The 126,546-nt window shown below is 47.3% G+C and overlaps 3 protein-coding genes across 9 annotated transcripts in view; 2 read left to right on the plus strand and 1 right to left on the minus strand.

The window, feature by feature from the left end:
* Positions 1-318: 318 nt before the first annotated feature.
* Positions 319-79,945, plus strand: PRR14L (proline rich 14 like). Of its 4 annotated transcripts, none has more exons than XM_056116468.1 (9): positions 319-405; positions 12,189-12,710; positions 31,896-31,968; positions 42,608-47,723; positions 49,252-49,323; positions 49,956-50,127; positions 50,793-50,899; positions 75,494-75,565; positions 79,122-79,945. In XM_056116468.1, the coding sequence occupies exons 2-9, from the start codon at positions 12,240-12,242 to the stop codon at positions 79,396-79,398; spliced, it is 6,360 nt and encodes a 2,119-aa protein (XP_055972443.1). In that variant the 5' UTR covers positions 319-405; positions 12,189-12,239; the 3' UTR covers positions 79,399-79,945. The 4 variants fall into 4 exon arrangements, with proteins under 4 accessions (XP_055972443.1, XP_055972442.1, XP_055972445.1 ...); XM_056116467.1 differs by having other exon boundaries at positions 348-484; XM_056116469.1 differs by lacking the exon at positions 12,189-12,710 and having other exon boundaries at positions 350-484; positions 79,122-79,944.
* Positions 79,946-89,141: 9,196 nt separating this feature from the next.
* Positions 89,142-90,177, minus strand: LOC130025709 (spliceosome-associated protein CWC15 homolog). The gene has a single exon (XM_056116483.1). The coding sequence runs from the start codon at positions 90,088-90,090 to the stop codon at positions 89,395-89,397; it is 696 nt and encodes a 231-aa protein (XP_055972458.1). The 5' UTR covers positions 90,091-90,177; the 3' UTR covers positions 89,142-89,394.
* Positions 90,178-90,388: 211 nt separating this feature from the next.
* The window catches only part of PISD (phosphatidylserine decarboxylase), a 37,654-nt gene continuing 1,496 nt past the window's right edge, over positions 90,389-126,546 (plus strand). Inside the window, exons 1-7 of one of the 4 annotated variants that reach the window (XM_056116479.1) lie at positions 90,389-90,484; positions 100,118-100,197; positions 104,488-104,663; positions 125,681-125,917; positions 125,999-126,137; positions 126,259-126,405; positions 126,497-126,546. The exon at positions 126,497-126,546 is cut by the window's right edge and continues 111 nt beyond it. In XM_056116479.1, the coding sequence (XP_055972454.1) occupies positions 90,420-90,484; positions 100,118-100,197; positions 104,488-104,663; positions 125,681-125,917; positions 125,999-126,137; positions 126,259-126,405; positions 126,497-126,546 (894 nt within the window). In that variant the 5' untranslated portion in view covers positions 90,389-90,419. Of the gene's footprint in view, positions 90,485-100,117; positions 100,198-104,487; positions 104,664-119,075; positions 119,150-123,159; positions 123,568-124,606; positions 124,773-125,680; positions 125,918-125,998; positions 126,138-126,258; positions 126,406-126,496 lie in introns of those variants that run through there. The other 3 variants (XM_056116480.1, XM_056116478.1, XM_056116481.1) reach the window with 3 other exon arrangements.

Below are 126,546 nucleotides of genomic sequence, written 5' to 3' on the forward strand. Positions count from 1 at the left end.
AACCCCCACCTTCCCCCCTCCTGCAACCTGGAACTAGACCGGTTACATGGAGACACTCAGAAGTGCAGCCATCCAGGCCAGAAAAACCGGTGGCCTGGGTCACTGCGGTCGGTCGCATGGAAGCGGACACTGGGCCTGCGGGAGCTCAGCAGGCGCCGGTCAGAAGGTGTATTTCCCTTTAAGACTCAGGCCGCGGGGGCGGGGCGGAGTCGCCGCGGGAGAGCCGAGCGCCGGAGCCCGAGGCGGGAAGACCCGCCCCGGCGGAGTGCGCGCGCGCCGTTCCGGGGCGGGGCTTGGGGGAGCCCGCATGGCTGGCGTGGGCCCCGGATGAGGAAGTGCGGGGACACCATAGAGACGAAGAGGCGGCGGCGGCCGGAGCGCCCCCCGAGCTCTCCGGGCGCTCAGGTAGAGTTGGCGGCGACCGGGCTGCAGCGGCGGAGGCCGGGCTGCTGGGGCGAGCGCGGGCCGCAGGGAAGGCCTCCGGGTAAGAGGCCGAGGGCGCGGAGGCCGAGGGCGGCGCCGCTCCGCCCCATCCACCCCGCGGGAACGCTCGGCGCGGCGAGCCGAGGCGAGCGGGGGAGCCCGTCCCCTTCAGCCCGCGGACCCGCTCCGAGGCTGAGCTTGCGGGGCTTGCACCGCGACCCGGGGACAGGGGTCGGAGCAGATCCCGCGTCGCGAGGGGGAAACGACTTCCCCGAGTCACGGCTTCGATGGGGGGTGGGGGGGGCTCGATCCCTCTCTACGGTCTCGGTACGGAGGAGGACCCCCAAGTTTCCTCCGGGAGGACGACGCCCCTGGTCGCGGGCGCCCGCTTTCCCTCAGTTCGCTGTGTCTGTAAGCAGAAGGAGAACCGTTCCCGGGGCGTGCGAGGGCGATTCTGGATTTAATTTAAGGAGGGATGAGCTAACCCCGAAGCGAAATCTTCTCCTTCCTCCCCCACCCCCCCTTCCCACTTTTCCAATTTGGTCTGCGGTGCCCGGTGGCCGAGCGGGGCCAGGCTTGCTCCAAACCAAGGGGCACTCGAAGGGACTTCTCTACTTTTGTCAGTCTACCCTGGGAGGTGGAGGGGAAGGCTCTGGATGGACTTTACGGCATCCAGCGGCCTCCCCCTCCCCCTGCCGTGTCCTCCGAGGGCGCCTCGCGTCGCCTTCCCCCGGTCTGTGGCGTGCTGGGAGCTCCTTCCCTTGCACAACTGAGCTTGGAGTGCGATCGCCGCGAGCGGGCCTCCCTCTTCCCACCTTTGTGACCTTGACTAATTGTTTCACCTTTCTCGGTCGGTCCCAGTTACCCCTATTCTAATTAGGGGACTCTTTCCATAAACTTGTTAGGAGGCAAAGGAGGAAATTTGTAAGCACACTTGCTCAGTCAAGAATGGGTCGGTGGTTACTATTACCTACTGAGTTTTTTATTTCAAATCAACCCTGATATCATTTTTCATACTTTTCCCTTCTATTCCCACGCCCCTGTCATCGTCTCCTTAAAATATATATATATAAATCAGAAAGTACTTTTCCCCAAAAGTGCCTGTTCTAGTCACCCAATTAACAAAGAGGTCTTCGCGTGGAATAATCTGGAAGAAGAGTTGGCTTTGGGAAACTCTCTTTTGGGGTAGTCCGAGAGGGAGGGAGACCTGTGATTGCAGGATTGTGGAAGCCACTCTGCCTTTGTCCAGGGAAGCCATCTCTTCCCCACCAGCTAGAGAGGCCTTCTCCCACTCCCCCTACTTCTAGTGAAAGAAGGACTTCTGTCTGCACCTCCTTTGCCCTACTTCTTTCTCTTGCTCTCCCAAGCAAAATAAGACTAGACCTTGGAGGAGCCTGTACCTACCTTGCCTGCTATATGGAGAGGCCTAGATGGTGCCTTTTCTCTTCGTCTTCGGAGGAAGAAATCAAAAATGGCTCTTGCAGAGTCCTTGTCAGTTGAAATCTGCGTTTTCGACTTTAGTTTGGTCCCTATAGGGAAGACTGGGGGATTTTCCTACTTGCTCACAAAGGGAGCCAAGGCAATAGTGCTTGAATGCTTTGGAGTTCCTGCACTCTCCTGGGTGAAAAAGTTGGGCCCCTAAGTTTAGTGTATGGACTTTCCCACCCCGCCTCCCTGTTTGTCTCTGGGCTTGTTAGGGAGACTTACCTTCTATCTTTCCAGGAGAGCCACCTCCTCCAAATTCCCTTATGGAGGGATTGGCTCCAGTGTCTTGAGTCTTTGCAAAAGAAGAAAGCCCCTCTCTCAAGGTGAAAGGCGAGTTGGGAATTCATTGTATTGTCCCTTGACACAAGTGCGGCATTACGCAGTGTTATTCACTGCTCTTCTTCCTAAGAACAGTCCCTCTGCATTGTAATTAAAAGGGAGGGGAGAACTTTAGACTGGAATTATTGAGGCACAGAGTTTTCCGATCTGCTCTTTGTTTTTAATTGATTAAATGTGTAAGGTTTTTTTGTTCTTAGTGGTTGGCTTTGCTTTTTTTTTTTTTGGTGGTGGTGGGGAAATTAGCCTATCACTGTAAGCTTTGTTCAATCAGAACTTTTATTTTGGAGTGGCAAGGGAGCATTCAAACGGTTTCTACTATTATAGAATATCTTACCCAGTTAGGAACTGCAGTGGAAATGTTTCCATGGGAATTTTTTCTCTCTTCTTTCATGTTTTTGTTATCTAGTGGGATGGGAATGCCTACTGTCAGATTGGTTAAAGTAGAGTAGAGAATAGTGCTCACACCTTTTTTTTTTTTTTTTTTTTTTTTTTTTTTTTTTTTGGTAAAAGAGTTCTTAAGTTTTCTTTTCCAAGTTGGACCTTGAGTACTTGCTGTGGGGATTAGTTAGCGCCTGTAGGACTGTTGTTGATGTCAGTAGGTGTCGATTTGCTGGAAAAATCAAACTAGAGGTAATTGAGTCATGGGCCCAGAGAGCTAGTACAGTGGATAATACGCTTATTTACCTTGCTTGTGGCCAACCCAGGTTTGATCCCTGGAATCCTACATGGTCTCCTGAGCATCCCTGAATGTGTCCCCCTTCCTCACAAAATAAATAAATAAATAAGTGATCAGGTCATGAGATTTGGGAAGCTGGGAATGTAGCTCAGTAGTAGCTTGCCTTGCAAGTGTGAGGCCTTCTATGTGGGTCCCTAGCAGAGAGAGATGGGGAGGGGGAGAGGGAGAGAGAAAAGAAATCATGACATTTTTGCAGGAGATAAGACCTTTGGGATTGTGTTTAACTTGTTCCTTCACTTGTGAAAACAAGTCTAGGGAAATTAAGTGATAGCCTTTAGGCCATGGGAGTCAGGATAAGGACCTGGGGGGTGGTGTCCTGACCTGGGATTCCCAGCTAGACTACTTCCCAGCACCTCTTGACATTTGAAATAAAAAAGATGATGGGGTAATTATTCTCAATTCAAAAGAATTTTAATGTATGTTGGAATTATTTTACTTTTTTTCTTATAAAATTGTGCTTTTGTTATTGTGGGTTTTTTTTTTCTTTAGGCCACACCTAGCGATGCTCAGGGATGCTCAGGGATTACTCCTGGCACTACTCTGGGGTTGCCTGGAATTGAACCTGGGTCTGCAGCTCAGTGTGAAAGCAGTTGCCCTACCTGCTGTATTATTGCTCTAGCCCCTAATCCTTTCTTTTCCCAGGAATAAATCTATCCCCCAAGTAAGCTAATTCATTCTTTTGGTGGAAGGATGTCCATGTCCAGTGGTGCCCAGGGCTTACTTATTCCTGGCGCTGTGCTCAGTGATCACTCCTAGCAGTGCTCAGGAGGTGATAATGTAGTTTCAGGGATCGAACTGGGGTCAGTTGCATGCAAGGCAAGTGCCTTGCTGCCCCTGTACTATGTCTCCAACCCATCATCTAAGTCTTATGTTATAGAACAGATGACAGGCCAGTTGTATCTGCAAGGAATGCTTGTGGGTTGTTTTTTCGGTTTTGCTTATACCTCAGACTAGATACTTCTCTGTCCTTACTTGACAGGTTGCTTATAAATTGTTAGTAAGGATTAAGTTGGAAATCTGTGTTTATTGTTATAAGCACGTTTCTCTTTCCTCTTAGTTGGAAAAACACCTGGCTTATACCCTTTCAAATTTTTTTCCTTTTTTGCTTACATATGGTACCAAAATATTTAGTTTGGTGCAATTATTTCACTGTCCTCCCATTGTTCATCGATTTGCTCGAGCGGGCCCAGTAACGTCTCCATTGGAGATTTTGTTGTCACTGTGTTTGGCATATCGAATACGTCACGGGTAGCTTGCCAGGCTCTGCCATGCGGACAAGATACTCTCGGTAGCTTGCCGGGCTCTCCGAGAGGGGTGGAGGAATTGAACTCGGGTCGGCAATGTTGGTTGCGTGCAAGGCAAACGCCCTACCGCTGTGCTGTCGCTCCGCAGTTTTTTGGCGCAATAATCCGGGCAGATTTCTTTGAAGTGATGTATTTCTATACCATCATTTTTGGGGAGCTGATGCCTAGCAGCGCTGCACTCTGCATCCAACATGATCCTTGTGCTCAGGGCACCAGGCAGTGCTAGGAATCGCACTTGGGTCTCACGCCCTCAGAGCATTTGCTTCAGCACTTCAGAATGTGTATCTCCCTCACCCCTACACCATCATTTTTAATTGCTCTCAGAACTTCAGTTTTAAATATTCTGGTAAATCGATTAGTTGGTACATTCTTGTAGCATTACTGCTCTTCAGTAGGATTTTATTGTTACAGTCTAGGAAAGTTGAGGATGACTGTCTTGGTGCCACACTGAGCAGTTGTTGCGCATCACTCTCAAGCAGTGCTCTGGGGATCCGGGAGTGCTGGCTGTCAAACCCTCATGCGTGCACTCTCTAGCCTAGTTATCTTGCTGGCCCTCTGAGCTTGCATCCCCCCCCCCCCCCCGCCCCAACTCCAAAGAGTGGAGTTGAGGGGATCCTTATGTGGTGCTAAGGATTTGAACCAAGGTCATCGCTCCAGTCTCAAGCAGGACAAGCACCTTAACCTCTGTACTGTCTCTCTGGGCCCCAGGATTTGCATTACTATCACTTCATCTCTCAGGATCCAGCCAAGCACTCCACTGTTGTTGCGAATTCAGCTGCAGATACTGCTTAGAAACTTGAGCGCTCAGAATTAGGCAACCGAATGAACAGGGTCTCTTGCTTCAGCAGTCATTCTGCCTGTCTGTTTTTAAATTAAAAGTTCTTAGAACTTGTCTATTGAACAAGTATGTCAAAAGATGACTATACTTGGCCAGAGAGATAATATAGGGGGCTGGGTGGTTGCCTTGCATGGGGCTGACCTGGATTTATATCCTTGGTACCCTGTGTGGTCCCCCAAATTACTGGGGGTGATCCCTGAGCACCGCTGCATATGTCTTCCCCTCCCCCACCCTAAAAAAAGAATTGATGATATATCTGTGCTACTTGGCTTTTTCTAAGTTGGAAAGTTAACCACAACTTTAAAAATTGGGAGGCTGGAGCAATGGATAGTACAGTAGGTACTTTGCACAAAGTCAACTAGGGGTTGATACCTGGCACCTGTATGGTGTCCTAGGTCTCCAGGAGTGATCCCTGAGCACAGAGTCAGGAGTAAGCCCTGATCATCGCTGGATGTGGCTCAACACCCCCACACGCCGCCCCCCCCAAGTCCCCCCAACCCCTCCCCCCACTTTAAAACTTGATTTTGGCCATGGTCAGTTTACAGTGTACTCAGGCATAAGAAAGTGGACTATTTCCTGAGCCCTCTTACATGTTTCTCAACATAGACACTTCGTGATAAAGATGTGTTTGTAAATGTGCGTTTGGGCATGATCTTGTGTCCCGAATAAAGTTTTGAGTTAGAACCGTTAGACTAGAAGGAATAGAATTCGCTTGGCATTGTAGGAGTTATGTCTGTAGACTGTAAGTCTAACTGAACATCAAGTGAGAGGTCAGATATAGTTATGTCCAGGAAGTCAAGTCTCAGCTCTAGGGTGTTGAGGGCGTAGTTACTGAGAGAGGCAACGGGAGCCAACACTAGCATGGAGATTAATTCAGGCTGTCCTCTCTCATCTTAGTTTTCCACTGCTATTTGCAGATAGGTAGACTTGGTTATGCATTGAGTTGAATGGGTTCTCTTTTAGAAATTTACTTCAGTTTGGGGGCTGGAGCGATAGCACAGCGGGTAGGGCGTTTGCCTTGCACGCAGCCAACATGGCCGACCCGAGTTCGATTCCTCTGCCCCTCTCGGAGAGCCCGGCAAGCTACCGAGAGTATTTGATATGCCAGACACAGTAACAACAAAGTCTTCAATGGAGACGTTACTGGGCCCGCTCGAGCAAATCGATGATCAGCGGGAGGGCCTTTACCTTTACCTTTACTTCAGTTTGGGGATTTGAAACAGCAAGAGACAAACACAGGTTAGGAAATTGAGAGAACTGTTGAGTCTAGGGACAGGTGTTTAAGTCAGCATTATTAAGATACAGTTTGTATACCGTATACTATTTTTTTAACCACACTGACTGTATTCAGGGCTAACTCCTGACTCTGTGCTCAGGGTTCACTCCTGGCAGAGATTGGGGCACCATATGGGGTGCTGTGATTGAACCTGGGTTGGCCACATGCAAGGCAAATGCCATACCTGCTCTATTATCTGCTTTGGCCCCTATGCTATGTAAAGTCTTCATTTTTGTCTGTTCAGTGGCCTTTAGCAGTCAGGGTATGCAAACATACAAAAGTCAGTATTAGGTTTTTGTTTTTTGCCATTCCTGGGCCAACCTTGCATGCTCAGGAGCTGTTTGGTGGGTCACACTTGATGCTTGGAAGACCAGTTGGTGTCAGGGGTTGCACCTGCAAAGCATGGTCTCCAGCCCAGTATTCAAATATTTTTTGTTGCCCCCCAAAGTAATTATCTGTTAGCAATCACTCCCTGTTTCTCCATCTCTCTCAGCAATAAGCAACCATTAATTCAGTTTCTGACTCCATGGGTTTGCCAACTTTAGGTATTTCATATAAGTGGGATTTTATAATTTGCGTTCTTTTGTGACTTTTTTTTAAAACTTGGCATGTTTTCTCAGTATACGTCAGTGTTGCATCATGAATCAGTGAGTCAATAGTCACTTCGTTTTATGACTGAAAAATATTCCATCACTATATGGTATATAAGTACTACATTTTGTTCATTCATGGGTGATGGACATTTGAATTGTTCTCCCTTTCCCCAAAATGAAGCCTGACAAGGGAAATTTGTAGAGGATTTAACTTTTGAGAATACTCACACCTCTGTGGGGTACTGCATCAGTAGAAGGATTAGTGAAGCCATCCGGCCCACAGTCCTGCCCTTTTGCAGTATTCTTTCCTGTACTTACTTTTCTGGTCTATATGTGATGTGACTACCAAAAACTGGATTGTCTGTTTGTTGGGATAGGAGGACTTCAGCATCTTAAACCCAAGCATTTCCTACTTTTATGTGGCATCAGGTAGCAGTTGCACTCTAACACCGTTACACATACACTCAGAGAGAGAGAGAGAGAGAGAGAGAGAGCCCTAAAATGCCTTTAAAATATCCAGTGGTAGGGTAAAGAGCTAGTACAGGACAAAGGGTACTTAGCATATACACAGCCATCCTAGTTTGATTCCTGCCACTAAATAAGACCCTTTAAGCACTGCCAGGGATCACTCAAGCACAAAGCCAAGAATAATTTTTGAGCACATCCTGTGTAGTGCCCAAACCCAAAAAGTAAAATATCCAGTAGCTTGAAGAGAAGGGGGAAGGAAGATTTTCACCCAAAGTGGAATTTTTTTTTTTAAATTTCATCTTAGGTCACATGCAGCATTGCTCAGGGCTTACTCCTAGCTCTGTGCCAGAGGTTCCTCTGTCCTGGTGGTGCTTAAGGAACCATATGCAGTGTTGGGGACCAAACCAGTGCAATAAAAAATAAGCACTTAAACCTCTGAACTATCTCTCTGTCCCAAAAGGGTACATATCTTTGGTTGCTTGTTTTCTGGGAGTGGGACACCATACCTGGCAGTGCTCAGGGCTCCTGTCTCAGTGCTCAGGAATCACTTCTGGTGCAGCTTGGAGTACCATATGTGGTACTGGGGATGGAACCTGGGTCAAATGTGTGCAAGGCAAGTGCCCTACCCGCTGTACTATCACTCCAGCCCAAAGGGTGCATATCTTTCAGAACTATTTCTTGATTTCTTTAAAAACTTTCTCAGAGCCAGAGCAATACCACAGCAGGTAGGGTGCTTTCCTTGCACGCGGCAGACCTATGAGTTCAATCCCCAGCATTCCATCTGGCTCCTTGAGCACTGCCAGGAATAATTCCTGAGAGCAGAGCCAAGAGTAACCAACCCCTGAACATCACCGGTTGTGATCTAAAAGCCAAAAAAGAAAGAAACACATAAAATCAGGCCAGAGAAGTAGTACAGGGGTTAAGGCTCATGCCTGGCATTCAATCCCAAGCACCATATGGTTACTCTGGTGTCATTGGGTACAGTCCTGGAGGGTCCTAAGGACTGCCAGGTGTGGCCCTGGAGTCTCCTGAGCCACAGGGGGGTGACCAGGTAATCCCTGCCACCACAGGGCTCAGACAATACCAGGCCCTCACGTTGAAGTACCATCCTAATTGGCTGAGAATCATTACTGGGAGGGGACCCTGGGCCTCCTGGGAGTCTCCCCAACCTCCCAAACAAAACAGAAAACTTGAGGGACACCCAGTGAATGAAGCATAGAAACATGAGTAAACTCTGGCTTAGCAGACAAGGAGAAAGGCAGAACAGTCCAGACGGGAGCTCTCAGGGTATTTGCTACTGTCCGTGTTGCACAAAATCAGTATACGGGACTCTGTGTGAAGGGCACAGTTGTAAACCCAAGGGTTTTCATGGAATGAACTGCTGTCTTGTAGGTAGAGCATGTAGAGCATGTGCCTTTTGTCTAGTGATGTCTGTGGAACCCTCCAGATAATCCAGGTAAAAAGAGAGTCCAGGAGACAGAGTGAGAAGGGTTCTGAATGCTGTAAGGGACATTGTTGCTTCCTGCTCAGAAACTTCAGTGCAGTCTGTGGAGAGTGAGACCACTCAGCCATCAAACAGTTCTGTGATAATCAGCAAATGACATTTGCACCTTTATGTGTGTAGAGGCTGTTCATTTTGGGAAAAGGTGGAAGTAGTGGAAATCAGTGAGCTTCCAGAAGTGTGCGTGTGTGTGTGTGGTTTGGGACATACCTAGTGGTGTTTGTTATTCCAGGTTCTTAGTTGGGGTGGGGTCGTGCTTCCAGAGGTGCTGGGGGACCCTAGCCAGCCTCCCTGCATGAAAGCATGCACCAAAGAGCTATCTCTTCAACCCCTTGAATCACCTTTTTCTGTGTGCATTTTGGCCAAAGGGATTTGCCACTAGTGCCCCGATACAAAATTTTACAAAATCCTCCCTGCCCACCCACATCAGGAGGTTCTGTTTTCTAGGTCATAAAGGAGGCCCAGACTCCAAGAGGCAAGGCTGAGTCTGGCTGCCAGTGGAGGGAGGGAAGGAGATTTGCCGTTGATCCCTCAGGTTGTTATGAATTCTTAAGTTGCCAAATATTTTTCATCTTCTCTTTTGTCTGGAATTAGGAAAGCGTCAAGAATGAAAGCATGTCATATCCTTTTTTGGCTAACCAGTTTCCTCCTTGATCAGGTCACAATGGATTTTGTTGTGGAAACTGTACACGTTTGATATACTAAAATGGAAAAGTTACCAGCCAGGAAACCTTGGGATCCCAATGTACATCTTCTAGTAGCGAGTGTGTGTGTGTGTGTGTGTGTGTGTGTGTGTGTGTGTGTATGTTTTCACTGCTTTGATCAGAACATTATGAGAGCATGTATTTCAAATAATAACTTGTATTTCCACCACCCAATGCCAAAAAACAAAACAGTAACAACCAAAACCAAAAATCCATTCCCAGCACAGTGGAAAACTACTGTGTATCTCTCCCTGGTCCTCAGTTAACCTGCAGTATTTTAGGCAGGTCACTTTTAGCCTCTTCAAACGTGATGGTAGGTGCATAATAGGTCCCTAGTAGCAGCCCTCTTGAGCTCACAGGGTTTTGAGAAGCAAATGAATGGTGTCTGTGAGGCACTTGGAAAATCTTAAAATGCTGAAAAAGTCAAGAAGGGACCCAGTGAGGAACTGGTTTATGCCCTGGTCTCACCACCCTGACCTTCTGATCTCATCCTAAGAAATCGCTTAAAAATAAATGTCTTCTTGAACCAGTCTCGGGAGGTTTTTTTTGTTTGTTTTGTATTGGGGGCCACACCCAGTTTTTCTGGTGCTACTCCTGACTGTACTTATGGGGTCACTCCTGGCAGTGTGGAGTATCAAACCAGGCTTAGCGTCATGCAGGCATAACCTTTAACCCCTATGTTCTGTCTCCTGCCTGAGCTGGGCAGGTAGCACACAAATGTTTTGTTAAGCAGTGAAGGAATGGAATTTACTGTACATCTTTATTTGAGAATTCTTCCTGAGAAAAAGCCAGGGTTGCCAATTTTCAGAGTCTCTTAGTATGTATTCATTCAACTGACACAATATCTATTATTATTAATACTGAGTATCTATTGTGTCAAGCCCTATTCCAGACAGTGAGGATATGTACAGTGAACTAGTGAGGTTTAGGCCTAAACACCATCATTGCCTTTTAGTTCATGTCAGGTCTGCCTTTGAACTCCTATATATGTCTTGTTCTTACCTATGTTTGTTGACCCTCCAGATTTAAATCGAGAATTATTAATAAGGCAGTATTTGAGTTGAGGGGAGTTGGGTCACATGCAATGGTGCTTGGGAGACCATTTGGGGTAGTGGATTGGACCAGGGCCGTTTGCATGCATAGCATGTACTTAGTCCTTTATATTTGCTCTTCTCCCCCAGACAGATATCCATCAAGCTGTTTTCCTACAAATTCTGAGTTATTAAAGAAAAATCTTTTGTGGTAGGGTCTTCAAAGCTGTGCTTGGGGACCTGGGGAGCACTTCTCATGACAGTTGACCCAACAATGAAAGCCTCTCAGTTTGATGTCTTGGGCCCTGCAAAGCAGTGTTACTCAGGCCCACAGTGCGTACCTGGCAGGGCATAGAGGACTGTGCAGTACTAGAGTCTTCACATGCAAGGCATACAATCTGTAGCTAGCCCTTTGAGCTAGCTCCCTGGATGCCTAAGAAGAAATTTAAAAAAAATTTTTTTTTGAACTTTTTTTTCCCCACTTAAGCACCCTGGTTTACAAAGTTGTTCATTTGTTACAGTATTCCAATATTACCATCCCCAATTCCATCACCACTGTGATTGTGTCTCCACCATTGTCCCCATTTTCCCAACTGCCTTTCAAGCCTACCCCCATAGCAGGTCCGAAATAATTGATGTTATGTTGCTTGTTATCACTAAGTGACTAATGAAATGATCAAGAAATGCTTTGGTAAAAGAAAATTTGTGAAAAGTGTTTATATCTCACCATGGGGACATTATAAGTCCTTGTCTGAGGGTTTACTAAGCTGTTATTGCTAGTTCCCAACCAATCTGGTATGCTCCTACTAGGATGTCAGTGTTGTAGAGTTTTAAGAAGTCACTCCAGAAAATCCAGAATATTTAACTGGGCAGTGAGCCTTTATGGCGGCAGCAGTAGAATGTTCCAGGATTTCTAGAAGTACAGCAGGGCAGGGGGGAAGAAGTCGCTTGCTCTGACTTTGAGAAGACCCAGGGCTTTCAGTCAAATAATTCCCTGGTGTACCTGAAATTTCTGGCAGTTTGGCATCCATGTGGAGCTCAATCCTGAGGCAGTGAAGTCTGGCCCTAGGCATGATGGATGTTGTACTGTGAATGCGGCTGCTGGGGCTTTAACAGGGTCGGTACTTGGCCTGCCCCCCCCTGAGGAGAAAGTGTTTGTTTGTTTGTTTGTTTTGCTTTTTGGGCCACACCCGGCAATGCACAGGGGTTACTCCTGACTGCACTCAGGAATTACTCCCGGTTTTCCCATATGGTGCTCAGGGGACCATATGGGATGCTGGGAATTGAACCTGGGTCGACCGCGTGCAAGGCAAACACCCTCCCTGCTGTGCTATTGCTCCAGCCCCCAGAAAGTTTTAAAGCCAGGTATTGCTGCTGTTTGAGGTAGTAAATTCTGTATATATTCCTTAGGTTTGCCACTTAGAGCTGAGGCTGCTTTCTTCAACCCTGTAAACTTTTAAACTTTTATCCCTTCCTTTGATTTGTGTCAGGGTGAATCATTTGATGTAAAAGAGCTGACTCCATAATCTTCATCTGCCCTAATGCTGTCATCTGGAGTGGAGACTCAGCCAGTTCCACTTGATTCCTCCATGTCTGCCGTGGTACAGGAATTATACACTGAACTCCCAGTAAGTGTCTCCAAAGAGCTTCATGCTGACCATGAGCCAAGTGCGATTCCAGATGTAAAACCTGCAGCCTCATGTTCTCCTGTCAGTGAGAGTAGGGCAGTGCCCTTGGAGCTGCAGAGATCCCGTTCGGAAAGTTGTGAAGAAACCCCTGCAACCTTGGATCATGGGGCTGAGCCTAGGCGGTGTGGGCTGGTGGACTCCACAGCACGAGGTTCTTTAGCTTCTGGCATCTTGGATAGGGAAGAGAAAACCAAGAGCCCAGAGCTAAAGGTCTTCAGAGATGAAGGGGACCAGGAGGAAGTTGTAAGAGAGTCCTATGAGGGAGCAAAGGAAGACCCACACCAACATTCCACAGCCGCTGAAGAAGAGATCAGCCCAAGTCAGGTAAGACATGATTGTGATTCAGATGAGTTGGGTGTGAATGCTGTCTTTCCCAGTCCCCTTTTACATGCTAGGACTCAGGTGCTAACAGGCGACTTATCTTTTCTCCTTGAAACAGTTCCCAGATTTTTAGAGGCGATCTGGTTCAGATGACCTTTAGAACCTTTTGTGTCAAACCAGACACGTGGAGAGAGGCAATGCTTGTCTGATGAAAGTGTCATGTCTTCAGAGCAGCTGCTATGTGTGGAATGTTGAATCTCTGTGATAGTCATGTGGTATTTGTGTGTCTGGTATTAAGAGATGATGTGCACTCATCCCTGAAGTTTTGGAAGCGTCGTGATTAGGATGGAGTGAGACATCCAAGGGGTTTATTTGAGGGATACTGTTGACCCAGGTAGGGAGGGTACTGTAGAGCAACGTTTTTGAATCCTTTTACACCTGCAGTCCCACACGTCCCCTGCACACTCGTCCACAGACCGGCAGTTATAACCAAGGTGGGAGACCAGAGGTTTTCAGTTTCTCTCCACCTGCGGGCCAGCACCAGTCCAGGAACCAATGGTTGCTAACTGGTGATTGCAGTGGCCCACGGCCACGGTCTTCTGGTGATGTCCTCATTTCCGAAGCTTGTCTTTAGCTTTACAGGTCCAGAAGCTTGATTTAATTTTTAGTGCATCAGAGATGATGTTTTCCGAAGGACTTATGTTAACCAGCTTCATGAAAGGCTGAAATAGGAATCAAGAAGCTAGTTCTTTAATTAGTAGACAGTGAAAATTGGAATCATTGCTTGTTAGGTGTGGTCATACTGACTGGTCAGAAATCTGTTCCCTATATAAGCAGGCCCACATGGGAAATCAAATCTTGCTGTGAGTTTGAAATTTGACTAAGAGAAGTTAGGGAAGGGAGACTCCTGGTTAGTAAACTGTGCTAACCCGATGAACATAAAAAATGTTTCTTTAAATGTAGGAGTACTGCTATTTATTCAGCACTGATTAGGCTGATTGAATTGGGCATGAACTCCGCCTTACTTTTTTTCTCCCCCCCTTTTTATAATTTTATTTATTGAATCACAGAGAGCAGTTAAAAAAGCTTTCAGGTTTAAGTCTCGGTCATACAATGAAACACCCGTACCTTCACCAGTGCCCATTCTCCACCACCAAAAACCTCAGTATACCCCCATCCCACACCCTTCTCCTACCTGTGGGGCAGATGATTTCCACATTACTCTCTCTCTACTTTGATTACATTCAATATTTTGATACCAAACCCACCATTATTATTTGGGATTTTACCCCAACACTCAGATCTGCCAAAAAGGCAACAGTAGACAATTTGTTTTCTATTGCTGGTTATGAATAACATATGGTGTTGCGCGGCTGGCGCAATTTTGAAATTCTGAAATTTTAACAAATCTGGAGGGATTTCTGCCAAAGCCTGCTGGGTTCCGAGATTTGTTCCCGAGTCTTGGGATTATGGCTGTTTAGCAGCTTGATCAGGAGCCAGAGAGGCCGTTCGTGGGCAGTGACTCGCGGTCTTGTTGGGATGGGGAGGAAAGGGCCGGCTCTACCCCCATCCTGTGAGGCTCCGCGTGTCTTGTCACTGTGGGCCCAAAACTGACTGTCCAATGGCCTCTGGAGGATGGCGGTCATCGGGCCGCCAGGGGGAACATGCCAAGGCACGAAACCTATTCCCACCTGGGGTGGCCCAGTGCTGGTAACCTACTGCAGGGACCAGACACATTTCTGCCAAAAGCTGTTGGGTTTCGAGATTTGTTTCTGGGATCATGGCCATTAAGCAGTTCGATCAGGAACCAGAGAGGCCATGCCTCCAATTATATAGCTGAGCCGGAGGTGGTTTGTGGGTGTGTCTCCTACATACCTAACTTCTGGCCATTAGCTTTCTTGGTAAACTTTGCCCCAAGTTTTTGGGGTCTGGCCAAAGGCACAGCAGCAATTTTGGGGTATCTGGAAGTCTGAAGGCGCCACCAGGCTGCTGATGCACTCGCCTCACAGGTACAGATTGATCTGCTGGTGGCACCATACCCCTGAACATCAACTCTTAACATATCTGGTCTTGTAATAAATATTTTAGGCTTTGTAGATTAGATGGTCTCTGTTAAAACCACGCAATTCTATCCTTGTAGCATGGAAGCATATGTAGACAGTGCATACAGAAATAAATGTAGCTATGTACCAATAAACCTTCCTGAGTTCGGGTTCTGCCCATGAGCTATAGTTTCCCATTCTCTACAGTGATCCAGATAAATTCATATTCTCTGGGATTCCTGGGGTAGGTCTTCCCTCCTCATCTTCCTCCATTCATTTATCATTTCAGGTTATAGGACAATTGATTTCTGTGGCAGGTTGTAGGGCATATGTTACAGGACAGTTGATTCTTGGTAGCAAATGGTGGCTATAATTCAGAATGAACTCAGCATGAAGTAACAGTTAAGCTTGGGGCTAGAGCGATAGTCCAGGTGGGGTGCTTGCCTTGCACATAGCTGGCCTGAGTTTTATTCTCGGCACCACATATTATCCTCTAAGCCATTAGGAGGGTTTCCTGAGTGCAGAGCCAGGAATAAGCCCTGAGCACTGCTAGGTGGCTAGGTGTGCCTCTCCACCCTCCTCTCCCCTTTACCTCCTCCCCCATATTAGATCAAAGATACAGATAAGGCGCTTGCCTTGCATGCATTTGACCTGGATTTTATCCCTAGCACTGCCAGGAGTAAGCCCTGAGCACTGCCCAAAAACTGAAATGACAAATTCAGGACTTAAAAGTTCCTTTTTGATTTGGTGGGCTGAATCTAAGTTTCTTGGGGCTGGCCTGATAGTACAGTGGGTGGGGCATTTGCCTTACATGTGGCTGACCCAGGTTCTGTTCCTGGCATCTCATATGGTCCCTTGAGCCCACCAGGAGTACTCTCTGAGCATAGAGCCAGGAGAAAGTGGTGTGACCCAAATACAAAAAATCAACAAAAGACAACACAACAAAAAGCAGCAACCACCAAACTACTTTCCTTAATGTAGTATTTGATAGAAAACAAATCTCATATATGTATGCCATAAAGATAACACAGTACAATGACCTATATATGTGATACACACACACTTTTATATCACCCAACATAAGAACTAAAGGTTACTGTCTTCCTATTCTTTGTTTTCTTTGGCCACCTGCAGGCAAACCTCCAGTGCATTGAACTGTCTCTCCAGCCTTCCCTTTTCTTTTCATTTGTTTTGGGGCCATACCTAGCCATACCTAGCGATGCTCAAAAGTAACTCCTGGCTCTGCACTCACGAATTTCTCCTAGTAATGCTTGTGTTATCCCCCTCTCCCAAGGAATTGAACTGTAAACACCCTACCCTCTATACTATCTCTGTTCCTTTTTAAACCATTCTGTTTTAAAAAGAACAGAGAGGGCCACTAGGGCATTTGTCTTGCATGCGGCTGATCTGGGTTTGATTTCCGGAATCTCATATGGTCCCCCAAACACCGCCAGGAGTGATTCCTGAGCTCAGAGCCAGGCATATCCCCTAAGCATCACTGGGTATGGCCCCAAAAGTCTAAATAAATAAATATTTTAAAAATTAAAAAAAAAAAGGAACAGTACAGATAGTGCAAAAGAAAACAGGATGGTTTAAATAGCCCACTTTCTTCCTTTTTAAACCATCCACCTCCACCAAAGGTAAATACTATTTTGAATTGAGTAGAGCAAAATAAAATTTAATAGATATTAATATATGATTTATATATATATTAATATATAATAATCCACGATATTGGCAACTATCGCCCAATCTGCCTATTGTCTGTCATCTACAAACTATTCACTCGAGTCATCCTGAATAGGATTAGCAGAACACTAGATGAAGGACAACCATGTGAACAAGCTGGATTCCGAAAAGGATTCAATACCATCGACCATATCCACACAATAACCAAGCTCATTGAGGTATCTCGGGAGTTCAAGATGCCGCTCTGTCTAACGTTCATTGATTTAAAGAAGGCCTTTGATTCTGTTGAGACGGAAGCGGTCATGGAAGCCCTAGCCAATCAGGGCGTACAAACTCAATACATCAGGATCCTTCGTGAGCTCTATTGCGGATTCACTACCAAGATCTCACCATTCTACAAAGAAGTAATCATCCATATCAAGAGAGGGGTTCGGCAGGGTGATACCATTTCACCAAAACTCTTCAGTGCCACCCTCGAGAACATCATGCGACGACTGGAATGGGAAAACATGGGAGTGAAGATAGATGGTCGACAACTACACCACCTCCGCTTTGCTGAGGACATCGTTCTAATAACACCAAACATCAGCCAAGCGGCACAAATGCTGAACGACTTTGACCGTGAATGTGGAAAGGTCGGACTACAGCTGAATCTTACGAAGACAATGTTTATGAGAAACAGCCTTGTTCCTGACGCTCCATTCGCTCTCAACGGAACCACCATCTCCGAATGCAACAGTTGTATATACCTAGGTCGAGAAATCAACATGATGAATGACCTGGCACCTGAGTTGCGCAGGAGGAAGAGAGCGGCTTGGAATGCCTTCAAGAGCATTGAAGAAATAACTAAAAGGACAAAGAACCTCCAGCTACGAGCACATCTCTTTGATTCCACTATTCTTCCTGCATTAACATATGCCTCAGAGACCTGGACCCTACGAAAACAGGATGAGAACGCTATTCGGGTCTCTCAAAGAGGAATCGAAAGAACTATGCTTGGAATATCATGATTCACTCAAATGAGAGATAGAATCCGGAGTTCTGATCTTCATCAACGCTCAAGAATCAGGGACGCTGTCTCATTTGCCAAGACATCAAAAATCAGATGGGCTGGACACATAATGAGGTTTACAGACAACCGCTGAACTAGAGCCATTACTGATTGGATTCCACGGGACATCAAGAGATCACGTGGACGCCCACCTATAAGATGGTCAGACTTCTTCGTCAAGACCCTAAATGATCGGTTTGAGGCTCTGCATGTTCCTAGAACGAACAGATACCATTGGGCTACGCTAGCACGCAATCGGGATGAATGGAGACGTTACTGGCACCCGCTCGAATAAATCGATGAATAACGGGGATTAAGTGATTAAGTGGATATATGATTTAAAATTTTTTTATGTTAATGAATCACTGTGAGATATAGTTACAGACTTACAAACTTTTGTGATTACATTTCAGTCATAGCGTGTTCAAGTATCCATCCCTCCATCAGTGCCCATTCTCCACCACCAATGTTCCCAGTATCCTTCCTACCACTCCCACCCCTTCCCACCCCCTGCCTCTGTGGCAGGCAAATTTCTTCTTACTCTCTCCTTCAGGGTGTTATGGTTTGCAATACAGGTACTAAATGATCATCATGTTTGGTCCATAGTCTACTTGGGTTTTTTGTTTTGTTTAGTTTGCTTTTTGGGTCATACCCAGCGGTGCTCAGGGGTTATTCCTGGCTCTGCACTCAGGAATTACTCCTGGCAGTGCTTGGGGACCGTATGGGATGCTGGGGATGGAAACCGTGTCGACCGTGTGCAAGGCAAATGCCCTACTTGCTGTACTATCGCTCCAACCCCTGTACTTGGTTTTAAAACATCAACCCATAAGGAGACAAAGCAAAGTATTTATGGGAATACAGTTCCATAGGCTTTTGCTGGTCTTTTAAAAGTGACTTTGTGGTACTATTGCCAAGAAAAGTCAATTTGCTCTTAATGTACATTAACAGAGGTGAGTTTTCTGGCCTTATAGGTAGTGATTATGCTGTCTTATAGGTAGTGATTAACGTACAGCCAGAGAATTACATGAAGTTCCCCCTTCCCTCAAGCTCTCAGATGAGCTCACGATGCCCCCACCTCACCCCTACAGAGGGAAGGTGTCAATATAGGAAGGAATTAATGTATCCATATTCACCAAGAAGGGCTTATATCACTAATATATAATAAACTGTTGAATTAGTGATGACAGCCCAGTAGGAAAGTGGCAGAAAGACTTTAACATGTTCATTGAATGTGCATATTTTACTTTTTTTGTTTTGTTTTGGGCCACACCTGGTCGTGCTCATGGCTTATTCTTGGCTTAGTGCTCAGGGATCACTCCTAGTAGACTCAAGGGACCATATGGGATCCCAGGGTTCTAACCCACGTCAGCAAGTGTATTTTTGTACAGTCATTATATTATCACTCCAGCCTCATTGTGCTTAAATACTTGAAGAAATGGTCATCCCCAGACATGATGAAATAAGTGCACATTTAAACAGTCTGAGATACGACTTTTTACCTCCCAGATTGACAGAAGTGAAATATCATAATGTCTGGCTGATAAGGCAGTGAGGCAAACAGTGTGTTCTGACACATTGCCTGTGAAAAGTCAAACTTCTCGTGAACTATTAAAAAGAGAAGGTTTGGGGCTGGAGCAATAGCACAGCGGGTAGGGCGTTTGCCTTGCACGCAGCCGACCCGGGTTCGATTCCCAGCATCCCATATGTTCCCCCAAGCACCGCCAGGAGTGATTCCAGAGTGCAAAGCCAGGAGTAACTCCCCTGAGCATTGCCAGGTGTGACCCAAAAAGCAAAAAAAAAAAAAAGAAAAGAAAAGAAAAAGAGAGAGAGAGAGAGGTTTTTGCATCTCTTTAAAAACCCACATATGTTCTGACCTGCTGGACGACCACTTGGAATCTACCCTGAAGTTACACTTCTAGCAGCATAATACACAAGGTTATTCTTTGTAATTTTACTATTGCAAAATATCAAAAGTATGCTAAGTGTCCATGTATAGGGGGGGTTACTGAGAAATCATTGGTGTCTGGCCATACACGGTACTCTGAACAGCAGTGGAGAGGGGGAAAGATCTGTGGATCCTTGGCACCACATTTGGTCCTCAAAGCCCATTAGGAGTGTTTCCTGGGTACAGAACCAGGAATAAGCTCTGAACACTGCTAGGTGTGCCCTTCTCCCCCCTCCCCCCACGTGTGTGTGCGTATACGTTTATGTGTATGTATATATGGAGAGAGTCCATGTGTATACATGAGCACTTAACTGTCCTAACCACTTTGTGTCCTAGGATTGAGTGAATAGATTGATTTTGGGGGACTGGGGTGGGGGGAAAGCACACCTGGTGGTGCCCATGGCTTACTCCTGACTCTGTACTCAGGTTCATTCCTAGTGGGCTCATGGGACCAAGTGGGGTGCTAGGGATCGAACCTGGGTCAGCCACATGTTAGACAAGTGCTTGCCTGTTATACTCTCATCACTCCAGCCCCAAGGGAATAGGTAATTTATGGTGAAAAATAGCCAGACTTGTCACTATTATCTCTATGACAATAGTGATCTCAGTGCCAGAGAGAGTACAACAGATAGGGTAGGATGCTCGCTTGCATGCACCAATCCAGGTTTGCTTATTTATTTTTGCTTTTTGGGTCACACCCAGCGACGCACAGGGGTTACTCCTGGTTCTGCACTCAGGAGTCACCCCTGGCAGTGCTCAGGGGACCATGTGGGATGCTGGGAATCGAACCCAGGTCGCGCATGTGCAAGGCAAACGCTCTATCCGCTGTGCTATCTCTCCAGCACCACCAATCCAGGTTTAATTCTGCTGCCACATATGCTTCTCTGAGCCCCTTCATTAGTGATCACTGAGTACTGAGCCAGGAGTAAGCCCTGAGCACCACTGGGTGTGCCACCCCCCTCAGTCCAAAAAAAGAGAGAAAGAAAAAATAAATCAGGCTGGAGGAATAGTATAGTGGGTAGGGTGTTTCCACATAGCCGACCTGGGTTCCATCCCTGGCATCCCATATGATCCCCTAAGTGCTGCCAAGATTTAATTCCTGAGTAATAGTTACTGTCAGGAGTAACCCCTGACCACTAAGTATCCCCCCCCCCCAAAAACAGGAAAGAAAAATTATAGATGGGGGTGATATGCAGCTGAGGCTACAGTGAAACCTTTGGTAGGAATGGAATGTGCTGTATCAGTTTGGGTTCTTTACTATGTTCCAGGTAGATAGAGAAATACCAATATGTGGGGCACTGCTTCTAATAAACAGAGAAGGGCTGTTTATTAGAAGCAGTGACACCTCAGAACATGTCTTAGTTCCTAATTCTCATCTTCAGTTCTGGACGACTATTCTAGGGCTGGGGCAGGGGAAAACACAAGATAATCCCTAGAACAATCTGTGGATAAAGGATACAGGCACCAACTTGAAGGGGTTCCCCTGGGCAAAATCTAGGCTAGTTTTAGCTTATAATGAACAATGTTTTATTATAACCCACAGAATAAGACAATAACTATCCATGAGCCCCTGCCTGATATACAATAATTGAGAAAAGGGACAGAGTACCGGGACTAAGGCTTGTTCCTTGCAGATAGCCTATAGTAAACCCTGAGCACTGCTTCTGTGACCCCTTCAAAAAAAATTAGAAAAGTTTTAAAGAACTGTAATTTTCAGTTAATAAATGAGAGAGAGGTGGGACCAGAGAGATAGCATAGTGGGTAGGGCGCTTGCCTCGCACATGACCGCACATGACCGATCCAGTTCGTCCCTTGAGCACCACCAGAAGTAATTCCTGAGTACAGAGCCAGGAGCATTGCCAGGTGTGACCCCAAAACAAACAAAACAAGGATAACACGAAGAAGACCTAAAAGGCACCAGTTGACAACCAGTACAGTAAGAGTGATCTCAGTAAGAGTCACTGGGAGTTCTGGGGAGGGCTCAGTGGCAGAAAAATACTTGCCTTACAAATGCCACCTGTGTATGCCAAGCACAGTCCCCGTGAAGCTGCCGCCTGGGAACCTTGATGGTGCAACAAAAGGTACGACTGGAACATGCAAAGAATGCCCCCAGCTACAGGTTTTATTTTTAGTGTTAAAGGACAACAAATACATGCCATCCTTTGAAGCAATTTATTTTTGTGTATTTGTTATTATGTTTGTTTGGGCCATACCCAGCTGTGCTCAGGGATTACTCCTGGCTCCGGTGCTCAGATATCACTCCTAAAGGGCTCAGGGGTCATATGTGATGCTGGGGAGATAACCCAGGCTGAAGGCATACAAGGCAAGCACCTTACCCTCTGGAGTAACCTCCTGGGTTGCATTTTACGTTTTTAATATTAGTCTTCACTTTTTTGTTCTTAGTGTTTGTATGGAGGGTGAGTGGGCAAAATACACATGAGGTAAAAATCATTTTATTTTATTTGGGTAGGGGAACGGTTGGGTTTCTGGTAGTGCTCGTGCCTGGCCTTCCACACGCCCTTTGATTTATCTCTCTGGGCCCAGATTTACCATTTTGATTATTAATATGTAAGCCTCTCAGTGGCTTTGAGTTCGTTTGTGTTGTGTTACTGCCACCACTATCTATCTGCAGAATCCTTTGTCTTCCCTAACTGATACTGTGCCATTAGACTATACTGTCTATGAATTTGAGTACTCTAGGAAATTCATACAGAAATTATATAGTCTCTGTCCTTTAGTAACTGCTCTGAACAATTTTTTTTCCATTTTGGGTCACACCCAGTGACGCTCAGGGGTTACTCCGGGCTCTGCACTCAGGAATCACTCCTGGTGGTGCAAGGACCAAGGAGGTTGCTTGAAGGGCTGTGCAGGGGTGGGGGGATGACACGGAACCTAAACTTGATCCCCAGCAATGCATAGTCCCCCGAACACTGACCAGATGTGGCCCAGAAGTGACAAAAGTTATTCTAACCATGCAATGTTAACATCGTAAAGTTCTAACCAGTGAAAAGTTATTTTGTCCCGCCTTATGATTTGTGAAAAGGGTATAAAAACTCAGAGTATTCGTTTTATGCTGTGATCAGTGACATGCGTTCATTTTGTCATTAGAGTGGACAGAAGGCAAGAGAGGGGGCAGAAACTTGAGAACGGGCGCGGTGGAAGGGACAGCTGCAGGAGCCAGGCTGAATGGTGAAAGAATGTATTCAGTTCTGAACGCCACTCTTGTAGGAGAAAGGTCGAAAAGTGGCGGGCGCAAGGCTTACGAACCAAGATGAGGGGACGTTCGTTCTCATCAAATAAAATCGAAGGAGATGACTATGTGCCAACACGGAAATGTTTTCTGACATTGAAAACGTTTACACTGTGCTTTAAAATCTTTTTTCTCTTGGTACTTAAATAAAGTGGTAGGGTATTTAAATTGTTCCTGTATCGCTCCCCCCACCTCGACCCTCCCCAGTGGTGCATCTGCTTGTATCAAATGTGTTGAAAAGCTTTGGTGCCACGGTACAATACTTTATTCATGTTCATCAAACACAGAAAGACTTCTGTACTGCTAGTTGTAGTGTATGGTGGCCCAGTGTACAGTTTTGGACAGAGATTTCTTTGAAATTATCTGCTTGGGGCTGAGGAAGCACAGTGGCTCTTGAAGCTATTGGAGAAGCTTGTTTGTTTCTGTTTTTTTTTCCCCCGTTTTTACATTTAGCGTCACACCTGGTACTCAGGAGCTACTCCCAGCTAGGTGCTCAGTGGAGGGGAGGGTCACTTCTTACTGGTGCTGTGATTTGAACTATGTGGAAGCGGCAGGTTCAAATCACAGCCTTGGCCCAGAAGCTTTATTTATTTGGTTCTTAGTCATACCCTGCAGTGCTCAGGGGTTACTCCTGACTTTGTGCTCAGGAGTCACTCCTGGGAAGTACAGGAAACCATATCTGATGCCAGGATCAAACTCAGGTCGGCTGCATGCTAGGAAAATGCCCTACTTGCTGTACTATCACTCTAGCCCCAGAAGTTTGAATTTTAGTGGCATTCTATCTTTTGGGCCACACCCAGCTGTGGTCAGGGCTTTCTCCTGCCTCTCTCAGAGATCACTCCTGCAGTGCTCCAGAGGACCCTGTGGAGTATCAGCTGCAAATCAAGCACTCTATTCGTTGTGCCATCTCTCTGGCCCCAGAGTCTGATCTTAAGGGAAATGTGCCTTAGTGTGAAGGCACTCTCTTAAAAAGAACTTTTACTGGAAAGAATTCATTTTTTTCTCAGTAGTAATGCTTTTGGACATCAATTGCTTTCCAGGGTTGTAAGGGCAAGGTTGAACATATAATTGATAGTTTGTCCTTGGTAATGACCTCATTTTGTTGTATGAGAGCAGAGGGAGCTCATGGTAAAGTAGTTGTCTTGAATGTGTCAGTTCTTGGAGTTAGTCCTCGGTTTCACCTCAAGCTGTCACATGTGGCCCCCACAACAGTGTTTCGTTTGTTTTGGGCCACCTGCAATGCAGTACTTTGGGATATTCCCAGCTCTATGGATAATGCTCAGGCCATCTTGCAGTTCCAAGGTTGAACCTCCTCCATGCAGACAGAGCATGTATCCAGCTAGTTGAGCCATCTCATGTGGGCTGGGAGGGTGGAGTATGGTTCAGTGGTGGAGTGACTGCCCTGAATGATCCCCTGAGTTCAATCCCTGGCATGACAAAAAAGGGAGAGAGGGAAGTACCCAAAGCACTAGAGATTTCAGATGGAACTTTCAATTACGTTAGCAGTTCTCTTAGATAATTCATCGTGGAGGATATTTTTAAATGCCTCACCCAGCTAACTGATTAGTGCCGTAATCAAGTTACCAGTTGCTTCTCTGAATTGAGAGAGCCAAATGGAGGAAAATTCCTTTTTAAGCTCTGTGAGGATGATTTCAGCTGTTCCTTTCTAGACAACAGAAAACTCTAGAGATATCAGAGTTTCTTTCATTTTGTGTATTCTTAGCAATAAGCATGATCACTGCTATTTCTCCAAAATGTCAGGAAGTGGGAGGTATCTTGTTTCCTGTATATCTTGACCCTGTCATTACGTGCTCCGTGTTTAGGAAGTCCCAGGCAGAGATGGGCTGTCATTGCCTTTGCCTTGTACCATCTTTCCTCTGTTTCCAGTTCAGGAAGAGTGGGATTTGATTCCAAGCCGGGATCCAGGCTCAAGCAGGCCCTGAGGACCTTATAAAAGCTGAAGATCCTGATGTTATTTCCCACCTGTTCACTGTTCCAGATTTACCTCATAGGAAAGTGTCAGAACTGCATTTCCCCACCCCCAGAATATTCAGCCAACTTTTAATGGTAAATAAGACTAGAGATGAATAATAAGCATTTTCAAGGCCTTTCTAAAATCTGCCAAAATTTAGGAAAAATATTAAAACCTGATATTTTGTTTTGTTTTTGTGGGCAAACCCAGCAGTGGTTTGGGAGCCATGCAGCGCCAGCAACTGAACTCAGGCCTCCTGCAAGTAAAGCACGTGGTCAGTCCATTGATCTGTCTCCCCTTTCCCTTGAAAACGAATGCACAACTGAACAAGGGAATGAGATGCTGGATGTGCAAGGCAGGTGACTTATTGGCCAGTTTGTCAATTTTATGAACTACATAAAAAAAAAATGCACCTTGCTTGAAACTATAGCAGTTTCTCACTTGAGGTTGAAAGAAAGCCCCACATGAACTTTTACTCTGAAAGTTGATTCATTCAAGACAGATTTTGTGGCCCAGAATGTAACTTAGAGGTACAAGGTGTAAGGTCCCAGGTTGACGGCGAGCAGAAAAAAAGGATGAACTTTGTGGAGAAAGTTCACATATTAATTATAATGTGTTAAGATTTAACGAAATCTAGATGGTAGAAATGTTTTGAGTCTTTGTTTAGGAATCTTGAAAGTTAAAACGTAAAGCAGATAAACTATAGGGAAAGAAAATGTGTCTGATAAATTTTGAAGTATTCATTATATGATTGACTGGAGGTTGGAAATTAGTGCTGTTTGTTCACTGTGCTCTCCTGTTCAGCTATATAGCCCCAGTCCTCATGCCTCAAATTTGGTTGGTTTTTTTTCCTTGCTTTTGTTTGCTTTTTTGCCCACACTCAGTGGCAGTGCTTAGTGCAGACTGGCTGTTCTGGTCCCCCAATCTGCGCTCAGGGCCCTAGACTAGTAGAGATTCCACTGAGTTCGAAGATTGCTTGTCACTGTGTTGATGGTGTTTTCGGGTTACAGAGGTAGGTTACTCACATCTGAACTCAGCTTCATACACTTTGCTCTTTAGCGCAGTCAATTCCTGATCACTCATGAGACCTCCAGCCTTGAGGGTCTTTACCCTTCTATGAGAGGTGACGTTTTTCAGCTCCTAGCTTATGCTTCGTCCTTTCTAAGGAAAGAGTGAAATGGCCAAAGCAGCCTTAGCACTCAGGAATTACTCCAGGCAGTCCTTAGGGAACTGTTTGGAATACTGGGAATCAAACTCAGATCTGTTGTATGCGAGGCAAACACCCCATGTACTATCACCCCCACCCTTAGGCAGATTTCTAACATGTTAATATCTTATACCATTTGCTTTTTTATTTTATTTTTCTGAAGAATTTGAAAACGGTGAATGATAACATCTAAATAATTCATTTTCTATATCTGGGGAAACTAGAACATCCTGTTACATGACCACACTCCATTAATCAAAATCAAGAAATGGGACGCTGCTCTGTTTACTCCATTTGCTTTACTGATGTCTTCAGTAGTAAAAGAACAAGGGAAAATTTGTTTTAATCTAAGTAAAATCTAGGAATACTCTTAGCATTCAGTTGTCGTGCCTTTTTAGTCTTCTTTAATCTCTGTTTCTCATGGCCCTGAGACTTCTTTGTCTCTTCAAGGATTCAGACTATTTATTTTGTAGGATTTCCCTTCATCTGGGCTGGAGCGACAGCACAGCGGGTAGGGCGTCCGCCTTATAAGCGGCCAACATGGCCGACCCGAGTTCGATTCCTCCGCCCCTCTCGGAGAGCCCGGCAAGCTACCGAGAGTATCTCGCCCGCACGGCAGAGCCTGGCAAGCTCCCCGTGACGTATTCGATATGCCAAACACAGTAATAACAAAGTCTCCAATGGAGACGTTACTGGGCCCGCTCGAGCAAATCGACGATCAACGGGAGGGCCTTTCCCTTCATTTTGATTTTTGGTTTGAGGGTTTTTTTTTGGGGGGGGGGGTAGGGTGAGGGTGAGGGTTAGGCTGAACCCAGCAGTGCTCAGTGCTTACTCCTGGCTCTGCGCTCAGGATTCACTCCTGGTAGCACTCAGGGTACTAAGGGTTGAACCTGGGACAGCAGTGTGCAACTTTTCCCACTGTACTTTCTCTCCAGCCCATTTTTTCCTGTTTCTGGTGGGGAGGGGGCATGCCCAGAATCACTTAGGGCCATTCCTGGCTCTGTTTAGGGTAACCCCTGGCAAGTTCTCAAGGACCACATGTGGTTTGAATTGGGTCCACCTCATGCAAGGCAAGAGCCTTGCCTCCTGTACTCTCTCTCTTCAGCCTCGCATTTTCTTTTTTTTTTGAGGGAGGAGGGGGTTGTCACACCTGGCGGTGCACAGGGGTTACTTCTGGCTCTGCACTCAGGAATTACCCCTGGCGGTGCTCAGGGGACCATATGGGATGCTGGGAATCAAGCCCAGGTTAGCCGTATGCAAGGCAAACTCCCTACCGCTGTGCTATTGCTCCAGCCCTCAAGCCTTGCATTTGGATTTTTTTCATGTAATGTTTCTTAATGGTTAGATTCTGTGACTAAACATTTGCGGGGGCGGGATTTCAGCAGATATGGTGCTGGTTCTCAGAACATCATCCTCCAGGAGATACATGGCTCATTCCTGGCCAGGTCAGCTTCTATCTTGCTTCAAATGGGGGTCTGTCCATTTTCTCTACTGCACAGTTGCTGTTTTCCCATTGTACCAATTAAGTGTCTTGCTAGAAGATATCTTGAAGTTATGTAAATATTTGGTTATTTAAATTTGACTTCTAGCAAGAATTTTTAAATTGCTGTATTTGGTTTTGGTGTCTGGGGCTATCCCCAGCGTTATGCAGGACTTACTCCTGGCTCCTGTCCTTCGTCAGGGATCACTCCTGGTGGGGCTTGGGGACCATATGGGGTGCCAGAAATCAAACCTTGCCAGCCTGCATGCAAGGCAAGCATCTTGACTGCTGTACTGTTTCTCTGACCCTGTTAGCCACAGTAGTTTTTAAACATTCTTTGATGACTCATGCTTGAGATCATTCTTAACTGTGAAGTTCCCAAGGATTTTCTACTTCAGTTTTTTCTTCTTTTTTTTTTCATTTTTTATAATTTTATTTATTGAATCACCGTGAGAGCTGTTACAAAGCTTTCGGGTTTAAATCTCGGTCATACAACGAAACACCCGTACCTTCACCAGTGCCCATTCTCCACCACCAAAAAACCCCAGTATACCCCCATCCTACACCCTTCCCCTACCTGTGGGGCAGATGATTTCCACATTACTCTCTCTCTACTTTGATTACATTCAATATTTTGACCCAGATCCACCATTATTATTTGGACTTTTACCCCAACACTCAGATATGCTGAAAAGGCAACACTACACAATTTGTTTTCTATTGCTGGTTATTAATAACATATGATGTTGCACGGCTACAGTAGGAATTGGAATTCTGAAGTTTTAACAATTAAATCTGCCAAAACCTGCTGGGTTCCAAGATTTGTTCCTGAGTCTCTGGGATCATGGCCATTAAGCAGCTTGATCAGGAGCCAGAAAGGCCGTTCATGGGCAGTGACTTGGGGTCTCGTTGGGACAGGGAGGAAAGGGCTGGCTCCAGCCCCATCCCTTGAGGTCCTGCGTGTCTCGTCACTGAGGGCCCAAACCTGACTGTCCAGTGGCCTCTGGCAGATGGCAGCCACCGAGCCGCCAAGGGGGAGCAGGCGGAGGGACAGCACCTTTCCTTCCTGGGGCAGCCCGGTGACAGTAACCTACTGTGTGGTCCAGACGCATTTCTGCCCAAAGCCACTGGGTTCTGAGATTTGTTTCTGAGTCTCTGGGATCATGGCCATTAAGCAGCTTGATCAGGAGCCGTGGAGCCGTGGAGGCCGCTTGTGGGTGGTGACTTGGGATCTCGTTGAGACGGGATAGAAAGGGCCGGACCCCCCCACCCCTATCTTGTGAGGCCCCGCGTGCCTCGTCACTGTGGGCCCAAACCTGACTGTCCAGTGGCCTCTCGAGGATTGCGGTCACCGAGCCGCCAAGGGGAACAGGCCAAGGCACGAAACTTATTCCCACCTGGGGTGGCGCAGCGCTGGTAACTTACTACACGAACAGGACGCATTTCTGCCAAAGCCATTGGGTTCCGAGATTTGTTTCTGAGTCTCTGGGATTATGGTCATTAAGCGGCTTGATCAGGAGCCAGAGAGCCGTTCATGGGTGGTAACTTGGGATCTTGTTGTGGTGGGAAGGAAAGGGCCAGCTTTATCCCCATCCCGTGAGGCCCCGAGTGTCTTGTCACTGTGGGTGCAAACTTGACTGTCCAGTGACCTCTGGAAGATGGCGGCCACCAAGCCGCCTAGGGGGAGCAGGCAGAGGGACAGCACCCTTTCCCCCCTGGGTTGGCCTGGTGACAGTAACCTACTGTGCTGTCCGGAGACATTTCTGCCAAAAGCTGCTGGATTTCGAGATTTGTTTCTGAGTCTATGGGATCATGGCCATTAAGCAGCTTGATCAGGAGCCAGAGAGGCCGTTTGTGGGTGATGACTTGGGGTCTCATTGGGATGGGTGGAAAGGGCCAGCTCTACCCCCATCCCGTGAGGCCCCATGTGTCTCATCACTGTGGGCCCAAACCCAACTGTCCAATGGCCTCTGGAGGATGACGGCCACTGAGCCGCCAGGGGGAACAGGCCAAGGCATGAAACCTGTTCCCACCTGGGGTGGACCGATGCCGGTAACCTACTGCAGGGATCAGACGCATTTCTGCCAAAAGCCGTTGGGTATCGAGATTTGTTTGAGTCTCTGGGATCATGGCCATTAAGCAGTTCTATCAGGAACCAGAGAGGCCGTGCCTCCAATTATATAGCTGAGCTGGAGGTGGTTTGTGGGTGTGTCTCCCACATACTTAACTTTTGGCAGTTGGCTTTCTTGGTAAACTTGCCCCAAGTTTTGGGGGTCTGGCCAAAGGCACAGCAGCAATTTTGGGGTATCTGGAAGTCTGAAGGCGCCATCAGGCTGCTGATGCACTCGCCTCAGAGGTACAGATTGACCTGCTGGCGGCACCATACCCCCCCAGTTTTTTCTTCTAACCTTACACTTCTCCACCTTTACAAGTTCAATATGGAACCATGCAAGGATTTATACTTCTTTTTTGCCAAACAGGGTAGTGGTTACACACAAGGTACAAATTCATATGCTGCAAAAAAATATTCCACAGTAAATTTTCAGCAGAGAAAGGAATGAATGATCCTACGCCATATACAACAATGTGCATGCTAGTCTTCAATCTCTCAGTTCCAAAAGAAAGTTTTATTTGTATTTCTACCCGTGCTTCCCGTAGCCTTTTCTTCCCATGCCCTTCTTGTATACTCATTTACTTAGAGCCTGAATGGCATTTGCTTGCATATTTTTGGTTTTCTGGTTTGGTTTGGGGGCCACACCTGGCACTTCTGGATGACCATACATGTGGTATTGGACTGAATCCCAGGCTTTTACATGCAGAGCCAGTTCACCAGCCCTTGTGAACTATATCTCAGACCTTTTGTGTATTACATGCTATAAAAGTTAATAAGCCATCAAAAGTTATGGCTGGGGCTGGAGCGATAGCACAGTGGGTAAGGTGTAGCACAGCGGGTAAGGTGTTTGCTTTGCACGTGGCCAACCCGGGTTCGATTCCCAGCAACCCATATGGTCCCCCGAGCACCACCAGAAGTAATTCCTGAGTGCATGAGTCAGGAGTAACCCCTATGCATCTCCAGGTGTGACCCAAAAAGCAAAAAAAAGTTAATGGCAGTAATTATTTGTAGCTTTAAGTAAGTACTATATCAGAATCTTGTATTTGTCAATTATATTAATGTGACAAACTTTACCTTTGTGCAAGAGAACGGAGGTGACCCTGAAAGAAGGAAAATTTTGTGGAAGCAGCCATTTTTGGTCAGCAGAGTCTCTGATCATAAGCGTGAAAGAAGCTTTCTCTGGGTTAGGGATGGGGTGGGGTGGGGTGGGGGCATGGCAGAGGGCCAGTTGATGCAATTCTGCCACTCCCACTTCTCATTGTTTTTCCCTATAGTTTTTGGTCTGCACCCAGCGATGGTCAAGGGTTACTCCTGGCTCTGCATTCAGCAATCACTTCTATTGGTGCTTGAGAACCATATAGGATGCTGGGGATCAAACCCCAATCAGCCGCATGCAAGGCCAAGCACCCTGCCTGCGTACTATCCTCTGGCCTCTCCATCTTATTTTTTTCTGCGGGAGGAAACTGGTTATGTTTATTTAGGTTTTGTTTCTGCTGCTGTTGTTTGGGGGTCACACCCATGGTGCTCAGGAGGTACTCTGGCTCTGCTTAGAGGTCATACCTGGCAGTGCCGGGGATCAAAGTGGAGCTAGTTTCCTGCAAGGCAAGTGCTTTACCCTTCTGTTTGTTTTGGGTTTTATTTGTTGTTTTGGGTTGAGTCACACCCTGAGATGCTCAGGGTTTTCCTGGCTCTATCCTTGTGAATTATTCCTGACATTGCTGGAGTATCATGGGCATTGACTCCAGGTCTGCTGAATGCAAGTCATGGCGCCCTACCCACTATACTAAGTCTCCAGCCCCAAGTGCCTTGCCCTCTATTGGCTTTCTGGCCCCTAAAGTAATGGTCTCATGGATTTCCCCTCATCCCTTTCTCTGATGAAAGAAGAGAAAATTAAAAGAAAGAGAAAAACGTTTTTTCTAGGAGTTTTGAAAAAATTGTGTGTTTTCAAAAAGCTGGCAGTATGTGATGGACAGGTTAGGGACTAAGATATGTCCAATGGCTGATTTTTACCTCTAGTTGAAATTAATATTACATTGCAGCAAATGTTTCTTATTTGGAAAGTATTCATAGTAAATAGAGTTTTATTTTAATCTGCTGCTTAGTGTTTATTTAACTTTCAGGCCATACTCACAGTGCTCAGAGTTTGGTCCTGGTTCAACTCTCAGGGCTCACTCCGGAGATGGAACCCTTGTGGGTCTTGGGAGATCATATGGGGTGCCAGGGATGGAACCTTTGTGGGTGCATGCAAGGAAAGCTCCCTACTTGCTGTGCTTCTCTTTGGCCTCAAGCTGGATTTTACTTAAATTTTATGTTCTCGCCTTCCCAGTTTTTGTGACTGCTTAGATTTGCAGGGATCATGAAGTATCACAGAGGAAAGTGGGTCTTCATGAGTCTGGTATCAATCATTCCTGACTGCTGGATTTTCTTTTTTAACTGCAGGAGGGCCTCCTGATGCAGTCAAGTGAAGAACGTTTATGCATGGACCTCCCTGAAGATTGTCAAAGGAGCAAAGGTATTTGTTTCTTCCATGTTTTTTTTCCCCCACCACTATACAGTTTTTGGATCACAGCTTTTGTTTTGCATTAGAAATTATAAATTTACATTAGAAGTTATAAATTGGATTGACCTCTGATATTACCCACAAATGTACTTGAAGACTCCTATTATTATCTAGTTTGGGATTTTGACAGGAGTTCACTTCCTGCTTTTTCCATAATGAATCTGTTGGCAGCGTATCAAATCTTTATTGCTAGTGTAAAGCCTTTGGTTTGATTTTACAAAGCTAAGCTGTCTCTTTGAAATGGTCATTGTGGACCGGGGAGGAATCTGCCCTGTAGAGCTGATACTAGGGCAGCGCATGGCAATTTTTATTTGGGGGATAGCACTGTGAATTACTCAGATTACTCTGATGATGCTGGGGACCTCCAGGGCTGCGCCAGTTGAGGCTTATGGTACCACGTGGTTCCAGAGATCAGAGATCAAACTCAGGTTGGCCACATGTAAGGCCTTAATCCCTCTATTATCCCTCTAGCCCCAGGGCATTGCATTCTTGCTGTCTTGGGAGAGGTGGAAGGAAATGTGTTCTCCAGGTTACCAAGAGAGCTCTCTCAAAAACAGCTTCATTTCTGTTACCTCTGTTTTGTTCCTCGAAATAATGATTGGATGGAGATGCCTCTTGTTATCACCTTTAGTTTGCCTGATTTGATTGAGGAAACTGAGGCACAATAGAAAACAGTTGCTGAACCAAGATTTTTCACTCCTCCTCAAGGTTAAAAATCACCTTAAATGTAGTCCAGAGAGATAGTACAGCCGACCTCTGTTCAGTCACCAACACTACATATGCTTCCCTGAGCATAGCCAAGTGTGGCTGAAATCCCCTCCTTCCCACCCCCACAAATGAAAAATCATTCTAGGTAGCTTTAGAGATGACTGTATGCAATTAAGGTTATTGTAGGATAATCAACCTCAAAGAAAAGAAAATAGAGCTAATGCAATTAATTATCTGAGCATTTTGAAACTCTGGTATAATATCAGATTGACTTTGATTCTTGGCAACCTGAACAGTATTAAGGAGTCACAAATCATACTAGGAGAAAAGAGACTTTTTTTCAGTTTGTCATTGCTTCCGATGCTGGAGATTTTCTTTGTGATTCAGAGGCTTGACTGTCTAGTACAGATTAAAGTTTTGAAGGTAGAAATTTCACTTTGCAAAGCATGCATACTGAGTTATCTCTCTGGAGTCTTCACTGGTTTTTTTATTATTATTATCATTATTATTATTACTATTGTTGGATTAGAGCTACAGCACAGTGGGTAGGGTGTTTGCCTTGCATGCAGACGACCCGGATTTGATTCCTTCGCTCCTCTCGGAGAGCCTGGCAAGCTACTGAGAGGATCTCACCCATATGGCAAGCCTGGCAAGCTACCCATGACGTATTCGATATGTCAAAAAACCGTAACAAGAAGTCTCACAAAGGAGACACTACTGGTGCCCGCTCGAGCGAATTGATGATCAACTGGAGGACGGTGCTACTATTATTATTTTGGGTTTCAGGCTCCACCTGTTTATGCTCAGGGCTTACTCGAGGGTCAATATGTGGTGCCAGGGATTGAACTCTCAAGTTGGCTTAGTGCAAGGCAAGCTCCCAACCTAATGTACCATCTCTGTGACCCTGCACTGATTTTTAAACAAGAAAACCAGAGTTTTCCCCTTGAGGACATCTGACAGATTACTTTCCACTTACAAAAACTGGTGGAGGTCAGAGAGAGAATTCAAGCAAAGCCCTGCATGGCATGCCTGCAGCCTACCTGTACCTCTGGGTGCGGCCCCCATATGAAAAACAAAAAGAAAAAAAAAACTTGTCTGGCACTGGAGAGAGAGCTCAGTCAGCTGGAGCAGAATTTCCACTCTGTCTCCAATTATAGCTTCTACTTCTGAATTTATTAAATTTGACTTTTCCTTGTGGAATCTCTTACGTCATTGCTATTTCAAGTTGAGCTGTTTCACATTTACTGTTGCACACTGTACAAATTGCTGTCCATTGTTTTATTTGTATTGAATTTTGAAAATTCTGAACTGGGGGTACCTCAGAGCTCTGTGTTCTACATTAATTTGTAAATCTGCCCAGAAGTTAGTCTCGACTCTCTGCACTGAGGTGTTTAGTGAATGCGCCTCTGCAGCTGCTTTCTTCTCTCGTGGGTTTAGTGTCCTTTTCGCATTAACATGGCTCCAGGGTCTTAAGGTACTTGGCAGTTTCTGTCTGTGCCTCGATATAAACATAGTGAACAGATTAATTCTTTCGGAGGATTTTGGGCCACAGCTTGTGGTGCGTGGGGTACTACTTCCACCTCGGTGTCTGGGGATCATTCCCAGTGATGTTCATGCAGCTCTGTTGTACGAGAAATCAAACCCTCGGGCCAGAGAGATAGTCCAGTGGGAAAGGCACTTGCTTTGTGTACAGCTAACCTGGGTTTGATCCCTGGCACCGAATGTGGTCCCCAGAGCCCTGCCAGCAGTGATGGCTGAGCAAAATAAGTCAAACCCTGGGCTTGCATGCCTAGCCCTTTGAGCTATCTATCTCTTTGGTTCATAAGCGTAACACTTTTTTTTTTTTTTTAAATAAATTTTGGATCACACCCAGTGGTGCTCCGAGCTTACTCCTATTTCTGTGGTCAAGGATCACTCCTGGCTGGGCTCAGGGGAACATGCAAACCCAGGTTAGCCTCGTACAAAGAAGCACCCTACCTGCTCGACCATCTTTCCAGCCCGACACTTTAAAAGGATCTTCTTGTTTACTAGACAGTTTTTCATTAGCAGGCCACATCCTGCATATCATTCCTTATTTCTTACTGTAGGGCAGATCCATGAAAGGTGGACCTAGGGAAGCAGAGATGGATGTTAGTTAAGGGGCCTTTTACCATGGGAAAGTATTTCCTGTTGGACACTCTGGCTAGTGCCCCTCCCTTTCTGCTCTTCTGAGTTTGTTGGTGTGGGACCACACTCAGCAGTGCTCTGGTATCACTTTTGGGGGTGCATGGTGACCATACAGGATGCCAAGAATTGAACCTGAGTGATTTGCATCTGCCTTGCACACTATACTGTCTCTCCAGCTGCCTACTGTTTTGAATTTTAATGGGACCCTTTAATGTCATTTTCTGTTTAGTGTTTAATAATTCATAAAACTGATTTATCAGATCTGTTATCCCGTCCGGCTCCCCCACCCTGTTCCCAGTTCTGTATAAATAGCTTGCTTGAGAAGTTTGTATGTAATAAAGATGGAATGGGCACCAGAAAATATACTAGTATCGTTCTCATTAATTACTCTAAAATGAGAAGATCACTAGACATTGGAAGAGCATTGGAGAAAATACAGTGTGATACAGAGAAGGTAGTCCAAAGGGAAAAGCTGCTTTACATAACTTTTTGGTTTTGTTTGGTTTGGGTTTTGAGTTTTATTGAGTGATACACAGCAGTGCTCAAGACTTACTCCTGGCTCTACGCTCAGAGATCACTCCTGGCTGGGGGAATATATGGGCTCGCTCTGGGGACTATAAGCGTCGCATTGAATCCAGGTCTGTTATGTACAAGGCAAGTGCCATAGCTGCTGTACTGTTGCTCCTGCCCCGTCTTATATAACTTTTAGATAGTAGAAAGTACTGTGAAAAATTAAAATTGAAGCAATCCTTTGAAGACCTGTATTTCTGTTATGTGGGTGAATTCAACAAAGTATGTAAATAAAGCCTTGGAAGCCTAACTGCTTTTAGATTAATAGGGTTAATTGATTTCTTCATAGTTGAAATGAACTTTTCCTGTTTTGTGTTACCTAATCATGTCATTATCCTCTTTTAATTTATATTTGGGGGGATAGAATGTTCAAAAACCAGCCTGTATCATACCCATTTAATAGATACTATTGAGGAAGAAGTCTAGACATTTGGAGAGTTGAATTTCTTATTGGTTTGTATACAATTCACTTTGGTTTTGTTTTCTTTGGAGGGTACACTTCCAGCTGTGGGGGTGCGGGTGATCAACCAAACACCTTGATGCTCTACCATTTTTTTCAGCTCCTGATAAATTTCACATTTTGGGGTGAGGCGGGGGTTGGGTCACACCCAACAGTGCTCAGGGATCCTGGCAGGGTTTGGGGTACCATGGGACACCAGGGATCAATCCCAAGTTGACAGCATACAAGACAAGCACCCTACACGCTCTGCTATCGCTCAGGCCCCAATAGAATGGGATCTCCTTTTTCTTTTAATTCTTGTTTGTTTGTTTGACCACCTAGCCCTGTGCACAGGGATCACTCCTGGCAGGGCTCGGAGGACTATGTGAAGTGCTGGGGATTGTACCAGCTTGGCCATTTGCAAGGCAAGCCGCTTATCTGCTATACTGTCTCTCTGGAGCTAAATTTCACTTTTTAAAAATAATGTGTGTACATGGTGTGAATTGGATTTGGGTCATTTTGGTTGATTTATTTTGATTTTTGGACTACACCTGGCAGTACTCAGGGCTTACTCCTACTGGTGCTCAGGGGTCATACATGGTGCCAAGACAGGCTTTGTTCAGGGCAAGCGCTTTAACCCCTTTACTGCCTCTCCAGCCCTTTTTTGCTTCTTTTGTTTTGGGGTCACACTTAGTATTACTCAGAGATCATTTCCAGCTCTGTGCCACTTAAATTTTTCATTGGTTGAAAGGTTTTGCTGAAGTGTCCTTGAATCTTTGTCAACTTTCAACTTGTCTGCCTCAGATTAAGATTGATTAGCGATAAATGTCCTCCCTCCCCCCCCCCCAAAAAAAAAAGGTTTTCTGGAGATACTTATAATTGAACTATTAAATTTTTTGTTTTCTGGGGTCTGTTTTTGTTTTGGGCCCTTCTCTGTGCTCAGGGCTCTACCCCTGGCTCTGTGCTCAGCAGGGATCACTCCTGGTACTTGTGATGACAGGAATTGAATAGGGTCGGTGGCGTGCAAGATAAGCATTCATCCCTGTATTATCACTGTGGCCCCTGCTTTTGTTTTATAGTTCAGGTTTTGTGTTAACAGAAGCATCGACATTCGTATTATGCACAGTCACCTCACAACCACCAAGCGCCATGCCCCTGAGTCCCCTTCGGTCCTCCTGCTCTTCACCCCCCAATCTGGTGCTCTCAGTTGGAGTATAAGGTTTTTAAAATAGTTCTATGGAGATGTGGTGCACAAACATAAAAGTCAGTTAATCAATTTAGTTAATCAATTTTTTGAGTTTTGAGAGTTATGCAGCCTTCCCATATATCTATTAGCAGTTATTTCTCACTCCACTTTAAAAACAAAGTGGGGTTGGGGCACACTCAGCAAGTCTCATGCTATATCTGGCTCTGTGCTCAGTATAGGAGTGACCCCTGGCAGTGTTGGGGGAACCAGAGGTGGTGCCAGGGATCTGAATCGGGGTCGCTACATGTAAGGCAAGTGTTTTTTAAGCATGTATTCTCTCCAACACCACCCTGGTCCTCCTTAACCCCTGCAGTCTCTTCCAACCACCAATTTACTTTTGTCTTTATTGATTTTTTTTTGGGGGGGGTGTTGGAGGGACATATTGAGCTTAAACCTGAATCTGTGCTCTGGGATCATTCCTGGCAGGGTTCAGGGGACCATGTGGGGTGCTGGGATTGATATCAGGGCAGCCACATGCAAGGCAAGCATCCTATTCTTTGTACTGTCTCTCTGGCCCCCAAATATATATATTACTCTTTTTCTCCCCAAATATATATTATTTTTAAAAGTCTGTGTTTATTCAGATTTCTTTTGTTTTTACCTGATTTCCTTCTCTGTTCTAGGAGACCATCCAGGATGCCACATTACCTTTATTTCCTCGTGACTCCTCTCGACTATGACAGTTTCTCCCACTTTTTTTTTGGGGGGGGGGGAGCCTTGAGAGTTAGTCTTGAGTACTATAGGTTTGGCATTCTTGAATGCTGTTCTCTGGGGTTTGTTTGCTTATTGCTTTTCTCATAAGTCTGAGGTGGTGGGCTGGGGGATGAAAATAACCCTGGTAAAGAGCCATACTTGCCACATCAGATCAGCCACTTAACATAAATGTGAAGTTTTTCAGGGTTTGGGAGGTACTCATGTAAGGGGCTATTTCTGGCTTCTGTGCTCATGTGTGACCCCTGTTGATGCTTGGGGGACCGTGTGTGCTGATAGGGCTAGGAATTGAACTGGGATCAGCCACATGCAAGGCAAGCATGCTCCACCCTGTTCTATCTTCACTTTCAGGGTACTCCACTGTCCCCTGTCTCCTACTCTTCAGCAGGAAGATGCTCTCTACTGCCTGTACGTAAGGGTGGAGACTTGGCCCGCTGCTCTTTTACCCCCACGCCCCCTTCCTTTCCATGTTGTCTTTGTTGTTCTTCCTGGGATGATGGGCTGCACACATGCGTGACTGTGGTGCTCACACATTGGAAGCTGTGGTGCTGCCCCAGGTGACACACATCATCCGGTGGCAGTGTTTTAACACTCAGTTGAGGAACAGTTGCCTTGCGGTATTTGTGGGGTGGTCGCTTCAGGGTCATCAGAGTCACTTCCTGGCAATGCACGTGCACATATTTTTAATTGTGGTGCTCGCTGGATTCCATACTCCTTTTGTGGTGCTTACACACACATGTTATGGTGCAGCTACAAATTGCTTGCCAGGATTGTGCTCAGGGGATTTAAACTTGGACCATTTGTTTGTAAGGTAAGTATTCTTCGGTCCCATGTTATACTACCAGGCTCTTCGCTGCCTTATTTTTATGTATTTTTGTTGGTTTGGGGGGGGGCCACACCTGGCGGTGCTCAGGAATCACTTCTCAGCAGTGCTCTGGGATCCTGCATGGTACTGGGGAATCTAACCTTTGTTAGCTGCATGCAAGACAAGTGCCTTACCTGTTGTTCTACCTTTCTGATCCTTCGTTTTTAATCTGTATTATTGAATTATTAGTAGAAAACTTATATTTACTGTTTTGTTTTGGCAATTATAGGGATTGAATCCCGGACTTCTTAGAAAACAAAGGTTTTCATTGTTTTAGGGGATGGGTTATTTTCCTTTTGGGGTTACACCAGCAATGCCTAGGGCTACCAAGTGGAACCAGGGATTAAATCCAAGGCCTCTGGGTGTCAGAATACCAAACATGCACTCCAGTCTTTTGAACTATCTCCCTTGCCCCAAAAAAGTCTTCATTTGAAAGGGGCTAGCGAGATAGTACAGTGGGTAAGTTACTTGCCTTGCATATGACTGCACTGGGTACAATCCCTAGCACCAGAGCGCTGGTCCCCAGAGCATTGCTAGGTGTGGCCCAAAAGCAAAAACAAAGTTTTGGTTTTGGCGAACTCTAGCGTTAAAGTATTCTCAATTGCATTCTTTTTCTTTTTTTTTTTTTTAAGTAATCATTACCTAACCTGGGGCTGGAGCGATAGCACAGTGGGTAGGGCGTCTGCCTTGCATGCAGCCAACATGGCTGACCCAAGTTCGATTCCTCCGCCCCTCTCGGAGAGCCCGGCAAGCTACCGAGAGTATTCGATATGCCAGACACAGTAACAACAAAGTCTCCGATGGAGACGTTACTGGGCCTGCTTGAGCAAATCGATGATCAACGGGAGGGCCTTTACTTTACTTTACTTTACTTTACTTTACTTTACTTTACCTAACCTGAAATCATGAAAAGTTAACATTATTTATAAAAAAAATATTTATTCAAAAAGCTATATTCTTGTGTTTTCTTGTTTTGTACTTGGGTGGGGGAGGAGGGAGCACTCCCAGGTCTGTGCTTGAGATTTCTCCCAGCAGTCGCTGGGAATTGAACCTGTGCCTCCCTCATGCAAAGCATTCTGCACTTTGAGCCATCTCTCTGTCCTTCTTCTTTGTTTGCTTCTAAGAATGTTACGGTTTTAGTTTTTACAGTTAGTTGTCTTGGTGGGAGGGGTGTCCCGTATCCATTACTGCTCAGGGCTGCAGAAAGCTCAGGGTTTGCTCCTTCTGGTTCTTTGGGGATCTGGGCTGCCCACATGCAAAGTATATTTTGCATGCACACAGCTCAGTGGACTATTTCTGTGACCCCTTCCATTATTGGCCTCTTATATGCTTTGATCCCTTGATAGCACATTATCTCTCAGCACTGCTGGAAGTGACCTCTGAGCACAGAACCAGGAGTGGCACCTGGATCCTGCCAGATGTAGCCCCCCAAATGAAAAACGAATATGATTAAGAATGCTTGAAGATATCACCATGTTTTCAAGCTTTAGATAGTTCCTCTTTCCTTCCTTTGCCCAGGAAATAGCTCTTGCTCTGCCTTCTCTCCAGGGTTCATTCTCTCTCTCTCTCTCTTTCTTTCTTTCTTTCTTTTCAGGGTGGTGGGGAAGGCCATACTCAGTGATGCTCAGGGCTTATTCCTGGCTCTGCATTCAGGAGTCAGTCCTAGCTGTGCTCAGGGGATCATATGGGATTCTGGAGATAGAACTCGGGTGAGCTGTGTGCAAGGCCAGTGCCCTCCCCACTGAACTGTTGGTCTGACCCCATCCCAGGATCCTTGTCTAACTGGAGATCAGATGTTCTTCCACCAGGAAGGAGCTCCGAGAGAGAATCTCGGCTTAAGAGCCTTGTTCAGTACAAACAGTTTGGAGATGGATGAAGAGGTAGTTTTCCCGAGTAGTTCTAATGAGGAATACAAATGGGCCTGTGCTGGAACATGGAGGGGAGGCCCATTTATAGTCAGGGGTGGTTTCACGAAGACTGAGGTGTTTAGTGGAGAGAGAATAACCAGTTAGAGCACCGATGCCTAGAAAGTCATGGTAGCAATTCTAGAATAGGTAGAATTGTTGGGATATGGGAAGTTGGCTACAATTAAAGTGAAATATTGTATGGGGCACTAGGATTTTCAGGCTGCCTCTGTCAACGCTTGGTCTTTCTGTAGGCTTATGGAACCTTATTCATCTTCTGTTTGCTCCGAATAGCCTTAAACTCTGTTCTAGCGTGGTTATTAAGTTTATCATTTTAACTATTCCCAGGTCCAGTAAAATAAGAATCAGAAAGCAGAGTAAAGGAAAGACACCTTTCCTTTAAATGCCAGGCACTATACCAAGTGGTGTTTTACATGTTTTACTTAATTTAATCCTCACAGTACACTGAGGTAAGTCTGCTTCTCTTTTATTTATTTTTTTTTCAAAGGATGACACTGAGATCCATAGAGGTAAGTAATATCACAAAACCCAGGTTACTCTGGTATCATGTCACTCCAGCTCTAGTGATTGCTGCTCTACTTGCTTCTTCTAGGGAGTCGGGGGGAGGGACATGCCACACCTGATGAATCTCAGGGCTTACTCCTGGCTCTGTACTCAGGAATCACTCCTGGCGCAGCTCAGATGGTTCGCTGGGGATTAAACCCAGCCAGGTCAGTCACTATCTCTCCAGCCCCTCTCCTTGCTTCTTAAAAAATGGACAGAGAAGCCCAGGAAAATGTTCTTAATAACATTTGTTGGTTTTCTTTAACCGTATTCATTAAGTCTACAAATGTTTATTGAATGCTATTACATACCAATAATTTCCTTGTGGGTTCTTACAGGTATTCTGTTGTGTACATTTATGGATATATATGCACTTGTGTGTGTGTGTGTGTGTGTAGCTTTGAGTTTGTATCCCGAAAAAGAGGCTGAGTATTTCTTTGTAAATAACAAACTTGGAGATCTTTAGAAGCTATATAATAATAAAACTTTTTCATGAATTGCACTTACATTCTGCTTAGATTTTTTGCTTCTTTAATGCTACATGATGGAAAATTTTTAAAATTTATTCAGAAGTGGCGAGTGTGCCAAATCCCTTTATCCCTGTCACTCAGCTTTAATAAAATACCCACTCATGACCAAGCTTGTAGAGACGTAGCTATTGCAGTAATTAGGGTTTAAGTCTAATAATTCTACTTATAGATTAATCTCTTTTGCATAATAATTGTCATTCTTTTTCAAAGGTGGTTTCATCTCTGGCCTTTTTTCATCACCTATTCAAGTCATGGTAATCTAGAAATCTAAATCTAAACTTCTGTTTCTATTTTAATGTTCAGGATGGAAACTCACCCACCTCCACCAAGGTGTTGGGGATCAAACCCAGGTCTTCTGCATGCAAAACATACATCACCAAATCATATACCAGCCCCCAGAATAGCAAATTCTTGAGCCTGATTAGGCACATATCTCTACATGTTGTCTTTAATTGTCTAGTTAAATAAGTATATTTAAGTAACATTTAGAAAAATTCATTTGTTTAAAATTGCCTGTTTCTGTCAGATAGACTTTTGTTTCTCTTTTTGGGGGTGGGGTGAGGGGAGTGGGCCACAGCTTGTGATGCTCACAGCTTACTCTTGGCTCTATGCTTAAAGGATAACTTCTGGTGGTACTTAGGGGACCATATGTGTTGCAAGGAACAAGCTGGATCACTGCGTGCAGGCAGACACCTTCACCCCTGTACCATTTCTCTGGCTAACTCTCATTTTAAAGAGAACAACAAAATCAGTAATATTGTATTAACCTCATAATTCTCTTTAATTCTTTTGTTGTTGTTGGTTGCAGGATTTAATTCTTGAAGGTAAAGTAAATAATTTCTGTGTGTGTGATTACAAACTGATTTGGGGTTCATTTCTCTTGTGCAGAAGGAATTGTTCAGGTTACAACGGGAACTCTGCTTAAGTCTACTGAAGAAGTACAAGGTATGAAGGACAGTGGTACTAAAACAAATAATAATGGACACCAGAATGGCAATGTGAGTAAAGTTCTTTCAGCTGGGTGCATCGACTACCCAGGAGTAGACAAAATCATGACCAGTGGTGATGTTTCAGAAATCAGCACATTAAATTCCCTAGAGCCTTTAACTAACTTTGTGGATCCAGGATTAACAGAAGCAACTCTTAAAAACAAAGAATGTGAAGAATTAAAAACTTGTCTTTCTTGGTTGTCATTATTACCAGGGAACAGCGCCATTTCCAAAGTGGACAATGGGAAGGAAGAGTTGTTTAAATCAAACTCTGTCTGTGAAGCAGATGACAATCACCAACACCGCAGTGAGCGACACAGTTCTACACAAGACCATCCCGAAAACATGAGAACTGTAGCGATTGTAGAACCCTTAGAAGAAAATTCCAAAGTTGCATTTGTCACATCAAGTTTGTCTGATCCAAAATCTAGAACAGTATTTTTAGAAAAATGTAATTTTGGAAGTGATAGTTCGCTAAAGAGATCTGCAGAAAAAACAGATCAAAGCAAGAACTTGGCTTCTCAAGAGGACAATAATGAACAGTTTTTGGATTCCAGGAGGAAAACTCCAGGGGAAGTCTTTCTTATTAGTGTCAGGGAACCAGAAGAATATACTAGTGATTGTTGTTTTGGTGACAAAGAGACTATTGACTTTCCAAAAGAAAATGCCCAGAATAATTGTTGTAGACAAGGCAGTGTCCAGACAGACAACTCTGGTTCTTCACTACACAGTTCTTTTACTGAAACCACGGAAATAATGTTTAATAAAAAAGATGGGGAAATCACGTTAGATAGTCAGGGTAGCTTAACAAACCATGAGGACCATATAAAAACTTTTGCTAATATGAGCCATCCAGGCCAAGACTCGGAAGAGAACATTGTTTCCTCTTTGATGCTGATTGAAGAGCCAAAACAGACGACCACGATGAAGCCCAAAATGTTAAGTGAAAAAAATTATAGTAAAGACTCTCGTACTTTAGTTAGAGAGTCTCAACTTAATCTGGACAGCAGCACCCAGTTAAATGAATTTCTGATTGAAAGAAAATCCCTTGTGAATTTAGTGCCTGAGGACCCGATAAGGCCAGTGAATGAGTTAGCAAAACCGGAGAATGATACTGCTCAGTTGTCATCATCCCCTGAATTTGGTTTCCAGTCTGAGTCAGGAAAAAATGTACAGACTTCACAGGACAATATTCCACAGAGCCAGAGCATTGCCTGTGAGATAAATGAACTTCCTTCTACTAAGGAACTAGTTGTTAACAAAATAGAAAATGAATGTGTTATAAATCAAGTGTCCCTTAATTCTCCAGACTCTGAGAAGTTGCCAGCTAATGAAGAAATTCCACTAGCAACAAGCAAGAACTCTCTGCAGAGCCATCGCCCTCCATTCAAGGATGGAGTAGACACCATTGCTGATACCCAGACCATTCCCATGAAGACGGAAGTGAAAGAGATCTCTCCAGCAGGTGACAAAACATATGGTGCCTCTTCAAACAGTCTCACCTTAAATATCAGACTGGGAAGCCAAGAAAAGAAGAGGGAAAGGGTGGGTTCAGGAACAGAAGAGCTGCATTCCAGACCGCTTTCAGGTAGAGAAGCAGCTGCTGGCTTTCCTCAAGACACCTTTATTGTGGAATGTCAGAGTGTTCAGTCTCAGGATCTCTTGAACTGCCATTGTGTGGGAAAAAATGCACCAGAAGAGATCATGTGTTCTGTTTGTGCTGCCTCTGGGTCCAGCCAGATCACTCCCAGAGTGGAAAATTCTTTGGCAGACAAGTATGAAAATGCGTTTCGGCACAGTGATCACTCCCCAGGAAGAGAAGGCTTAATGGAAAGTAGCATCCACAGAGTGGGTGATACACCAAAAGAAAGTGATCTTGATGATAAGGAAACTAAAGACAGCTTTCTAGGAGATAAGATCAGAAACAAGCCCGCAGCTGGCATGTCAAATAGTGAAGCTTCAAACAAGACCATTCACACCAGCAGTCACCAGCTTAGTGAAGAAGGGCTAGAAGGGGAGGAACGGAATATATCCAAAGAGACAGTGTTTTGTAAGGATAACATGTCTGACTGTGCCCCTGAAGAACAGAACCAGTCTGTAACCATTCCAAGTCCTGGAACATTGTTGAACCAGTCTTCTGCTATTATGCTCTCCAGTTTTAAAAACATGAACCCAGAAGTCCCGACTCTAGATCAGAAGAGTCAAGATGAAGGCCTCGATTACCAGAATAACCAAAAGATTGTATACAGCAATGAAGATAAATCAGTTAAAGAGACACAAGGTAGTGACCAGAGAGAGACCACCACAGAGCTTAGCAGAAAGGGAAGCCACAGTCAAAAGGATCGCATCCATTCAGGCAGTAACACTTCTCTGTCTTGTGGTAGTCCAAAGAAAGGCACCTTGGAAAGTGTTCCTGACAGTGAGGCGGCCACAGACGGTACAGTAGATGTTGTCTACACAGACTGTAATGATAAGCCTCTAGAAGGATTCCTGAGTATAATAGAATGTGGTGCCCTAGATGGTGGTGAAAAGCAAGATAGACTGACCTTATGTGAAACCTCGAGAGGCACGCTGTCTGAGAGAGGAGGGCCCAGTGCTGCTGTGATGGGAGTTAAAGATTCAGAGTTTCCAGGCGTGGCTTTCTTTACAGTGAAATCTTCCGAAGTTAAAAAATCATGTGGTGAGAAAGTGTGCAGGTTGTTAAAAGACTGTGGAAAAAAAGTGTGTCCGGAATCTTGTGCCCGTGATGTACGGTCTGGTGATATACAGTCTGTTGCAGATCATGAACCAAATGTAAGAATATTGGATAGAGTTAATGTGTCTTTGAATCATATTCATCATGGCCCACAAGTTAAAGGCTCATCTCGGAGAAAAAAGCAAAGAAAGATCGAAGGATCAAGTCACGAAGTAAATTCTGAGTTTGACAAGGAAAACACCTTTGCAGTTTCCTCAAGAGACCTGACAGCTTCTAGGTGCCAAGATGAGAACTCTGTACCCCCCGGGCAGTTGAAATCCATTGGGATGCCTCTGTCTTCTGAAGAGAACTCAGAAACTGATTTTAATTGTGAAGAAACTAGCCTGGAAGGTTATGTTAAGCCAAAAGAGGGCAAACAGCTTTGTGCACACGTCAGTGTCTGTACAGCTGTGCCTAAGAGGGAGGACGGAACACTGAGGGATAGAAGTCAGCCAGAGGAAGGCAACCACAGAGGCATGAGTGGGAAAGGTCTGCCTGTGACGATGGAGACAGAAGCTACTGGGCACGGAAAAGAAACTGAAGATCAGAGGGACTCACTGGACCAGCAGACTGCTGGGGAGGAAGCTGGGATGGTTACCCGAGAAGGTAATCGTGGTGGAAATGTTGCAAGTGAGATTCCTCGGGCCCATACTAAATCGCAGAGGGTGCTTGGCGTTGCCAGAGAACACCAAAGCCAGAGGGTTTGGGACGACGTGGTGCAGAAGGAGGAGGAGGAGGAGGACACACATCCAACAGAAGCACCCACGATCCTGGAACAGTGCAGCTCATCTAATGTGTTGGCAGAGGTGCAGAATGAGAGCCTCCCGAAGCATGGCGACGAGGAGGTTGCCATGGCGAAAGAAATCGCCCCCGCAAAACTGGTCCAGGGTGCCAGTGCTGTACAGCAACAGAAATTGAAAGGCCCCAGAGAAGAAAGTGCGCATCACGCAGTGAAAAAGAGGATTGAATTGTGCACAGCTCCTCGTGCCGACCCCCAGAAAGCACAAGACCCCGCTGCTGCTGGGCGTGACAAAGTACACGGTGCCTTTGGGAACACTTCACACAGGAAAGGCGTTCTTCCCGTAAAGAAGCAGCCCCATCGAACGTGTAAGAAAGCTTTCGGCCAGGAGCAAGTCAACATGGGGAGAAAAATAAGCAAAATCAGAAGTGCTGCCTTCTTAAAGAGTTCCTCCGAAAGCATCCCCACAAAAGCACACCGATTTCTTAGTTCACAGTTCGCCTCTGTGCCCACACCGTTGGAACCTGAAAAAGTCACCTCCAGGAGCAGAGTTCGCCACATACCAAAGCAGAAAGTATCTCCGTGCCACTCTTTGAGGAGCCTGAATGTGAAGCCTACCAAAGACTCAGCCTTACTCCGCAAGCTGTCCATCCTTGCCTCCAAACTGGCCCCGGCCTCCACGGCGCAGCAACTGAGGTCCCAGCGGTGTTCCTCAGAACTTCTTCCGGTGGCCAAAAGCTGCAAGCGATTCAGATACACCAGGCTCCTGGACGGGTTTTCTTCTAGTACAGTGCAGCTGAATCCACATTTGGCAGCTAGCGGGTGGGATAAGACGCCACACAGTAAGCCCTGGACTCTTTATTCGCTCGAAACCATCAAGCTGAACTTCGTCCATTTGAGCAACAAGATGCCAGCAGTGCTGTTTGGTTCTGAAATCTTTCCGGCATCCTTTCCCGTGAAATCAGGCTCTCAGTGCCTAACAGAGTCCCCAAGGACTTTCCCTGAGCACTGCGCGCCGGCAAGGCTCGCCTTACGGGGGGGCCCCTGCTGCCCGCCTCAACCTCCCAAGTGGGCCTTCTCTTTCTTTCTGTCTCACAGTTTCCCTGGCATGGCCTCGTTCAGGGACGGTCCTGCCCTCCTCAGTCAGTCACTTGCCCGGGCCCCTCCACAGCCTCCGGTGCCTCTCCCGGACTGCGGGGGCGCTGCCATCGTGCAGACCAGAGCAGGCTGCTCTGTCCTGGGCCTTCATACACTGCTAGCACTTTGTTCCCCTGGATGTTACCGAATCTGGACAAAGAAACGGAACTTCTCCAACCACATGCCTACTGTGCAGAGGCTCTTCATGACCCAGTTTACACAGGGCTTGAAAGGGTTAAGGTCTCCTGCCTCCATCGCCGACAAGATCTTCTGTTCTCTGCCCTACTCCGTGGGCCGAGTGCTGTCCATTTGGAGCCAGCATGGACCTTCTTCCTGCCCCTTCAAAATTTCTTCTCTCCATTCCACTCACAGTGAGGAGCAGCCACCTCTGAGCACCACAAGCAGGTAAACAGTATTCCTTTCTCCTTCTGATTCTGGGGCTGGGGCATTGGTTGGGTCGCACCCATTGGTGCTCAGGGGTTACTCTTGGCTCTGTGCTTAAGGGTCATTCAGGTGGTGCTCTGGGACCATGTGGGGGATCGAACCAGGATCAACCATATATGCCAGGCGAGCACCTTAACTCCTGCACTCTCTCTCTCCAAACTTGTTCCCATTCTTCCAAATATTCTTTGCCTAATGTTACCAGGGAGATTTGAGAGGCACTGCTGGAAATACCCAACTGGTTGGAGCCTTTGTATTTCCATTTTCTGATACCTTGCCAGGTAGTTTTCCCTCTACACCTGGCTTACTCCCGGTTCTGATCTCAGGGCTCACACCTGATAGAGCACCCCCATGTGGGGTTTTGGGTTGACCCGTGTGCAAGGTAAGCATCTTACTTGCTCTGCTATCTCACCAGCCCCCAACTTAGTTTTGTTCTTTTTTGGTGCCAGACCTGATAGACTCAGGGCTGACTCCTGGCTGTGCATATAGGGATCACTTCTGGCTCAGACCCTATGTGGTACCAGGAATCTGACACTGGGGTCAGCTGCCATTCTTTGCCCTGTCTCTTTTACTCTGCAAACCATCACATTTTTTCATCTCTTCCATGTCCTCACAGCTCTGTCAGGTAACAAGAGGAATACATTCTCTTATAGTATTACTTAGGTGATATTCCCATTGAGAATGTCATAGAATGTATTGAATGCAAATCTGGGTAGGATAGCGACCACCATCGTATATCCGATCCATCTTTGACTATAAAATAATTAAGTAATGAGCAGTCAAGTTGTTAAGTTTATGCCCTTTTAGAACACGAGCCTGAGATACCGATTTTTTTCCTAACCCAGATCACTCGACTGGTTCTTCTTTTGCCTGAACCAGACTAATGTCTTCTGACTTCTGATTTGATCAGCTCCTTTTCTACTATTCCTCCCTGTCTCCCTTTGCTTTCGTTGGTAATCAAGAGTTGGTGCTAAACACTAAGAAATCTGGATTATCCCCATTTTTCTTAATCATCAAATTTTGGTTAACCCCAAAAGGGTCTGGATTACGTAGTCATCATACAAACACCGTGTAAAATAAGCCATATTGGATTGCAGACTTGACTTTGAAAAGTGCAAAAAACTTTCCCACATTGCACAGTAATGTCTCGAAGCATGGTTAATAGTATTGTTTCCTCTAAAAAAATAAAAGCTTACAGATCCTATCTTTTTTCTGTTTAAATACAGAGAAAAAAAAATCTTGTTGCCCTGCCTCTCCCTTCTAGTGATGGGCACAGAAATGTGAATTGTATGTCTTGGAGGGCACCAAGATTCAAGAGACCAGAAGTGTTGAAGAGAAAACAGACCCAGAACAAAACTCTCGTTAGTGACTGACATCTCTTGTCTTCTGAGGGTTCTAGTTGAGTATCAGGTATCAATACCTGCAACAGCATCAGATACCTTCCTGCTCTTCCCTGTTAACTTACTGCTTTTCTAATTTTGCTTCACTTCAGCCACACCATGTTACCATATGTGCCTCTTCCAGGCATGGAAGTTACTTTCAACACCAGCGGCAGTCAGATGAGGTAAGCATCTAGGTGCACCTGTCACAGGAGTCCTAGCAGCATGTGTGTGTGTGTGTGTGTGTGTGTGTGTGTGTGTGTGTGTGTATGTGCGCGCGCGCACGTGCGTGCATGCATGCAGGCACATGTGCATACCAGTGAGTACACGAATAGGTGGCATGAGTCACATTTGGATGATTCAAACCTCTTACTCTTTTTGAGCTTGATATGAGATTCACATGTGTTGTATATTCCATGTAGTGGCTAGGAATGTGTAATTGATTTCACATGAGGAAAGGAATCCAAATCACTGGTCAGTTCATTCTGCTGCCCCTCTGCTGCCAGCTTCTCTTGATCTCTTGTCAGCTTCCCTGCCCAATTTCATCCAGTTCACCTTGTCTTTTTTCTCCACTCCCCCAGTGCCATTACTTTCTCTTGATAGAATCACTTCCCCTGTAATGGATTGTCCACCCTAGCGGTTATTTGCATGTGCTGACACAGACTATCCCCAAGTGACTCACAGCAGGTGACTGGAAATGCTATTGCAGGAGAGAAGCAGCAGCTCCACCTCCGGTCTGGACGTTGAGTTGGATGTGCAGGGCTCGAAAGGGAATCCGTTTCATTTCTCTTCCCTGGTTTTGTGTCCATGATCCTAGGTTAGAGTCTCCATTCCCTGCCTTGGTACCAAAGTCTTGCTTGGTAACAGACTCGACTGTCAGCAAACTCCTGCTTTCAGCCTCTGAGTTCCAGGTTCCTGAGCTTGATGAGCTGGATGGGGTGAAAGCAGCATGCCCCCGGCCACAGAGCACCCCTCCGGAGCAGAAAGAGGTAACTGAGAAGTGCTGGTGGGGCCCGGTTAGAGGTGTCCATTGGTGACTACAGACCACCCTGCTTACAGAAGTGACCCTGGGGTTTGCTTAACACCTTTTGCTTTAGCTTAGTACTGGAATACCAAGGCTATTAACCTATTAGACCACCAGAGGATATCCTGGGTCTCTTCATCTGCATTGTTTTACAGGTTTTTTGTTTTGTTTTGTTTTGGTGCGCCACACCCAGCTTACTCCTGGTTGTATACACAGGGGTCACTCCTAGCGGTGCTTGGGGGACCATATGTGGTGCCAGGGATCGAACCAGAATAGACCTCATGCAAGGCAAGTGTCTTTCCCCCTGTACTATCTCTCTAGCCCCCTTTTCAGATTCTTTTATTTACCAGTATTTGTAGAATTGGACCGAAATGCTGCTTCATACGTTTAGACACGATAAATGATGATGTTCCTCAAGTTTACTACTGTCTCTAAAACTTAAAGACTATATTGATAACCTCTGTATCGGAGCTGAAAGTGCAATCCCATAAAGGCAAGCTTTGTCATAAACCTCTTCCTAGAGTGGTCTTTGAACAGAGGAAGCATTATCTTGAGTGTCAAGGGAAGGAATTTTACGTAGTTCAGATGTCTTAGAACTTGACCATCTTTCTTTTTAACCCTTTGAAATAGGCCGAGCCAGAGAAGAGGCCAAAGAAAGTATCACAGATTCGCATCCGGAAAACCATCCCTAAGCCAGACCCTAACCTTACCCCGATGGGCCTTCCTCGACCTAAAAGGTGAGCCCCTTCTCTTAATACAAGCTTGGCTCTCTGCTGTAGAAAACTGTTTGAGTTCTGTGACCTCTTAAAATGGTACATATTCTGAACTGTTCATTTCGTTTTCAGGAATATCTCTAAAATGAGTATTTATGTGGCTAAAAACGTAATGTGCGTTATCATTTTAATGCTTTTTTAATTATTTTGATTGAGCTCACTTTGCTACATACTGTACTATCCTGTGCATATGTAACCTTGGTTTATCCTCCAGTGCCACTGACCGGTGGTAAGCGTTGCTGTTTTCTCTCCCAGATTTAGGTGAGTCTCTTTGGTAAAGAAACATGTGCTAGGGGTCCAGGATACAGCTCAACAGAAGAATGTTTGCCTAACACATATGAAGCACTGGGTTCAGTCCCAGGAATGAAGAAGGGAGGGGGAGAGGCAGGAGAAAAACAAGTATTGTGGGGGTTAAATATTTTGGTATTGGATCCCAAACTTTGCCTCTGGACCACTTCTTCCTTTTCTTCATTGATCGTTGGGTCTTTGTCTTTTTTGGTCAGCTTTCCAGCATTTTTCTTTTTCTTGTCATCTTTGGGAGGCATCGTGAAGCTTGGATGGCAGCACACCACCTCAGTCATGCTAAGGTGTTAGACAAAAAAAATCTTACATGAGAGCCAGAGTGATAGTACAGCAGGGCGGGCATTTGCCTTGCATGTGGCTGACCTGGGTTCAGTCCCTGTTATCCCATATAGTCCCTCGAGCACTGCCAGGAGTAATTCCTGAGTGTGAGCCAGAAATGACCTCTGAGCATCACTGGGTGTCGCCCCCAGCACAAATGAAACTAAGCTCCTTGTAATTAATCGTGACCTGAGTACTCGTTTAACTGTCAGCTTGAAAGTACCCACCTGGACCTAGGTGTTTAATTAATTAAGGTTTTGGGGCTACAGCTGTCAGGTTTCAGGGCTTACTTTTGCCTCTATGCTCAGGGATCAGTCCTGGAAGGGCTCAAGGAACTCTTATGACATGCCAGGGATCAAACCTGGGTCATACACCTGCAACACAAGCACACTAGCCCACTGTACTATTACTCCAGGCCCACAGACCTAGACATTTTAACACTAGCCAGTTCATCATAGGAGAATTTTATAACAGAAATGACAATTTGAGAATAATGTAATTGTAGTATTCTGAGCAGAATTATAATTGCATTTTACATTTTACCAGAATCATTGCCTTTTACTAAATGTTTATTAGAAACAATAGAACTTTCCCTAATTATATATTTGCTTATTGTAAATAGAACTCATGGAGAAAAGGGTAGAGACAAAACTAAAAGTGATGCATTATTTTTTATCAGTAGTTAGCTATGTTTCCTTGCAATCGTTTTTCTGTATATTTATATACTGTACTAGTAGCAGTAGCACAGTGGGTAGGACATTTGCCTTGCCCGCAGCTGACCTGGGTTCGATTCCTCAGCCCCTCTCGGAAAGTCTGGCAAGCTACAGAGAGTATCTTTTTTTTTTTTTTAATTTTTATTAGTGAAACACCATGAGGTACAGTTGTAGACTTACAGATTTTTGTGCTTGGGTTTCAATTATACAATGATCGAGTACCCAACCCTCCACCAGTGCCCATTCTCCACTACCAATGATCCCAGTATCCCTCCCAGCCCCCATTCCCCCATCCTACCCTGCCTCTGTGGCAGGGCATTCTCTTTTGTTCTCTCTCTCCTTTTGGGTACTGTGGTTTGCAAAAGAGGCATTGAGTAGCAATCATGTTCAGTCTATATTCTACTTTCAGCATGCATCTCCAATCCTGGGAGGATCCTCCCAACACCCATTATTTGGTGCTCCCTTCTCTATCTGAGCTGCCTTTTCCCCTCGCATGTGCGGCTGACCTCCAAGGCATGGAGTTAACCTCCTGGTACTTATCTACCGAGAGTATCTCGCCTGCATGGCAAAGCCTGGCAAGCTACCCGTAATGTATTGGATATGCCAAACACAGTAACAAGAAGTCTCACAATGGAGACATTACTGGGCCCGTTTGAGCAAATTGATGAACAACGGGAGGACAGTGCTAGAGTGGTTTTGGGGAGGGAGAGATACTACAACAAGTTACAGGGCACAAGTTACGGGCAATTGATTCTTGATTGCAAATAATGGCCATAATTGAAAATGAGCTCAGCATGACGTAGCAGTTGAACATGGGACTGAAGCAATAATATTGCTTAATGGGACTTAAGCAACAGGGAGGGCGCATGTTTTGCACATGACCAACCTGGGTTCGATTCCTAGCACCAGTTATGATTTCCCAAGCCCACCAGGAATGATCTCTGAGTGCAGAGCCACGGTGTGGCCCCCAAACCAACATTTTTATTATTTTAGGGATATACCTAGTAGTGTTTCGGGGCTAATCCTAGCTCAGGAGTCACTTATAGAAGTGCTCAGCAACCGTACGTGGTGCTGGGGGTGGATCTTGGGTCTCCTATCTGCAAAGCATATGCTGTAGCTCATTGAACTATCTTTCTGGCCCCTAGAATTTAATTCTTTGTTTTAATAAAGTGTCAGGTCTAAATTGTAATCTTTACTTTTTTGGGGGGGAGGGTCACACCCGGTGATGCACAGTGGTTACTCACTCAGAAATTACTCCTGTCGGTGCTCAGGGGACCATATGGGATGCTGGGAATCGAACCCGGGTCGGTTGCGTGCAAGGCAAATGCCCTACCTGCTGTGCTATTTCTCTAGCCCCGTAATCTTTACATTTTTTATTCAGGGCCAGAGAGATAGTACAATGACTAAGGCACTTACTTTGCACACAGCCTATTTGGGTTTGATCCCCAGCACCACTTATGGTCCCCTGGGCACTGCCCGGAGTAAGCCTTGAGCACAGTCGACGGTGGAGGACTCCCACTAGTTTGTTTTTGAATTATTCTAATGATGTGTTTTTTTATGACAGTTGATAATCCATAAAGTGAATTGAGAGAATTATCTCTCATAAGATTACTGTGTAGTTTAATAGAAAAAAAAGTGTGTATTGTATTTGTTACATTGGTTCATATAACACAGTATGATTAAAATAATTTGAGGATATTTTTCTTTTAAAAAATTTTTTTATTGAATATCTATGAGATAGACCTTTAGAAAGGCGTTCATGATTGGGTTTCAGTCATACAGTGTTCAACACCCATCCAGTGTAGACCTCCCACCACCAGTGTCCCCCATCTCCCTCCTGCCACCCCCAAACAGGCTCCCTGCCTGCCTCATGGCAGCACCCTTTTTCTCTCTCTCTCTCTCATTCTCTCTATCTCTCATTCTCTATCTCATTCTTTCTTTGTCTCTCTCTTTTTCTCTCTCTCTTTCTCTTTGTCTCTTTTGTGCAATATGGTTTGCAGTACAGGTACTAAGAGGTCATTGTATTTCTTCAGGGCATTTTTATCGGGAAGGTAAGGCTGGAGTAGTTTTTTAACTGATTGGCAGTTTTGGGGTGTGAATGTGACTGCAGAGGCTTCTGGAAGTACAGGGAGGTGGGGGGAGGTAGCCCATCCCGACCCTGAGAAAGCCTGGAGATTTCAGTCACAAAACCCACATACCCAAATTTTCAGCAGAATATAGGTGAGATCCATCCTGAGGCAGTGGAATCTGGCCTGGGGTTTGGCTGCAATTTTGAATTGTGGGAGCAAGTGGCTGCCAGGGGCTCTGCTTGGGTGGGCACCAGGCTGATCTGCCCTCCCTCCGATTTACTCTAGTCTGTACATTAGTCTGTTCTGCCTTTCACGGGTCCAGGATCAACTGTGGCTTTTGATCTCTTTAGAGATTTATTTATGGGTCTCTGAAGCAAGGCCAGAAGAGTTTACATTGGCACTGGGGTTAGTTGGTTCATGGGGGTGACTGCTGGTGCTTCCATTAGTATGGAGCGGTGGGGGGAGGTAGTCTATGCCAACCCCAAGAAAGCCTGAAGATTTCAGTCACAAAAGCCACTTACCCAAATTATCGGTAGATTATATCTCAGTGAGGTCTGTCCAGAGATGGTGGAGTCTGACTTGGGCATGGCAATTTTGGATTGTGGGAGCAAGTGGCTGCTGCGGGGCTCTGCTTCGATAGGCACCAGGATGAACCACGCCCCTCTGATTAACCCCTGTCTTTTCAGCCGTGTGCAGGTCCCAAGATTTAACTGCGGCTTTGGATCTCTTTCAAAATTTATATATGGATCTCTGAAGCAAGGCTGCTAAATGAACTTGCGTAGCTGAGCTGGAGGTGGTTTGTGGGTGTGGCTCCTGCATACCTAACTTGGCCATTTAATTTCTTGGGAAACTTGGTCCTGAGTCGTTGGGTTCTGCCAGAGGCACAGTGGCAATTTGGGGTATCAGAAAGCCTGACGGCACCATCAGGCTGCTGCTGTACTTGCCCCACAGATACAGGTGGCACCGTGCCCCCTATTTGGGGATATTTTCTCAGGAGTGATAGCACAGCAGTAGGGCATTTGCCTTGCGCGCAGCCAGCCCAGCCAAGACGGGTTTGATTCCTCCGCCCCTCTCGGAGAGCCCAGCAAGCTACTGAGAGTATCTCGCCCGCACGGCAAAGCCTGGCAAGCTATCCATGACGTATTCAAATATGCCAAACACAGTAACAACAAGTCTCAAAGTGGAGACGTTACTGGGCCCGCTCAAGCAAATCAGAGGACAGTGACAGTGACAGATGAAATCTGTAATAAGGTGATGTGTTGATAAAATTAATTATGGGCTGGGAAGATGCTCATGAGGCTGGACCTTGGGCTCTGTAAGTGGGAGCCCAGGAACCTTAGCTCCACATTAATCCTGAATAGTCAGGACTAGTGACCTTCCAGTCATTAAGAATGTGGCAGGGGCTGGAGAGATAGCACAGTGGGTAGGGCGTTTGCCTTGCACGCGGCCGACCCGGGTTCGAGTCCCAGCATCCCATATGGTCCCCTGAGCATCGCCAGGTGTGACCCAAAAAGCAAAGCAAAAAAAAACATATGGCAGAAAATATGATGCTTTAGTAAAGTTGTACATACATTAACTCTTACTGGATTTAGTACTAATTAATAATTACGCAAAAATTAGAAATCCGTTGGATCAAAGTTGTAGTTCAGGGGCTGGAGCAATAGTTCAGCAGGTAGGGCTTTTGCCTTGCATGCAGCTGACCTGGATTCGATCCCCGACACTCCATATAGTCCCTCTAGCATCACCAGGACTAGTTCCTGAGTACAAAGCCCAGAGTAACCCCTGAGCATTGCCAGGTACAACCGAAAAAGTACTCCCCCCCCCCCCCCCCAAAAAAAAAGATAATTCAGTGATTGAGCATTTGCCTTGCACGTATAAGGCCCTGATTTCCACCTGCAGCATGCTAAAAAAGAAGACAAAAAAGAGGAGCTAGAGAGAGAATTCAGGTCTTAAGGCACTTGCTTTGCACACAGCTGACTCCGATTTGATTTCTCACACTGCTTAAGGTCCCTCAAGTAAGCTTCGAGTACTGCCAAGTGTGACAAGAAAGAGTGAAATATATGCAGGTCTCATGATTGCTTCAGTATTAATTTGGGGGTAATATACTGGTATTCTGTACTAGACAAGCTGTCAGGGAAGTTCATATAATTGTCTTGTTCGTAAGAGATAGAGGTGATATTATATAGGAGAAAATAAGATGAGTAATAATTGAAAGTCCGTAACTTAACTGAAGAAAATTAATTTTTACTTGTGGATTTTACATACTTCATATTCAAATGTTTAATATTTTCAGTACATATTTGTTGTACATTTTTAAAGTAAAAGTAAAATGACCTGGGGCGGGAGAGATCGATTGTACAGTGGATAAGGTGCTGGCTTTACACATGACCAACCTGGATTCCGTCCCTAGCATCCTCTATGCTTCCTTGAGCACCACCAGGAGGAATTCTAAACTGCAGAGCCAGGAATGGTCCTTGAGGCCTGGTGTGGCCTCCCACCCTCCTCCCCCAAAAAGTGAAGTTGAATGGAACTTTTCTAATGATACCATCCTGCAATTGAAATCACTTTTATTTTTACCCTGAAGAAGACTTAATATTTAAACGTAGTTTACAGAGTTCACAATGCAGGTGTTTCAGCTATTCGGTATTCCTATGCCAGTCCTACCGCCAGTGAGTGTGTGCCCTTTCTGCCACCAGTGTTGGCCAGTTCCCCCCTCCCCCAAGCCAGCTCCCTTAACAGGCACAAAATAATTTACTTCATATTACTTGTTACAGTATATACCCCTAACTGTTGTTAAAGTCATAGCCTGAGGATTTACTGTACAGGCTGAGCCTTCTGTGTTACTGTGCTCACTCATTGAGCTTAGTGGGCTTCTACTCAGTTTTCCATCTAATGTTCTGTACTTCTACCGGGCCATCAGCTCTGTGAAGTTTGGAGGGTGTTGTACAGCCACCACATGCTTCAGGGGCTTTGGAGCTGGGACAATCGGTGGCTGGTGTGTCCCTGGCACCTCTCTGAGATGAATTGTGAAGCTGGACCGTTTCTCAGGGTTTCTCTGGGATGTTGGGTGTGGGATGCGGGTGGAGCACTGAGCCTTTTGCAGGGGCAGGACTCGTCTGCCCTCATCCCACTAAGTTGCCAGAGATCTGGTGCCCCGGGCGTAGAGGTAGCTGGGCCCACCTGGAATCCTAACCCAGCTGCAGGCATCTCTCTGAGGTCTGTCGGGAAGCGGGACCAGGTTTCTGGAAGTGGCGGTGGGAGCCGGATGTGGGTGCATGGAGCACTGGTCCCCGGGCAGGGCGGGAGCTCCAGAGATCTGGGCCTACCTGGGATAACTTGACTGCTGGAGTCTCTCCGAGATCTGTCTAATTGAAATGACTTGTTAAAAGTTGTGCACAATCAAATATTAAGCTATTTTAATGTTTGAAGCTCTTTTGTTTGTAGAATCTCTTCAGTAGGTATTATTTGGTTATATAATCAGGAGGTATAGAAATTAGGAATGCTCAGACAGCCCAATTTCACAAGTTACCTGAAATCCGTATCCTACATACTGCTGAAATACCCTGTTTCTAAGGAACTCTTCTCTGAATAGAACTATGTGTAATAATAAAAAGATAAGTTCAGGACAGAGAATCATTGATTTCATTATCATCAAAAGAGTTTGACGAGACCAGCAGTTGAAGTCCTATATATAACAAAGTAGAATTTAGACTGAAGCTGAATGGAGCTGAACTCATATGAAAGAATGTGTGGGATGGGACTGAAGTGATCATACAGCGGGGAGGGCGTTTGCCTTGCATATGACTGACCTGGGTTTGATCCCCAGCACCCCATATGGCCCCCAAAGCACCACCTGAGTGCAGAGTCAGGTGTAACCCCTGAACATCACTAGGTGTGTCCCAGAAACGAAAAGAAAAGTTGTGGCAATATAGAGGTTTGATAAGTGGTCAAGGACTCTCTTTAGAAGTATAGTACTTTTAGGAAATTAAAGATTAGTGTACTCCGCAAAAAGTCTTCACTACGTTTTCATGAAAAACGCGGGTTTAAAGTATTAAGTAATAACCTCATTTATTTTTGAGCATTTTCCCTTGGTGTCAGGGGTCACTGTGGGTCCAACCATGAGGTGAACCAGTCAGCATTTTGAACGCGGGAAGTTGAATATAAAGTGTAAACTATGGTCATTCATACGCATGGTTGTGCTGGCTCTGATTCTTTCCCCAGCACCGCCTGGCCTTCCTTTCCGTTTGCCAGCACGACTGTGTGTGGCCTTTGGCCCCCACAGAGCTCTGCATTGTAGGGACCAAGCACCAAATTATCAGCCCACAGCACCAAGCCAAACATCTGAGGAAGTGCAACCCAGGCTCCCCGAGCTCTGCTGGGTGGCCCATTAAAAAATGTATCGAGAGGGATCAGAGAGAGAGTACAGTGGGTAAGGTGCTTGCCTTGCACACGGCCAAGCTGGTTTGATTCTCAGTACCCTCTAGGGTTCCCCAAGCCCCGCCTTTAGTGATCCCTGAGCATGGAGCCAGGAGTAGACCCTGAGCACTGCCAGGTGTGGCCCAACCATACTCCCCACCCCACCCCCCAGTATATGAAAAGCGTATTGCGGATTCTGAAGATTGGAAATAGAATACCCAGAGATAGACTGGCCAAGGTGCCACAGATCCCATTTGGGGTTATGCTGTTGGGGAAGCTGTGCTTGCAGCCAGATGTGTCACTGGGTTGTCAAGGCAGAACTGGGGAAGTCAGACACCAATTTCTGGGGGACAGATGAATTGAAGCAGGCAGCTTGCAGAGGGGGTATTGGGGGTATTGGGGTGCTACTGCAAATGAACGTGTGGTCTTTAATCCTTGGAGTCCACAGGAAACACCTCAGCAACATGGGGTACTGCTGCAGGCTTAAGGTGGTATATACTGCAAGGGCACTGAGGACTGCAGCCACACACTGGCGGGACCCCTTGTACTCCCCCTGCTTCAAACACTTTAACAACCTTGGACGGGTAATGAATCTTGTAGCAGGAGCAAGAAGAGAAAGCGCACCAGGACCTGAAAGGAAATCTTCCTTCCTCCAGCGCCCTCTGCTGGCCAGGCTTGGCCTAATTCTCACTAAAAAGGTGAAATGGCTCAAGAATCCACGGTCTGAGAAGCAATCATTTGATAATTGGAATGTTCCAGTAAACAATAAAAATTTCAACACACTCTCTCTACAAAGAGCTGTTTTTTGGGGTTCTTTTGGGGTTTTGTTTTTTTTTTTGTTTATTTGTTTTTTTGTTTGGGTTTTTTTTTTTTTGGTGTGTGGGTGGGTTTTTTGTGTTTTTTTTTGCGGGAAGGGGGATGAGGGGGTATCACATTGGTGATGCTCAGGGGCTATTACTGACTCTGTGCTCAAGAGTGACCCCGGTGGTGCTCAGGTGACCATATGTAGTGCTGGGATTTGAACCAGAGTCACTGCAGATGTGGCCACATGCAAGCCACATGCCTTGCCTCCTGCACTATCTCTCCTGCCCCCACAAAGAGCTGTTGTTTTAAGAGGAGCTGCGGCTCTCAGGGGTGGCTCACGGGGCTGGAGTCCTTTGCATGCAGGAGCCCCAAGTTGGATCTTGGGCACTACTGGGAGCAACTCCTGAGCACTATGCCAACAATAGCGTACTGACTATGCCCCACCCCCGCCCCACCCTCTTGTTTCCTACATCTGGCCCCAACCACCTTCTTCCCACCACCACAGACCATGCTACACTCGCTCTCTCCCCCACAAAGATGTGAATAAATGAAAAGTTTGGTACTTGACAGAGTTTTAAAGTTTATATGAAAACCTAAAAAAGTTTTTATGAAAAACTGTAGAAAGAATGGTGTGGAAAATTCAGAAAGAAGAAATGAGAAAGAACTGCTCTTAAGAGATTCTAAAATATATTGAAAGTCATGGGCCAGGAAAATAAAGTGCTAGAGCAATGTCTGGTATACATGAGACCCTGAGTTCAATCCCTGGCCCCATATAGCTACCAAAGCACTGCCAGATGTATCCCTGGTGGTTCCCAAGCACCAGACCATCTCTTCTATATTGCTGGTCATAGAATGTCACCAAGAGGGGCACCCAGACTCCTGAGCACCACTGGAGGGCCCCACTTTCTGCCCCCAATGTATATAGATGTGCGCACATATGTGTGTGTGTTTGTGTGTGTGTGCGCGCGCATACACATGCACGTATAACTCACCTCTCTACCCAACCTCCCAAAACCCTGAGTTCAATGGGTATAGCCCAAAAACCAAGCAAATAAAAAGTTCCAACTAGGATCAGTAAGAAAAGCATCTCATACTTAACAATATCATAAGAAAACTACAGAAATCCACGGGCTGAAGAAATACTATAGTGGGAAAGGTGTTTGCCTTCCACACGGCTGACCCTGGTTCAATCTCCAGAACCCCATGTGGTCCCAGAGACCACCAGGAGTGATCCCCCAGGCACAGAGCCAGGAGTAAGCCCAGAGAACCTCCTGGTTTCACCCAGAAATTGGTGGTGGGGCGTGACGGGGACCTACAGAATTCCAAAAGATGCTCTTAAAATGAACTAGACAATATTTTGATCCCTTATATATACAGACATCAAAATTCTCCACGGAATACTAACCGTCTCAGAGATTGGAACAATAGTACTATGGGTACGGTGTCTGTCTTGCATGTGGCCGATCTGGGTTCAGTCCGAAGCATCCTATATGATCCCTCAAGCACTGCCAAGAGTAATTCCTGAGGCACAGAGCCAAGAGCAACCCCTGAGCGTCGAAAGCTGTGACCCCACCTCCCAAAAAAAAACAAACGGGGGAGGTGGTGGAGGTGATGGGTGGGTGACAGGGACACAGGTGCTGTGAAATGTATGCTGAGGAGGAATGGGTATTGATTGGGACACTGTATGACTGAAACCTAATCATGAACAGATTTGTAAAGATCTATCTCCAGTGACTCAATAATGAAAAGGTAAAGGTAAAGGCCCTCCCGTTGATCGTCAATTTGCTCGAGCGGGCCCATTGGAGACTTTGTTGTTACTGTGTTTGGCATATCGAATACTCTTGGTAGCTTGCCGGGCTCTCTGAGAGGGGCGGAGGAATCGAACTCGGGTCGGCCATGTTGGCCGCTTGTAAGGCCAACGCCCTACCCGCTGTGCTATCGTTCCAGCCCAATTTTTAATAATGAAAATCTTTTAAAAATTACTAATAGTATGAACTCAACAATGTAGATTTTAAAAAAAAATTATACAACATGACCAAGTAGGTTTTATTCCAGTAACACAAGGTTGATTGAAAATGGAAAATTACTGGATATTATCCCAAGTCGGAGAGCCCGGCAAGCTACCGAGAGTATCTCACCTGCGTGGCAAAGCCTGACAAGCTATCCGTGATGTATTCGATATGCCAGACACAGTAACAAGTCTCACAATGTTACTGGGCCCGCTTGAGCAAATCGATGAACAACGGGAGGACAGTGACAGTGATCCCAAGCAACAGTCAGGATAGCTCCTGAGCACCTCTGGGTTTGGCTGAAAAAAATTCAAAAGGAGAGGAAAATCACTCTAGTACAGTGTATTGACAGAGTGAAGATAGGGTGGAATCTGTGTAGTTGCAAAGCAAAACATGGAAAAAAGCCAGTTCCCTTCTATATAATACCAAAACATATTCTGAATTGGAGACGTAGTACAGTAGATAAAGGGCTTGCCTTCAGTGCAGCTGATCAGGATTCCATCCCCTAATAGCCCACAGGACCCCTGAACATAGCCAGATATGGTCCTCAAATCAAAATAAAAGCTGTTCTTGAAAAGATCTCGGACTTACGAGATGGCTCGAATGATAGAACATGTATCTCCTTTGTGTGTAGCTTGAGTTAGATCCCCAGCACCACTATGTGTGGCTACTAATAAAAAATTTTTAAGGCGGGTTTTAGAGATACCACAGTGGGTAAGGCACCTGCCTTGCCTAATGCCGACACGGGTTTGTCCTCCATACCATTTGGGTTGGTCCCCTAGGCACTGCCAGGATGATTCCTGAGTGCAGAGTCAGGAATATCCAACCCCTTCTGCATCCCCAAGTGTGGCCTCCAAATGAACAGCTTTAAAAAAATCTCTGATCTAGGAATAGATGAGGACTTCCTCAGATTAACTAAGAACATCTACAAAAGCCACAGCTGCAAGTTCTTTATGATAAGAAATTGAAGCCTTCTCCAGAGATCTAGAACCAAAGCAAGGGATGTGATTCAGTAGTAGAGTGTGTGCCATATGTACACACGTGTGTAGCCCTGGATTCAATCCCAGCACGCATGTGCGCACGCGCGCGCGCACACACACACACACACACACACACACAGTGATGGAGTTTAATTCCCAGTGTATGTGTTCCATAATCCTGGTGGTTCTACTGTCTACTGAATATGTTCTATATTCCCAGTGCTTTAAGCTACTTCTGGCCTCTGTGGAGTGAGGTGTGTGCAAACACTGCAGCTTCAGGATACAACCAAGAAGCTCAGGGCTCGTGTTTGAGCATTACAGTAACTTCCAGCAAGTGCTTCCTCCAGAGTGTGTGCAAGGGCCACAGTTAAAGACTGACTCCTCCTGTGTACTTCAGCCAAGCATCAAAGCATCCTCCAACCACTGCAGCAGCATTATCAGAGGGAAGGGAAGGGAATTTTTTTAAAAAAGACTTAAGATGGGGCTGGAGAGATAGGACAGTGGGTAAGGCACTTGCCTTGAATGTAGCCCATCCACGTTCAATCCCAGATACCATATATGGTTCCCCGAGGCTGCCAGGAATGATCCACCGGGTGTGGCCCCCAAAAAAATAAAATGAAAAAAGACAAGCTTACTCATTCCCTTCACTTATTTAATAGTCTACAAGAAAATAAAAAGTCTGAGCCAGAGTGATAGTACAGTGGGTAGGGTATTTACCTTGCATATGCCTGACTAGGTTTGATCCCGGCATCCCATATGGTCCTCCAAGCCCCATCAGGAATAATTCCTAAGTGCACAGCCAGGAGTACCCCTGAGCATTGCCGGGTGGGGTCAAAAACAAAAAAATATAGCCTTCACTGGTGGGGCTGGAGCGATAGCACAGCGGGTAGGGCGTTCGCCTTACAAGCGGCCAACAATGGCCGACCCGAGTTCGATTCCTCCGCCCCTCTCGGAGAGCCCAGCAAGCTACCGAGAGTATTCGATATGCCAGACACAGTAACAACAAAGTCTCCAATGGAGACGTTACTGGGCCCGCTCGAGCAAATCGACGATCAACGGGAGGGCCTTTATCTTATCTTATCTTCACTGGTGGAGGGATAGGTACTGACTGGATCATTGTATAACTGAAACCCAAGCACAAAAATTTGTAAGTCTGCAACTGTACCTCATGGTGTTTCACTAATAAAATTTTTTTTTAAAATAGCCTACATAAATTTCTAGCCAGGCAATTAAGAAAACTGTTGTAGAGGAAGTAAAGCTATCTAGTCACATTGGACAGTATCTGTGAAAACCTTGACACACCACAGTTAGAGCTACTAAATGAGTTCAGCAAGAACACAGGATATGAAATGAAGATAGAAATCAGTTATGGCCCAGGGATGCTGGCTGAGTGGTAGAATACCTTCCTTGCATGTGTGAGACCCTGGGTTCAGTCCCCAGGCACGGTGAATGAATGAGCAAGAAAAATAGGTAAAAGTCATAGATTACAAATGAGCATTTGGTAAGATGCACCGTATGTGGTATTAATTTAGGAAATTGCAACTAAAACAGTTGCTGTGAGATATACTGCATTACATACACCTGATAAAACGGTCAAACTCTAAAATACAACACCAGGGGCTAGAGAAAGGACAGCAGTGGAATGCTTATCCCTTCTATAGCTGGCCTGGTTTGATCTCCAGCATCTCATGTGGTCCTCTAAGCACCACCAGAGTAATTCCTGGGTGCAGAGCCAGGATTAACACCTGACCATTACCTGGTGAGGCCCTGAAACAACACAACAACCCACCAAATGCTGGTGGAGGTTAAAAAATGGTATAGCTACTTTAAAAGGTTGTGTGCACTACTTGTGAAGCTAAATCTACTCATACTATAGTGATCCTGCAGTACTGTTGTGGTTCAGTAACATTTACACAAAGGCAGGCACATAACTAGAAGTTCTTTATAGAAAATTCTTCTCTTGGGACCGGAGTGATAGTACAGTGGGTAGGGCGTTTGCCTTGCACGTGGCCTACCCAGGTTTGATCCCCGGCATCCCATATGGTCCCCCAAGCACTGCCAGGAATAATTCCTGAGTTCATGAGCCAGGAGTAACTCTTGAGCATTGCTGGGTGTGATCCAAAAAAGCAAAAAAAAAAAAATTCTTCTCTAGCTATCCAAACTTGGAAGTGCAAACAATATACCTTTCAATAGGTAAATACGCGGGAGAGGGCCAGAGAGCGTAAGTGGTTCAATCCCCAGCACTGCATGTTTCCCCAGCTTCACCAGGAGTGGTCTCGAGAAACATTCAATGTGGCCCAAAACCGAAATGAAGTAAACTAGTGCATGCATACAATGAAATATTCAGTGCTAAATACAAACTCCCAAGACATGAAAGGAGGGGCCAGAGCGATAGTACAATGGGTAAGGCTCTTGCCTTGCATGGGGTGGACCCAAGTTCGATCCCTGGCATCCCATAAGGCTGTGGCCTCTGAGCACGGCCAGGAATAATTCCTGAGTGCAGAGCCAGGAGTAACCCCTGAGCATCGCTGGTTGTGGCCCCAAAACAGCAACAACAAAAGACATAAAAGGATACAAAGAATCCTTCATTCGTGCTCTGTGAAGCAAGGCAGTCTGATTAATTGGCATCTTTATCACCTAACATGTTACTGCAACATTATTATAACTATGGCATTCTGTCAAAAGGAAAAATGGGGGCCTGAGACATCATTATAGTATAGTAGGTAAGACACTTGCCTTGCAAGCACATGACCTGCACAGCATATGATCATGTGATCCCTGGTCACAGAGCTGGGAGTATACCCTGAGCAAAGGTGTGGCCCAAAGACAGGCATGATAAAAAGGGTTGGTCGAAGAATCCGCCATTGCCAGGGCCAGGGAGAAGTAAGGGATGAATAGATGAAGCAAAGGATTTTTAGGGCAGCGAAACCTGTTCTGTGTAAGACTGATGGTCTCTATATGGTGAATGTGCCCCCATTAGTGGTAGTGGTGGTGGATACGTTCTGTGGTCTACAATGTATGGCATAATGGTGGAAATGGGATTATATAAACCCATAGACTATATAGCACCAGTGAACTTGGGAGTAAATATTGACTTTGGGTGGTAATGATGCATGAATGTTGATTAACATTATGAGAAATGTGCCATTATGGTGTGAAATGCTCATTTTAGGGGATACTGTGTTGGAATGGGGGTGTGGGGCATATGCGAATTCTGTCATTGTCATCTCAATTTTGCTCTGAATTAATGACTCAAAATAAGTCAATTTCATAAAAATACTTTAAAAAATTGGAAAAAGTATTTGCAAACCATCTATCTGGTTATTCCGGTCTGTAGTATATTAAAAGACTCTTTAGCCGGAGCGATAGTATAGTGGGTAGGGCATTTTCCTGGCACATAGAAGATCCAGGTTCGATTCCTGGCATCCCATATGGTCCCCCAAGCACAGCCAGGAATAATTTCTGAGCACAGAGCCAGGAGTAACCCCTAAGCATTGCTAGGTATGACCCAAAAAGAAAAAAGAAAAAGAAAATAAAAAACCCTTGACAACTCAATAACCACCCAGTTTACAAAACAAAGCATATAATTTCTCCAAAGAGAGACAAGTAGCTTAAATGCATGTAAAAAAGGTGTTTGCTACACAGGTTGGTTTCTACCATTAGGATGGCAAGCTACCGAGAGTATTTGATATGCCAGACACAGTAACAACAAAGTCTCCAATGGAGACGTTACTGGGCCCGCTCGAGCAAATCGACGATCAACGGGAGGGCTGTGATTTAAAAAGAAATATTTTTCTTAAGATCACGAAACAAGAAAAGAATAAAAACTCATACGTTGCTCACAGAAAGTAAATGTGTAGCCGCTTTGCACAAACAGTTTTGGGCAGAGAACAACAGTTAGCCACATAATCCTAAGTATTTCTCCCAGGAAACTTGTTAACACAAGACCTTATATACCAAAGTTCATTGCTGTACCCTTTGTAATTGCTGAAAAGTGGACATAATGTGGATGCCCATTGGCTAATGAGCAAACCAAGAAAAGATTATGTCTTCATAGAATGTTCTATTATTAACCATAGAAAGGAATGATAGATGTACAACAAGAATGAGCCATAGAAAGGTGTGCCAGATAAAATAGGCAAATATTGTTCAGTTCTTTTGTATGTGAAATGTTCAGAATAGGCAAAATCACAAAAAGATTAGCGATTGCCAGGAGTAGGGGACAGGCGTGTTTGAGGACAATAGCTAATGACCACGGTGGCGGGCGGGGTGGTGGGGGTGAGTGGGGAGTGGAGGTCAGTATGAAAATATTCTGGAATTAGAGGCATTTGATGAATAACCTAGGAATTGTTTAAACCAGTGAATTGTAAACTTTATTTGTGTGTTTTTGTGGTGTTGGGATCAAACACAGTGAATCATAAACTTTCAAAGGGTGAATGTTGAAGCCGCTGCTGAGTCATTCACCGAGCACGCAAGCCCGCACAGATGCCACTGGTTGGAAACATGGGCTGTTTCCACAACACGGGCCGTGCTTGCCAGCCAAGAGGTGCCCCACGCCTTCCTGGGGCGCAGACTCACCCATCCATTCAGTGTGGTGCTCTGGAGATCAAGGTTCTCAGAGGAAGTTCCAGGCCTGGGACTTGACCCGTACAGTGCTCAGAACAGTTGTGTTAAGACTAGAATGATCCAGGGCTGGATAGCACAGCAGGGAGGCCGTTTGCCTTACATGTGGCCAACCCGGGTTTGATTCCCAGCATCCCATATGGTCTCCTGAGCACTGCCAGGAGTAATTCCTGAGTGCAGAGCCAGGAATAACCCCTGTACATTACCGGTATGACCCAAAAAGAAAAAAAAAGAAGACTAGAATGATCTGACCAGGGTTGGCAGTAGCCTCAGCTGCTCCTCCCGGAAGAATAATCAAATTGTACAAAACATCAGAGGCTGAGAAGGCCTTTCCATGGAAAGTGTCTGAGTGTGCTCATGAGCTCAACATTCTTCGGCAAGTCAAGCCCCTCAAAAAGGCCCCAGAAATTCCAGAGTATGCTGGGTATGGCCCACTACCTCTCCCCTGAGCTACAGAACAGGTTCTGGAAACATGCTGTCCTCACCTGCCAGCGGGCTCGTGGGAGAGGAGAGACCAGTCTTCTCAACTCATGCTGTTCAGAAGCAGCCATTGTCGTAATGCCATTGCTGAATCTGTGAGAATTCATGTATGGAAGATACCTGTTATCTATATATTTCCTTCATACATGTGTTGTTGGCTCAGTTGAAGCAAAAAAAAATGAAATCTTAGCTAAAGTTTTCAGAAAGTGGACCAGAGTGATAGTACAAGAAGTAGGTGTTTTGCTTTGCATGCGTACAACCAGTGTCAACCCCCAGCACTCTAAATCGTTCCCCAAGCCCTCCAGGAGTAAGCCCTGAGCACTGCTGGGTGTGACTAATAGAGCCAACAAAAATAATAAAATGCCCAGAGAGCAGCAAATAGCTCGCTCAAAGAAGCGCATGCCTTGCCTGGTATGCAGAGGCCCCTGGTTTGATTCCTGGCACCACGTGGTCACCTGAACCCTCGATGTGTCCCTCATCCCTGCTGGACGCAAGCCACACCAGGCCTCGTATTGCCAGGAGTTGAGTCTAGCCCTGAGCACTCAGCTTGAGAGACTCACCCCCTTCCTCCATCCCTAAATAAAGGTTTTCAGAAAACCAGAATGAACAGTACGGTAAGGTTTTCCCCATGATCAAAAAAAAAAAAAATAACGTGGGGCTGGAGTGATAGTACTCCAGAGTGCTTGCCTTGCACACAGCTGACTCAGGTTCAATCTCCGGCACCTCCAGATGATCTCTGGCTCACAAGGAGTAAACCCTGAGCATAGCCAGGTGTGGGCCAAAAAACAAAACAAAAAAAGTAGAATGTTCCTACTTTCTTTGATTTAGTAAGTCAGTTGGGGGGTTCTGGGAACACTTAGAAGAAAATGTTCATCATTCCCATGCCCCTAAAATAACCAAACATGCCAAATAGGAACAGTTTATTTCCAGATCCTAGGGGATACAAAAAAACGAATTGCCTAGAGTACATGCTTTGGGTGCATGGGTTCAGGTACCATGTGGTCCCCTGAGCTCTATGGGGTGTGCCCCCAAAAACAAACTAAAAAGATTATTAGAAAAATTATTTCAAGGTCAGCTGGTATTAAGAACTTGTTTAGAATGTGAAAGTTTAACAGAAAGAAGAGAAGATTTTTAAGACATCAGTGTACCGGTACAAGAAGATGAGTTTTTTTTTTTTTTTTTTTTGCTTTTTGGGTCATACCCAGCGATGCTCAGGGGTTACTCCTGGCTCTGCACTCAGGAATTACTCCTGACAGTGCTCAGGGGACCATATGGGATGCTGGGATTCGAACCTGGGTCAGCCGCATGCAAGGCAAATGCCCTACCTGCTGTGCTGTCGCTCCAGCCCCAAGAAGATGAGCTTTCTAAAGTGGAGGAGAGTTCTGAAATTTCTCCAGAGCCAAAAACACAAACGAAGACCTTGAGATGGGCGATATCATAGTTTGCTTCAGTGGAGAGGATTGTAGAAGATAAATATTTCTGTGAAAATTGCCATCATTATACTGAAGCCAAACGAAGTCTTTTGTTTAATAAAATGCCTGAAGTTATAACTATACATTTGAAGTGATTTGTTGCTAGTGGCCTGGAGTTTGATTGATACGGTGATGGACTTTCCAAGATCAGCACTCCTTTGCTGACTCTGCTTAAGTTGTCACTAGAAGAATGGAGTACAAAACCAACCAACGACAGCTATGGATTATTTGCAGTTGTGATGCACAGTGGCATTACAATCAGTAGTGGACATTACACTGCTTCCATTAAAGTCACTGACCGTAACAGTTTAGAACTAGATAAGGGGAATTTTGTGGTTGACCAGATGTGTGAAATAGGTAAGCCAGAACCATTGAATGAGGAGGAAGCAAGGGGTCCGGCAGAAAATTATGACGATGAAGAAGTATCAATTAGAGTTGGTGGAAATACACAGCCAACTAAAGTTTGCAACAACAACAACAAAAAAAAATGTAGAAGCTATTGAACTTCTTGGAGGACAAAAGAGCAAAGCAAATTATGAGCTATACAACAAGGCATCTAATCTAGATAAATTTGCCAGTACAGCATTTGGTGAAAATAGAAATTCTGAGACTAACAATACTAATGGGATGCATGAATCTGATAGAAACAAGGAAGCCATTGACCAGGCAGACTTAACATTAGTGGATTTTAGAACAAAATTTCATATGTAGTGCAAAGCTTAAAGGAGTGTGAGGGGAAGTGGTTGCTCTTTGATGACTCTGAAGAGAAGGACTTCCTAAATTCACTTTCCCCTTCGACATCTCCTATATCTATTCCTTGTTATTTTATAAGAAATTATAGAGTGTATTTTCCTTGTGTATTTATTATACAGATTTGGACAAAGATAAAGTTGATTACATCTATCTTTAGCTTATCTTTTTGAAGCTATTGGATATTATTGGTCTCTAGGTTTTTATATAGTGAAATTTAAATAACCGAAAGCCATGTTAATTTTAGAATTCATTTTTCTTAGAGACTAGTGATGCATTAGCTTCTGGGAACAAGTTGTAAGTTCTTAATTGAAACCCATAAAAAGGGAAGCATTTAAACACTTTGAATCTACACCTATATTTTGTTTGCTTTTTAAAATAAAGTGCTTGTATTTGTATCTCCAAATTTTGGAGTAATTATATGATGTTTTTAGGTCCTGTGGTTTTTCAACTAAGCAGAATCTCATTTCAGTGTCGTTTTATAAAAAGTCATGAAGCAAAATCTTTTAATGGGCTTCTTAGGGGCAACATCTGGACTATGTGTATTTTATGCCTTGAATCACTTTAAAAAGTGTCCCCAAAAACAGACAGTCCCTTTCTGTCTTCCCAAGAATTTTATATGTATTTATGAAGATGATTCTGTAGGAAATCTTTTTTGGGCATGGGGGGAAAAAAAGATTAGAAACAGTGTAGTGATCTTTATAATTGTTACCGAGTTCCCTGAAAATAAATTTCTACTGAGATGAGTAGCATGCTAAGGATTGAAGCTATACTCTTCTACATAATACTAACCAAAAAATAAAAGGTTGTGAATTGGGAGGCTGGAGAGAGAGTACAGAAGGCAGGACGCTTGCCTTGCATGCGGCTGACCTGAGTTTGATCCGTGGCACTCGACATATTCCTGTGAACCCACCACAAGTGATCCTTGAATGCAGAGTCATAAGTAAGCCTAGAGTACCACTAGGTGTGACTCAGAAACAACAACCCAGCGTATATGCTGCCTGAGCCCAAGTGCTGCTTGCGCCCACGTGGCCGAACACACTTGTGGTGCCCGAGCACATGTGTCGCCCGCATCTCCCCTCTTGAGATGTGTACTTTCATGCTTTCGTGTCTGATGCTAGGATATGTGTAGGGGCTCTCTCCGCCCTTGGAGAAGCCCGGTTTCTCTCGAGCACATTACTCTCTCACTCTCCCCGTCCACACCTTAAAAATCCTCCAAATAAAATCTATTTATTAAAAACAACAACAACAACAATTGAATGGACTCAAAAACATTGCCTTGCATGGAAGTACCTGACCCCCATCCTGGTCAGCCCCTCAACTGGACTCCTTGAAGGTTCATTCTAGGTCTGTGGCAGGACACGGATAGGATTGTGTGGGCTCTGCTGTCATAGCAGGTAGTCTTTGACGCTTCCAAAGACTTAGGGTCTGTCAAAGAAATTAAGGAACAGAAGAGTAAAAATAAAAAATAATTGGATGAGACACCCCCCCCCATCCCACCCCACCTCCCACTGGTAACCTTTTAGAGAGTTTGAGCTTCACGGGTAATAGTGACTGTTTGGCTCAGTGGCGTGATGCCTTGTGCATGCAATCCTAGCAACTCTGGTTTGGGACCCTCAGTGCCATAACAGTGTAAGCACCTCAGTTTACAAGTATTCAGAAGTCCAGAGCCATAGCACAGTGGGTGATGCACTTGCCTTGCACATGCCAAAACCAAGTGTGATCACCCCCGTTCTTCATATGGTTCCCTAAGCCTGCCAGGGGTGATCCCTGAATACCTCTGTGTATGGCCCAAATACCAAAAATAAATAGAAACAAAAACTAGTTGGGGACCCAAGAAATAGCTTCGTAAGCTAATACATATGCTTCACATGTAGGAGCCCTTAGTAGCCTCTGAACACCATCAGGTATGGCCCCCCAAAATAAAAAAATGGTCGAGTGTGTAATCCCAACAGCAGCAGCAAAAAAAGGGGAAAGGACATTTTTTAAATTTAATTTTTTATTGAATTACATGAGATACACAAAAAGTTGTTCATGATTGGATTTCAGTCATAGAATGTTTTTTAACACCCATCCCTTCACCAGTGTACATTTCCTACCACCGATGTCCCCATTTGCTCCCACCAACCCCCCCATCCTAGCCTGCCTGCCTCTTTGCTCTATGGCAGACACTGTCTCTCTCTCGCTCTCTCTCATATATATATATATATATATATATATATATGTGTGTGTGTGTGTGTGTGTGTGTGTGTGTAATTTCCTTGTGTTTTGGGTCAGAAGAACATGACAGCTGATACCGTGGAGATGAAATCAAGAAAATCTAGGGGTGGGGTTGATAGTACTGCATATATATATAGAGAGAGAATATATATACATATATATGCATATATATTCCCCCATCCGCTCAGAAAGGATTAAATTTGTTAAATTTGTTTAAAAGTTCAGGAGTTGGAGCAGTAGTACAACAGGTAGGCTTTTTATCTTGCACATGGCCAGCCTGGGCTCAATCACTGGCACCCCGCATGGTCCCCAGAGCACCACCAGGAGTAATTCCTGTGTGCAGAGCCTGGAGTGACCCTGAGCATCTCCAGTGTGACCCCTAAACAAAGCAAAAGTCAAAAGTTTATCATAGTGCTATAAGGAAAAACTCAGGCCTTAGATATACTGCAGTGGGTAGGGTGTTTGTCTTGCATGTGGCCAACCTGGCTTCAATCCCTGACACCCCATATCGTCCCAAACATCAGAAGTAATCCCTAAGCACAGAGCTGGGTGTTCCGCTGGTGTGGCCGGGAAAAATAAAAGTCCTATCTTTTGCTCAGCATGGAACTAGAGGGCTGTGAGTTTTTCATTGTAGGGGACTGGGGGGAGTCACAACTGGCAGTAGTCAGGGGTTTCTCCTAGATCGACACTCAAGAATTACTCCTGGTGTGTTTGGGGACCATATGGGATGTGGAGGATCAAACCTGCGTCACCCGTGTGCAAGACAAGTACTCCAGCCTTTGTACTATCACTCCAGTCCCCTGGAGAGTCATGGTCAATGAAACAAGTCACAGGGAGGACAAATGCCCAGTGGTCACACTCATATGTTCTAAAAAAAAAACAATGGGAGTAGCAAATACTTGAAAAGAGACCTCTAGATACTGACAGCAGAATAGTGGTTAAGCAGGAGGGGGAGAGGAATTGGCAGACCAGAAGGGACAACAGATAGTGGTAGAGGCTCTTTAACATTTTGGTGGTCGGGGAAGAGCAGTGATTTTTTTACACCAAAAGCATAAACAGCAACACCATTATAAACCATGTCACCACTATAATATCCCAAACATCTAAATCTGATTATGCCCCTAGATTTTAGTTGCCAATTTGTAGGAAATACCTAGTAATTTCCATGTTTGGGTCAGAAGAACATGACAGCGGATATCGTGGAGATGAAATCAAGAATATCTAAGGGTGGGGTTGATAGTAGTGCAGGTAGGATATTTGTCTTCCATGTGGCCAACACGTGTTCCATCCCCGGCACCCCAGAAGGTCTCCTAAGCATCACCAGGAATAACTCTTGTGTGCAGAGCCAGAGTAATCCCTGAGCACCACCAGATGTGGCCCTCAAACAAAAAAGATCAAATTTTAGAACACTTGATTTTCATGTGAGAGCCCTAGGTTTTATCCTGAGTATCATTTATGGAGTAATCTCCCAAGCACCACTGATTGTGGCTCAGAAATTTAAAAGGATGCGGGGAGAAGGAACAGCAGGTGTGCCCAACTGGTAGTTCACCTTGCACACAATATGGTTGTTTGATACCCAGCACCCAATATGGTCTTGCCAGGGGCAGTCCCTGAGCACAACCAGGAGTAAGCCCTGAGAACCACTGGGTGTGGCCAAAATTTTTAAAAGACTAAGTAAAATAAGCACACTGGAAGTGGTTTAGTACATGCCTTTAAGCACCCATCCTAGGTTTTGTTGTTTTGTCACACCCAGCCATGTTCAGGGCTGACTTCTGACTCTGTGCTCCTGGATCACTCCTGGTAGGCTTGGGGGACCATATGAGGTGCTGGGAATCAAACCTGGGTCAGTTGCATGCAATGCAAGTGCCCTACCCACTGTACTAGTGCTCTGCCCCCAACCAGATTTGATCTCCAGCACCCTGGAGGCTCCAAGCACCTCCTCCTTGGGCCCTAGCGTTAAACTCATCCAGCCTGAGTATTGCCAAGAATGATCCTCATAACTGCTACTTGGGAGCTTGAGGATTATGGCTCAGTCATACTGAAGTTTGCGTGTGGAGGCAGGGATCCCCTGCCCTAACCACATTGCCAAGTGAGATTCGTAGCACCACCAGATCACAGCAACCAAAATCTAGACAGGGGGAACCACAGGCCAAATGACCCGACTGCTTCAGCAAATAAAATTTTCCCACCACCACTAAGCCTGCCCCACAGGCAGATGCTAGATAATTTATTTTGTGTTGCTTGTTATGAATAGTATAAGGTATCTGTAAGGGTCTGTCTCATGGTGATTCAACAAAAGAGTGAAAAGTAATAGCATGAGATAATGTGTGGCCACTTTTGTGGCCTCATGCTCCAAGGATTCTAAAAATTTAAATTATTGAAGTCTAGAGCCATTCCCACAGCTTCTCGGTTCCGAGACTCATTTGTGAATCCTCAAGTTAGAAGTTTTAAGGGCCACTGTATTGTGTTATTTGGGAGAGGGTGGAAAATATTGATAATTTTCAGTTTCTAAAGTTCAATATGGTCAGTATAATTCCTCTCAACCTCTGAAGTATATATATTCTCTAAGCCAATAGAGAAGTATCAGTGAGAAGGGGAAAGAGGCCTATTAATGACAAGGACAATAAAATAATAAAAATATGTAAATTCAGGGGCAGTAATGATAGTACAGTGGGTAGGACTCTTGCGTGCAGTTGACTTGGGCTCAATTCCCAGCATATCATGGTCCCATGAGCACTACCAGGAATAATTCCTTAGTGCAGCACTAGGAGTAACCCCTCAGCATTGCCAGGTGCAGCCAAAAACAAACAATAAACATACATGATTTTATCATTACCTCTGCTAACTATAAATGAATCGCATTTTGTAAAGGTAAAACTTGGCAGCTATAGAAGAAAACCTAGTACATACTGTTTATAAGATCTAGTTGAGAGCTGGGGCCACAGTTTGGTAGGGAAGGCACTTGTCTTGCACACTGCCAACGCAGGTTCGATTCCCGGTACCATATATGGTCCTCTCAGCCCTGTGTATCACCAGATGTGGTCAGGGAAAAAAAAAAAACACACGTATTACTGAGCTAGAGAGATGGTCCAGAGCTTAAAGGCACTGGCCTTACATGCTGTCAATCATTCATCAGTCACTAGCACTACTTGGTCCCCCACATGTGTCGGCTGTTGTCCCCAAGCACCACCATGTTTTGGGGACCTGTTGGCTGAGAATCATTGAGAGGGAGAGGGACCTCTGTGTCTCTGAACATCAACTCAGGAGACACCCTGCCCACCCTCGCCCCCACCCCCCAATTAAAAGTAATACTCATTACTAGGAATTGAAAGGAAAAGATGGAAAAATGAAAAAGCAAATATTATCTCAAGAAAACATAAATTTACTTTTTCTCTTTTCAGACTGAAGAAAAAGGAGTTTAGTTTAGAAGAAATATATACCAACAAAAATTATAAATCTCCTCCTGCGAACAGGTATGTATCTGTGCGTGGGAAATGATGGTGTTCCCAGCACTTGCTCTGGGTCAGTGATGGGGTGAGAAAGAAATGTGTTGTAGTAGGCAGACATGAAGTGGAGTTTTTTCATTATATTTTACACTGCTGTTGGCTGTCTTCTTTGGAACTAGTGATCAGTGATTTTTTTGGATTCGATTCTAAAACCAGAAACAGTTTCACTTCACTCCCTTTGGATGTCAGTTTATTTGACATCATTAGACATTCATTAAATAAAAGCTGTGTCTCAGCCATAGCAGGAGACTTAAAGATTTTATTCTCTTAGATATACATGTGGTTTAAGATGTTTGTAGCATTGCTGAGTAATAGGAAAGCGTTGGTAAAGCATCTATTAATAAGATTATATTGTGATTCATGCTTCTTATGAACAGTGTGTGTAGCCATGAAAAACAATTAGGCTTGCTCTTCAAGCCAGTGCTCTCCCTTGAACATGTATCTCATTGTTTCTTTACTTACTTACTTCCACTCTGGAAAAGCCCATGTTCTTTCTCAAACATGTGCTTCTCTTTCTCTCCCTTCACTTCTTTTTTTTCTTTTTGGGTAACATCCGGCGATGCACATGGGTTACTCCTGGCTCATGCACCCCTTCACATCTTTTTTAAAAAAGACAAAAGAAAAGAAAAATAAATTGGGTCGTCAGCAGTTCTTCATTACAGGCAATACAAAATATATTCTTTTGGTTGTATTTTGGGACAGGGATTGGGGTTTGGGATGGAAACATCCCAAATTTGGTGGTGGGAAGATGTAGTGGTGGTGGGATTGGTCTTTGAATATTAAATGTAATCAAATATTGTGAACTGTAGCACTGTAGCATTGTTCTCCCGTTGTTCATCGATTTGCTCAAACGGGCGCCAGTAACGTCTCACAGCAAATTGTGAGACTTGTCATTACTTTTTTTTGGCATATCAAATACGTCACTAATAAAATTTTAAAAATTTTAAAAAAAAAACGAATTTGGGCCAGAGAGATAGTGTAGGATAACACTGTTTTGTCCTTCCTCAGGTAGCTTAGTTCTATCAGGTCACATCCATCTAAGGACACTGAACTTGTATTGTAAGCAATGTTCTTTCTGTATGCACACAGGAAGACAATTAATATTATGCTTTGTAACTTGGGAGTTGATTGACTCCGAATAATATTTACTCCTGGGCTTCTGATTTCTTGACTCAGTTGCCCTTAGTTCCTAGCACCCCAAAAGCAGGGTCCCGACGAGGGACTGAATGGACCCAGCGCAAGCTGTGAGCTACCCTGGCATCAAAATGGGCCAGACCAAAGCGTCACGATACTCAACTGTAAGTTGAGGGCATGATCATGGACAAACGCTGTCATGATCCAAAAGTAAGTAACGACGAGACTAGGACCCTGCTGGAGCTAGGAAGATTAACCTGGCCTGAGGACTGCAGAATGTATAGTGAGATGTTCTCAGGAAGAACTAAACTAAGTTTATATCTCTTACTGTGCTCATACAGAATGACATTGCTAGAAATATTAGAAGTAGATTTATTACAACTATTTAAGTAGATTACTAACTGAGGGAAGAACACACCCTTATTGGGATCCCATCCTTGAGCAGATCTCCTAATAATCTGGAGTAATCTCTTTAGATGAGATTTTATCCTTGAGTTAATCTCCTGAAGAAGTGGTCTTACCTCTCTTTGTTGATTTGTCAATATTCAACCCACCCTTATGTCACTGCCTTACATGATTGCTATAAAAACTAAGACTGTAAGCTCGGGGAAGGGAGAGTCAGAGCGAGAGGGGCTCAAGCTTGAGAGAAAGAACAGCCATCCTGATCCAGGCCACACACAGGGCTCAAGAGCACCGAACGCAGGCGGTGAGAAAGAGCCATCCAGTGAGCCCGTGAACACACAAACTTCGGCATGATAAGATTTTACAAGATAGTACAGTGATTAGGGTGTTTGTGTTGCATGCAGTTGATCTGGGTCTGCTCCCCATCACCTAGTGTGGTCCCCTGAGCAGTGCTGGAAGTGATTCCTGAGCACAGAGTGAGAACTGTCACTAGATATGGCCCAACCATCCTCTCCCTACAAAACAATTTTATGCCTCAGAGCCAGAGAGATGACTCAGTGGACCAGCTCTGTGTTTTTAATGTGGGAGACTAGATTTCATCTATAGCATCATATGGGCCCCCAGGTACAGAGCTAAGAGTAGGCCCCAAGTCCCATTAGGTGTGGTCAAAAAAAGTTTCAGAGTCAAAGAGAAATAGTATGTAACAAGGCACATGTAACTTGCTACACTTGAGCAAGTAAAAACCAAAGTAGCCAACATAAGGATAAAAAAAACACCCAAATAGTAGTAAATCTATATATATATCATTGGTCAGCAAAGTACAGCCAAACCCAGCCAATATAGCCACCTTGCTATTTTATTTCTTTTAGCCAGGCAAGAGTGGTTTCTATTCTTTATTCTTTAAAGAAGAGATATGTTTCTTACCTATTTTTAAAAGCTTATTGTATGGTCTTTTTTTTGTTTTGTTTTGTTTTTTGGGTCATACCCGGCAATGCTCAGGGGTTACTCCTGGCTCATGCACTCAGGAATTACTACCGGCAGTGCTCAGGGAACCATATGGGATGCTGGGAATCAAACCCGGGTCAGCCGTGTGCAAGGCAAATGCCCTACCCGCTGTGCTGTTGCTCCAACCCGTGTGGTCCTTAGTCAAAATAAATGGACCCTTGAATGTGTGCTGCTGGTCTTTCATGCTCCAAAGGAAAGACTCCAGGGAACATACACAAAATGGAGTTGCTGGTGTTGGTATTTGTTTTGTTTTGTTTGGGGGCCACACCCAGCAGTGCTCAGTGTTTATTTCTAACTCAGTCCTTAGTGATCACTCCTGGCAGACTTGGGGGACCATATTGGGTGCCAGGAATTGAACCCAGGTTGACCACATGCAAGGCTGACACTCTCCCTGCTGTACTTCTCGCCGGCCCCTCAGCTGCATTCTAGCCCCATGGTTTTTTTGTTTGTTTGGTGGAAATTGTTTTGTTATTGTTGTTGGCTTTTTTGGTTTTATTATTTGTGGGGGTTATTTTTGGTTTGTTTCTGTTTCTCTGGTTTCGGGTCCCAGAGTGGCTTAGAGGCCACTCTGGTTCAGGGGACACCCCCAACAATTCCTGAGGATAGCTCTAAGTTCCAGCGATCAAACCTGCATGCAGAGCCTGCCCTCTAGCTTATGAACTATTTCTCCAGCCCCCATGTGCTTTCTTGCTTATTGTTGTTGTTTAAGGGGGGCATTTGGGCTATACCTGACTATGCTCAGGATTTTCTGTTGGCTCTTTGCTCAGGGATCACTCCTGGCCATGCTTAGGGGTCCGGCCTTAGTGCAAGGCAAGAGCTCTACCCACCCTCTGTCCTATCTCTCCAAGTCCCACAGATGGTTTCACTGTGCCAAAGGTGGAGGGGGGGATTACTGGTCTGAGGAAACAGTTGAGTAAGGAACTTCCGGTCCTCATTGGCCCAGAAGGTGAGAGGGTTGATTCTGTTTTGTGCTCCACCGTAGGTGTTTAGAGACCATCTTCGAGGAGCCTAAGGAACGGAATGGGACGCTGATTTCAGTCAGCCAGCAGAAGAGGAAGCGAGTTCTAGAATTTCAAGATTTCACAGTCCCAAGGAAGAGGCGGGCCCGCAGCAAGGTGAAGGTGGCAGGCAGCTTCACCAGGGCCCAGAAGGCAGCGCTGCAGAGTCGGGAACTGGATGCCCTTTTGATACAGAAACTCATGGAGCTAGAGGCCTTCTTTGCCAAGGAAGAAGAACAGGAGCAATCGTCTGGTTGTTGAGACGCCGTTGCAGGTCGCAGGGCTGGGGGAGCGACTCAATTCAGATTTTTCCAGGCCCCTCGGCGGAAGTTCCCTCAGTGTCCCCCATCATCCCGACCACTCGAAGTGAAGTCCATGGATTTTTTTTACCTATTTCCAGGTGCAACCTTTTTAGGATCTGGTGAAGGAGGGTCCTCTACTTCTCCTGCTGAGTATAGAACCTCAGGAATGTGCCCTCTCTCTGAGGAACCCCCATGCCACCTGGCTGCTCCCTCCCGCTCTCTGCCATCCAGGGGAGGATGCCGCCGCATACGACACTAGGATTCCGAGGACCACTCCCCTCCCCGTCCCCACCCCCGCCCCGTCCCAGCATTTGCACGTCTGTCTGGAAGTTGCGCGTTGTTTACAGTGGTGCTAGAATGAGATCATCATTTGGAGATGTGGCCTAAGGAAGGGCGACCCTGGAGTCCTGTCCTGTGTGGTCTCACCGGCTCATTTCAGTAGTTGAGGAAATATGGGCTGTAATTTTTTTTTGTTTTGTTTTTGTTTTTTTATTCTTTTTGTCTGTCTGCCCAGAACTCTATGTGTGTCTGTATGTCTGCACACATGTGTGCAGCTTCTCCCAGATCATTTTCTCCCCTTCTGTGACTGTGGGTCATTAGTGCCAGAGGAGGCCGTCCAGGCCCCATTCAAAGTTGCACTTTTTAATGTTGTGGTGTTGATAATTTCCATCTGTTCTACTTTTTTTTTTCCTTTAAAATTTTTTTTCTTTTTTTTACTGTTGCTGCATGTTTTGAGCCTCTCAATGTGATTTTTTTTAAACAACGTTTTTAAATACATCAAGGAGAAATATTTATCTTAAGAATACATGGTTCACTCGGTAAACTGGTGCATGGTATGGGACAGGGGAGAGACATTTTCTTGGTCACGTGAATCAAGCCGTCTCCTTCTCCATCTAAAACTTCCAGTGTAGCTCATTAGCGGGAACAGTTTTTTTTCATCCAGGCTCTCCTACCTTGCCCGCTAGGTAAGATGTATTTGTTGTAATGACTGAAGTCAGAGCAGAGTGCTTTCCCGAACATTTTGAAAAAATGACGGTTGAGCCTGATCTTATGGGTGGGGTCTTACCTGAAGTGTTTTGTAACATCGTCGGGTGCCACAATTGGGTGTTTGATAAAAGCTGACCCCGGGTGCTTGCCACTGCCAGAGTAGCCTGCTCTGAGAGTCAGAAGAGACAGGTCATGCTGCACACCCAGAGATGCATTCTTCGAATGGATCCTGAAATTCTATGGCCAAGCGCTCTCTGGGCTCCTGTGTCAAACCTACTGGAAATTTCCTTGAATGCCAGAGTTGCTGAGTTGCTTAGAGGAGCCAACTGGCCCAGAGGTTTTATTCCTTTTCCACTTAACCCCTGTGTGCCTGCCCTCTCCTGAGCCTCCTCCTTTCTTTCCCTGTGTTACATCTTCTCTCTGTGTGTCTCTGTATCTCTGTGTCTCTGTATCTCTCTCTCTCTCTCTCTCTCCCCCTCCCTCCCTCCCTCCCTCCCTTTCTCTATCTCTCTCTCATATCAAGAGTTCAGAGAGTTGACATTCCTTGACTGTGAGTGGGATGCTAAACCCAGCCCGAGACACTCTCACGGCCCTCCTCAGAGCCAGTGTTGGGACACCGCCACCAGTGGGAACTCCCAAAACTTCAGAGACATTTTCAAGTCGAGTCTGTTAGTGAAGAGTGAGTGGTGCCATCCTGGACTGTGTCTTCCCCCGTCTCCTGTGCTCCGTGGGGGTGGGGTGGGGGTGGGGTCCTCTTTGTGCCTTTCCTTTGCAGGTTGACCATCTGTGCCACCCTGGGGCAGAAAAATTTATTACGAGCAAGAAAAAAAGAAAAGCCAAGTGTTGTCTCCCTTCTAGGGCCACTGCCTCAGACATAGCATGTAGTTAGTGAAACACCCCTGATCATCCACAGAGGCGTCTCCAGCCATGGCCATGTAGATTTAGGAGAGAGCCTGGAGGCCGCACTGTCTCTGAACAGTGCGAACCAGATTCTGCCATTCTCGGTCCGCGTGCCCACACTGTTTAGACACGACCTGTATCTCACCTCAGTACCTCTTCCAAGGACAGGGCCCTTGGACATTGATGGCTTCTCTCTGTCTTTCAGCTTCAGGGAGGAGGGATGAGTAATATGCTATGCCACCATCCAAGTGTTTCTAGAGAGCAAGTTCCCAGTGGATGTGATCCACAGAGCCCTGTTAGCCAGCTCCATCACTGGGGTAGACCGGTCAGTGGTGTGGCAGTCATGCGTCCAGTGGAAGTAGATACACAGTTGGTATAAGCAACGTTGCAGATAGAATCTAGAGTTTGCCTGTGGTGCTCGGGAGCATTGGCATCTGGAAAGGAAGGACAGAGCAGATAGAGGCCTAGGCTCGCTCCTTCTTGCTCCAGGGAATACAGCCAGCCCCGCCTAGTTCGAATCCTCATCCTAGTCCAAAGGACAGGTCTGCTGCTTCCAAAGTTAACAATGGCTTCCTCAGTGGCCAACAAAACAGTACAGCTCATAGAGCGTTTGCCTTGCATGTAGCCAACCCAGGTTCGATCCCTGGCATCCGATATGGCCCCCTGAGCACTGCTAAGAATGATTCCTGAGCACAGAGCCAGAAGTAACCCTGGAGCATTGCCAGGTGTGGCTCTCCTCCACCCCCCGCCCCCAAACAAAAGAAGGGGTTTCTTGGACTGGAGAGGAGGTAATTGTGAATTATGGCACTTGCCTTGCACACTACCGACCCCAACTGGAAGTTGGAGTTCCAGCATCACCTATGTTCCCTGAAGCCAACCCCTGAGCACTGAACCAGGAGTAAGCCTTGCTCACATGAAATCAGTGCATAGGGTCCTGGCTGTCCCAACTCATTTTTACCATTGGCTTGGCCAGCTGCCACGCCATCAGCAGTCCCTAGAACCTGTCGTGTCTGTCCACACCCAGAGGTGTTTGCCACCCACCCAGAGCTATGGAAGGGCCTCCCTTTGGGCTAAGTTGGTACAGTCTCAGTGCAGCGACTCCTCACCTCACGAGATAGGAAGTCACTGATTCAGCTACTGAGGGGGAATGTTTTTCTGTGGGAAAGAGGAGAAGTCTCAGGTCCAAGCAGGGTTTTGTCCAGTGCTTTTCACTGAACTGTTCAACTATGGTTATTTTTCATCTTTCCCTTTATCGCTGTATCCGCCCTTACCCTGCCCACCTTATGTCCTCCCCCACCCACCCCTTTCTCTGGGTCTCCTTTCTCCTTTAATTTTTTTTTCTCCCTTCGTTTAAATGTACCTCGTCACCTGTCAAAGCTGATTATGTCCACTTTTTCTTCTTGACCTTACTGTGAGGGAGGTACAGAGGAAAGACATGTAGCGTTTGCCTTATTTGGAGCCTGAAGAGCTCAGAAATTCATGCTGTGAACCCCCAAAACTCAGCGCTCCTCCAGGAGCTGTGAAAATCATGACACTGTCACAGTCTTGCCTGAAAGGGCCTTTTGTGTGGGCACCAGAGCCAACCTGAGGTAAATTCTAGCTCCCACCCTCTGGGCATCATTCTCCCCTCGCCTGGCCTGTTCCCTGCCCTCGAGGCTTCGAGGCTGAGACCGCAGCTGGCCTCATGGACACAGAGTACTGATCTCTAGGCTGGGATTCCATCTCACAATCAACACCAGGTACATTGAGATCCACGAAAGTCCAACTTTTAGGCAATGATACTTTGCTCCCGTCCCCCAAGGGGGAAAGTATACAGTTGGTGCTTTCTTTTAAATTCCCTGTTTTTGTTTTTTGTTCGTTTGGGTTCTGTAAGCTTTTAACCCTGACCCCCACTCCCTCCCCACCCCCCCACTATCATGGAAAGGACCTCTTGAACACCACATTGTGGGTGGCTGTAGCCAAAGTCGAAATAATTGGCCGGAGGTGCGGAGCGCCCTTGCCTGGAGTCAGACCAGGAAAGGACTCCCTACCCCAGCTGAACTTCAGTCCGAAGCTGGCCAAGGAGGAGGGCTTCATTTTACTGAGATCACAGTTTGATATTGTCACTGAGCCACACTGAGCAGCACAGGCTGTTTCTGTGAGGGTCCCCATCCAGCACCCCGCCCTTCCCATCTAGCTCGGCATAGATGCAGGCCAGACGCTTGTTCATTGTGTGTCTCCGGGAGCCCCTCTCCGGTGCTGCGTTGGATTTGAATTCTGGGTGAGAGGCGTCATCTCCTTGGGCTGCTCTGGGCCAGTCAATAGCTGCCTGAAGTGTTTCTATGATCATGGTCAATAGTTCAGTGAAATTTGTACATTTTTGGTAACACTGGCATACATGATGCCCCTGCAGTTCCTTTTCTGTTTGGTAGTTTGTGACTCTAAAATTACCGCCTGTTATGTGTGTTAATTTATGAAAAATAAAAAAAAATTTTTTTTGAAAGCCTTTGAAAGAGCTCTCAAGACTCTCATTCTTCTGGGAGATGACGGGGTGGAGGGTGGAGCCATACCCAGCACTGCTCAGGAGTGAACCTCGATGGAGGAACCACATGTGGGGCTGGAGATTTGAGCCAGGCCAGATGCAAGGTAAGTGCATTACCTCCTTTTCTTTTGGCCACACTCGGCAGTGCTCAGGGCTTACACCTGCTCAGGAATCCCTCCCGGCAGTGCTCGGGACCCTATGGGGTGCCAGGGATCTAACCTGGACCAGCGCCTACTGCTGTACTACCACTCTGGTCCTATTCAAGTCTTTGGCCTATTGTTAAATTGAGTATTGTTGCTATTACTATTATTAACTAGTTCAAAACAAGAAGTTCTGTGACTGGTATGTTTAAAATGTTGCATACTATGAAGTTCAAAAACAATCATTCCCAAATAAAATTTTCCAGTGGTCATTTAGCAGATGCTTCCCCATTTAAACAGGATCTGAATAGGGATCGGAATGATAGTACCTTCGGTGGGTCACTTGCCTTTGCACACAGCAGATCTTGCACTATATATGGTACCCCAAGCCCTGCCAGGAGTTCCTGAGCACCGCCTGGTGTGGCAAAAAAAAAAAGCTAAACCGAGTAATTCAACAACTGCTCCAGGTCTGTGTTGTGGGTTGATTTCTATGCACCCCTTTAAAAATATACACTGAAATTCTAACCTCCCCCCCCACCACCAACAACCTATAGAATTTGACTAAGGATATTGCTTTAGTGGAGGAGATTAAGCCACAATGATGCCGTTAGGGTAGGTTCTGATGCAATCAGACTGGTATTCTTAAAAAAAAAAGAGGGTGCAGAACTGGAGATCACACAGGAGATGGGTACTTTCCTTGTAGCAGTAAGACCCAGATCCCAATTGTATGGCCCTGAGCACCAGCAGGGGTCACTTCTGAACACAGGAATAGGACCTGAAGCTCTGAACCCTAAACTCCCAGAGGAAACCACACTTCCTAGCTGGAGCAATTTCACAGGGATTTAGAAGCCTGTGGCCTAGCCCAGTTTAATCCCTTGCATCACAAGGGGGTGGGAAGAGCACCACGTAAACCTCCAGGCACCAAGCCAGGAGTGACCTCCCAAGCACAGATCCAGGAGTAAAGCCGAGTACCGCTGAGTGTGCCTGCTTCCCCCGGAAAGAAACTAGGGTGGGGGAGAGAGTACAGCACATAAGGCGCTTGCATACAGTTGACCCAGCTTTGATCCCCAGCGCCATATACGCCTCCTGGCCCCAAGAGTCTCTCCCCGAGTAAGCCCTTTTTTGGCTTTTTTGGTCAAACTCAGTGATGCTCAGAGGTTACTCGTGGCTCTGCACTCAGGAATCACTCCAGGAGGTGCTCAGGAGACCACATGGAATGCTGGGGATGGAACCCGGGTGGGCTGCATGCAAGGTAAAAGAACTACCCATTATACTATCACTCTGGCTCCAAGAAACCAAACTTATTGGCAATTCAATCTTAAGGGTCTGACTCCAGAACTGTGAAAATAAATAGTTTCTGCTGTTTAAACCACCTAGTCTATGGTATTTGTTTTGACAGCCCAAGAAAGCGAACACCCACTGCTTCTAAAAGGCCCAGCTCAGATGCAGACACTCCAAAGCACCAGCTTCTCTAGGGCATCAGGGTGGGGAAATCCTGACCCTCTGTGCCACTGAGCTCTAACTTGCCAGTAGAAGGCGCAAGAGGAACAATTACTCGGGATCACCACGTTTGGGGGGTTCACTTCAATGTCTTCTTAATTATTGGGATTTTTATTTTTGTTGGGGGCCACACCCTGCTGTGTTTAGTCTTAATCCCTTAATCCCCCTTAATCCTGGCTCTGTACTCAGGGATCATGCCTGGAGAGTCTCTGGGGACCTACATAGAGTACCAGGGATCAAACTCTTGGCTGCTTGCAAGACAAGCACCTTACCCACTAAACTACCTCTCCAGCCTATCAATGTCTTCTTGATTTTAAGTAAGAAAAGAAATGAATATAATCAGGCCTGGATTCTGTTGTCTTTACCTTTTACAGCAACACAATTGTAAATCTGAATTTTTCTTTTTAATGGAGGAGAGGATTCATGAAAGCAAAAGTGCCCAGGATCCATGAAATCTATAGTGTGACTCAGCCAATACTATCCAGTTTGTGTAACAGCTTTGGAAGTGGAACTCTAAGTCATAAGATTTGCTTTCTCCTCCATAAATCTTAGAGTACATCTGCCCCCTGCTGGCAGGAAGGACTTCTGGGAAGAAATGCACACCCCAACCACTGTTGATTGTATTGCATTATTTCATCCTGAGGTAAGCAATATCTAGATAAGTCACCATATATCAGAGTGAATTCATGTAACCAGGGTCACATAATTAGTTAGTGGAGGACTTGTTTCAAGCACCATCCTGGACCTATAGGGAACTTGGTATATCTGAATTTTCCATTGTAATGTGGGCCATTCTGGCAGGCGAGAATGACAATGATGTTTCAGGGCTTCCAACATAGAGTCAGAGAAGAGCCTTTGGAGGATTGTACATAGTCTGTACTGTTCACACTATCTGCATTAGCACCAGACACTGTGCTTAGGAACTGACTGGGGTTATTCCTAAATGTAACTGATCAGACTCTCCTAAGAAGGTTACATTGAATGCAATTTGAATTTCACAAATTTCATATAGTAATAATGAGTACTCAGGTATTAAGAATCGCCTCCCCCCCCCCCCTCCAGGCTGGAGAGATAGCACAGCGGGTAGGGCGTTTGCCTTGCAACGCGGCCAACCAGAGTTTGATTCCCAGCATCCCATATGGTCCCCTGAGCACCGCCAGGAGCCAGGAGTAATTCCTGAGTGCAGAGCCAGAAGAAATCTCTGTGCATCGCTGGGTGTGACCCAAAAAGAAAAAAAAATCGGCCCCCCAAATACTTTGTTTTTGTTCCTGTTTTGGGGCCACACTCATTGATACTTAGGGGTTACTCCTGGCAGTGCTTGCGAATCACATGGGATGCTGGGAATTGAACCCTGATCAGCCATGTACAAGGTAAATACCTCCATCCACTGTACTATCACTCTGACCCCACACATTATTTTAAAATATCCTCCCCCCACCAGACCAGAGAAGTAGTACAGTGGGTAAGGTCTTGCATGCAGCACAACTGACCTGGGTTCAACCCCATCACCACATATGGTCTCCCTGAGCCTGCTGGATCCCTGAGCACAGCCAGGTGTGGACCTAATATATATCCTCCCCCATGTTGAGTTTCTGCTCTCAAATGAAAGGTAAAACTACTTCTGTATTCTACACTCTCACTAGGTTTTTGAAATCAAATCGGTTCTTTTCTTATTTTTTTCCCTGATGCCACGTATCAAACCCAGGGCCTTATTCATATAAGAAAAATGCTCTACTGCCGAGCCACAAACCTCCTCCTGGAGAAAACCTGATATCCAAGGGCTGGAGATAGTACAGAAGGTAAGGAAGGCGCTTGCTTCCCTCATAGCCAATCCTGATTCAATCCTCCAAGAGCATATGGTTCCTCCACCACCACCACCACACTCAGGAGGGATCCACCAGGGATCACTCTTAAACACAGAGACAGGATTAACCCAACACCCCATTAAAAAAGAAACCTGATATTTGCCATGCACATGGACAATCTGGTCGATTTCCAGCATCCCATATGACTCCCCAAGCACCACCACCAGGATTGATCCCTGAGTCAGTAACCCCTCAGCAGTGCCAGATGTTACCCCAAACCAAAAATTAAATAAAATTTAAAATATAGCCAATTATTTATTTTGGTTTTGAGAACATCTCGGCTCTGTGCTTAGGAAGTACGTAGGACAGCGGTTTGTCACATGCATAGCAGATACCTACGTTATCTCCCAGGCCCTGCAAAACCTGATGCCTTTTAAAACTCACTATAGGGCAGTTCTAGAACCCTAGGTAAAGAGCTCTGAAGCGGGGATGCTGCAAGGATAAAAAAGACAAGATGGATATAGGAACACCATGGGGCTAGAGGACTGAAGTCCCAATTCTCTATCAACAATATTTGATAGAGACAGTGAATATTTCGTATTTATTGCCTTAAACCAATAATCATTGGAAGAGCAAGGGCGAACATTTACAGACATTTGCCTATATAGGCTAATCTAACCAGACTAAGTTTTTACATATCAAAGGGGATTGACACATTACATATTTGATATTACGTATCAAAGGGGTTAATCCTATCTCTGTAAAATACATTTTAAAATACATGTATTTTAAAATATATAATTGAGGGGTAGAAGTCTCTAAAATGGATTACCTCAAAAGAACCTTCTTTAGGAGACATGACAGAGATAAAAAGCAGTTGCAGGGGCCAGACAGTACAATGGATAAAGCTCTTTCCTTGCACATGCCAACCAGGTTTAACTCCCTGGCACCCCATATTGTTCCCCAAGCACCGCCAGGAATGATCCCTAAGCAGAGCCAGGAATAAACCCCTGAGCACCACTAGGTAGGTGTGACTGCAACCCCCTTCTTCCCCCCCCCCAAAAAAAAAATAAGAGTTGTATTCCGTTTGGGGAACTAAAATCCAGCCAGACTCCAGGCATCTTTTTGGGGAGCCAGAGAGTTAGTAAGCATGTAAGGAGCTTGCCTTTCACGAAACCAATGCAAGTTCGATCTCTGACACCCCATGTGGTCCCCCAAGCCCTGCCAGGAGTGATCCCTGAGTACAGAGCCAGGAGTTAAGTCCTGAGCACATCCAGATGTACCCTTGCCAAGAAAAATAAAGCATATTTAGATCACGGGTTTTAGATTCAGAGATGCACATCCAAATTTTGGCTTTTGGATTCACAGCCTTTGAGAATATTTGCTGCTTAATCTCACTGACTCTTGGTTTCTCTATCTTTAAAATGAGGATTACGTTTTTAGATCTAGCTGCCAGACTTTAATCTCTGCCTTTTAAAGAAGAAAAAAGGAGGAAAGTAGCAGACCAGGAATCTTTGCAGACCATCTTCACACCAAGGGCCTCATTTCCTGACTAATTGCTTTTTGAGGTGACTTAAGGCTGCCTGCCTCTGGCATTAGAGCAATCAGATCACACAAGCAAAATGACCAGAAGAGACCCTGCCACATACAATGCCCAGAATGCTGAGTTGTGGATTCTCAGTTTACCCAGGAATAAAGAACATAGCTGAGTTCCTAGATTCCCAGACACTGGGTAACACAACTTTTCTAGCATATTCTGGGACTGCAGACAGACTACAAGGTAAGGTAACAGCAACCTCTGTGCAGTCCCCCCCTTTAAGCCACCACCGCTCACATGTATCCAAACCAGCCTGGTAGGTCCTACATTTATTTAATTTAGATCACCAAAAGTATTACAAGCAGATTTCCTTTCCCACGCTAAAAAAAGCAAAAAACACTTAAAGAAGCACTAGTAGAGAGAGAGGGGAAAAAAAAAGCACCGGGGGATTAAAATCAAGGAAGACCATTCAGAGTCTGGCTGGGGTGGAAAACAGTCACCAAATCAAGTCAGAGCGATCGTTTACATTTTACAGCCTTTAATGAAGCACATAAAACGGCCATAGCTATTTAATGTATTTCTCCATGAACTTTTTGTGAAACTCGGACCGCAGCGTGTCATTGACAAATCTTTTGTCTTTCTTCTGATCATCCACGCCCTTTGCACAGTTCTTGAAAACGACGTCATCGTCCCACCTTCTCTTAACTTTGAAGTTGCTCTGAGGCTGGGCCGGGCCGGTGAGATTGAGGAGCGGGTTGCCGCTCAGGATATTCTCCATCCGAATCCTTTCTTCTTCAGCTTTCTGTTCCTGTTCCTTCCTGGCCTGTTCTTCGGCGCGTTCTTTTTTGATCTTGTCCAGTTCGGCGAGGAGAGCTGCAGTATCGTCCTCATCGCTCTCCTCTTCAAAATCTCCATCTTCTTCTTCCTCGTCGGTGAGAGGGTCGTCCGCATCGAGGTTGGCGGCGGGGATCTGGTCTAAGCGGGGCTTCTTGGACACCGACGAGGAGGTGGTGCGTTCCCGGGTGGGGCGATCTCGGTTCTTCTCCCGGGCAGCGGCTCGCTCTCTCTCCTCCAGCTCTCTCCGGAAGTCTCGGCTCCGAAGCTCTTCCGGGGCATCCTGAGTGGTTTGTCTGTATTTTATCTTGGTATGAGAAGGGAGGTCTCTACTTGAATACTGCTTCGAGAGTTGGCTCAGATCCCCTTCTCCTTTCCCTCTCCCTCCTCTCGCAGGTTCAAACGTTGGCCTCGCCGCGGTTGTCATCTTTCAGGCTCTACCCACCGCTCTGGCACCGCCGCCGACCAACCCCAGCCACCGGGCCCAGGCCTGCTCCGAAGGGACGACCGGCCGCGGCCACCTCAAGTCCGCTACGGCGCGACGCGTCAGCCTCCCCGAGACGCTCCGGAACAAGGGCCTAAATCTTCAACGAGGCACGGGATTGGGTGCGGCGCAGCGAGGGGGTGGAGCTTTGTAGGCCTCGCCTACCGAGCTTCCATTTCTTATTGGCTCCCTCGAGCTCTGGATTTGTGGCGTCATACGCGTGCGCCTCGCGTGCAGAAGGGGGCGTGGCCCGCCGAGAAGGAGGAGACAAGATGGCGGCGTCCGTGGGAAAGTGGTGTCCGAGGTTGCTGCGCGGGGTCGCGCCGCGGCAAAGCAGGTACGGGCCACGCGGAGAAGTTGCTGGAGGGTGGGCGGCGGCCTCGGCCAAGCCGGGATCGGGGGAGGGGAGGCGCTTCTCGATGCAGTTCTCTTTCGGGGAAGCACTGTGGAAACGGGAGTCACCTTCACCACGAGCTAGGGGAGCAGGTGCTCCTGCCGCCACGTAGGAAGCTTCGTGTTTTACTTAGGATTTGGCGCTAAACTGCTTCACGTCGCATTCCCCAGATCAGTGCAATCGCATCGGGGCAAAGGCGATGGTGGCGAGAGTAACTAGAAAGCAGACCAGGTGGAGTAGGCGGCATGCCCACCACTAGCATGGAAGTCGAGCTGGGCGGGGGCGTCTCCCCCACGGGAATTCGTGAGCCTGGAAGGGGCACCGTGATGTGGGAAGGGGCTTGAGTTGGAGCCCCATGACTTTAGCCTCGGAGCCTGACTCTGAAGCGCGGGGGCTGAATTCGGTGATTTCGAAATAGTGTCCTGCTCACGCTCTACTCGTGGGTTCTAGAACTCTTGGGTTCTAGAACTAGAGACCGAGGGCTCGTCTGTATCCAGCTCGTTCTTTTTGAAGTTGGCGAAGTTGAAACCCTGAAAAAGCAGGACGGGTCTTGTTTTCCTTTCCCCCAGCTAATTTGTAGCAGAGTCAGGATTCGAACCCGGGTCCTCGTTTGTTCGGGCAAGTAAGTTCTTTTAACTTTGTCCTGAAGGCACTTTTTAATTTTTTTTTTCAATTCGGAAATAGTCTGGGAACATTTTGGACTGTCGAAAATGGATCAAGATGTTAATTGTAGCCATGATTCGGTGGCTTTTCCTAGAGCCAAGGTTTGAGAGGTCTTTTTGACCCCTCTTTGAGGGGTCTTTTTGCTTCCGAGATTCATTTTGCTAGTGTTGACCAAGGCTTGAGCCATTACCAGAGGTCACGTACCTGTAATTTGGGGAAGTTAAAAAAGGATACTGAATTAGAACAGGAACAGTCACTGGTCCTTGCCATGAAAGCTCCACTGTCCCATCATGAAGTATTCAGAAATTGTGTGGCTCACTCCAGAAGAGGACTCTGCTGTGTAGTGGTAATTTCAAATTTGGATGGGGAGGATTTTATGGTTTCAGTGTTACTTTTAGGTGTGCTGTTTATGAGTCAGCGGAGGACTCATCTGAACTCTGAGGCGTTAGAAAGACTAAAAATAGTCACTTCTAAAGGGTGTATCAATCTATCTGTCGATCTATATGTACAACAGATTGTGTTTGGAGGTTTTTGAAGGGACGGAGGAAGAGAAAGTGGGAGAGTGAAGAGTAACGTGCTCAAGAGAGAGCCCAGGCTTCTCCAAGGGCGTAGAGAGCTCCTATACACACCCCAGCATTAGACATGAAAGCATGAAAGTACACATCTCAAGAGGGGGGGATGCGAGCGACACATGTGCTTGCAACACAAGCACCACATATGCTTGGCCACATGGGCACAAGCAGCACGTGTGCTTGGGCAGCATATGTGTGCCTTTTCTTTGCTCAAGGTGGCTTTTATGGGCTCTTTTATAAGTTGTCTTGATCCAGAACATTTCTGGAGTCTTCTCGGGACTGAATCAACTAAAGTTAGATGGATTTAGGGAGAGGTCTGAAGGTTTAAGGAACTCCACGGAGAGGGGTCCAATCTCCTCAAGGTCTGCTGAAGGTCTTATCAGGTCTTGTTCTCCATATCCACAGGGTGGATCAATCAGCCTGAGAATTTTTGTTGACCTAAGTTTCATTGTCAAGGGCCGTTACCTGACTTATCTGCCTCGGTCATTTCCAGGAGTGTGGCGGGGAATGGCACAGTGTTCTACCCACCCCCTCTCCCACTGGCTGTGGGATAGTTAAAAATGGATGGGGGAGGGGCCGTGTACTTTTTGCACCATCATTAAGGAAAGGAAAAGAGGACTGGTGGGTAGAGTGCATGTCTGGAACTTGTGAGACCCTGGGTTTGGTCCCCAAGATTGCAAAAATATAGATGGAAATTAAGAAGGAAAGCCATACATTGTCTCCTCGTGATACAGTAGGAAATGTTCATTTTCGAAGGTACATACTAAGATAGAACTGTATCGAGTTGCAAAAAGTCCCCAAAGACCTTTTTTCATGATTTTTAAGAGTAAAATAACATACTGTTTGTGAGTTATTTAAGAACGCCTCATTGCAGGGAACTTTTCCCAGAGCTTAGTGACAGATAATAGAGAAATCAGAATTTGTGGGTGATAAATTTAGGACCATGTTTGATAAAAGAGTAGGACAGATGCTTCTTAGAAACAGAGATTTCTCTCTGCTTGCTTTTCCAAGCCGTGTTCTCATCTTTCCCCCTCCTCCACTCTCTCCCTCTCTCCCTCCCCTCACATCTCTAAATTTCTTTTTTTTTTTTTAATTTTTTTTTCTTTTTGGGTCACACCCAGCGATGCACAGAGGTTACTCCTGGCTCAGCACTCAGCAATCACCCATGGCAGTGCTCACCAGGGATGGGATGGGATGCTGGGAATCGAACCTGGGTTGGCCGCATGCAAGGCAAACGCCCTACTCGCTGTGCTATTGCTCCAGCCCCACATCTCTAAATTTCTTTCAGTTAGAACTCTTTCAGGGTCAAAGAGATAGTACACTGGGTTAGGCGCTTGGCTTGCACTTGGCCAACCTGGGTTTGTTTCCTGGAATCATATATGGTTCCCTTGCTAGGAGTGATTCCTGATTGCAGAGCCAGGAGTAGCCCTTGAGCATCGCTGGGTATGGCCCCCAAACAATCAGACAAAGAAGCAAAAAAGACCCTATTAATTTATTTTTAAAAAGGGAGAAGAAACGGGCAAGAGAAATGACACTTGCTTGCATGCAGCTGACCCAGGTTCAGTCCCCAGGCCTGCATATGTTTCCCCGAGTTTGCCAGGTGTGATCCCTGAGTATATGGCCAGGAATGAACCCAGAGCACTGGTGGATGTAGCCCAAAAAGTATCTCACCCCACACATCCACCCTCCGCCCATACAGAAAAGAAATAGAAATTCTTGGGCTTGAAGAAAGAGCTCAGGGAGAGCGCTGGAGTGCCTGCCTTGCAAAGGCCCTGGGTTTAGTTCCCGTACCAGATGGTCGCCTGAGCACCTTTGGGGTGGCCCTCAGTACTGCTGGATCCAAGGAGCAGCTGTTTAAGTATCACTGGGAGTACTTGCAGACCCCGGGAGTAGTGCTTGGGAGACCAAAAAAAAAAAGATCAGGAGAGATTCCCAGATGCTTCACGCTCTGCCGGATTCAGCAGCTGGCGCAGCTCTCGAAGCTGAATACCATTTCAAGGTGTGGCAGGTTAGTCCCAGGTCAGGCACAGTACAGGCTTGGCATCTAGGGTGTGATCACTTGTGCAATATTTTAATTCAGATATACTTATGATATCCCTACCAGGAGGGGAAGACTGAGCAAAAAAGAAATTAAAATATGTATATGAGGGGCCAGGGAGGTAGAACGGCGGCTGACATGGGTATGATCCCCACCACCCTTTTTGCGCATCCCCCCCCACCCCCGCAGTAGGAGCGCTAGGAATGATTCCTGAGAACAGAGCCGGAGTCAGCCCTGAGCACCACTGGTGTGGTCCCAAAACAAAAAGGTACATTTGGAATGGGCCTTTATTTGGGGAGGATGGTGCTCAGGGGCTACTTTTTGTTCTGGATTGAGTTCACTGCAGGTGGTGTTTGGAGGCACCCTATGTGGTGTCAGAGATCCAGACTGCCTGCAAGTACATTAAACCCTATCCCTCTGTTTAAAGAGCGAGGAGACTCTCAGCTAAGTATGGGATAAAGTCTTTAGCAATCTGCCTGATTGTTTTGTTCATTTTTAGAACTTTCACTAATTGAGAAAGCAAAAGAGGGGGCTGGAACAATAGTGCAGCAGGTAAGGTGCTCGCCTTGCATGCAGCTGACGGGGGTTTGATCCCCGGCATCCATATTGTCCCCTGAGCACCACAGGATGGATGTAAGGACTGTAGTTAAAAGTTACTGCCAGGAATGATATTAAAGATGTTTTTTCCTGTTGGGACTGGAGAGTACAGTGGGTAGGGCGCTTGCCTCGCATACACCCGACCGGGTCTGATCCCTGGCATCCCATCCCTATGGTTCTCCAAATACCACCAGGAATACTTTTTTTTTTTTTTTTTTTTGCTTTTTGGGTTACACTCGGCAATGCACAGGGCTTACTCCTGGCTCTGCACTCAGGAATTACCCCTGGTGGTGCTCAGGGGACCATATGGGATGCTGGGAATCGAACCCGGGTTGGCCGCATGCAAGGCAAACACCCTACTCGCTGTGCTGTTGCTCCAGCCCCAGGAATACTTCTTGAGTGCTCAGCCAGGAGTAACTCCTGAGCATTGCTGGCTGTGTCCAAAAAACAAAAAAGATAAATTTCTGTATAGAATAGTATAGGTCTAGGCTTGTGACCTCCCCATATGTGCCAACGGATTACCAGCTCCGTACTTGCAGTATGTTAATATGGGACTAGTTGCTAGGCAGCTGAGCTTAGAGTTTTATGTGATTGCATTACGCCTAATGACAGCAGTCCAGTTTTCACTGTGAAGAAACTGAAGCTTGGAATTAGATATTTACCAAGCTCATCCAGAACATGGCTCTGAGTCACATGAACAGACCAGTAAGTGGCAGTACTGGGGGGGAGGGGGGTCACATGATCGGGCTTGAGTGCCTAATTGTGGCTTTAATCACCTATTTGCTGGATGTCCACATAAGTTCATAGTGTAGAAGGGAGCAGAGAGTACAGTGAGGTCGAAATTCAGAGAGAAGAAAAATGAATACAGACTTTAAAGATATTGGTGTGTATTGTTTCAGGTAGGTGAAAGTGTCATAAAGAAAATGAAAGAAAGTTGAAGAATGCTGAAGATGGGCAAGCTCCCTAGGGCATAGGGTGGTCCAGGAAAAACAAACTGAGGAGAACACATTTGAGCAGAGCACTGAACGAAGAGGCAACTGCATTAGAAAGCTGTGCCTGTTTGCTAGAGCAAATAGCAAAGAAAGTTGGAAGCAGGTGTGGGTGTGGTGTACTCAGGAGTACCGAGAGGAATAAATGAGAATGCAGAGTGAAAACGGGACCTTTGAGAGGTCAGCAGGGGCCGTTTACATAGGGGCTGGTCTGTTCAGGAAAGCTCACTGGCTTTTCTTGTAGGAGAGTAGGAGGAGGGCCAGGAGTAGAAGCAGGAAGAAATCTGATAAAATAGCCTGGGTCGGTGGGGAGGGGGGGGATAATACAGTGTGTAGGGTACTTGCCTTGTATGTGCCTGACGCAAATTTGATTCCTGACATCCCGCATGGTACCTTGAGCACTACCAGGAATAATTCCTGAGTGCAGAGTGAGGAGTAACTCAGAAGCATCGCCTTTTGTGATACCCCACACACACCCCCCAAAAGAAAAAAAAGGCAGGCACGGAGATTTTATATATATATATATATATATATAGGCATGGATATATTTTGTTGGTAATCTTCTTGCCTTGCCAGTGGATTGAAAAGTGAAGGACTTAAGAATGAGTCTTGAGGGCTGGAGACACCACCAGGAGTAATTCCTGAGTGCATGAACCAGGAGTAACCCCTGTGCATCGCTGGGTGTGACCCCAAAAAGAGAAAGAAAAAGAATGAGTCTTAGGGCTCTTGTGCATTTGGGTGACTATAGTTCCTTCTGAGAGCTTTGTTCATTGTAGTAATGTGTTACTGCTCTCATGGGTAAATCTCAGCGTTTTAGTGATTTACTGCAGTAAAAGTTGATTTCTTACTCATAAATGCCCCATTGGGCCTCTCTGACAGGACAGTAGTGACCAGTTGCTCCTGCCTCCTTTGTATTTGCATCAAGCAGGCTGTAAGAGAAAAGGCCGGAACAGGCCAGATGTTGGGTGTCTGGAAAACCTGAATGGGCCTAGATTTGGTTACTGCTCAGTTTTGTGGCCAAACCCAGTAGGTAGCAAGGGATTCTGAGGAATGAGGCCCACTGGGTGCCTGAAAAGAAGAGTTGGTACACGTATAATTAGTCTTCACCACAGGTGCACATTCTGGGAGAGAAGCAGAGTGAGGGGAGGATGAGGAATTCTGTTTTGGAGAACCAGTTTCAAGATGAAATTAGTGGATGTGAGGAGCAGTGAGTGAGTGACTCATCAGCCTGGTACTATTTAAAGCCTTGGACTGGAAGGATGTCTTTTAGAAGAGAGCTCTAGACAGACAACATCCAGTTCTGGACCAGCTCTTCGGGTTCTAGGTCAGGAAGCAAAGGAGAATGCGGAAAGGAGGAGAGGTAGGGAGGAAATCAGCACCCCAGAAGCCAGGTGAGGATCAGCGTATTCAAGAAAGGGATCACCTGTGCTGAATGCTGCCGAGAGGTCAGAACATGAAGCCCAAACTGTGGTTGGTGACTTTGACAAGAGGTGAGGTGGTAGGGAAGAAGCCTTGGTCAGGTGGGGTCAGTGGAGGGGCTGGAGCCAGGAACAAACCCCGAGACTGCTGGGTGTGGCCCTAACCCTGAGACCGCCGGGGGCGGGAGGGGGGGGTTGGAGGAGGGCGGAAGTAGGGGTTGCTTCTGTGCTCAGGTTCCACACTTGTGGGTGCTTGGGAGATCATCTGCGGTATCAGGAGTTATTGTCATAGCAGCGTGGTAGGCAAGTGTCTTAATCTCTGTAGTACCTCTCTCGCCCCAGAGCTTTGTGTACTTTTATTTTATTGGGGGGGGGGGGCAACTCTGACCTCAGGGCTTACTCTTGGTTGTGCTCTCAGGAATTGGCTTGGGGGACCATATGGGCATGAAAGGGAATGAACCCGGTTGGTCCTGTGCAAGGCAAGTGCCTTACCTGCTGTACTGTCGCTCCAGCCTTCTTCCCAGAATCCTTTTTAAATGTGGTTTGTGTGCCCATGATTGAATGCAGGCATCACCTGCCGGGCGTGTGCCTTACCACTGAGCCACATCTCTGGCCTGACAAAGTTGTGCCTAGTGGGACACACTTGCAGAGTGTTTTTCTGGACTAAAAGAGTAGAGAGCTTAGAGCTCAGCGCTCTCAGGCAGAGGTGTGAGGGGCGACCGCTCATGGGCAGAACCAAGCACATAGGTGCCAGGTTCAGTCGATAAGCAACTGTGCTTCCTCCTGGCCCCTTCCTCCATGCCTTATTCAGCTCTGCAGGCTTTCTCATAGCGCACAAATTCCTGTTAATTCTGAAACACACAGTGTTTGGCTCCAACCATGCTCCCTTCAGTCAGTTTGCACTACCTGTCCTATTTGTGAAGCAGGGTTTAAAGCTTTAGCTTGGATATGGGGCTGTCAGTCTAAGAGAAGCATTGTTCATCGGGTAAAACATCCGTCTTTGTTAGTGGCTGTACATCTGACTGGCTTCATGGGTGGTGATTAAGAAAAAGTTGGGCTTGTACGTTTTCTCCATAGAGATCTCTTTTGTCCAAGGGATGGTCAGATTTCTCATTAGCCATATTTGCACTGTGCTTTATGTGAGGCAGTGTTTATTTTTTAATTTCTATAGATTTTTTAAAAATTTTTTACTGTTTTCTTTTTTTGGTCACACCCTCACACCCTGTGGTGCTCACAGCTTAATCCTGATTGTTTTCAGGGATACTCCTAGTGGTGCTGGGAAAACCATATGTGCTGCTGGGGAGTCACCCCTGGTTTGTGAGGTGCATGGCAAGTATCCTACCTGCTGTGCTACCTCTCCAGCCGTTGAGGCAGTGTTTAACTCAAGAAAATTTCATGCAAATTATGAAGTCCTTAAATGTGCTGATATTATAGGACATCTGTGTAAGAAATAACTAGATAGCGATAAACCAGGTAAATTTTACATGAAATTTTATTTACATGAAAGTTGTAAATACAGTTTTACTTTCCACGGAAATAAGAGTTTTGACTTTCGTAATTATTATTTCAGTCATCAGATGGGGTACTGGGGGTCAAACCTAGGTTAACCCTGAGCTCTGAGGTTGGCCACATACAAGGCAGTGTACAATCTCCATGACACCCCCTCCCTCATCCGTCATCAAGGGAAAAAAATTATTCACTGATAAAGATTTTTTTCTTTAGGGCCAGAGTGATCGTACAGTGGATAGGGCCTGGCATCCCACGTGGTCCCCCAGTCCTCACCAGGAGCACAGAGCCAAGAGAAGTCCTAAGCACTGCTGATTGTGGCATGAAAACAAGATGTTTCTTTAGATTTCAGGGCAGTATTTGGGGAGTATGTTATCTGAATTGAAAACAGTGTATTGTGGGGAGACAGAGTGACAGTACAGCGGGTCGGGCGCTTGCCTTGCATGCCGCTGACCTGGGTTTCATCCCCAACACCCCATATGGACTCCTTCCTTAAGAAAAGGGAAAAAAAAGAAAGAAAATAATGTTGGGACTGCAAAGATAGTGTAGCAGGTAAGGTCCTTACCTTGTACATAGCCAACCAGGTTGGATCCCCAGCATCCCACATGTTCCCTGGAGCACTGCCAGGAGTGATTTCTGAGGAGAGAGCCAGAAGTAACCCTGAGCATGTGCCCCCCGCCCCCCCAAAAAAAAAGAAAAAATCAGAATGTTTTCTTTTCGATTGAAGGATGCTCCGTTGTTTAACTGAAAGGTTATTAATGCTTTATTTGTTAGAGTAATTCGTGACCATTGTCTGATTGCCTGGGTGAAGAGGAAGCAAAGTAGAGGAAAGAACTGAGTCTGAAATAATCTTCGTGTCCGAGAGAAGGCTCAAGAACTGGAGCACAGCATTTGACGCAGGAGTCCTGGGTTTGACCTCTGGTGCGAGGGAGTCCCCCATATGTTCCAGGAGCAAACTGATGCATTGTCAGGGGTGGCTCCAAATCCCCCCAAAATATTTTCTCAAAGTTTAAAGCTATGAAAATGGTCCTTTCTCACCTCAGGAAGCTTGAAACCTATTTGCTCTGTCAAAGGATATTATGTTGCCACAGAGAGTAGCAATAGAAGATTCAAAAGTTCTAAACCTTCCAGACTTAAAATAGATAGTTCACATCGGTTTCTGTTGGTTTTTGCCCAAGATGAACATTTAAAATTTTAGCATCTTAATAGGTTTTTTTAATGAGTAAGGACTAGATGTTTACATGATATATATAGCTCTTTTGTGTCGTAGAAGCGTATGACTTTGTGGAACAATGTTGGCTTATTTGCTAATTAAATAAATTGTTTAATCTTTCCCCCACAAGAACATTTTCTTATATAACCACACTACAGAGGTCAAGCCAGGAAGTGAATACTGATGCAGTTATTAAGGTAAAGGTAAAGGTAAAGGCCTCCCGTTGATCGTCAATTTGCTCGAGCGGGCCCAGTAACGTCTCCATTGGAGACTTTGTTGTTACTGTGTTTGGAGCGATAGCACAGCGGGTAGGGCGTTCGCCTTACACGCGGCCAACATGGCCGACCCGAGTTCGATTCCTCCACCCCTCTCGGAGAGCCCGGCAAGCTACCGAGAGTATTCGATATGCCAGACACAGTAACAACAAAGTCTCCAATGGAGACGTTACTGGGCCCGCTCGAGCAAATGCAGTTATTAAATCTATTTTAATGTGACTGTGTTCACATTTTGTCTGTTGTACCCCTATTTTTTAATTAAATTGAGGGAAAATATTTAATGGTTCCTTTTTGCTTGATCCTAGCCTCCTTTGCTGCGAACACACTGCCCAGAACCGTTTGCTGCAGTCCATGAGGAAGGTGCCTCTCAGAGCCTTTTCCACAAGTAAGTAAAGTTCAGGGTGTGGTGCTCACTCTTGCTGTGCCAGGAATCAGGAGAAATGTGTTAGTGTTTCTGGGTTGTTGTGAGGATGAGATAAAATAGTACCTGTAGTGGGTTGGAGTGGGTGTATAGTGGGTGAGGTGTTTGCCTTGCCACACTGCCAAGTATCGTCCCTCAAGTCCTGCCAAGCGTGATTTCTGATTGCAGAGCTAGGAGTAAGTCCTAAGCTAACAGCCAGGTGTAGCCCGAAAGCAAAACAAAAAGAGTACCTTTAGAGTGCCTGGCATATAATTATTATTGAAGTCTTGGCTGTTAATGCGTCATCTCTTTTACTGACTGCGTAGTGCTTGATTATAGGACTATACCATATGTAAAGTGTTCTTGTCGTTTTCTACTACAGAGTTCTGTAGTCACATGATCTTTGTCATCTTCAGGATCAGTTTGTATTAGTGGAATCATGGATCAAAGGGTTGATGGATTTTGCAACTCACTTTTGGGGCCAAATTAGTCTTCCAAGAGGGTTGTTCCAGTGTATATTCATATGAGCCAGAAGTACTTACATCAGTTTCCTACACTCTCACCCACTTAGTTGGGTTGTAAACTTCTATTTTTTCAGTAAGTGTCTTTTTGACCTGTCAGAGGTAGATTATTACCATTTTGATTTATTTTGATATGGGGGCCACTTTTGATATGGTTCGGGGGTGATTCCTGGCAGTGCTTAAGGGACCATATGTGGTTCCAGGGATCTGGGTCTAATGATGTAGTGTGAGTTTGACGTAACAATGTGCCTAGTCTAAACAGAGTTTATTCTCTCAGACTTTCAGAGTGGGGTACAAGATTATGGCGTCCCACTGCTTCCTTCTGAGGGCTCGGTGGGAGAATCTGTTTTCTGCCTTGTGTGGTTCTAGCAGTGTGTTGGCATTCTTTGGCTTCCTTGACTGCCGGTAGTACCCTCATTTCCACCTTCATCTTCATACAACATTCTCCCGGTTCATGTCTGTAACTGGATAGTTTTGGTTTGTTTTTGGGCTACACCCAGTGAAACTCAAGGGGTTAATCCTGGTGGTGCTCAGGGGACCATATGGGATGCTTAGGATCAACCCAGGTCATCTGTGTGCAAGGCAGATGCCCTACCCACTGTACTTTCTCTCCAACCCCAATAGTCCCTTCTTTTAAAAAAAAAAAAATTATTTATTTATTTATTGGATCACTGTGGGAAAAGTTATAAAGCTTTCAGGTTTAAGTCTCGGTCGTGCAAATATCAAACACATTTCCCTTTACCAATACTTATTTTTCACCATGAAGAACCGCAATAAACCCCCCTCCCCCACCCTCCCAATACCTGTGAGGCAGATGAATTCTAGTTAACACTCTATCTACTTTGATTAGATTCATTGTTTTGACAAAAGATGCATCATTATTATTTAGAGTTTACACCCCCAAATCAGACATGCTGAAAAGGCATTGTGAAATAATTGTTTTCTACAGCTGGTCACAAGAATTTGACCGTGCAATTTTGGATATCTGGTATTTTACTTATTAAGCCTGGAAGTATTTCTGCTGAGAGTGAGATAATTATGAGATTGGTTTCTGTGCTCCGGAGCCATGGCCGTGCCAGAGAGCCGCTCGTGGGGGGGCAACTCCTGACCTCGGTGGGGTGTGAAGGACGAGCCGGGAACGCCCGCCTTCCCATGAGGTTTCAGTCGCCCCATCACAATAGGCTCAAACCTGGCTTTCCATAGAGCTCCGAAGCGGCTGCCATCTTTCTTTCCAGAGCAATAGTCCCTTCTTATAACGACACTATTCACACTGGGTTAGAGTGCCTTTATTTTAAGCCCTTATTTTATTCTGTTTTTAAATGTTACTTTTGTTTTGGGGTTACACCTGGCAGTGCTCAGGATTTACGCCTGGCTCTGCGTTCAGGGATCACTCCTTTCAGGGGACCATTTGGAGTGTTATGGATTGAACCCATGTAGGCTGTGCTTAAGGCAAGTACCTTACCCGTTCTACTGTTGCTTTAGCCCCCAGGACCTTATTTATTTTTATTTTTATTATTTTGGTTTTTGGGCCACACCTAGCAGTACTCGGGAGTTACTCCAGTGCCAGGGACTGAGCCCAGGTTGGCCACATTGCAAGGCAAGCACCTTACCTGCTGTACTATTTCTCTGCCCCCCCCCGCACCCCCCCCCCCCCCCCGCATGACCTTAATTTAAACTTGATTATCCCCAGGGGCTGGAGCAGTAGTACATCAGGTAAGGTAAGGTGCTTGTCTTCGATGCAGCTGACCCAGATTCTCTCCCTGGCACCCCATATGTTCTCCCAAACGCTGACAGTGGTGATTCCTGAGCACAGTCAGGAGTAAGCCCTGAGCACTGCTGGGTGTGGCCCAAAAGCCAAAAAACATAAATAAATAAACGATTATCTTTGATGTCTAGTGATAATGCTGGGGCCAGGTGCTTGCTTTGCATGCAATCAGACCCCAGTCCAATCCCTGGCACTACAAAAGACAAAACATAAGAAAGCAAGCTTGGTTATCACAAATAGGTAGCCTTTGTCTAAGTAAGATCGTATCTGAGGTATTTAGGTTAGGACTTCAGTACATGGATTCGGGCAGGAGGGGAGGGCGGGGTATACAATCTGTCTTATAACAGTGCTGAGCATCTTTATTTTTGACCCACCTTGGTGGGTTTTGGGCCACACCTGGTGCTGCATGGAGATCATGCCATGCTAGGAATCCTGTATGCAAAGCCTGTGTTCAGTCCATTCAGCTAACTCTCGGGATCATTGAGCATCTTTTCACATGCATACTGACCATTCATCTATCTGGAGAAATGTCTACCCAAACCCTTTGCACATTTTTTAATTGCGTTATTTGACTTTTTAATCTTTTTTATTTGAGGGCCATACCTGGTGGTGCTCAGACAGATATGTTTCCTTGGCTACTACTGCTCTTGGCCGGGTGTCATTTCCAATAGTACTTGGGGGACCATGTGGCACCAGAGATTGAACCCAGGCATGCACACAAAGCCCAGCTGGTTGAGCTGTGTCTCTGACGTTTGTTCTTGTTGTTACTAGTATCCAGTCAAGATTGTACAAGTAAGATTGGGCCTGGGGTGGCAGGAGCGATAGTACAGCATGTAGTTTGCTTTCCTGTACACAGCCAATGTTGATTCAATCCCTGGAACCCCATATGTTTCCCTGCATACTGCCAGGAGTACTTTCTGAGTGCAGAGCCAGCAGTAACCCCTGAGTATCCCAGGTATGGCCCAAAAACCAAAAAATAATAGTAATTTCTTTTTTTTTAAAAAAAAAAGAAGAAAGAAAATAGATTGGATTGAGTAAGAAGTGGTTTGTCAATGAGCAAGAGAACTAATTTACAAGTAGGCAGCTTGCCATTTGGGGTAGAGGTGGAAACAGACTGGGAAGGGTGTGTACAACATTGGGGGTGAGAATTGGTCACTCTGGAGACAGAAAGCTGAAAGCATGGATAAAGGGCCTGCCAGAGAGGCAGTCTGGGAGGGTGGGAGGGGAACTGGACACATTAGTGAAGGGAAGTGGTCACTGGTTAAGGGATTGGTGTTGGAACATTGAATGACTGGAAATTTCATCTGAAGGAGCTGGAGCAATAGAACAGAGCTTAGGGTGCTTACCTTGCATACAGCGGACCCAGATTCAATCCCCGTCTTCCCCTATGGTCCCCTGAGCACCATCAGGAGTGATCCCTGAGCAGAAAGCCAGGAGTAAGCCCTGAGCATTATGCCTGTGGCACAGAAATAACAAATAAAATTTAAAAATTAAAATAATACAATCATGAATAATTTCTCAACTTTGAAATTCAAGGTGATTCAATTAACAGCCCTCCCTCTTCCCCACCCCCCGCAAAAAAAAAAAAAAAAACCTACAAAACCCAGTACCTTGGTGCATGGTACGTGCCTCTCAGTCCTGGACTTGTTAGTGGCCAATTTTCAACCTTTATTAATATCTTGACCTCATTGTGATTTGATGTTTCCATTTTAAATTCTGTAGACAGGGGTGGCAGTTGAGGTGTAGTTTCAGAGGAATGATGCCTGTGTGGCCCTGACTTATTGCAGAATTTGGAGGCAGGATTTCAGTGATGACTCTAGGTGGCTCGTGCTGTAAGATCTCTTCAGGGTGCAGTCACTGCTGCTGAGGGCTTCTGAGCAGCAGTGACTGTTTTGTGACCTTCCTGTTGTTGCTACATTGCATGATTCCTTCTTTCCCTTCCCCGGACTTTAATTTTTTTTTATTATTATTACTGTGATTTTGTTGCAGATGCCAGGAGAGTTCACACTGCCCCAGCTCGGTCGTTGTCTTTGCTGCGCCCCCTCCGCATTCTTTTTGTGACGGGCGGTGGCTATGCAGGCTACCGGCAGTATGAGAAGTACAGGGAGCAAGAGCTGGAGAAGATGGGATTGGAGATTCCACCCAGGATCGCTGGCCACTGGGAGGTAGGAATCAGGTGGCACCACCTTGAGTTCTCCAGCACGGCTGTCTGTCGCAAACTTTTGGAAATGTTTGCAGAGGTACAAGGTGCATTCTGGGAGCTCATGCCTCCAGTGGCTTTTTGGCCACATACAGAAGTTACACCTTATGAGTAATTTCCCTTCGTCCAGTTGGATAGCTGTTTCCTACAGTTGACACCTCAGAGTTTCTGACTTAATACCCAGGTGGACGTGCTGGTCATTTGTGCCCCTCTCAGTCCCTCCAGGAGCTGAGATGTGTGGACTTTTGTGATGTGGTTTAGTTCTCATCAGGAACCAGACTGAACCAGACTGAAATAATCAAAATCCGCTACTGATTTTGCTCAAAGTGTGTCTCTGTTCTCCCCCCGTCCCCCATAAACAGTGTACCCCACGCATGATAGGGGCAAGACTGTGTTGTAGAGCCACTCCTGTATGATACCTCTTGAATGGTATTATCTCTGTATATTCTGTGCTTCTGGTAGCCTGGGATGATGCCTAATAAAGAGTGGGTATTAACTCTCAAAATTGGATATAAAAGTGCCCATTTAGAAAATGCCTTCTTCTCAGTTATAGTTTAGCAAATGAAAGATCTGAAATAGCAATAGACTAACAGCCTGGGCAAAAGAGGGATGAAAGTAGAGACTTTATGATATGGGAATGATGCATGTGAGTTTCTTCACGAGCCCCTCTGTCTGACTAATCCAGCTTGACTGAATCCAGTGCCTAGGATATCGGATCCTGGTGGCAACCCCCACCCATGTACCTCAGTAGCTGTGTGAACTTGGTTGTCACTCTTCATCTGATCCTTGGGTCTTCAGCTATCAGCTAGGGAGTCTGATTAGAGTAGACTCAGATCTTTTTTTTTTTTTTTTTTTTTTTTTTGCTTTTTGGATCACACCCGGCGATGCACAGGGGTTACTCCTGGCTTATCCACTCAGGAATTACTCCTGGAGGTGCTCAGGGGGCCATATGGGATGCTGGGAATCGAACCGAGGCCGGCCACGTGTAAGGCAAATGCCCTCCCTGCTGTGCTGTTGCTCCAACCTAGACTCAGATTTCTTCTGGCTCTCCCATAGTTTATCCAGTAAGATTTGTTGCGAAGGCCTTACCCAAACCTGTTGAATTTTTGGTAGGGGGCCAGCTTGGGCCACATCCGGTGGTAGTGAAGGCTTACTCCTGGCTTGGTGCTCTGGGATCACTCTTGTCAGTGCTTGGGGGACCATATAGGGTGCTGGAATTGAACCTGGAGTGGCCATGTGCAAGACCCTACCCTCTCCTTTCTTCAGCTCTTGTGTTGTAGTTTTGATTTGGATTCTTCTGGTCAGATTGAGTGGGGATTTCATTTGTTTTCTAGCAGTCCCCCCAAACTTCTATCAGCTATGCCGTGGCTGGCCACACAGCTTCAGTTGTGGCTGCTACCAAGGAGAGCTTCTTCTGTTCACATGTCAACCCTTTGGCCTGTGCCTGTTCTTGGGCATTATAATAACCTACCTTAGTTCTAACAAGAAAGGAAAACTATCTGTTTTCTGGTAATAGATTGCAGAATCTTTCAGTGAAGGGTAATTACATAGTCTGTGAATAATATTTTTAAAAAATGTGGTTCTGTGTTTGTTTCTTATGGTATGATGTTATTTTTTCTGCTGTAAACACATCCTTTGCCTTCCTAACTAGTAAAGTATTTGTCACCCTGTGATCATGGGGCTGCACTCAAGTGTTAAGAGTCAAGCTGACTTCTGTCTGACCCAGGCGTTTGTCAGGCTGACTCATCCCATGAGTTTACTTGTTTTTAGGAAAGTCCTCATTTCAAAGGTATCTCTGGAGAACTCAAAGTTAAAAGAAATGGCTGCTTCCGGAGTCATGAGACAAATGTCAGTAACTTCATTAACATTCACCAGTTTTATAATTGGCATTATGTATATAAATACCTGAAAGATGATTGATTGATTGATTGATTGATTAAAGAGGATGTGATTGATGGATTCCCAAGTTTCTGAGCCTGTACAGCGACAGGACAGTGGAGTGGAGTGCCCTAGTGTAGTGTGAGGGCTGAGTGCCTTCTGGTAAAGAACTGGACTTCAGGGGCCAGAGAGATAGTAGGGGCTGAAGCGACTTGCATCCTACTGACCCCTTAGAGTCTCCAGCACCACATAAGTCCTTGAACACTGCCAGGGGTCACTCCTGAGCACAGAACCAGGAATATCCCTCTGAGTACTGCTGGAGATGGCCCAAAAAGTCAACCCCCAGACCCCCCAGAAAAGAACAAACTGGACTTAGGCTAAGCTCCGTACTTTTGGGGGCTGAAGAGATAGTACAGTGGGTAGGGCACTTGCCTTGCATAGGAATAATCTGGGTTCGATCCTTAGCATCCCATATCATCCCCCAGGGACCTCCAGGAGTGATCCCTAAACCCAGAGCCCAAGAGTAATAAGCCCTGAGCATCACCAGATATGGCCCACAAACAAGCAAAAATTCTGTATACTTTTGTCCGGGGGCTAGAGTGATAGCACAGCAGGTAGGGCGTTTGCCTTGCGTGCAGCCACTCTGGCCGAGCCGGGTTTGATTCTTCTGCCCCTCTCGGAGAGCCCAGCAAGCTACCGAGAGTATCTCGCCCGCACAGCAGAGCCTGGCAAGCTACCCGTGGTGTATTCGATATGCCAAACACAGTAACAAGAAGTCTCATGATGGAGACATTACTGGGCCCGCTTGAGCAAATCAATGAACAACAGGAGGACAGTGACAGTGACTTTTGTCTGAGTAATATTGCCCAAGAGCTCTCCTGATTCCCACGTTGAACCACCAGCATTGTACTTTGTATCGGTGAAATGATCTGGAATCAGAGTTGATGGTTTCAGGAGAGGCAGCAGGTTTGAGACGGAGTTTTAGAACCAGGCAGGGATCCTGGGGAGATAGTCTGGAAGGCTGGAGCACATGCAACAGGGAGTTCCGGGTTCAGTCCCTGGCATTGCCATTCGCAACCCCAGTGCACAGCTGGGCGTGTCCCAGACACCAAAAGAAAACCAAAACCAGTCATGTGCTGGTGTCTTTGTCCGCCCCGGCCCCAACTATTTACAGCCATCTTGTGAAAATGAGATGGAGTCTTCAGCTACCTGATCTTCTCAATTATTGGGGATCGATCTCTCTGGGGCAGGAGTACAACAGGTGGGGTTTGATTCCTCAGCATCGCTTTTGGTCCTCTGAGCACTGCCAGGAGTGAGTGACCCCATGGCACAGAACCAGGAGTAAGCCCCGAGCACAGGTGGTTGTGATCCCAAAACAGAAAACAAAAAAATTCACTGGTTTCACTGTAAGATTTGAAAAGTTTGGGCATAACTTTGGCCCCGAGGTTCCATTATTTGCTATAAGGTCCCAGGGGTTTCATTGTAGGTACATAGGGCTCTTTTTAGCTGATGACATTTTTGAGGTTTTTCATATTTTTTTATTATTATTATTATTATTATTATTATTATTATTACCGTTTGGTTTCTGGGCAATACCTGGGTTCACTCATGACTCTGCATTCAGGGATAACTTATGGTGGGTCCCGGGGATTCATGAATCCCACTTGCTGAGCAAGCCACTTACCCTCCGGCCTGTGGGGTCTTTTTTTCAATGATGAAGTTGCTCTGGTCCCAATTCTAACTTGAGTGGAGTATAGAGTAGAATATTGTTTTCTCCACATCAGTGGCAGTTTTCTGATGTCTGCTGGGTGTCCTGCAGTTCAACCCACTTCTGACACTGCCTGGAAGTGGTCCCTAGTCCCACAGGGTATGGGCCTGGTGTCCGAAACAGGTCTCCATCTTACACACCAGCCATGAATTCAGACCACCTGTGCTTCTCACCAAATGGTGTGAATCAGAGAGAGGGTCCCACTGCCCTCTTCTTGCGTTTTATTAGTGGCTGGTTGTTCAGAGAAAAGTGACTCTAGATCGTTGGCTTATTACAAGGACTGTTAGGGGATGCAAGCCATGGCCAGGTGAAAAGATGCACAGGACGAGGGCAAAGATCCTCAGCCAGAGACCTTGTCCTTTGGAGTTGGTAGTCTCTTACTTGGCACAAGGACATGTTCTAGTTCACCCACCCAGATGCTCTCTGATCCGCCAGCCCCACGCCATTCTGTTTTTGCGTGGAGGCCTTGTTTCTTCGACATAACTGATTGAACCCTTGCCTTGGTCATGGGCTTGACCTCCAGCTCCTGTCCCTTCCCCAGAAACCGGGGTAGGACCGTGAGTTCCAGCCTTCCTGTTTATGACCTCTGTAATCAGCCCCAGCCTTAGGTGCTTTCCCACCATCATCTAATGTGACCCTGGTTGTGCTGGAAAGGGGCTTATGAAGATCAACAATGACACTCATTTCCCCTTTATGGCTCCAGGGGACCGAGTACTGCAACGGGAGAAGCGCTCCTTGTTCTCACTGCCGAGGAAATTCCGGGGTTTTTGAAGCTATGGTTCAGGAACTGCACTGAGACCAAATATTTGGCTTTTTAAGAACTCGCAGCATCACAATTATATACTGGAAACGATTGCTAATGAAGTGGTCACTACCTGTTCCGACCTCCTTCTGCGCTGTACTCTGATGTTCCTGCTGCCTGGGGAGGTGACCTGTGCCATCCTTCCATCCCATCACCCTCTAGTGGGGCATTTTGTTGTTCTGACAGACAGCCTCATCTCTTTCTCTCCCCATCGAAACTTTCCCAAAGAGATCGGTGGTGGGCACTGTCCCAGGGGCTCAAGGATGCTTTTCTCCTTTTTCGCTTCCGGTGAAAAATACTGTCTGAACTCAGCCTGCCATGACAAAATGCTGTGGGCAGGGCTGGTTTCAACCACAGACATTTACATTCTCCATGTTTCGGAGGCTGGAAGGTCAGGGTGGCAGCATGGTCAGGCTGTGATGAGGGTGTGCTTCACACAGCGAGGAGAATCAGCCTGTTCTGTCGCCCAGAAGGGCACCAAGCTCCTGACTTCCTTAAACCTATTTACTCGGGGTGCGAGAGAGTCCAGCAGGTAAGGTGCTTATCTTGCATATGACTTGACTGGTTCACAGCATGATTTTGAGAGTGGGGCGCATAATTCAGTCCATTCCGTAACCCTAATGTAAGCATTACTAATTTTTGTTTGTTTGATTTTGGACCAACAATGCTCGGGATTTCCTTCTGGCTCTGCGCTAAGGATTCACTCCTGGTGGGCTCAGAGATGGGATGCCGGGGATTGAACCCAGGTAGACCGTATATGAGGCAAGTGGCTCTAAGCTATCTCTCCGACCCCGGATTTACTGTTTTAACCACTTGTTTTGGTTTTTGGGCCACATCCAGTGGTACTGAGGAGTAGGAGTTGCTTTCTGTAGTGTTTAGTGCTGGTGATACTCAGGGGACTATGTCATGCTGGAGATCAAACCCAGGCCTCCTGCATGCATTTCTCGTTTACCAGCCCCTTGAGCTCTTTTCTCTGATCCATGTTGACTTTTGGTATAGAAGAGTTGTTAATTTCAAGAAAAATCCATTTTATCTATTTTTCTTTTGTGTTTGGTGTTGTATTTAGTAAGTAGTTGCTGAATTCAGTGTCATGAAGATTGCCTGTTTCCTCTAAGATCTGTATGGTTTGGAGCCAGAGTGGTGGGATAGTGGGAAAGACCCTTGCCTTGCACACAGCCAGTCCAGGTTTGATCCCCAACGCCCAATATAGTTTCCTGAGCCCCACTGGGTGTGACACCAAAATAAAAACAAACCAAAAAATTGTGTACTTTGGCATCTTATGTTTAGATTTTGACTTGTTTTGGTTTTTTTGTTTGGAGAACAGTGTGGGGGGGACCAAGTGTAACTCCAGCCTTGGGTTTTACATGTGGCATAAGAAAGGGTCTAGGGGCTGGAGAGATAGCACAGCAGGTAGGGCGTTTCCCTTGCACGTGGCTGACGCGGGTTCGATTCCCAGCATCCTATATGGTCCCCTGAGCACCGCCAGGAGCAACCCCTGTGCATCGCAGGGTGTGACCCAAAAAGCAAAAAAAAACCCAAAAATTAAAATAAGAAAGGGTCCAGTTTCATTTCCTTTGTGTGTTAATACTCAGTTTCTTGCTAGGAGTGCGATGGGGAGGGTTGGGCCATTCCCAGCAGTTCTCTGAGGCTCTTCCTGGCTCTGTGCTGGGAATCACCCTTGGCAGTGCTTGGGGGAACCGTATGTGGTGTTAGGGATTTGAACGAGGATCAGTGAGATGCAGGACAAGTGCCTTACCGCCTGTGCTATCTCTCTGACCCCTCATTCTGTTGTGAACGACAGAGATGCTGTGAAATAACAGCAGCAAGCCGGAATACTGGGAGGAGTGTCATGATTCCCACCCCGTCTCCCCATATGTCTATGGTCTTAGGATCACAGGCTTGCTTTTTTTGTATGCATTTCTCTCTGTCTTGATTTCTCAAGTTGACATAGCTGGTTTGTCATTTTCTTTCTTTTTTTCTTCCTTTTTTTTGGGGGGGGGGCACACCCACCACAGGTGCTTAGGTCTTACTCCAGATTCTGCACTTAGTGGTCACTCCTAGGGGTTCTTAGGGGACCATAAGTGTTGCAGGGGATTGAACTCAGGTTGGTCATGTGCAAGGCACTACCTGCTGTACTGTCTCTCTGACCCCCGTAATTGGCCTTTGTTTTACTTTATTACTGAATATATTATTTGCAGTACTGCTTGAGAGCTTTGAAAATGGCTCTGTGACCGCAGCCAGTTCTTTTTGTTGGGGGGAGGCATACTCTTGGTGTTGGGGACCCTGTGGGATGTTGGGAATCAAACCTGGGTTGACTACATGCAAGGCAAGTGTCTCCCCACTGTAGCACAGCTCCACAGCAGGCCCTGAAGAGCCAGTGCTTTTTCATTTTGAATGATGTAGAACATGTCCTGGGCAGGTAGGATTTTTCCCTGGGGTAAATAAAGGGTAAGTGTGCATTTATCATTTGCCTTCTAAAATGGACACATCGTGTAGTGGGTCGGGCACTTATATTTGTGTGTACCATGCCAGGTTTATGTTCCAAAATTTAAAATTAATAATAATAATAATAAAACTATGGTACCTGTGTGTAGTTGGTATTGTTGAATTCTTGAACCACACCGGAGGTTAGTAGGACACAAGTCAGAGATGGGTTATGTCTTTTTATTCAAAAATTCCTTTATTCAAAAATTCTTTTCATTCAAAAATTTTTGTTTGTTTCTTTGTTTTTGGACCATATTCAGCAGTGCTCAGGGGTTACTCCTAGCTCTGCACTCGAGGATCACTCCTGGTGGGCTTGGGGGACTGTGTGGGATGCTGGAACTCGAACCTGGATCAGCTCTGTGCGAGACCAGCAAACACCCTACTCACTGTACTGTTGCTCTGCCCCTCAAGAAATCATTCAACTCCTATAAACCCCGTCTTTTTGAGATGCTGGGGACTCCTTTAGAGAACAGAGCCAGACTCCTGTCCTCATGGCTCTTCCTGATGGGCGCAGGAGTCAGATGAGAAGCAAACGGACACCCAGCTGTGTCCAGCGGTCAAGGGCACAGGCATTGCAGCCTGAAGCAGGGCCACCATTGAGGCAGCTAGGAAAACGGGACTTCAGTGCTGCAGAATCTGTGGTGTGAGGGTCCCGGGTTAACACCTGGGGGAGCGCGTGCTTGCCACTGCTGAGAAGACCGAGGGCTGGAGGTAGAGACCCCAGAGGACCACATCCCACTGGCCTGCCCTCTGCGGAAGGAGGGGTTGAGAGATCTAGGGTCTCTGGGTAGCTAGGGCCACCCTACGGAGCCTGCGTGTGCTCAGACGGTCCTGTGACACAAGTTGGCAGACGGGTCAGAGTGGGCATGTGGAGGATGGGACTCAGTGCCGGGTGTGCTCTGAGGGGAAAATGGGCAGGGACCCTGGTGGACTGGGGGGAGGAGGAGAGAGAAGTGGAAAAACCACTTGTGATTTGTGGAGGGTTAGTGGGGCTCTTGGCCGAGCGCTTGGCGGACATGGGCGTCTTTAAGACTGTGGCTCCAGATGGTTTATAATTTGATTTTCCTTCAAACGCAAGTCTACGTCAACATTTTCCGGTTTATTCTTTGTTTATATTGGCTCTGAGTGTTGTAAACTTAACATCATTGATGCCTGGGACAAGGACGGCCTCCTCCTCCTCCTCCTCCTCCCAGAAACGAGGCCTTTGGCTCAGCCACCACGAGGACTCTGACCTTCGGGGCTGCTTCCTTGTGCCAGTCTCTTCTCAGCTGCCCCTGCGGCCCTGGGAGAGCGGTGGGCTTCTGGTCCAGCACCTGCTCGTTTGGGCAGCCCAGGCTGGTGTCTGGCCTCGGGAAGGAGGGTGACAGCGGATGCAGGGCCACTGCTGGCTTTGAGTGCCCTGCACGGGGACGGGCGGGTGGCAGGGAGGTGTGCTGGGAGCTGCCTGGCTCTTGGCTTTTGTGCCACCATTGTGATTTCTGAGAAGCAGAAATCTTGTCCCCCCATTCATCGGAAAGGTGGAATAGGAACTAGAGCGATAATACGGTAGGTAGGGCATTTGCCTTACACCCATGTTCAGATCTCCCAAGCCCCCAGGAGTGACCTGGAGTACAGAGCCAGGAATAAGCCCTGAGCACCCTGGGTGTGGCAGAACAAATAAACGGTGGGCCAGAAACCCTTCCTGAGGGGTGTGTGGCAGAGGGAGGCTGACGTGACCAGAGGATGGCAGCTGGCAGGCGTGGGGTGGGGGAGGCGCTGTGCTGTGAGCATTGGGGTGACTCTCGGGCTCCAGTGTCTCCGAAGTGCCCCTCTTTCCTTCCTCAGTGCCAGTCCAGAGAATGGAGACATGTGGGAAGGCTGGCCACTTGGAATTGGCGGGCCCTTTGGTGGGGGGAGTGGCGGTAGAAGGCCTGTACCCCGTTCTTCTGCAAGCCTGTGGGGTCCTCAGGCATCTGTGAGTGCAGGGCCTGCAGCCACAGAGCCAGACTGGTCCACTATAGGCCTTGGCCAGGCACAGAGGGTTCTAGAGAACCCTGCCGCCCTCCCCCCCCCCCAGGAGCTGAGCTCAAACACCACCATATACCCCAGCCTTGTGGGCAGGAAGCCTGTGTCCTGGGCTCTAGGGGGAGATGCAGGAACTGTGAGGGCTTGGGTGGACAGAGAGCAGCCTGGCCCCCCCTCTCAGAGGAGAGGCCCGGGGGCAGGGAGATAAGAGTCTTTCTCCCAAGAATGTAGTACCGGCACGTACAGGCTTTTCTGTGGCTTAAAGCAGTCTTCCAGTCCTGTCATTGCAAACTCTTGAGCGAAATTAAAAGCGGCTGAGAGAATCGTTACCCGTGCGCACCCCCTTGGTGGGGCAGGGGTCGTGTTTTGTTCTGTTTTCTTTCTGTGGTATGTATCTCTCCCCCCTCTCTGCGGCTGCCAGAGCACATCGTGAGGCCTATCTGGGCACATGTGGTGGTGCTGGGCTTGCACAGGGCCTGCGTGCAGCACGCAGCCCTGTAAGGCACCCAGCCATCTCCTGGGCTCCTTTCTATGTGGATAGTTTTAGTATTCTCTGAATCAGTTGAAAATACATTGCAGACATTGTGAAACATCGCCCCTAACTATGTCAGTACACATCTGAGTGTAAACACGCTGTTTGGTTAGGTTTGGGCCCAGCGGGGGGGGGGGGGGGGGGGGTTGTGGTGAGGTCTGAGGAGTTTGGGGAACAGCTGGAGTTGCACCCACAAACTTTCTCTGAATCAGCTTCAGTTCCTTGTTCTCTCTCAGTTTAGGGTTGGGGTGGGTGGGTGGGTGGGCGGTTATGGGTAACAACCGGTGGTGCTTGGGGGCTGCTCCTGAGTGTGTGCTGGGGTCACTCTGAGTGGTGCTCAGGGAGCATCTTTGGTGCTGGGATTGAACCAAGGTTAGCTTATGTGCAAGGCAAATGCCCTGCCAACTGTACTGTTGCTCCAGCCAGTCACCTCAGGATTCCTGGGGGCCGTATGGTGCAACTCTCTGCTCCCTAAAAAGGAATAGAGATGAGGATTCACACTGACTCTGTGGCCTAAGAAGTCAGGACCCTGCCCAGTGTGAGTCCTGTGGCTGGTCCAGCATGTTCCTGGATGTTCCAGTGTGTCTGACCCTGGACAGGAGCAGATGTATCTGCATGTTTTTAAACTTTATAGAGTGATTATAGCTTGGTTACTCTCACCCCCAGATAAGCTGCTGTTAACTCCCTGGTGAAGCTGTTAAACGAGAATCATGCGTGTCATGGCCTGGTCCCACTCTGGCGGAACATAGGATTCCTTGAGGACTGGCTCCTTAGCTCAAGGAAACCAAGAGGACTGCAGTGGATGTTTAGAAACGGGTTGCTGCAGGTCAGGATGGAACTCAGTGGTGGAGCATCTGCCTGGTTCCATTCCCAGCGCCGCAGTAAATAAGGAGGGGAGGGGGCAAGTAGGTTCTCAGGCAGAGAAGCAGGATCTGCTCCCCAAGGAGCAGAATGCAGGATCCCTCTCTAAGTGGGGAGTAACAGTCCCCGCCCCCAGCTCCCCTACCCTGCTTCCCATGGCTTTGAGTGTGTGGCCTCAGTGTGCTGCAGACTACCTGGAGGTGTGGGACCTGACAAGGATGGACTTGCTGGGAGGAGTCCAGGGTGACTGGCTCAGAAGCGGTCAGGGCCCCGGGGGAAACTCTGGGCCTGCCCCACCTCAGAGCTTCTGCGGGGTCTCTCCAGGGCAGGGGGTTTCCGAGATGCCGTGGGGCCCTGTGTGGGCCGAGGCACAGCCTCATCTGAGGTGGGGAATCAGCTGTCGCCTGGGTACCTTGCCGTGAGCTCGGCCTGCACCCAGTCACCGCTTTCCTCGAGGGGCCTCCACTGACTCCTGGGAAACGAGAATTGGAGAGCAACTGCCGCCTTGGCGGGTGGCAACTCTGTCCCCTGGCACGGGGCCTTTTGGAGATGGGTATGGAATTCACTTGGGAGGGAGCAGCAGTGAGGACAGCCTGCAGAGCCCTGCGGTGGCACTAGGTGGCGCTCCCGCTCAGGGCGGGGGGAACTGAAGGGCTCAGTTTGGCCCGAGGGGACCTCTTCTGGGTGAAGGGAAGTTGGGGGGTGGAGGTGGGGAAGTCTTCTTTTTTCCCAGAAACTGTTTGTGAACTATTGTTCGGAATACAAAAGGCACCTCCCTACTGGAATTGGTGGAGGCTGAGAGGTGAAGAGGGCTTATCTCAGGGCGGATCTGCCTGCTGGGCTTGGAGTTTTTTCAGTGCCCCTCTGGGCTCTTGCACTGGGGAGAGGATTGGTGCTTGGGAAGCCACACAGCAACAAGAACATGGAGTTTTGATGCCCAGTCCATCTCCTGCCCATCAAACCACCCGTCTGACTTAATGTGAGCAGGTTTTGTTTTAATGTGAGCAGGTTTTGTTCTGTGTAGTCTGTTGTGGAGTCTTTAGGATCTTTCTGGTTCTGAAATGGTGGCATATTCTAGGATTCTGTGTCAGTATTTTCTTTTGTGTTAACTTTTCTTTTTTCTTTTCCTTTTGTTTTTGTTGATGCTGTTGTTTTGTTTGATTTGGGGCCATACTTGGCAGTGCTAAGGTTTTATTCCTGACTCTGCATTCTGGGATCACTCCTGGTAGGGCTCAAAGTGATGTGGGGTGCTGTGATTGAGCCTGGGTCATGCACTCAAGCATGTGTCCTACTTAATGTACTGTGTCTCCCTCCCCCTTAACCTTACCATTTTGTTGTTTGGGTTTGGAGCCACATCCCATGGTGGCCTGGGCTACTCCCTACTCAGGGTTGCTCCTGGCTCTGTTCAGGGGACCATGCACTACTTTTAACCCAGGGTCCCTGCATGCAGAGCGTGCGTTTAGCCTTTGAGCCAGCTCCTCAGTTCATTGGCAGCTTACTTAGTTTTTTTTAGGGGAGGAGGCCTTCTCGAGCAGTGCTCAGGAGACCCCTGGGCCAAAGGACCGGAGAATATGATGTGCCACAGATTACCAGGGTAGCCTTGTGGTTCTGGTGGCCTCCGGGGCCATATCTGGCTGTACTCGGGGATCATGTTGTACTGGAAATTGAGCTCAGGGCAATGTTCAGGGAGTGCAGGGGCCATGCCCAACAATACTTGGCCAGTTGGGCAGGTGGTTTAGTGCTAGTGAGGGCTCCATGGGGCTGGGGACCACCAAGGCCATCCTGGTAGTACTCAGGGCTATTAATAGCTTTTAAGATCACTATTAATAGTTATTTAAAATATATTAATAAAAAATGTAACTGTAGGGGCTGGAGAGAGAGCACAGCGGGTAGGGCGTTTGCCGTGCATGCGGCCGTCCTGGGTTTGATTCCCAGCATCCCATATGGTCCCCTAAGCACTGCCAGGAGTAATTCCTGAGTGCAGAGCCAGGAGTAACCCCTGTGCATCGCCGGGTATGACCCCAAAAAGCGAAAAAAAAATATGTAACTTTAAAACATGGTTTAGCTAACATGGTTATAGTAATGTTTGAGTTTTTAGTATTCTTACCTCAACACCTCTAACAACTCTTTGGGGGGACAGGGGAGAGTTTGGGCTACAGCTAGCAGTGCTCAGATCTTGCTTCTGGATATGTTCAGGGACCATTCCTGGCAGTGCTCAGGAGACCATATGCAGTACTAGGAAGCAAACCTGGATCAGAGGCATGCAAGAGAAGTGCCTTAACCCCTGTACAATCTCTCAGGTTCCTTGGCAGCAATTTATTTATTGTATCCCATCTCATGCTTGATTGCTTGGAGCTGTGAAAAGGTACCCAAAGTCTCACTGGGCACAGTGGTCCCAAGCCAGGAGAATGAGGGGCAGCTCCTGTGAAAGGAATTCACTAGCCTCTGCCCAAACCTGAGCTCACTCCTGCCCCTTGTCTAGTTGAGTGCATTAAGGTGCTGCATTTCATGGGATCTTGAGGTAGGATGTAGGACCCTACCCATCTTCCCCTCAGAGGGACTGTATGTGGGGCCGGGAATCGAATGTGGTCAGCCACAAGCAAGTACCTTAACCCCTGTGTGCGCTCTTCAGACCATCTCCTTCTGCTCTAAACGTTTGTTCTTCAAAGCTAAGTTCTCAGTGGTCATTGGAAGCTGGGCATGTGTATTTCCTCAACTGTAGCCCTGAGAAGACCAGGGCAGTGTGACTGTGGCCAGGATGCCGGCTTGGCCCATCCCACAGATGCCTATCAGGCTCCAAGTGTGAGCCCTTCTTTGGCCAGGCGGCATTCCTGGCTCGCCTTCTCCCTGCCAGAAAACATGCTGGTAAGCTGGGGGCCTGGAAAGGTAGAACAGGACAAAGGCGTTTGCCTTTCAGGCAGCTGACCTAGTCACAACCCCACCGCCACATGTGGTCCCACAGCACCACCTGGCTTCACTCCTGACACAGCTGGAATAGCCCCTGAGCACAGTGGGGGATGGTCCCGAAAACCAAAAGGAATTTTAAAAAAAAGCAAAAATTGAGGGCCAGGATAATAGCTCAAGTAGTAGTGCAAATACCTAGAATATGCAAGGCTCAGTTTGACCCCTGGCACTGCATTGGTTCCCTGGGGTGAGGCCCTTGAAACAGTAAGTTTAAAAAGTTAAGCTGGTGGACTGGAGAGATAGCATAGCGGGTAGGGCGTTTGCATAGCACTAGGCCAACCGGGTTTGATTCCCAGCATCCCATATGGTCCTCCAGCACAGCTGTAATTCCTGAGTGCAAAGCCAGGAGTTAGCCCTGTGCATTGCTGGGTGTGACCTAAAAAGCAAAAAAAAAAAAGTCAAGCTGGTTTATTCAATCCCACGTTGACTGAGTGCTTGGTGGGCCCGAGGTTAGGGTACCATCCCCCCAAGCCTCCTGCACTGTCCAGTGGGAGGACAGAAACTTTCTTTTTTGCTTCAGTTGTAGCCACACCCAGCCATGCTCGTAGCTTGGTCCTGACCCTGCTCAGGCATCAGCCCTGGAGGTGCTCAGGTGACCATGTGGGTCTCAGGGACCGACCCCCCCCCCCCCCAAGACTACTGTGTGCAAGGCAAGCGCCTTGCGTGCCGTCCAGTCCGCAGGTGGTCTCCAGGAGCATGCTTGGTCTTAAGCTCATGAACCCCCATTGCCGGCAGGGTGTGGACTCTGCCAGCAGGGGCCTGTTTGGGGGCTTAGACCAGGGACCTTGGATTGTTGAGGTGTGGGCTAGTGGAGGGGGGTGGGGCGCCCGCATGGTCACGGTGGAATGTGGACCCGAGCAAGGACTTTGATGCCTTCTTTGCCCTTCAATGGCTAGAATAGGTGACCGGAGGTGGCCCTGGAGAAGCCCTGGTCGTTGGTCAGGTCACACCACATGGTGGCCCCCACCGTGCCCCAGGGGTGGCCCCGAGGTCGGCCGATGGGGTGGGGCTGGGAAGCTGGTGCGGCTGCGGCCCCGCCCCCGGGAGTGGCTGAGCCCGGCCCCGCCCCGCCCACCCTCCCGGGACTTCCGAGGCGGCGCCTGCGGGAGATTCGCCGCCGGCCGCCGGGGCGGAAGCAGCGCCGCGGACCACCTGCCGGTGAGTGTGTCCGTTGGGTGCGGGCTGGCCGACCCCGAGCTTCTGCCGAGCCGCCCCGACTGGCCGGGCCCCAGCCTGCTTCCTGGGGCGGGGGGGAACAGGTCCCTGCGGTCGGGGCATCGCTGACTCGAGCCTCCGGAGCCCACCCCAGCTTGTGGATCAGGTTGTGGCCTCTGTCTGCCATGTGGGTCACGGGGCCGGGCCGCATGAGCTCACTTCCTCCACCTCTCTTAGCATCGCCTCCCAGCCAGGAAGAGGGAAGTGCTGGCCTTGTCCCCCCTGAGCCGAGGCCCTGGGCCATTTCCAGGGAGGGGGTGCGGGAGAAGGGGGGGAGGCACTGAGGGAGGGAAGCACTCCCGCTGGTCACTGGAACGCTCATGTCCCCTCCCGAGGGCGGGGAGAGGGTGGCACAGCGCCCTTTGCAAAGCTAGTGCCAGGGATTGTCCAGGAAGACCCAGCCTGTCTCCTCTCCACCCCCCCACCCGCCCTCTGCTTCCCCTTCCCTCCTCCTGCAGCTGGAGCCCAGCTCCCCTCCATCCCCTGAGTAGGGCGTGGTAGACCTCCCGGATGCTGCGGCCCCCCACCCTTTCAGGGGGCCATGTTCGCAGAAGTCCATGCAGAGACCGGATCTACGTGCCTTAGTGGGGTGGGGGTGTGTGTGAAGGATCTGCCAAGGCCCCAGTGACACTGCTCCTGAGCTGTGAGCAGGGCTGGGGGCAGGGCAGGGGGAGGCCAGTGTGTGTGGGAGTGCCCCCTCCCTTCCCGCTTCCTCCCTGCACTCACTGAGCTGCAGTCCCAGGCACGTGCACCCTGCTCTCAGCTGGAGGGGTGATACAGCAGTTGGGCACTTGCCTCCTGCAGCCAACCGAGTTTGATCCCCAGCACCCCATATAGCCCTGAGCCTTGTCAGGAGTGATCCCTGATACTGTGGATGGGACTGGTGTTAGGAAACTACATACCTGGGATTGTGAATTACTTTGTAATTCACATGAATAGCCTTGTAATAATAGTACCTCAATTAAAAAAAAAACGGGGGGGGGGTTCGGACAAGTCAGCGTAAAGCTGTGCTTGACTTTGTTAGCCGATCCGTGAGTGGAGCCACCTTTCCCGGGCTACTGCAGGACGGTGCTCACAGGGTCGTACCAAACAAAGGTTTATTTTTAGTGTAGGCATCGTACCTGCCAGCCAGGGATCAAATTCAGGGTCTCGCGCTTGCTCGGCACTTGTGCTGTCTCCGTGGCTCCAAGTGAAGATCCTTCGCGGCAGATAGAGGGTGGGGGCCGTCTTTTCAGCTGTTGGTTTTGTTTCTTTAGCCTTCCTTTGGGGAGCCGTCTTGGGTCTTAGCCTCACGGGCTGCTTTCGTTGACCAGTCAGGATGATGTTCCTGGGAAGGGCTGAAGCTGCAATCGAAGTAGAGATTAATCTTGGTTTGGAGATGCAGCCTGGGCTTGGCACAGGTGACTCCATTTTGAGCTATTTTTTTTTTAACAACTTCAGTTGGAATGTTCCGTTCTGGTAAAGGGGGTTTTGTCTCCCTCACAAGGGAAGTGGGGGTGAGGGGTGAAGAGGCTGCTGCAGCTCTCACCAGTCCTCCCGAGAACAGGGCTTCTCCTCCCCCCCCCCATGCCCGAACCCTTCTTTCTTGGGGCAGCCACCGTGGGCTTCCTCCACCTGTGTCCCCACTTTCCCGTGGCAGCAGCAAAGCCCTGTGCTCTGCAGTGTGGGAGTGAGAGGGAGTAGGAATGAGGCTGCAGAAGTGTTCTGGCCTGAGCTTCTTAAACTGGGGTCCCCCCCACGAGGGGTCACACACCTGAATATGGGGTGTTTCTGGACGGTACTGGCATTCCAAGTTCGCATTTCTGGGGTCTGAACAGGTGGCTAGGAGGAAAAGTGTCAGCCTTGTCATGACTATGATCTGAGCCTTGAGGGGCAGGAGAGACACTTGCCACTGTGAGAATGGAGAGACTGGGTGGGGGGACGTGTAATTGCAGGGCCCCCCTGTGGGAACTGCAGCAATGTAGTCCAAGGTCCGCCATCCCCAGTACTCCCCAATCCCACATCCTTGGTGTCCCTTCCCAGTGCTCCCTCAGCCGTGTGGCAGCTCTCAAGTTTCTGGTTACACATCAGAACTCGCCTCCTAACTGCCCTTTACAGCAGAGAAAGGGAAGGTGGCCATGTGTCCCCTCTCTTGGGTCCCATCCGCGTTGGGCAGCTTCCTAATCTGGGACTGACTCTTCCCCCGCAGGCTTGGGTCAGAGGGCAGTGACCACTGAGATCAGCCGCCTCCCCCTTCCCCTTAGGGGTGATGGCAAGCACCTTGACACCCTGCTATGCCCTGTTCTATTTTTGTTGTTGTTTTGTTTTGGGGTCACACCTGGCAGTGCTCAGGACTTACTCCTGGTTCTGTACTCAGGAATCACTATCGAGTCCGGGTTGATTGCCTTATTTATCCCCGTACTGTCGCCCTGCTAGGCCCTGTTTTAGAGAAGAAAGTTGGCAGGCCTGCAGGGTGAGGCCGTCCGCTTCCTCTCTCCCTCCCTCTCTGCCTTCTCTCTTGCTTGATTGCTTGCTTTTCTGTCTTTGAATCTTTCTGCTTTTGTGTCACATCTGTCAATGCTTAGGGTTTACTCCTGGCTCTCTGCTCTCTGGTCATTCCTGGTGGAACTTGGGGTGTTACCTCTGAAGCTGGAGATTGAACCCAGGTCAGCAGCGCGCAAGGCCAGAGTCCTACCTGCTGTGCTGTCACGCTGATCCCTGTGGCCAGTTTGTTGCTTTTTTAAATTTTTTTCCATTTTCTCTTGTAGACCTCGGGGGCAGGGCCTGTACTAGGCGGTGCTAAGGGGCCCCTGTGATGTGGCGGGGACTGAACCGCGCCGGCCTCGTACACTATTGCCTGGGCCTATGGACAGCACTCCTAGGATAGCTGCTTGTTCGGGTCCCCCTGGGGTTCTGTCCCTTTGGGGAGGACAGGGAGGGCTGGCCCGGTCTGGACATCCCCTTGGTGGGGATGCAGTGCAAAGGAGCATGTGGGAATCCCCTGGCAGGAACTGAGGTTTCTGGGGCTCTGAAGACCGTTTTTTGTTTTGTTTTGTTTTGTTTTGTTTGCTTTTTGGGTCACACCCTGCAGTTTGCTTATGCACAGGGGTTACTCCTGGCTCTGCACTGAGGAATTATTCCTGGCGGTGCTCACGGGACTATATGGGATGCTGAGAACCGAACCCGGGTTGGCCGCGTGCGAGGCAAACGCCCTACCCACTGTGCTGTGGCTCCAGCCTCACCCTTTTTGACAGGCTTCAGCGGCCCACTCCACTTGGTAGCTGAGGGAAGGACCTGGCGGGAGAGGGGGCTCCAGCACCACCTGATGGGCCTGTTTCCCCATATGCCCCAGCTCTTGGGGAGGGACAGGCTGGGAGCAGGAGCAGGGGCGGGGCTGTGGGCAGGGTCAGGACTTGGCCCTTGGTGGGGAAGTGGCCCGTGAGACCCTCAGGGGGTCAGCCATGGGTCGTGGGCAACCAGCTTGCCACCTGTGTGTGTGGACGGCGACAGAGCAGGGGCCTCCGCCGCTCTGCCCTGGGAGCTGCTCTTGGGGCGTGGCAGTGATGGGGCAGGTTCCTCTGTGGGGGCCTGTCGGACCTCCCTGAGGGCAGGTAGGGTACCTTGGCCCTCTGTGCAGGAGCTGCTGTGAGCGGGGCGGAGGGGAGGGCCTGCTCTGGGCCCTGGGCCCCACCTCCAAACACCCAAACACCCCAAACACCGGGGATGGTTGTGGGCTCCTGACCAACCTCCCGGGCCCGCGGAGAGATGCTCCTTGGTCCCCGAGAAATGGGTCAGGTGCTGGCGGGAGGGGCCCCTGGCGCCCCAGCTCGGATTCCCGCCGCCTGCGTGCCTTGGACCCAGAGGCGCCTGGGCCCTCCCTGCCATCGACCCGTGGGGCGGGCAGATGGCCAGACCCGGGTCCAGTGGGCCAAGGGCAGGGGCAGGTGTGTGACGCGAGCCTGTCTTTGTAATAGCCCCGACCGGTAACCTGTGCACCTGCGCCGCCCGCCGCGGAGGAGCCTAGAGGGGCCTGGGCCTCGGCCCCCAGGTGGCCCGGAGCCAGCCTGGAGCAGTGACGCGCAGGAGCTGCCTGCGGCTGGGGGGAAGGGAGGAAGGAGAGAAACAAAGGCGAGTGCGCCTGGCACCGCCCACCATGTGTCAGTCAGAGGCTCGCCGAGGACCGGAGCTCCGCGCGGCGAAATGGTGAGATGCTGCCAGCCGCACCCTAACCCCGCGGTGCCCCGCGTGGACCTCCGGAAGGTCAGAGTGCACATCCAACGGCCCCGAGGTGGCGGTGGAGCCGGCAGCCGGGGGCCAGGGGATCAGCCCCCGCGGCTGGAGGGGCCCGGCCCCGGGGGCCTGAGCCGGAGAGCCCGTTTCAGGTACCTGCGGTTCCCAGGGGCTGGTGCCGCACCCCGGCTGCTGCGCGCTCCCCGCGCCCCTGCCTCCGCTGTGGGGGTGCAGCCTTTCCAGGATTGGTCCCTGGGCTTCTGCCGGCAGCTAGCTGGGGGTGGCGGCGGGGTGGGGGCAGCGGGCAACGCTTGCCCCCTATACCCTCAGACCTTTGGAGACGCACCCGGGTGGAATGGGAGCAAAGCGGGCGCAGTTGGGGCGCAGGGGGCCACCGTCTGTGGCCGGCAGTGGCCTGCAGGGCCTGGCCAGCCGCTCACTTCTCCATTTTTTTTCTGCCATTAGTATCAGCTGAGATGCCTCTTTGTTCCTGTTTGCTAGGCAGCGGAGGGCAGAGGGTGCCCAGCACAGATGGGGGCCTTAGATTGTCCCATTGAATGCAGTTCTTTGCAGATGAACAAAACAGAGGCCTGGAGACGGTCTTGGAGTGGGTGGCAGTGTGGTCTCCTGAGAGAGTGTTACGGGCCGCTTGACTCTGCTTGTGCCCTGGGCGACAGGATGCTGGTGCTTAGGCCGGCCTGGGCCTCCCCCCGCCCCCACACCCGACACCCCGTGGAAGCGGTGCAGGTGGATGAGGAGGAGCTGTGAGGGGTGTGCGTGGCTGTGTACATATGTCTGCACATGTGCAGGCGTGTGTGTGCTTCCCCTTTGCAGTGGGATCTGGCCCAGTCCCTTGCCTTAGCAAGTGACGCCTGGAGCCATGGTGCGGTTGTCCCGTTTCTTTCCATAGCCATCGCTCACCTCTGCTGTGCGGCTTTTGGGGGCCCCGACACGCACCCCAGCGCCTGTGTGGGCCGTCCTGGCGCAGGAGGGCAGGGGCTGTGACGTAGGTGCTTGCTCTGACTTGTCCTGCTGGGCTCTTGGGGTCTTCTGCCCTGGGGGGCCCCCGGGGCTCGTTTGGTCTTAGCTGCTGCCCAGCCGCTGGCCAGAGCTGCCGTGTTCTACGGAGGCAGGGGCAGACGGGCCTGGTACTGCCCGGGGTGACTGGACATCGTGGACCTATGCCCACAGGTTGCACTTCCCCCAGCTGGCCCTGAGGCGGAGGCTGGGACAGTTGAGCTGCATGTCCAGACCTGCCCTGAAACTGCGCTCGTGGCCCCTGACCGTGCTCTACTACCTCCTGCCCCTGGGCGCCCTCCGCCCGCTCAGCCGGGTGGGATGGAGGCCCGTGAGCCGGGTAAGTGCAGGCTGCAGGACCCGGGGTGGTGGCTCTGGGGGCGCTGCGTCCAGGCGGACCCCCTCCCGGAACTGGTGTCTCTGACTGGCTGTGTCCACCCAGAAGGGAACTTGGGGCAGGTTTGGGGGCAAAGCCATGTTCACACCTGTATGGGGTCGGGGGGGGGGGGGGGGGCAGGAGCAGCCTGGCTGCGCCACGTCCCAGAGCCTTTCCGTCCCTGGCCCTGGGCTCTTCACGCTGCTCTGAGCGCACTGGGCAGTAGACCCGGGCCGCCTGCGTCTCCCAGGGTGTCTGGGACCTCTGATTCAGTGCGGAAATGATTTTCACGCTTGAGGGACTTGGTCTCTTGTGGTTAGACAAGCAGCAGTTACTGACAGAAGCCCCTGAGGTTTCAGGAGTGGCTCTGCAGGGAGCCCCCAGGACCCCAGGAGTGGGGCTTGGGGTTCGTCCCCTGCCATGGCTTATCCTCAGTTGCTCCAGGCACCTGGCCCAGAGGCTTGAATGAAAGGGCCCCAGAGAGTCGGTTCCCCTGGCCTCCTGGAGGAAGCCCAGGTATCCACAGGAAGCTGTGGGTGACAGCCACGGTGTCAGCAGATGGGGGTGGCTGTGTACTGAAGGCTGCATCCTGCTCTGGCCCAGGGCACAGCCCTACTCCCGCCCTGAGTCCCCTGGCAGTATCATCTATCCATGCCCCCGTCCCCTCCCCAGAACAGGGGGTTCCTTTTGGTCTCAAGATGACCGGAACCCCTGGGGTGCGAGTCCACCCTTGTCTCGGCCAGCGCTCGTGTGTGAGGGCACCTGGCCTGCTCAGTCTGGTTTCTAGTGAGCAGCCACATCACAAAGCACACATCAGGGGACGCTCGCGGGACGCTCGCAGGGCAGGTGACTGACTTGTCCGTGGTCTGCAGGTGGCGTTGTACAAGTCAGTACCAACTCGCCTGCTGTCCCGGGCCTGGGGCCGCCTCAACCAGGTGGAGCTGCCGTACTGGCTGCGGCGGCCCGTCTACAGCCTGTACATCTGGACCTTTGGGGTGAACATGAAGGAGGCCGCCGTGGAGGACCTACACCACTACCGCAACCTTAGCGAGTTCTTCCGGCGCAAGCTGAAGCCGCAGGCCCGGCCCGTGTGTGGGCTGCACAGTGTGGTGAGGCCCGCCTGCTTCCCTCCTTCCCTGGAAACCAGGCCGGCGCGCGGGCCCCTCTAGTGGCTGGTCTCTCCCTTCCAGATCAGCCCTTCGGATGGCAAGATCCTCAACTTCGGGCAGGTGAAGAACAGTGAGGTGGAGCAGGTAAAGGGGGTCACCTACTCCCTGGAGTCGTTCCTGGGCCCGCGCACTTCCTCCGACGACCTGCCCTTCCCGCCAGGTACGTCCTTGCTGCCCTGCGAGGGCTGACCAGGAGCCCGCGCCCAGACAGACCCTCTGCAGGCTGTGCTCGGCACGGGGTCCCCGTCTGAGAGCCTGGCCCCTGTGCCTGCCCCCCCCAGCTACCTCCTGCGACTCCTTCAGGAGCCAGCTGGTGACCCGAGAAGGGAACGAGCTGTACCACTGCGTTATCTACCTGGCCCCCGGCGACTACCACTGCTTCCACTCCCCCACCGACTGGACCGTGTCCCACCGGCGCCACTTCCCAGGTATGCCCGGGGCTCCTTGAGGGCCCTGCACTTCTTTGGGTTCTGAGGCTGGCGTTATCTGCTCTGGTCCTTCAATGTCCCTGACCCACAGGCTCCCTGATGTCCGTGAACCCTGGCATGGCTCGCTGGATCAAAGAGCTC

Source organism: Sorex fumeus, unplaced genomic scaffold (genome assembly GCF_029834395.1).
Source record: "Sorex fumeus unplaced genomic scaffold, SorFum_2.1 ptg000032l, whole genome shotgun sequence".
Lineage (NCBI taxonomy): Eukaryota > Metazoa > Chordata > Mammalia > Eulipotyphla > Soricidae > Sorex > Sorex fumeus.

Bases quoted from the DNA above. Each gene is read 5' to 3' on its own strand.
- LOC130025709 (XM_056116483.1), bottom strand. From the start codon at position 90,090: ATGACAACCGCGGCGAGGCCAACGTTTGAACCTGCGAGAGGAGGGAGA.
- PRR14L (XM_056116468.1), top strand. From the start codon at position 12,240: ATGCTGTCATCTGGAGTGGAGACTCAGCCAGTTCCACTTGATTCCTCC. The intron at 50,128-50,792 runs GTAACTGAGAAG...CCTTTGAAATAG, and splicing joins CCCCTCCGGAGCAGAAAGAG to GCCGAGCCAGAGAAGAGGCC. The intron at 50,900-75,493 runs GTGAGCCCCTTC...TTCTCTTTTCAG, and splicing joins GGCCTTCCTCGACCTAAAAG to ACTGAAGAAAAAGGAGTTTA.